The 121,896-nt window shown below is 39.0% G+C and overlaps 4 protein-coding genes across 6 annotated transcripts; 3 read left to right on the forward strand and 1 right to left on the reverse strand.

The window, feature by feature from the left end:
* Positions 1-49,469: 49,469 nt before the first annotated feature.
* pex16 (peroxisomal biogenesis factor 16) lies at positions 49,470-68,261 on the forward strand. Its single transcript, XM_067419242.1, has 11 exons — positions 49,470-49,700; positions 50,363-50,398; positions 50,518-50,594; positions 57,164-57,297; positions 57,708-57,808; positions 61,505-61,585; positions 61,699-61,848; positions 63,853-63,925; positions 64,029-64,148; positions 67,494-67,558; positions 67,657-68,261. Exons 1-11 carry the CDS (start codon positions 49,574-49,576, stop codon positions 67,713-67,715), a joined length of 1,023 nt encoding a protein of 340 aa, XP_067275343.1. The 5' UTR covers positions 49,470-49,573; the 3' UTR covers positions 67,716-68,261.
* Positions 68,262-74,348: 6,087 nt separating this feature from the next.
* Positions 74,349-86,563, forward strand: si:ch211-71n6.4 (para-nitrobenzyl esterase). Of its 2 annotated transcripts, none has more exons than XM_067419387.1 (9): positions 74,349-74,450; positions 75,415-76,118; positions 77,127-77,234; positions 81,045-81,241; positions 81,501-81,700; positions 82,746-82,804; positions 82,899-83,066; positions 83,331-83,552; positions 84,829-86,563. In XM_067419387.1, exons 2-9 carry the CDS (start codon positions 75,425-75,427, stop codon positions 84,969-84,971), a joined length of 1,791 nt encoding a protein of 596 aa, XP_067275488.1. In that variant the 5' UTR covers positions 74,349-74,450; positions 75,415-75,424; the 3' UTR covers positions 84,972-86,563. The 2 variants fall into 2 exon arrangements, with proteins under 2 accessions (XP_067275488.1, XP_067275490.1); XM_067419389.1 differs by lacking the exon at positions 74,349-74,450 and adding an exon at positions 74,484-74,636.
* Positions 86,564-87,952: 1,389 nt separating this feature from the next.
* On the reverse strand, positions 87,953-102,654 carry arfgap2 (ADP-ribosylation factor GTPase activating protein 2). 2 transcript variants are annotated; one of them, XM_067419240.1, is made up of 17 exons: positions 102,516-102,654; positions 101,671-101,789; positions 101,449-101,521; positions 101,124-101,255; positions 98,509-98,589; positions 97,194-97,308; positions 97,042-97,098; positions 96,570-96,614; positions 95,274-95,326; positions 93,904-94,040; positions 92,454-92,585; positions 92,161-92,289; positions 91,930-92,079; positions 91,720-91,846; positions 89,361-89,451; positions 89,155-89,276; positions 87,953-89,071 (listed from the first exon to the last, which is right to left on the reverse strand). In XM_067419240.1, the coding sequence occupies exons 1-17, from the start codon at positions 102,585-102,587 to the stop codon at positions 89,051-89,053; spliced, it is 1,656 nt and encodes a 551-aa protein (XP_067275341.1). In that variant the 5' UTR covers positions 102,588-102,654; the 3' UTR covers positions 87,953-89,050. The 2 variants fall into 2 exon arrangements, with proteins under 2 accessions (XP_067275341.1, XP_067275342.1); XM_067419241.1 differs by lacking the exon at positions 96,570-96,614.
* A 994-nt stretch (positions 102,655-103,648) lies between these two features.
* srpra (SRP receptor subunit alpha) lies at positions 103,649-121,111 on the forward strand. The gene is made up of 14 exons (XM_067419313.1): positions 103,649-103,949; positions 106,171-106,254; positions 106,360-106,523; positions 109,205-109,365; positions 110,415-110,574; positions 111,587-111,734; positions 114,253-114,395; positions 114,538-114,656; positions 116,394-116,480; positions 116,623-116,795; positions 118,958-119,171; positions 119,244-119,407; positions 119,816-119,914; positions 120,008-121,111. Exons 1-14 carry the CDS (start codon positions 103,827-103,829, stop codon positions 120,134-120,136), a joined length of 1,968 nt encoding a protein of 655 aa, XP_067275414.1. The 5' UTR covers positions 103,649-103,826; the 3' UTR covers positions 120,137-121,111.
* Positions 121,112-121,896: the final 785 nt, after the last annotated feature.

Genomic DNA, 121,896 nt, shown 5'->3' on the forward strand with positions numbered 1-121,896 from the left:
ATTTAATTTTGAGGAATTAAATGATTAATCTTTTATAAACTTTTTTAAATAATAAACTTTTCAGAAGATTATCTGTATTAATACATTATATTCAGCCTCTCATCTAAACCGTTTTACGTGTCTGGTTGATATTTTACTGCATAGAAATAAAAATGAAAAAACTCCTGATACCAGAAGGGTCAGACTTTTGATTGCATTCCCTTTTCGGAGTGGGTCGGTGTTCACTGCATTACACGGTGCCCGTCCCCCTTCTGGGCCATCAGGGGGTCATTCTGCCATCCATCTAGTGTGCTTCATGGCGCAGCGGTTCTCAGCAAGCACACATCTCCATGTCCACCCGGAAACATTGAGGAGGCCTCAAAAAGGGTCGGTTCGGTTGCTCCCTGACAGTGTTCCCTTTAAGGGAACCGAGCTGACCGCTCAACCAATACCAGAGGCCGGCCTTGAGAGGCTGGTTCCCTTAGTAGATTTTCTGGCAATGTGGAAGCTTCTGCCAAATATATCCGATTGGGTCCTGCAGACAGTAGAAAACGGGCAGAATTCAGTTCGGGTCACACCCGCCCAAGTTCAATGGGATGGTATCCACTGTGGTCAGCAGGCTCTGGTTATGGAACAAGAAGTACAGATTCTTCTGAGGCTAAAGAGGCTATAGAGAGGGTCCTTCCGCACAGCAGAGAGTCAAGGTTTTACAGCCGGTTCTTTATAGTTCCGAAGAAGGATGGAGGGCTGTGTCAGTTAAATCGCAGTAAAGAAACTAAAGTTCAGGATGCTCATGCTGAAAAAGATTGTGTGTCAAATCAGGTTCGAGGACTGGTTTGTCACAATAGTATTAAAGGACACATACTTCCACGTCTCCATCCTTCCTCAACACTGGAGCTTCCTCAGGTTTGCTTTTGGGGGTGAAGCTTACCAGTATCAGGTTCTTCCATTCGGCCTAGCTTTACAAACTGCGTGGATGCAGCGCTGGCTCCTCTGTGTTCTCAACTATATATAGACGACTGGCCTGTTCTGGCACAATCAAGACAACTAGCGGTTCAATATCGAAATGCTATTCTCGCTGGCCTGAAAGTGTCGTGGTTGAGTCTAAACGCTAAGAAAGTGTTTTATCTCCAATACAGAGTACCACATTTCTATGCATAGTTTGGGATTCAAAGACCATGAAGGCTCATCTATCGGCCGCTCGGGTAGAAGTGATTCTCATAGCCATAAATAAGGTGAAGCTAGGCCAGTCACTTACTGTGAAACAGTTTCAGTGACTGTTAGGTCTAATGGCAGCAGCGTCCATGATAACTTTTTGGCCTGCTGTACATAAGACCATTGCAGTGGTGGCTCCAGACCAAGGGGTTCTCCCCGAGCCTGGGACCGTCTTTCTTCGACATTTTAGAAGTGGACATTGTGGACAAGTGGTGCTTTATAGTTTCCTGGTCAAAGACATCACCCACCTGTGATATACCATCATATATATATGTATATATATATATATATATATATATATATATATATATATATATATATATATATATATACAGCGGCGTAGCACCAAATTTTGGGCCCTGGGTACAAACCATCTTGCTGGGCCCCCATACCATGTATATGTATGTATAGAAAACTGACTATTTTATATATATATATATATATATATATATATATATATATATATATATATATATATATATATATATATATATATATATATATATATATATATATATATATATATATATATATATATAATTTTTTTTTTGATCAATTTAATGAGTAACATAACAAAAAATGAAAATGTAAGGCCAAAGTACTGGATGTTTTTGTAAACCATTCAAAACAGGTCCTAAGAATTGAGGCAATCAAAGACCTGTAAAATCCATCCATTTATGCTGAAGCTTTCCTAAAGTGGAGAGCACTTCAAAACAGATCCAACTCAATACCCTGAGTGCAAGAACCAATCAAAAGTCTAACTCCTCCATGGGACCCAATCCAAGAACCTCGAAGAAGGAACAATGACAAATCGAACTCTACCTAGAGTCATATCAGAAACCCAATCACCCAGAATGCCCCTGTGAGAGAGCAGCACCAGGTGGAACACAAACGCTTTAACCAGGGTCAGCCTCAGAACAAGATGCAAGCAAACCTACAGCATCAGGACCGCCAAACATCAAAACAGTCAACACAAAAGCCCATTTCAGGCAATTCTGCCAAATGAGAGCACATCAGGCTTGAAAGAGAAAAGAAGATTTAGCCTGACAGATGTGGATGTGTTGAACTGTGTGGATGGTGATTAGGACAGGAGGAAGATGGATTGCAGACAGGAAGAGGAAATCAGAACTCAGGCAATCTCCTTTCTGCAGTGCAAATTGCTCACTTTACAAAACAGGCTTTTTAATAAAAAAACAGCTTAAAAAACAGTTGATCCCACAGTTGATCATTTCAGTTTGGTAAAAAAAAATCAGAATCTTAAACATGAGTCATTTTTGTATTATCAGCAGCACCATGTATACAATAAAATAAAATAACCTGAGTATCACAGTCCACCTCTAAACTCAGCCCTTAACCTAAACAGATACATACAAACACATACAAATGGGATTGAATGTGCACCAGTTTTGCTGGCTATCACCAGACCAAGCTCGATCTTTTAAGACATTGGTCTGGGGAGTCTGCTCTGTATTTTCTATGGGACCAATGGGCATAGTTCAAATGACTCTGTATGCAATAGTCCTTCAACCAATCAGACCAACGATCTGGGGGTGACGTACTTTTCAGAGCGACGTGAAAACTCCAGGCAGGAAATGTGTCAACAAATGTGTTGGTTTGTATCTTTGATACTAAAAGAAGCAGCAATGGCAGGGAGTGATATTTGCAGGTTGTGCAAAAAAAAAACAAGTGAGGGGTATTTACATCCACTTGAGCGATTTGTTTGCTAAACTAAAGAAGCCATTGAGCATCGTTGAGAGGTTCAAAGGAATTGGACTGATGTCGTGTGAGAGACGGGTAAACCTGGCAGTTGCGGGCAAGGTGGATAAGCCAGTTTGTGATTAGTTCTTGCAGATTTGTAACAGAAGCAGTATAGACAAATTTACTGGTTTCCAAATTGGAGGCAGACGGGGCTGGGTTTACTCAGTCTAACAATGTTACAATATGTAAAACAAATGTTTAAGGTTTATATCCATAGAAATACGCAATTTTAACCAGGACACGGACCGTAAATGTGTGTAGCGTGAGTATGATACTACTATTCTTTTTTTATCAAATAGATCTGTGTTGGCAGATACAGCCAATAATCCTGATTGGAGCACCCTTTCAGTTTACAGTACATTTCTTCTGAAAAGGAATTTCTGAAAAGGAATGTTTCATTTCCATTAATCATTGAGGAACCAGAATTATTAAAGGGAATGGTAAGAATGAATATAATGATGATACAATAATCATAAAACTAGAACTGCATGCTGTATAAGAAAAATAAGTATTGTGTATAGTTAGTAGTTTACTTCAGACAGTTGTTTAACAGTTCAAAAAGATTAAAAATATTGTTGGATCATCTTATATACAGTCAGTTATTTTTGTTGTGATGACAGCATGCATGGTCTTCTGGATCTATGCACTTGAATGGTAATATAGAAGGCATATGCCTAAGTTTGCAGAATATGAGGTGTTGTCATGGCAGCAGTGTCTTTGCATAACATCAGCCTTTGCTAACTTGTTGATTGACAGGGCTGGATGCGATTATGTCACTGAGCATAGTTGGAGAAGACGAGGTGACAGCTGCTACTCTACAAGCAGCAGTCAACACTCAGACGCTAAAATGGCATCAAACCTCTACAATGACATCATGACAACTTTCACTAGAAACTCCACCCATCAATGCAACAGTCGAGTTCCTGAAATAAAAATAAAAACTCTTCTTCATAGGGAAACTGATCTGTAATGATAACATTTAAAGACGGATCTACTCCTAAAGCTATCCATTCACAATGATCCATTGTAAAATTGGAGTCTTCACTGTATGAATTAACTATAAAGTCCTTCATATATACAAAAGTGATTCAGTCAAAAGCAGTGTGATTTTTTTTGTTTGTTTTTTTTTGTTAAATTTATATTAATTAATTTAAATGATTTACATCCATTGCAAGGACCCCCGCAAAAAAGACCTTTGTAAAAAAAAACACTTTGTATTCCACAGAAAGAAAGAAAAAACAAGAAAATATTTATTAAAATAACTTTTTTTGTGGCTAGCTGCAAGGTCAGAATTTCTCACTGAACGTCTTTCGAAGTTTGATGCCACCAGCCTTGCATATTAAGTAATTTTTCTCCTATACTTGTATCAACCAATGTAAAGTCTTTCTTTGTTTTAATCATTAATTTTGTCTTTTGATGAAAATATCCTTTAAATGTAGTCAGCATTTTATCATATTCGTTCATTTAGCAAAATATCAAATACAAACCTGATTTCAAAAAAGTTGGGACACTGTACAAATTGTGAATAAAAAAGGAATGCAATTTACAAATCTCAAACTTCACAATAGAATGTAGATAACATTTCAAATGTTGAAAGTGAAACATTTTGAAATGTCATGCCAAATAATGGCTCATTTTGTATTTCATGAGAGCTACAAATTAAAAAAAAAGTTGGGACAGGTGGCAATAAGAGTTCGGAAAAGTTAAATACAAATAAGGAACAGATGGAGGATCAGTTTGCAACTTATTACGTTGATTGGCAACATGATTCGGTATAAAAAGAGCCTTTCATAGTGGCAGTGTCTCTCAGAAGTCAAGATGGGCAGAGGATCACCAATTCCCCCAACGCTGCGGTGAAAAATAGTGGAGCAAAATCAGAAAGGAGTTTCTCAGAGAAAAATTGAAAAGAGTTTGAAGTTATCATATCATCATCTACAGTGCATAATATCATTGCCAATGATATTGACAAATGACATTGCCACCAAAATTTCAGATAATCTGGAACAATCACTGTGCCTAACTGTCAAGGCTGGAAAACCGTACTGGATGCCTGTGATTTTCGAGCCCTTAGACGGCACAGCATCACATACAGGAGTGCTACTGTAATGGAAATCACAACATGGGCTCAGGAATACTTCCAGAAAACAATGTCGGTGAACACATTTCCAGACGCACAGGCATTTTTCCCAGAAGGGTCATTTAAAATGGACTGTGGCAAAAGTGAAAAACTATGGTCAGATGAATCAAAATTTTCAAAAAAATCTTTAAACAATTTTCCCCTATATAGTCTGGGAACTTACTGTTACCCTATTTAATCTATGATGCTGTAAAGAAAAAGAGTCACAGTGAGAAAATCGGCACACTGAAAATGTATGAAAAATGTTGTGATTCATCTAATAGCTGGTTGCTTTGGTTAAAATGCTAAAACATTTTGAAATTCCAGTGGGACATTTTTTTTTTTTTAAACCTCCACAGCCAATGCCACTGAAAAAGTGGCCAGGCATCAATGCATTCTATTGGCCCTAAAGCGACTTACATTCTTTCATTGTTTAGTTAGAGGCCTCTAGTTTAGTTTAGTTCACAAAAATCAGGCACCACCGAATACAGATATCCCATCATTGGGCTACTTTGGCAGTGGCACCATCCAATGAGTTAAAGGAATAATAAGAAAGTAAAAAATCTGGTTCTCTGAAAAGTGCTATTAAATGTGAGTAATCTGCTGAGTATTTCCCCTGAAGCAGGCAATGATGTTCTACAATGTTTGTTTAAAATCCCAAAGCAAATAGTCTTCTCTCTTCAGCCCAACAGCCAAACATCAGTTCTAACGAGGCCTGATCTGATGTGAGCTTCCCAGGCTGACTTCATTACCACCCAACTAAAGCTTTTAACTACACGCTGTGTTAATAATGGAACCCTCCAGAAGCAGGGAAGTAGTTCCTACTTAAATCAATATGTGGCATTGTTGACTTAAAACTTCCTGACACCTGGGATTGACTATTCCTGAAAGAGTCTCTTCAAAATCTGTGCAAATGCCAGAGTTTATACCAGAGCTGCAAATGAAGATGTGACGTCCTCTAGGGTTCGGCTATGGGACTTCTCTGGAGATGCAGAGCAATGAAGAAAATTAAGACAGATGCTATGCATCTTCCTAGTTAGTTTTTCTTTCCCCTCTTTTATATCTCCTCCAGATTCTAGCATCTGGAAAAGCAGATGGTCAGGCCGCCTTCGAGTTCTCTTGGGAAGTTCTTACTTAAGAGTTCAGAAGTCGTAATTACGTTGTGATATGCATTCAAAATTTCATATTTCTCTTTCTTTCTCATTATCTCACAAAGACAGGACATTTTTTAGCATTAGAGAAAACTAGCCACATGAAGAGCATTCATTGCACTTTTGGTGTGTAACTGATATTTTTTACTGGCTACATGAGTAGTGCTTTCTGGAAAGTTTATCACGATTCCACATCACTAGTTCATAAATTACAAAACAAACTTCACAATCAAAACTGACAATGACCATTTGCTTTGTCAATAATCCTTTCATTTACAGTGGGCTGTCAGAAAATCCAGAGCATTCCTCTGGTAATTAGATATCGTGCTGCCGTTCATGTGTATTAAACTCGTAAATATTATCATTTACACTTTAAGTCTCACGCCTCACTGTGGTCCAGAAAAGATAACAGCTATTCTGGCTCAAATCACCTAGAGTGGCATATAAAGCAGCCAACCACAGTTTGTCAGTTTGTGTTCATTTTAGATGTCATTTAGGTTTATCTGAAATACATTATACCAAAGTAATAGACCACTGTGTTTAAAACTTCACTTCAAATAAATGGCAGCAGTCTACGTGAATAGCTGCTCTGAGAACTTGGGGGAAATGTGTATAGTCACACAAAAACACGTAAAGAGATAGTTTACCCAAAAATAAAAATGTGGTTTCATCATTCATCATTTAATAACCCTCATGTTATTCTAAAGCTATAGGACTTCTGAGTGTAAGACTTTTCAGCATTTCTGTTAAAAGCACGTAATTTTTTCAATTTTTCATTAATAATTTTGATCTGACTCCAATTCTATATGACTTTGTTCAGTTTGTTACGTTTGTAACTTAACAGCTGATCATAATTTTAGTTGTGATTTTATTTAGATCGTTGATTCTCTTAGTAACTCTTATCCTTATTATTCGTTCCTCCATGGGACCAGGAGTCGCTCAGAGGATAATGCTCCCAAAATTAATAATTAATTACATTAACTCACGGATACAAATTAGCCAGTTCTGTTATAATAGAGAATATTGTACCAAGCATATAACTTTTCATTTACAGCATACAATCATTTTACGGACCACTTGAGTGGCGTGTTCCCGATCACAAAACTCTCCCGTCCACCGTGAATAAATCACAATCCGAATGCACGAGTTTTAGGTTTTATCCTATGATTTTATCACTGAGGTGTCATGCACAAGTGCACATTTATGTCGTTGGATTTGTGTGAAACAGGCGAAGGGCGCATGACATACGTCACGACCAAACATTAGCGATTGGTTATGGCAGACCCAGAGTGGCTCAGGGCAGATCCAATAGTTTTAAACCTCAACAGAGTACCTGCCTTCGCGGAATAAACCCTTGTCAATGGAGAGTGGCCAGACTCTATGTACAAATGAAATGTACGAGAGTCTGGTAAGACCAGGCTACCAGTTCATGGGGTCCTCCGTATGAATTTGCCCTGGCAGAAAGATTTGCGGAAACTCCTGCAAACTCCTCATGCGACACTACTAGAATCAATGATTTCTGATACAAGATGAATCAAGATTGACATTTATTTGGGCCAGACAGAACTTAAATAACATAATTAAACACGAATCCAAGGTACACAACTGTCAGCATGACTCATAGTTTCAAAGAGTCATGATATCTGGCACAATACATACCATGTGTATGAGGAGTTTGCCCACTAGGACACAAACACAACATGGCATTGGGATTCTGGCTACAGAATGTTCCCCCATGGCAGCTCTGCTATACCCTTCCTTAAATACCCAGACCAGAACAAAGGATTGTAAATATTTGCAACACAACACCTGGTTTCGAGGGAGAGGTTTTCAATATCTTTGAAGAGACCTGAGAAGGAGAAGCCCAGAATTCTCAAACGTTTCAATCTTTCTCATCCTACTAGTGACTATAGTGAAATAGAGACGAATTTACCCATCGCACTGAAACCTTTAAAAAGACACCCAACATGAAAGGAATAAAAAAACAGATTCACAAAATCCATCATCTGTAGTATATTTGCATTCTGTGACTTGAATCGGGAAAGGGGAGAGGGGAGAAGGGCAGGGCAGTCACACTCTTTCTGTGAGATCTTCTCTCCAGATTAGTGAGTTTTATTGCTTTATTGCAGGGCGTTGGAGCTTTTGTCTTAGAAGTAAAACCAGTTCTTACATTTTCTTCTGCAGAACACAAGATATTTCAAAGAATGTTGACAAATAGTTTTAGTGATCATTGACGTCCATTGCAAGGAAAAAATAAAAATAAAATACCCCACTGAGACATTTTTCTAAATTTCCGCTTTTGTGCTCCACAGAAAGAAAGAAAAAAGAAAATATTAAAAAGAAAACTTAAACTTTTTTGTTTCGGCTAGTTGCAAGGTCAGAATTTCTCACTGAACATCTTTCGAAGTTTGATGCCACTTGCTTGGCTTAATACGCTTTTTTTTTTTCTACACCTCAACCAAGGTTACTTTTATATTTTTTGTTTGTTTGTTTTTTGTCATCATTTATGTCTTTTGATGAAAATACCCTTTAAATTTAGTCAGCATTTCATCATATTCATTCATTTGAGGTGGTGAATTGAATAACACTGATTATTTCTTCATCACAGCACCTGTTGGGTTGTATATATTAGGGAGCAAGTGAACATTTGATGTTAATGTGTTAGAAGCAGGAAAAATTGGCAAGCGTAAGGATTTGAGCGAGTTTGACCAGGGCCAAATTGTGATGGCTAGACAACAGAGTCAGCATCTCCAAACCTGCAGCTCTTGGAGGGGTCAGCATCTATCAAAATGTGGTCCAAGGAAGAAACAGTGGAGAACCAGCGACAGGGTCACGGGCGGCCAAGGCTCATTGCACGTGGGGAGCGAAGGCCGGCAGAGGCAGTGTGATGCTTTGGGCAATGTTCTGCTGGGAAACCTTGGGTCCTGACTTTGACACGTACCACCTCCCTAAGCATTGTTGCAGACTGTGACAAACAGGGCGGGCAGGAGCTTGGATGCATAAAAGGAGAAGCGGCAACAGTGAAGGACGAGAGAGGGCCAGGCCTGGATTTTACATTGTGCTTTGTTTATATTTTTATGTTCAGATTGCGTTTATTTGTTTATGTGTATATTTGTAATTTATTGTGGTGCACATGCAGGAACTGTATCAATAGTAGTGCATTTGTTAGCCCAGAACTAATGTGAATGACTGATTTAACAAAGTTTGCAAATCCTTTATCTTTACTCAAATTAGTAAGAATGACGATGTTTACGATGATGTTTTAGGTAATAGTGGTCCACAGCTGTTGAGCCATGAACTATTTCATTAAGATAGTAATAACATGAGTTAGCCAGAGACCTACACAATAAAACAAAAAACACCCACTACAAAATATATACATCAATAATTATTCACACTTAAAGGTTGTAATAGCAAGCTGGTCCAAATAAACAAGGTACTGACCCATCTTTCCAGAGCAAGCGATTTACGAATCCCATGTTGAAATCTGAGAATTGAGAAGCAGTTGTTAGTGAAATTACGTATTTAAGGAGAGGTCAAGTTGTTCGCGGGTGGACAGCATAATAATAATAATAATAATAATAATAATAGATTTTATTTACAATGCACTTTTCATTCCGAAGAATTTCGAAGTGCAACGATGGAAAAGGGGGAAAAAAAGATTACACTCTAAAAATGGCTGGATTAAAAACAACCCAATTGGCAACTCAGCGCTGGGTAAATATTGGACAGAACACATGCTGGGTTAAATTAACCCAGTGTTACGTCCAAGGACGTATTGATATTTGTTTCTTCCACAATGAGTGTTTTTGGAGTATTTGTTCTTCTCTCTCTCTCTCTGTCTTTCTCCCTTCCTGTGTTTTCTTGCCCGATAGGTAAATGGTTACCACCTGTTCATTCATCTAATCTGGGAGTTGCCTACGCCCTGATTGGTGCGTGTCCTGAGGAGTCCACTATAAAGCTGCAGAGAGTACCGGGGAAACAGAGAGAGACATGCGGCGGTTGAGGCTGATCCGGTTCCCCAAACCCAGACCAGAGAGAGAGCTTGGTGCGCTCATTGTTGTTAATGTGGAATATGGAATGAGTGTTATAGTGTTAACAAGTTGGTGTCTGTTATAATTAATTAAGATGTTATGGGTAACGTAGGGTGGAGGATACCTAATATCTTTTCTCCTGTTTAATGTTTAGTTAGGGAGTGAGGGAAGTTATTTGTTGTTTCGTTCATTTTTCTTTAACGTAGGTAATTTAATAATTAATTTCTTTTAGGTAGAGGAATTTTTGTTTTCTTTTGTTTAGGCCCTCCTCCCGAGGTAAAGTTTGTTCTTTTTGTTTATTTTTCCATTTATTTATGAATGGGCTTTATTTCAAAGGAAATTTATATTTGAATTTTGTGATCACTGCTTGGTGACAATAAAAGGCAGAAACGCCATTTCAGAATTGAAAAGTTGGTTGATTATTTGTTACTCTGGGTCTGGAGAGCTGGAGAACCTCAGTCTCTCCATCTTTTTTTTTGTTCGTCGTTCCCTATTGTCCCCTAGATTAAGGGAAGACGTAACAATTGGGGGCTCGTCCGGGATCGGTAGTTGAACGCCAAATAGTGAAAAATTGGTAAGTGGAATTTATTTTACTCTCTTCTCTCTTTTTGTCGTTTGAGATGTCTTCATAGGGGAGGGGGGAAAGAGTGACCTCTTGTGGGAGGAGAAATGGAATTCGATTTGACGGCCTTCACTCTTTCTCCTACCACAGAGGTATTTGAACGGTGTAGAAAAAAAGATTTGGTATCGATTGCGGAATTTTTTAATATTCGAGTGACAAGAGAGGCTGCTAAACAAGTGATAAAAAAGGAATTGTATGACAGGTTAGTGGCGGATGGCATTTTGGCAGCAGAAGGTGCATCTGCTGAGGTTTTTGAGACTGAGCAGGTGCATCCATATGATCCCAGGTTGGAAATTAGACTCAGAGAATTAGAATTGGAAATAAAAAAACAGGAATGTGAGAGTCAAATGATAAGGCTGCGCGTTATAGATGCGGAGAAGGAGCGGGATATTCAATTGCGTAAACTAGATCTGGAAGCATTGAAAAAGCCGGTGCCCTTACCTCGTTCTCGACCACCCTCTATTGCAACGTCCCCTGTTTTGCCAGTTAGTTCTGTTCTTCCTTCAGCTGTTTCTGCGTTTGATATTAGTAAATATGTTAAACTTGTGCCTCCTTTTAGAGAAGCTGAAGTTGACGCTTATTTTGTAGCCTTCGAGCGAATAGCTGGTAAGCTTAATTGGCCGAGAGATATGTGGGCTTTGTTGCTTCAATGCAGTCTTGTGGGTAAGGCACAGGAAGTTATTTCAGCTTTAAGCCTAGAGGATTCGCTTGAATATGATATAGTAAAGTCGACAGTGCTTCGAGCATACGAGTTAGTTCCCGAAGCGTATCGCCAAAGGTTTCGGTCTCATGTGAAGACATCCAAACAAACGTATGTTGAATTTGGAAGAGAGAAGAGAGCATTATTTGAAAAATGGTGCATGTCTAGTAAAATTGACACTTTTGAACAACTCTGCGAATTGTTTTTGCTGGAAGATTTTAAAAAGAGTATTCCAGAGAAAGTTGTGCAGCACTTAAATGAACAAAAGGTGATCACACTAGCAGAGGCGGCCGTATCAGCTGACGAATTTGTGCTTACGCATCGTAAAGTTTTTTCGCAAGAGCTACCAAGTTCCCACTTTTATTCATCTGGTGATAAATTTATATCGGAAGAATCCCCTTCCCAGAATTTTTCTCGCTCTTGCAAAACCGTTTCTCGTCCTAAGGTGAATGGTCGAAATACTGCGCGTCAAGGAGACAGGCGGGTTTGTTTTTACTGCCTGGATCCTGGGCATTTAATTTCCGAGTGTAGAGAGTGGAATAAAAAAAATGCAAAAACAAAGTGTTGCCCTCACACAGACGTTGCCGGGAGTACGAGAGGTTGAAATGTCTGGGTATGAGCCATTCATTTTAGATGGACAGGTGTCAATCTCTGATTCTCCAGTTATACAAGTATCGGTCTTGCGGGATACAGGTTCTTTTCAGTCGTTTGTACTCGAAAGTGTCTTGCCTTTCTCGGATAAATCGTATACTGGTACGGATGTGTTAGTACGAGGTATAGAAATGGGTTGTGTACGGGTGCCTCTGCATGAAATGGAGTTAAGGACTGATCTTGTCTCTGGCATTGTTAAACTAGCTGTTTGTAAACAGTTGCCTGTGGCTGGAGTACATATTATTCTAGGAAATGACCTTGCTGGTGGCAAAGTTTTTTCTAGTCCAGTAGTGATGCACAAACCCTTAGTTAAGGAGCAGCCTGATCTAGGGGTTAAGTTTCCTTCTGCTTTTCCAGCATGTGCAGTGACAAGGGCCCAAGCTCAGAAGTTTCATGACGTTGTTAATCTTTCTGATTTGTTTTTAAACACAGAATCCAAGACTGCGGAGTCAAAGTCAGGTGAGGCCCATGAAGTGACCGAGACTTCCCTGATTCTGGAAGCTCCTTTAAGTATTGGTAAGGAGAAGTTGGCAGTTGAGCAGAAATTAGATCCGTCTTTGGTAGAATGTGTTAAGACCGCAGTAAAAGTGAAAGATAGAAGTGACGCAAAAGTAGGTTATTTTTGGGAAAATGAGGTTTTAATGCGAAAATGGAAACCGCGTTATGATGAACAAGGTCTGCAAGAGACATTTCAGATCGTTTTGCCTACCACTTATCGCATGCCAGTTTTAAAATTGGCCCATGAAAATATCATGGCAGGTCATTTAGGAGTAACAAAAACTGTTCGCCGTATTTTTAAGTACTTCTTTTGGCCTGGTCTTCGTTCATCTGTGGTTAACTTTTGTCGCTCATGTGATGTGTGTCAGCGCATCGGAAAGCCTAATCAGAAAGTGCCCGTTGCCCCCTTATATCCCATACCGGTAATCGAAGAACCATTTGAACGGCTTATTGTTGACTGTGTGGGTCCGCTGCCCAAATCTAAATCAGGACACCAGTATGTGTTAACAATCATGTGCGCAGCCACTAGGTTCCCCGAAGCCATTCCCTTGCATTCGTTGAAAGCCAAAACAGTAGTGAAGGACTTGGTGAAGTTTTTTTCTACATTTGGTCTACCGCGAATAATACAGAGTGATCAAGGAACTAATTTTACTTCTAAAACTTTTTCACAAGTTTTGAAGGAGTTAGGAGTTGAGCATAGAGTTTCTAGTCCTTATCATCCAGAGTCACAGGGAGCCTTGGAGAGGTTCCACCAAACTCTTAAGACTATGATTCGTGCATATTGCTTGCAGACAGGAAAGGATTGGGCGGAGGGATTGCCTTTTCTTTTATTTGCTGCGAGAGAAACAGTTCAGGAGTCCTTGGGATTTAGTCCTGCCGAACTAGTGTTTGGACACACCGTGAGGGGTCCGTTAAAAATGATGTATGAGCATTTGTTGACACCAAATTCGTCTTCTGTGTCTCTTTTGGATTATGTGAGTTCTTTTAGAGAGAGACTTCACAAAGCGTGTGCAGTAGCTAAGACTCATTTGTCTGTTGTGCAGGCGAAAATGAAACGACAGTTTGACAAAAAAAGTGTCCAAAGAAATTTGCAGGTTGGTGATTCTGTTCTTGTGCTTTTACCAGTGCCTGGTGCAGCTTTGCAAGCAAAGTTTTCAGGCCCATATGTCATCGAGAAAAAGCTCAGTGAAACTGATTACGTTGTTCAGACTCCTGATCGTCGACGCAAAACTCGAGTTTGCCATGTAAATATGCTAAAAGCTTATGTGGTGAGAGAACCATCTTCTATAGATGTTCCACTGGTTCCTTCCATAGTCACCATAACTACCTCTTGTGCAGTAGAAAATGATGTTGCTCTTATTTCTACTCCTCATCTAGAGAATTCCAGTATTTTACGGGATTTAAGTAATTATTTGAGATACTTGTCTGAGGAACAAAATGAGGATGTGTGTAGGTTGATTCATTCTTTTCCCTCACTTTTTTCAGACGTACCTAGTAGAACGTCGGTGTTATGTCATGACATTGAGGTGGGTAGTGCATCCCCAGTGAAGCAGCATCCATATAGAGTGAATCCACGAAAACGTAACATTATGAAGGATGAGGTAAAATATCTACTAAAACATGGGTTAGCTGTACCAAGTCAAAGCCCATGGAGCTCCCCATGTCTGCTTGTGCCCAAACCAGACTCTACATATCGCTTTTGTACAGATTACCGGAAAGTTAATAGTCTTTCGGTACCTGATTCGTTCCCCCTACCTCGTATTGAGGATTGTATCGATCGGGTGGGAACGGCAAGATACGTGACAAAAATAGATCTATTAAAGGGTTACTGGCAGGTGCCTCTCACACCCCGGGCTTCTGAGATTTCTGCCTTTGTTACGCCTGATAACTTTCTTCAATATACTGTCCTTGCATTCGGCATGCGAAATGCACCTGCAACGTTCCAAAGGCTTATGCAGAAAGTTTTATCTGACGTACCAAAATGTGAGGCATATATAGATGATGTTGTGCTGTATTCAGACAGTTGGGTAGAGCATATGGACAATCTTGAACTATTGTTTACTCGATTGTCAGACGCTTCCCTGACTGTAAATCTCGCAAAATGTGAATTTGCGAAAGGAGAGGTGACATACTTGGGAAAGAAAGTGGGTCAAGGAAGTGTGAGACCAGTAGAAGCGAAGGTTTCTGCTATAATAGACTATCCATCTCCATCTAATAAACGTGAGTTGAGACGTTTTCTTGGAATGTGTGGGTATTATAGGAACTTCTGTAACAACTTCTCTAGTGTAGTGACCCCACTTACTGATCTCCTCAGTGATAAAAGAACATTTGCATGGTCTAGTGAGTGTGAACATGCTTTTGTGTCCGCTAAAGATCTTCTGTGTTACGCACCTGTCCTTAAGGCTCCAGAATTTCACCACCCATTCAAACTGCATGTGGATGCTAGTTCAGTTGGAGCGGGAGCGGTATTATTACAAGAAGACAATATGGGTATTGATCATCCGGTGTGCTATTTTTCTAAAAAGTTTTCAAAGTGCCAAAATAACTATAGCACAATTGAGAAGGAAGCTCTGGCTTTAGTGTTGGCACTCCAGCACTTTGAAGTTTATTTGGGAGGTAGTAGTGTGCCTATTGTTGTATTTACCGATCATAACCCTCTGACGTTTCTTTCCCGTATGTGCAATGCCAATCAGCGTTTGATGCGATGGGCATTAATTGTACAGGAATACAACCTGGATATTAGGCATTTGAAAGGCACCGAAAATGTTGTCGCGGACGCGCTGTCCAGGGTGTAGTGCTGAAGGGTATGTTTCCTATATTGGGGGGAATATAGGAAAATAATTATTGGTGGGGGTGTTACGTCCAAGGACGTATTGATATTTGTTTCTTCCACAATGAGTGTTTTTGGAGTATTTGTTCTTCTCTCTCTCTCTCTGTCTTTCTCCCTTCCTGTGTTTTCTTGCCCGATAGGTAAATGGTTACCACCTGTTCATTCATCTAATCTGGGAGTTGCCTACGCCCTGATTGGTGCGTGTCCTGAGGAGTCCACTATAAAGCTGCAGAGAGTACCGGGGAAACAGAGAGAGACATGCGGCGGTTGAGGCTGATCCGGTTCCCCAAACCCAGACCAGAGAGAGAGCTTGGTGCGCTCATTGTTGTTAATGTGGAATATGGAATGAGTGTTATAGTGTTAACAAGTTGGTGTCTGTTATAATTAATTAAGATGTTATGGGTAACGTAGGGTGGAGGATACCTAATATCTTTTCTCCTGTTTAATGTTTAGTTAGGGAGTGAGGGAAGTTATTTGTTGTTTCGTTCATTTTTCTTTAACGTAGGTAATTTAATAATTAATTTCTTTTAGGTAGAGGAATTTTTGTTTTCTTTTGTTTAGGCCCTCCTCCCGAGGTAAAGTTTGTTCTTTTTGTTTATTTTTCCATTTATTTATGAATGGGCTTTATTTCAAAGGAAATTTATATTTGAATTTTGTGATCACTGCTTGGTGACAATAAAAGGCAGAAACGCCATTTCAGAATTGAAAAGTTGGTTGATTATTTGTTACTCTGGGTCTGGAGAGCTGGAGAACCTCAGTCTCTCCATCTTTTTTTTTGTTCGTCGTTCCCTATTGTCCCCTAGATTAAGGGAAGACGTAACACCAGTGGCATTTTAACCCAGCAGGCTGGGCTGTTGAGAAAACCCAAAATGTAGTCAGTTTTTAGCATTAATGGATTTGCTATTCTGGGTTATTCTTGCTGGGCGTTCTTAAAATTTCTCCTGTGCATTAGCCTACTGTAAAACTAGACAATCACAAAAGAACAAATAAAGAATGCATGTTTAGACTGTTAAAACAATCATTATTGCTTGATAAATGGTACAACACACAAATGGGTTAAAATTTGCAACAATGACAACTACAAACCTAATATATTCTGTCAATTTATTCACGTTTAAATCAAACTTTTATTTTGACAGGTTGCCGTGACCTTTGAGTGTCTGTGTTCATGATATGACAGTTTTCTCAAATGAAACGGTAAATTCTCATGTCCTCATTGACACGACAGAGGCTAAAAAGACAGCGAGTGTGTGTGGCGCCCCCGTCATTCACACGGAGACGCAAAACATGGAAGAGTAATATTTAAATAGTATTTAATATACACAGACACTGGTATATATTCGGCTACAGTCTGGACTGTCTGGACTGAACGCAGCTGCGGGACCGAATATAGTCTACTTGTGAGTCAGTGCTATTACATTTTTTAAATTTCAGTATGTAGTACCGAAGTACCGGTACTTGTGACATCCCTACATAAAACCATGGTTAATTTTCGTAAGGGGATCATGGTTCCGTGTAATCACAAACTGTATTAATCTAACGTTATCGTCTCACATGCCTACCTAACGTTAAACGAACACGAGTTAGTAACATACATTGCATTGGATTCTGAGGTAAAACTTTTGTCGTCTTAACGTCATGTAATATGAATTGTTGCCGCGAAGAAGAAGGGAAAAAAAACTATAATTATGCTAATTAAAATGATTATTAATGAAAACATATTAACTAATCTTAAATAATCTGCAACCAGTGGCTTTGCCTTTTGCATTGTCCTTTCAAAATGACAGTTTGGGAGCAAATTTAAACGAATCAAGGCGGGAAGCAGTGCGTGAAACAACCAAGCGCTGTGTAGAATCAACCAAGCATTGCGACCCAGCAGGTTTAACCCAACGACTGGAAATTTGAAACTACCCAATGGTGTTTAAAATGTGATCAAATAAACAAACAAAAATTACCTAACAGTCTTAACCCAGCATTTTTGGGTTAAAAAAAACAACCCAGCATTATTTAGAGTGTAACAAGTAAAAATATAGAATAATACAAACAATCAATCAATCAACACATAACAGTTAAAAGCTTTTCTGAACACAAAAAAGAGCTGATGGTGGAAGTCTCTGTAAGCACACTGGGGTCCACTCCATGTTTTACATTTCTCCCAGCGCTAGAGGCTCTTTTTCTATATATTCCCAATTCGGCAGTATCCTGATGACGTTGCCGAAGCATGACAGCTGAAGACCAGATGATGGGGATCGCCTCAGCACTACGCAGGAGGCAAATTAAGTTCTCAGGGCACTTCTGTGGACACACCGGGGTTGGCGCAGAAGTCCAAGCCGTTCCACGGCTGCAATGCAAGATGGAAAAGCGGTGCAGCTGAGACGCGGAACATCCCAACATCATGCCGGACGCCGATGAGGCAGAGCCGGTGCAAATGCAGTCAATCAACCGGCAACCTCAGCCACCACGCAGCCCAAGCCCGAGGGAGACCACCAACGAGCAGCCGCAGTGAGCAACACGAAACGTCCTTCAAACCAGATGCAACCGCAACAATCCAAACAAAAACAGCAGAGAAGCGGTGGAAAACGGCGAACAACGTCCTCTCAGCAATCAGCAACAGTCCCAACTGCAGCCCTGACCGTTTGACTAGTCACAGCCACAAGAAAACAAAACCAAATCTAAATCTAACTGTACCGTTAACATGATTTGTGGGTGGAGAAGCGGCGAACAAACAACGGCAGCATCCTCTCCCCCACGTTCACATAGGCGAGCATTATGCAAATGTCTTTTCTAGTGACGTAGAACCATCACGGTGATAGATACAAATTACTCGTTTAGGTGGTTCAGAGTCGCTTCTTTCTTTTAGGATAAAATAACAATAAACATTTGTGCACTTTCAACTTTACAACTTTGTAAAACGTTTACACTCACAGACAGCTGAATTACACACTGCATGAAAGGGAATATTAGAAGAAGAAAAAAATAGGGGCACTTTAAACTAACTTTGTTTCCTGGCTTTGTTTTCCCCAACAACAACCATAAGCTGAGTAAATCAGATTGGAACTGACTATTTTAGCCAGCGCTTGCCAATTTTTTGCACAATTTGCATCGACAGTCAGAGAACAGACTGATGGCCACTAGGGATGGAGGACTGTAAGTGTTGTATGTTTACAGCTTGGCTAATTGGGGATCACAGTCTTGTACCTGTGAGGATGTTGATGATGTTCTAACAGTTCGAGCATATCAGATTCAGCAACATCGACCACAACAACGACCTTCTATGTGTGATACCCATATCTCACCATTTCCTCCTCATCCCCTACCGCTCTCTTTTCACCGACTGAAGATGAAACACTTCACGTGTCACGGGCCGGCCCCGCAGTCCCAGAGCAGCAGCCTGAAGTGAGAAGGGAATTCCCTGCGCTGGGCTCAGAATTGCTGACAGATGGAGCGCCGCGCTGGCAGTGCAGGTGTGAGATGGGACAGACAATTGGCAGATGCACTCCGAGGGCTCTCTGCGGTGTCACAGAAGTTTTTAGTCAAGCAACTTGCTTTTAAAATATCTTTGCTGAGGAATACAGTTTGGCCAGAGAGATATTATTTGTCTCTGTCTTTTCTATTGTTAGTCGTGTACAAAACCGAGAAAGAAAGCCCTGTAGAACAATTTTGTGTACTCAGCCGGGAGGGAAGTACATGGGAACTTTAGTTAAGCATTGCCTCAGCATGGCCTATGGGGTGCTTTACACTTCTCCAGTATTTACAGTCCATCCAAGGGCTGTTTTACAGCTTCTGTAATACACTCGCATTGATTCATGGACACCCTCCCAAAAGAGGCGTATTACCCAATTACAGTGGCCCGTAGCTCATCGATCTCCCCTCTCCAATGACAGCGGGTCAGAGAAGGAGAGCTGCCTTTATAATTCACATCACTGAGATAGGTGACACTTCACAGGATTAGTGCTGACCCTAACTGAGGTCATGGCTTTTGTAGCTAGAGGACAAAAGCAGCTTGGTTTAGACTGTACAGCGTATGAATGCAAAACAAGGGCCATTGAAGAATAAATGCTTATGGGAATGTGATAGGAGGCAACAGTACGGCTCTGTCTGTCTGTCTGTCTGTCTATCTATCTTCGGACAATCCTGCATCACATAGGATGCTCTAAGGCCCCGTTCACACTGCAGGCAAAAGTGGCCCAAATCTGATTTTTTTGGGGGTCAAATGACCAGGTCAGACTTCTTCAGAGGTAGTGTGAACACTCAAATCTAGCCCAGATCTGATTTTTTCAAATCAGATTTAGACCACATGCATATGTGGTCCTGAATCAGACTCAGATCTGATTTTTTCCAATGCGGCCGCAGTGTGAACAACCAAGGCGGATTTGATGTGACTTTTACGTCAATCTACGTCGACATTTGTCACAATTATGCACCGGCGAGTTAGCTCTAGACACAACAGACACAGACAGTAACATTAAAAACTTGACTAGATATGGAGAACAGAGATGGAGCTAGTCAATGTAGGGAGAGTGGGATGTTAGACCTAATTACTATATGGGGAGATTCATATTCATAGCTTCAATTCAAGCTATGCTAGAAGGATCCTACCATAACCGCTCCGTTTTTGAAAAAATAGAACATGAGATAGAAGAACGGGGACACAGAAAAACGTGGCTTCAGTGCCAAAGGAAGGTGACAAAAGGCCAAAATAACCAATTTTGCTCTCTTTCTTATCGTTCTTCTCCTCTTCAGCACATGCTCATTAATGTTATGGCTTCCATTACACAAACATTTTTAAATAAAAGCGAAAATTCTTACTTTCTCTATAACCTCCCGTACTTTAGTGCAGCAGCGTGCTGCGTCTGATGTCATTGATATTGTTCTTTTGCACATGCGGGTTAGTTTGAAACCTGAAACAGTTCACACTGAAATCAGATTGAGGCCACATTTTAAAAGGTAATGTGAACCGCCAAACAAAAAATCAGATCTGAGCAAAAAATCTGAATTGAGCATTAAGACTTGCAGTGTGAACGGGGCCTAATGCTCATGTTGCCAAAAAAGGGGCAGCTTTTTGACTGACTTTCGGTTGCTAAAAAATGCTGTGTGAAAATCCTTTTAGTGACACAATGAATTTTTATGAAGCACTTGCTGAGTTCTTGCACGTCTTCTTACGGCATTTCTTCTGACAACAAAGAAAGCAGCTATTTTCAAACTTATGTAAATAGAAATGCCCAAATGGCTCTTTCCTCACCCGAGAGATGAGAATATGATGGCATCTAACTAAATTGTGACAATTTGCCTCCACTTGAAGCATAAAAACAGAAGGTTTTCAATTTTCTCTTAGAAAAGGAGACAAAGAGACATCGTGTCACACAGCATGACGGCCGCCACAACCCAGACAGCAGTTCAGTTTGCTTCCATCCCTGTGAAAGAGAGAACAAAACAACCTGAAGACAACAACCACAGAGCAGCCCTGTCATTTACTGGATCGAGTCAAGTTGCTGGGTGAAGTTTGTGATTGATGAAAACATGTCCACAGCTTCTGTCAGAGAACAAACGCCTGACAAACATGTCTCCAGATCCTGTAGGACACAAACAAAAAGATACGAAACCTGCCACGAAAAAAAAAAAAAAAAGAATTCAGCCATCCTAAAACTCTGTGTAAGCGTTTATTTTGTATTATTAATATACTTCTCACACAGTCTGCTGTCAATCCCTCTTTTTACAATTTCCCACAATTCATGAATATAACAAACTCCGTAATCAGCCGTTCTCTCACGTACACCCTTGATTACTGTCTTTCTCACTTCTACTGAGGCTAGAGCAATTTGTTGGCCTTAATACCTTAATCTCTGTCGCACTATGAAACATGCAGACAGTGAATTGAAGTGATTTGCCTAGCTCTTAGACTTACAGCACTTTTCAAATGAACTTTAATCCCTTTAGTTCAATCTTACACCTGAGGATTCACAAGCCGGACATCGGGTTGAAACGGGGCCTTTGTTAAATTAAAGAAGATAGATTTCAAGTTATATTTGTGCAAAATCTGCATATAAGAGTAAAAGTATTTGTCTTTGATGTGTTTTTTTGAATATGCTTTCAAACGAACCATCTGCAAATTCATAAGTCAACTGTAACAAACGTCCACTGGAGGCAAGTTTCGATTGAACCCAAGTCCAGTTTCTTTTATTCACGTCAAACATTTTGTTATGTCAATACACTTCTGAGCTGTAAACGCCAAACTCTGGTCGGGCCAATCACATCGTGTAAAGAGTCGGTGGGCGGCTGGGCGATATGGCCCCCCCAAAAAAATCCCAGATTTTTTCACCAAAAATTCGATTTACGATTTAAAACGATTTTTTCCCCCTCCTACTTAAAATCAATCTGCAGATGACAAAAAAATTGTTCAAAACAAGTTTTAACTTTATTTTGTTTAGGTAAAATTAAATATTTGCGGCTTGGTAGAAGTGCCTACCTGGGGTGCAAAACTTTCAGCATGAGAATAATCCCCAACTATTCCACAGTATAAATGGGCACCATATCTTTTGCAATATACAGTATACATATCAAAGGTTTATGAATTGATATGCAGATAAAATTAACTTTTATTAACAACAGTAATGTGCAAAAAAAGTATAGGGAAAATTTAAATGTTATGCTCTTATTAAATATAGATTAGCATTGTTTTTCAATAGTCTCACACTGAACTGATCGACAGCTTCAGTGATTATTAAAGGAGCTCTTTAATTTACTGTAATTTAGTCACAATTTGAAGAAAAGTTTAGTTTTTCCTGAGACTGTGACTTCGTACTTTTCTCCATACATTAGGGAGTGGAAATCGCTAATAAATCAATAAGTGCTCTTCTGCTGGTTATAGTGGTGGGCATTTCATATCTTTTTTAAAATAAAAATGCTACAAAATGGATTACACATTTTAAAAAAATAAACTAAAAAAAACATTCCACTATTTCTTTCACAAGACCCCCTTTAAACTTTTAGTTTTACAAACCATCACATTAAAAATAACATTACAATCGGATATTTAGAGCTTTGAAGTGCTGGAAATAAGTGTGAAGCTCTTGAAAACCATTGGAAAGTGCTTGAATTTTAATCTCAAAAGGTTGTACGAATCCTGAGATAAATAATGACAACAACAACATTTAATCCATGTGGTTTTACTACAGTAAATCATGGTGAATGTTGGTGATTTGTGACTGAAACCCCTGACCTTCGCTCAGCTCTGTTTGATCTCATCTGATATCTGTGGTTTATAACAGAATTGTGCGCCGACCACTTCCACTAGATCACAGTAGCGATGGTGTGTTGATTTAAACGGTCTCTCACTGGATCACCAGCGCTGTGTATCGTGTCTGTCACGAGATTGGCCCGTGTGTGAGCTCGCGCTGCGTTCGTGTCAGCGCAGCTTTAAATGAGTAGGCTATAGCGCCTAGCGCGGTTCCGTTCAGACTTCAAACACACTTTGCAGCGGGGTATTGTTAATTGTTCTGTGAAAAACTGAATGTTGACGCTATCCTTGTTGTTTGTGTACCTCTGTGGCAAACGCGCGCGGGGAGTGCTGAGCCATTACGGGAGCCCAGAGGGGAGCGTCGGCGGATTTTAAAGAGAAAACCGATTTTCATTCACAAAAATCGTCGTAAACTAAAAACTCGAATTAATCCATAAAATCGATTTATCGCCCAGCCCTAGCGGGGCTTAACATAATGACGGCCGAGTTGCGTTTGCGTGCTTCTAGTAAACACAGAAACTGGCGAACAGCGGCTTTTCGAATCAGCTTTGACCGCGACTCTGCAAGACTTGGAGTTAAGCTTTTCTCTGAGAAAAGAACAAAGAACATCACTGAAGTCATTCTTAAGAAGGGAAGATGTGTTCGGAGTATTGCCGACCGGATACAGCGAAAGTTTAATCTGTCAACTACCTCTGCTTCACCTTCGTTGCTCTGGTTGGTTGTAGCGCTATCCAATTGTGTGCACACCGTGCAGAGGGAGTTTGAAAGACAACTGTTTATCCCGCCCCTCGGATTGAGCCCTGTCAATGGTGAGTTTCCAGACCAAACATCTTGATATGGGTCTGGCGTGTCAGGCTATATATGAATCATTACATATCAGAAATAATTCTCACATATCGAACAATCTGTAACAAACAGACCACAACCTGGCACTGCACAACATTTTGGACTCTTCATTTGCATGTTTAATGCTTATTTGCTCAATCCAGTGTTAGTGTCTCATTTATCTACAACTTCTGGACTTGCTCGAAACAGTGGGCGTGGCTACTGAGCTTTAGGGTTTGTCACCAAAGTCCTTAAATCAATTTCTGTTAAAGTAAATATCTCCCTTTGCATTGAACTTTGAACGTTGTAAATTTGTAAACATGTTGTTTATGCTCAAACAGCAACATTACACATTAACTAAAGTTTAAAAAGGGACAAAAAACAAAAAACATGACCAAGGACCCCTTTAAGGCATGAATACATTTTTTTTTTTACAGGAAAAACATTTTGATCATTTTAGGGATCAAAGATAAGTTTTAAGGAATAAAATTATACTGACTACAGGGGTCTTTAAATAGTTCTTTTTTTTTTTTCTTTTTTTTTTTTGAAGACCAATTACTTTAAATACATCTTCTGGGTTGAACATAATCTATCCACTTTTGTCAATTAAACAGAGATTTATTTAAATTTAGTATTTTCTATTTAAATAGTTATATTAGAATATACACTTTACATTTAAAGGGGTGATGAATTGAGAAATCAACTTTCCCTTGAGCTTTTGATATATAAAAGGTCATGGTAATATAAGATTACTTATTAATTATGTTTTTGAATGTAAAAACCACACAAACATCCTTAATTGACCTCAGACAACAGTATAAAAAAAAAATGAAAAAGCCAGTTCATGACACCTTTAATATATTCTAATCCATTGCTACATATTTATATCCAATTTTCAATTTTTTTCATTAACATGTAAATCCAGTAAACCTAGGGGACGTGACTATCTGTTAAGCACTTTGCAACTTTCCATTCATCCACCCACCAATAAATTGGGTAAAGAAAAACTATGTAATATATGTAGAGTGTAATTCCATTCCAAGTTTAATTTAGGCAGTTTTACAGCTAAAACATAAATGGGGTCATATAATGCCCCTTTTTACAAGATGTTAAATAATCTCTGATGTCCTCAGAGTGTGTACATAAAGTTAAAACTGTATTAACGTATAAAGATTCTGGATTTTACAATCTGAGGGAGCTTAAATTGGTTTTAACCACAAGTCCACAAACATTCATTTTAATGTAAAAAAAGGTGAATGTTGCTGATTTGGACTTATGTCCCAGTGTCATATGTTATCTCTGAAAACAATGAAAAAAAGTTTCTGTTATGAAGTACATTTTCGAGAAATGAGGAAAAAAAAAAGAGAGCATTGTGGTTTCACTAATGGCATAACGGCAGCATCAACAGTTTGTTGTTTTTTTCAGAAAAGGATGTTTCTTCACACTAAAGTACCCATACACTGAAGTAGTTTCTAATGCAGACTCCATACTAGCTGTTATCTACCCGGGGTAATTATCCCAAAGGTAATAATGTTATCTAGGTGTGTGAGAGCCACCCGTCAAAATGATTTATACGGGCCACCATTCTTATTCTTCCTCCACTCATTTTATCACACACTTCAGAAATCACACACACACACATAAAGGCTTTTACGGACCATTCTGCCCTGCTGGACACTTAAATTCATCAAATTGCTGAGACGGGTCATTTTCCTTCTGAGGCCCGTTGTTAATCTTCCAAACAGTGCAGACGTCAGGACTCAGGATGCGAGTTTGGCCATCACATCACAGACTGTCTCTTATGTTTGTTTAAATCAGATGTCTTGAGGAGTCTGATTTATTAGAACTGTAATGAACTGAACATTTATCCAAATATGCACTGCGACCAAGTAGAAATTGTCACTGCCTAGTCTTTGATTTATCAACTTCAAAATTTTCAAAACAAATCTCTTCCTTGTGACATGGTAGACACTGAACACTTGTTAAAAGAGAAAGGGGTCTGACTTCTATATTGACTTGGTTCACATCAAGTATCTTGATATCATTTGGAATTCTCCTGTTATGCTTATGGACTGAGAAATTTTAAATGTTTAATGAATAAATTCTAAGGACTAAGGAAAATGTAAATGCTTCCCTTGAGTACAAATGAAAATTCAACTCGCCTGGTAAAAGTCCACCTCTCTGTGAACTTCGTTTCTGTGAAAATTCTGCAGTGCAGTTGGACCTGAGGAAAAATGGAAATGAAATACTGCTTTTGTGTTGGATTAAAAATAGGTTAAAAACAGTTTATGCTTTATTCCAAATTAGCTCGGTAACCCTGGATGTGTGTGGTTTAGGTGTTCCTTACTTTGTGTGGACAGCATTTTGGGTCCCCATGAGGAAATGAGCTTAAAAATCACATGAAATGATCTTATTTGAAAATGTAAAAATGCTGAATGTTTTCTGTGATGGGTAGGTTTAGTGTTAGGGTATGGAATATACATTTTTTACAGTATAAAAAATTGTTAGGTCTATAGAAAGTCCCCATAAATATGGAAACGTGTGTGTGGGGTGTGCTTTAAACTGTCATTGAAATAAGTAGGCCTAAACTTTAAATTGCTAATGAAAAAGCATAAAAATCTGAATTATATTGAACATATATCTGAAATTACCTATGTGGATAAAATATATAGACAAAAACATTTAAATATAGGCCTACATATACAAATCTGAGAGGGAATTTTTTTTAGAAAAATCATTTTAAAGTCCTTTCAATAAAGAAATCATATTATTGAGGAAAAGGCTAATTACTTTCTGCATAGCTGATGGTCAATGATTCAATTTTATGGTTGTACCTTTTATTAAACACTGCGGTCTGCTACAATCTCTCCTGTCAGCCAATCAGCTGATTGGCCAGAGAGCAAGCGTCTCTGTGTTCGTTTAAATTAAACCGACACCTGCGGGGAAAGTTGTGCCTTACATCAGCTCCATACGGTCTGCCAACATTGTGGTATCCAGGCCTATCTTGATCCTCTTTGGACCAGGTGTGTGTGCGAGCAGTCTTCATTACACCAAGATTGGCCAGGTGGATGTGTGCGCATGTGATTTCATTAACGTGAGATTGCTTTCTGAGACCTACACACACACACAACAGCCGGAAAAGGGATAAGAAGGGAAGTGTGCAGCTGTGGTTGTCCCCACGATCCGACGTGCTTTTCCATCTCTATTGCGAAATAGATGCAGGTGAAAACCAACACAGACAACTATCTGCATGAGAAATGAGACAGTTGGAAGAGAGAGGAGAACCAATGGCTAACAAAGACCCTGGGATTGGGGGTCAGCGAATCAGTATTGAACTAACCTAAGCGCAGATGCTTCGAAATTGAATTTGAAATGCAGCCAGGATAAGGTACTTTACCTTTATTTGGTCAGTAACACTTTACGATAAGGTTTCATTAGTTAATGTGATAACAAAAACTAACAATGAACAAAGCATTTTTTACAGTATTTTTTTCATCTTCGTTAATGTCAGTTAATAAAAATACAGTCATTCATTGTTTTGTTTTTTTGTTAGTTCACAGTGAATTAATTAATGTTAACAAACAACTTTTGATTTCAATAATGTATTAGCATTGTTGAACTTAACATTAATTTAGATTAAAAAATGCTGTAGAAGTGTTGTTTATTCTTAAAGGTAGGAAAGGTAGGAATTGGTTAAAAAACTTTTTTTCCAAGCTTGTTTAAACTTTCTTTATATATCAATACATAATTAAAATGTAAGTACTCTGAAAAAGAAAGTATAAAAATTGAGTGTCTGTAGACCTCTCACGACTGTTTTAAAGCCAGCTCATTATTTCCATTCACTCCACCTTCACCCCCCCAAAATACATGAATACGCTACACCGGCCACTCAGCTGGAAGACGCATTATTTACCCATAGACAGTAAAAGAAATGGACCGAGCGATCCCATTGACGTCAACGGCGAAATAATGAAGTCAACCTAGGGGCACTCACTTCCTGATGGCTGAGCGAACTGCGCAGGCTCAGACTGAGCTTGATGACGTAGATGTGACGTGAGCAACCTGTCTGACAGCTGTAGGTCTTCTAGTAGTTGTGGAAAGTGAAATCTGAATCACGTTGTTTAAAGATTTTCTCCCATTGCTTTTGGCTCACTATGGGCTTCTCCCCATTCTTCCCCCTTGACTTTATCAGACTTTATGTCTCCACGTCCCCCCGACTGTCTCATAGACAGTAAAAGATTGCCTGCGAGCGTCTCCTCAGGTCTATACGGTAATTTCTCAACTGTGCGACAGAGTCGCGTTGGTTATGACGCAATCGTTAGCCTATTTTTACAAAAACAGCTTATGCGGGGCGATAGTGTAAGATACAAGGTAACGGAGCCTTTTATGCATTGTCGTGTTTCTTTAGAAATAAACAATAGACAAATGGAGTCTTTAAACGTCTCAGATGTAAAGTTATTCACTGTCAAAGTGACTCAAAAATGAATGGGAGTCAATGGGATGCTAACAGCAGGTGATGGCTTGGTTAGCAATGGCAGCCCCTATGGGTGAAACGCTTTCCGAGCGCTAGATTACCCCCTTGTATTTACCTCAGACGAGCAGTGTGCATGTAGTGACAACATGTCACAATCACATGTAATAAAAAAATCGAACTTTATCAGTATGAATATAAAATCACTATAGTACTCACTATCAAGTTAGAATGGTAAAGTTTAAAATATATTTTTGTTTGATTTGGTAACGAGCTAGTTATATTTATAAGGCAAAGAAAACGGGTAGCATCATGTTTTTTCAATAACATCAGTTATATTGTAATGAATATGAATTTCGGGTAAGATTCATAACATATACAGTGTTTTGCATGTAAGAGTTTCCATGATGAAAGCATTGTTGATTAGCAGTAGCTAAAGCTAACTTAGCTCTAAAAAAGTTCCTGGATGCGATGTACTAGCTTTTACACATGCATTTTCTTATCTAAAGTTAATTTTGCGAAATTCAACACAACAGCGATCAACTTGAGCTAAGTATATTGAGTATTTATCATCTCTACTAATGGCTAAGTGTATAATATTGTAACTTTATGCTAAGTAATGTTATTAGCTATATTAGGCAGCTTCATGTGCTCTTGAGACATGCTTCATGGAAACATAAACCAAAAAAATGTATAATCAAAATAAAAGATTACCTGTCCAGCAGAAATACAGCCAGCAATGAGTCGTTTTTCAGGTCCCTCAGTTCTCACCATCGTTGAAAAGCCACGCAGATATTTACTCACGTTTGATTTCTTTGTTTATCCAAAGACTTTCTGTGCATTGCCTTTTCTCGTACTGTCTTCCTTTTTTTGCATTGTTTGCCTTCCCTGACTGTATAACCCGGCACTGTGAATTTTGAATGCTCTTTCTCTGCCATTATTTTGCCTAGGTTTATTGCCTCTTGAACTCCTCAAATCAAACGAGCGAGCGCATGTGGGCAGATCCTGTAGCGAAAGCGGTGGTCGCCATGGTAGCGAGAGAGAGTGACAGTCGCCCGAGCCAATCATTTGTTTCGTCCCGAACGAAAATAATGACTGGTATTTATTGCAGATTAAAAAGTCTAGAGTCACTCGGTTTTTATACTCTCCTTTTCAGAGAACTTACATTTTAATTATGTATTGACATATAAAGAAAGTTTAGACAAATTTGGACAAAAGTGTTTTAGATCAGTCCATCCTACCCTACCTTTAACTCATGGTAACTAAAGTAGTTGACTAATGTTAAAGGTGCCCTAGACTGAATGATTGATTTAACCTTGCCATAGTGAGATAATAAGAGTTCAGTACATGGACATCACATACTGTGAGTCTCAAACACCATTGCCTCCTACTTCTTATGTAAATCTTCTACATTTAAAACACCACAGAAAAATAAGTGATTCTCAGCATAACGCCAACCGTGACGCAATCGCTGGGGATCATTAATATGTACACCCCCAACATTTGCATCTGTCCAAACATGTTCATTGTCAGGCGGAACGAATCATCAGGACTGCAGGTAAACAAGCGACACTCGAGGACAGCGAAAATAGCAGCTCACATGGACACGTGTCATGTTCCAGGCTGTACAGGGGACGTGACCTTTCCACAGATAAAAAATGTCACCAGTCTTGGTTGATGTTTATTATAATCGGAAAAAACAACAATTTAATTCAAGATTGTTCGTTTGTTCAGCCCATTTCAAGCAATCTTCACTCAGCATTTTAAACTGAAGAAAGGGGCAACTGTGTTCCTGCAAGCAGTAAGTAGCGATTTTATCCACTTATTGACTGTTTAAACAATTTCTGATTAAATTGAAAGTTTCTTAGAGAGACAGCATTGTCTAGATAACGCAATATGCTAGTACAGTAACAATAGGAAACACCAAGTACCATACAAAACTAAATAGTGTGTCTAATGACAAAGGTTAATATTATTTTATATTACAAAATACAACCGTGGATATGTTGCTTACAGATCGTTCACTCGATCCTTCTAGCAAATGTCACCTTTTCCACCATATAAGTTAAAACGACAGTCATTTGACAATTCATTTAGTAAAAATATATATATTTATATTTTTGAGAACTTAAGTATAATGTTTTTGCGTAGCCTATATTGTGACTAACGTTATACAAACATGCAATACCGTTGATGAAAAGTGTTGAGTGAATGAAGAGCGTTCGTGCGGTTGCCAGATTTCAATAATTAAATCCCCCAATCAGAGCTTTTCTGTGAAAAGAATATGTATACTATCCGGTGTTTTACCTAAACATGTACAATCTGGCAACCATAAGCACGCGAGCTCTCTCTCACGCGCAGTGCGGATGATCTGAAAACACTAATAAACAAGTAGGCTGCATTTTAGCCATCTCCATCTGAGATGTTCTGCTTAAAGTGTCATTCAGTTGGTCTGTGTTCTGTCAGGACTCACGAGCAGCTTCGCTGAACAACTGAAATGCTGTGTGCTGTGAGCTGCTGAAATAAGACAATCAGAGCAGGGCTCACATTAATATTAACGACTCTTACAAATAAGGCAAAAACAGAGCATTACATCCAAGGGACAATTTCTAGGGTTGTAAATGGACATGTAAAACTGTATCTGGACAATTTTTTCCCTTAAACCACATACCCTCTATGTAGATATCAGAGAACAATTCAACATATTGTTTAATATGTTAAACTCATTAACTCATTCTAGGGCACCTTTAACTAATTAAACTTTATTAAGTGTTACCATTTTGTATTATGCATTTTGCTCTTAAATTTATTTTTTCTCAAGAAATAGTGTAATTTGTAATTTGACTGAGTGGCAAAACATCCTGCAACATGACCAGTTTAATAGCAACCTATTCCCACGCCCAAGGCTCGACAGTTCACAACATTCAAAAGTTCACAGCTGTATATAATAAAAAAAGTACTAACTCTTGTTGCATTCCAAGTCTTCTAAATGTCTTCATGTGAACAACAGAGTTGTTTTAATCACTGAAATGATGATTCCGCCGCTCTATGAACGCACACACACACTCAGTCAGATCTCATTCAAATGATATACACTACTCTTTAGCATGATACAATCGGTCATGAAACACACGAGAACCAATGACATTTCACTATGAAATTTGGAGTCAATGGGAGTCAAATATGGAGTCACGTCTGTGTATGTTGCCAAAGGTTTGTCATTAAAATCAATAAAGCACCCTACGCATCTAAAAACTATGCCTAGGGGTACCTTTAGCAGCTTCAAATTTTGACAACTTGGGAGTGAAAACGGGATGTTAATAGAGAAAACTGGAGTAAAACAAACAATTATCTTCTTAAATAAATGGCAGTTGGACTTGACAGTAGCTGCATTTCCAGAACCTTTCAAATTGCGCAAATTAAAAATATGCCCAATGGAAACACGTCATTTTTGCAATAACTCTCCTATATCCAACATGACATCATGATTTTGCGTTAAAATACACGCCACTTTCGAAAGCCAAGTGGTGTGTTATCTGTATGTATTTTGAGCTATCCGCGTGTATCTTTACGCCGTGTGATTCCGCGTGTATGTCTACACCTAAACGAACCATCATCTCCGCGTGTCTGTCTATGCCGTGTGATTCCGCCAACCCGATCTCACAGAATTAATATTTATAGCCTAATTTTATATTTTGGAGCAACTAACTCCCTCCTACCCTAAACCTACCCACTCTCATCAATATAAAACACGTAACAGGCAAATAAATGTACAGTCACATGTATTTATTGCAAAAACTGACCAAAAAAAACAGTATAAAAATATTAACTCATGTTGCATTCCAAGTCTTCTGAAGTTATACGATATCTTCATGTGAAGAACAGAGTTGATATTAATGTTTTAGTCGTTGAAATGATGATCGCGCCCCTTTGTGAACAGAACACACACACACACACATTCATATTTCTGATTCAAATGAAACGCAGATCACGACAAGTACTTTCTGAATAAATTGTGCCTGCAGTCGTATCTACCTGTTATATCCTGTTTTTTATAATACACAAATAGGTAGGTTTAGGGAAGAATTTGAGTTTAGGGGCTGTGTGTGTGTGTGTGTGTGTGTGTGTGTGTGTGTGTGTGTGTGTGAGATGGGTAGGTTTAGGGGCTGTGTGTGTGTGATGGGTAGGTTTAGGGGCTGTGTGTGTGTAATGGGTAGGTGCAGTGTAGGGGGATAGAATGAAACGGCGTTGATAAACACGCTAAAAAGCGATTATGCGTCTTCATAGCACGCCAAAATGGCATACGAATTGACGTGTCATACACATACGCCATTTCATGAGATCAGTCTGCATATATCGCGAAAACTTTTTTTTCCCTCGCCTGAGATTGTTTTTCAGGCAACTCAAAAAAGGAATAATTCGCAAAGGAAAGAGTTTACTTGTATTTACAGGTTAACTGGCATACAATAAAGTCGTTCATTCTTTAAAGATGTTGCGGTATGTTTGGACAGAAGATCAGATAGGAATGACCCAACTACTGATCCTGACAATTTAACAAAGTAGAACTATCCAGAACTATGACGAGTCTGCTTACAGACAGGAGGTTAAAGAGCTGCCTGTCTGGTGCACTCATAACAACCTGGAGTTGAACATGCTCAAAACAGTGGAGATGATAGTGGACTTTAGGAGAAACCCACCAGCACTACCCCAACCAACTCAGCAAGATGAACAGGACTGTGGCTACAGCGGAGTCAATTAGGTTCCATCTCTCAGGATCTAAAATGGGACACTCAAAAAGGCTTCATTGTGAAAAAGGCCCGGCAGAGGTTTTATTTTCTTCTCCAACTAAGGAAGTTTAACCTCCCTTAGGAGCTGCTTTTGCATTTCTGCTGTCATAGGCCCTGTTTATACCTGCTATTAAGATGCCTTTTGGTCAATCGGATCAGTACATGACGTAGACGCATACCCGTTGTGTTTAAATATATCTCTGTTGTCCCCTTTCAACCACTTCTGTCCTGATTTCGTCAAGGGGAGTGTCTATTGCAGGTAAACATTTCTAATGTGATCTAATGAACGAAATAGGCTTGCGCAGTTTACATATGAATGCGCCCGGAGACAACGGAGAGAAGCAGCTTTTGTTTCTGGTCTGATAGCCGCAAGACCACAGCGAACACGGTGAGTGCATGTTAGAAATCAGTTAGTTAGATCAGGCATGGTGGGAGAGAGAGCATTGTGCTTGGTAAGTTTGTCTTCAAATCAAACTTGGGTCTCCAACAGACACAAAGTTAAAAATCCAATCTCACTAGCATGCTTCCCATAATGTTTACGCTTTACGTCAGGATGCGGAGAGTAGGTGATCATTTGGGGCTGTTCCAACACATTCGATCGCAATTAAGTGTCTACACTAGAAAAGCAATCCAGTCAAGTACAATCAAGTACAAATTCCTCTGCAAAGTGGTCGAAAGTGGACAAGCTCAAAATGTTTTAGACCCTCATCATACATGCCTTAAAATAGCTTGAATGTATTACACTTTTAGTATACAGATCTATCAATATGCAAATGAGCCCTGCCTACTCACTCATACAAGCTTGTCTATAAATCAATGTATCAGAATTAATTTTATGTATCGCTCTCTACAGTGTTGGACACATAACACTAATCAATGGGATTATAATCCTTAGATACGCTTTAAAACTCACAACATCAGTGGAACATTTTTAGTTAATCGTAACATATAGTAGTATCCTACATGTACATAATGCACCTGCTCTATTGCTAAATGTACCTGATTCTTTATATCAACAGAAAAATAAACCAGACATCTCTTGATATGCTAAAGCCCCGGCCCCCTCATGATGTAATTGTTACAAGGTAGTTTGTGACATCAGAAACATCTTTGGTTCACAGTTTAAAGGAGAAAATACTCAGCAATTGTGTTGACTTATGATTTTGCACATGGTTTGTCTTAAAGCATATTAAAAACATTAAAACTTGATTTTCACCAATGTATGCTGACTGTTAAAAAATAAAATAAAAAATCATGTCTCCGATTGAACATTTTCTAGTGACTGATCACATCTAAAATTTTCAGTTGGCCAAATTGAATTTCTGTGAATTGATGCAATTTAATTCACAGAAATTCTGTTTGGCCAACTGAAAAATCTAGATGTGATCAGTCACTAGAAAATGTTCAGATGGAGACCAGATTTTTTTTTTTTTTTTTACAGTGTATTGGGACACTGATTTGCACACTTGACCATGACAGTCTGCACAGGGCTAGAGAAAGCAACATACATGTTTTATTTATTTCATGACTTCTGCTTTGAACTCACTGGTTGACAGTTCTCAAAGAACAATGCAAAGCCCTGAATAAAGATGGCAAAGAAGAATGAGAATAAAGTAAAGAAAGATTTTCTATAGAAAAGAAAAAAAAGAGTGCTTGCCCACACCAACACTGAAGAGAAAAGATCCAGGGAAGCGTGAGGCATTGAGTGGAGAGAGGGATGTCTAATCCACACTCGTTCCCTTCATAAGCATCACTCATGTCTGACAAATGACCCTCAACGGAGCGCCGGTGGGACAGAGATGTCATCAAACTGCTGTGCTAAATCATGAGCACCATCGCTCACCTTCAAATCTGCAGACCACAGGCTAACGGGAGCTCCGGGGGAAAGTCCTGCTTCATGGCATTCACTATTTTAGATAAGAAAAATTAGATTTTTGACCCCTCTAATCTTCCCGGGAAGCGCCTGTTAAAGTGTATCCTTTCCCTCCAAGAGGTAATGATGAACCTGTCCCTTTCATGTGATCAAAAGACAGATAGACATTTATTTCAACAGAGAAACAGACAACTCTTACTTTTGAATCTGGTCTCATCATTTGAAAATCAATGGGTTATATCGTATATATTATTTGATTTCTTATTTCTAATAAATGCTCTTTTTGGATTGGAAAAGTCACATCCCCTTTATATAGAGCTTTATACAATTCAGATTGTTTCAAAGCAGCGTCACAGTGATAAACAGGAAAATAACGATCAATGATGCAAACAAAATAGTGTCATTTAGCTCAAGTCAGTTCAGTGTCGATTCAGTTTAAATGTGTCATGAACTGGCTTTTTATTTTTTTATACTGTTGTCTGAGGTCAACTAATGATGTTTGTGTGTTTTTTACATTCAAAAACATCATAACTAATAAGTAATAGGCTATTTTTTACGCTGGTTTTGAGGCTCACTTCTAAACGCTGGGTTTTGATGGGGATGCCGCACTGGAGACTTGGAAGTAAACGCCCACGGCTAGGATTGGATAAGATTTGCATATTTAATGAGCTTCAGCTCCAGTGTCAGTTTTTTTTTTCTCTCGACCACAGGGCTCGTAAACGTCTTTATCAAACAAACAATGATTAATTTCTCATCCACCCGCGATTGATTGGACTATTATTTTTATACATAGCCCGGGACGATCTTTCGATATAAGCGCAAACCACGCGCACACACACATACATTTGTGCGCGTAAGCTGCCCTTGATCTTAAAAACAGCACAGATCAAGAAAGGAATATAATGAGATTCATCTGCCTGCCGGGCTTTGCGAGCCCTGGCCCGTACGTGTCTGAGTCCAGCGTGCTAAAGGTATGCTTCTGTTAGACACGTACAAATAAGCAAAACGATCTATAATAATGCAATACTATTACATATAAAAACACGTTTTACTCACATAAGTGTGTTGCACCATTCCTGTTGGATCCAAATCCAGCATCGACTGGAGATTTGTTTACAAATGATTCCGCAGTGAACTGAAGTGAACGTCTCCCCCACGTGAGCTGGAACTTCATTAAAAATAAAGTTCAACCACACATTCCTAATATTAGGATCCGAAGAAAGCTTATGCAGCGACTGTGTTCTTCCACAACCAGGAATAGCGCAATATCTTGCTATCTTCATCGGCATTTATTGTTGTTGGCCAGCTAGCACGAACCCTCCATGAGTCGGTGGGCGGGGCTACTGGATCAGACGCGCTATAGAGGCGTGTTTCGTCGCACGATGACGTAAGAATGAAGCACAAGATCATTTGCTGGGCCTGGTGTCTATAAAAGCTTTTCTTTGACTAACAAGGACGTTTTCAGCTCTGAAACTTAGAGGAAATTCTTATATTACTATGAACTTTTATATATCAAAATCTCAAGGAAAAGTTGATTTTTCAATTCATCACCCCTTTAAAGGGTTAGTTCACCCAAAAATGAAAATGTGATGTTTATCTGCTTACCCCCTCGGCATCTAAGATGTAGGTGTGCTTGTTTCTTCAGTAGAACACAAATGAAGATTTTTAACTCCAGCAGTTGCTGTGCCAGTCATATAATGCTTGTCAATTCTATGATGTGTAATTCTATAAGAGTAAAAAACACAGACACGAATCCATATTAAACCCTGTGGCTCGTGGTGACACACTGATGTTTTAAGACACAAACTGTTTTTATGTTATTTTTTACCTCGTTTCAGATGAATCTGAACTTTTCCCCAGCGCCATTACTTCCGCCGAGTAAGGTCAAAATGCCGGCATGATCATAGTAATATTTACATAGATGCAGTAGATGAGGTATCTATATCTATGGTCTGTATTTTGAACAAATTGTTGAAAAAAATATGAAAACTGCACATTAATTTGAATATCTTCTGGGAAACATGCATTCACAATTAAATAAACAACATCGACCCACACCGATAAATAAAAATAAAGTTATTTGCAATGACATTGTAAAAGTCACTAATAATAATTTGTTAAAAATCTAGACAAAGATCTGCTCCAGCATTTGGAATGGCATCTTCATTCTCTCAGTATATATGCACAGGGGATATAACAGAGGGATCAAATACTAAATTAAATCTGTGCTTTTGATTAAGACTGAATTAATAATCGCAGGGACAGTGGTGAACCATGTGCCAATCAAATTCAGTCAAGATATTAAAATGTAATTCAGAAAGGAGTGTGTATTTTAAAAACACATACTGAACCTTACCTTGGAGGTTTGAGAGAGAGAGAGAGAGAGAGAGAGAGAGAGAGAGAGAGAGAGAGAGAGAGAGAGAGAGAGAGAGAGAGAGAGAGAGAGAGCATGCCAAACAACCATATCATCAATGTACATGTGCAAAGTGAATCAGCCTCTTCTAACTGTGTCCTGTCACATCACGTTATCTCACAGAATGCCTTCAATATATTGTCAACACACATAATTAACCAAGACATTCAGAAACAGGCGGTTCAAGAATCATGTCCTTTAGTAAATATAGCTTCAAACTATTTTTGTACACAGAGACCTAATGAACTTCACTTAAAGGCATAGTTCACCCACAAATTAAGGTCCTGTCTTCATTTTCTCACATAACGTTATTTGCATGTTATACCGAGTTTTTTTTTCCAACTTAATATGTGTGTGTTTGTGTTCTGTAGCTACATGGTTATAAGGACTCAAATGTGTATCATGATATGGGTATTACATCATAAACATGGTTTATGGGGACAATTCTTGTAAGCCAAATGTTTTAAAAAAACATACTAAACTGTGCTTTTTTTGAAATTCAAAAAATGGCAGAAATGTTCTGTGATGGGTAGTTTTAGGGGTAGGGTAAGACTAATAGTGGGATAGACTATACAAATCATGACACCCAGGGCCACTTCTAGGCATGGGCAGGGATGAGCTGAGCCCACCAAAATCTAAATTTAGGAACAGATAGTGATGATCTGTTTTTATGGTTTGTGCATTGATTAAAAGCAATCTGTGCTGGGTCCTCTGTTGAAAGGTTTGAAGAAGGACTGTAGAATGCCCCGAACAGAGAGAGAGAGGGTTAGAGAACGTTAAAGAACGATACTGGGGCACTTAACGGATTATAGGGTAGTGCTATATCGCACCTTAAAGGATTAATTCACCCAAAAATGAAAATTATTTCATTAAATACTCACCCTCGTGTCATTGGACACCTGTAAGACCTTCGTTCATCTTCAGAACACAAATGAAGATATTTTTGTTGAGAGCTGATGGCTGAGAAAGGATTCAGATAGGCCTCCATTGGCATTCAGTACATTCCCACTCACAAGACCCATAAAGGCACTAAACACATCGATACAAAGTCCATCTCACTACAGTGGCTGTACAATTATTTTACCAAGCGATGAGAATAGTTTCTGTGCGCAAAAAATAAATAAAAATAATGACTTTATCCGCCAAGTTATTGTCTTCTGTGCAGGTCTCGGACGTGAACTCACGTGATAGCGGCGCTCCTCCTCTTCTGGGTCGTGTATCTGAACGGCTGATCGGCGTCATATTCTCGCGCATGCGTCGAGTTCATGTCAATAGAACTTGGTGGATAAAGTCGTTATTTAGATTTTTGTGCACACAATAACTATTTTCGTCACATTGTAAACTTATTGTACAGCCACTGTAGTGAGATGGACTTTGTATCGATGTGTTTAGTGCCTTTATGGGTCTTGTGAGTGGGAATGTACTGAATGCCAATGGAGGCCTTTCTGAAGCCTTTCTCAGCTTTCAACAAAAATATCTTCATTTGTGTTCTGAAGATGAACGAAGGTCTTACGGGTGTTGAACGACATGAGGGTGAGGAATTAATGAAATAATTTTCATCTTTGGCTGAACTAACCCTTTAACCACCCCAAAGAACCGCTGAAGAACCACACTGGGCTTAACAGGTTCTTTATATTGTAACCTCAACCACCTCAAACCACACGCTTCAGTCTGTAGCAGAAAAGAAGAGCCTAACGAACATGGAATGTTACAGCAACCTTTTTTACAGTGTATCAAGGTGTAAATTAGAAGTTGTATCTTGGAGAATATCTATCTTCATATTTACTTGTAAATATTAATATACAGCTTTGATTTAATTTTGATCCAAGGTGAAATTAGCTAGAAAACCTTGCTCATTTAAGAACATCCATTTATTGCATAAGTTGTTTAAAATGCAAATGCCTAGTTCAGTGAGACCTTGCTCTCTTTGGCTTGTTGTTAATGCTGTCAAACTGAAAGCACACGGCAAACTGTCTGCTTAAATAACAGCGCTGAAATAAGAATGCACTGTTCATCTTTCAGTCACATAGGGGCCATTCACATATGGGCAAAAAAGAAACACAGGTCAGTACAGGTCTAGAGACGTGTTTTTTTTATTTAATTATTTTAAATTGAGTGGTGCCACGTTTTCACAATAGACTACTCTGCAAAAGTATGGAAGCGAGATGCCAAGGCAACAAACACGTCTAGGGTGATGTTTACACTAAAATGATGGAAAAGCAGCACAATGGAATGAAAAATCACATTCTGTGTGGCATTTTATAGCCCCTTTCCACGCAATTAAAGTTGCATTAGTTGCTATAGTAACATTAGACATTTATTATTTAAAGTAAAAATAAGATAGAAAAATTGTCTTGTCATGGAGAGGTGTGACCCAAAAACCTAGGCCCGGGCCTAGAACTGGGTCTTTTTACACCTGTGGGGTGTGTGTGTGTGTGTGTGTGTGTGTGTGTGTGTGTGTGTGTGTGTGTGTGTGTGTGTGTGTGTGTGTGTGTGTGTGTGTGTGTGTGTGTGTGTGTGTGTGTGTGTGTGTGTGTGTGTGTGTGTGTGTGTGTGTGTGTGTGTATGAAATTTGTAAGTCCATATGAGGAAATGTAAGCTTATAAATCATACTAAACACACAGAAAAAAGGGTGTCAAAATTGTACCTTTAGGGGTAAAACAGCTTGTTGCTGGGGCAGTACCCTTAAAGGACAACTTTGTACCATTTTACCACAAAAAGGTTCATAGTAGACAGGTACGCATTTGTACTCAAAGGTACTAATATGCACCAAAAGGTACAAAGATGTAATTTTAAGAGTACTGCCCCAACGACAAACTGTTGTACCCCAATTTTGACATCCTTTTTTTCTGTGTAAATGATTTTGTTTAAAAATGTAAAAATGCAGAAAGTTTTCTGTGATGGATATAGAGGTATGGTTAGGGGTTAGAATATGGTGTGTGTGTGTCTATGGCTGATCTGTATGTGCAATTCCACAAATCTGGAAGACCTTCTAAACAAGCAACCTACCTGTCCGTTTTCACTGTGTTTCCTGTGCTTATTTGCCTATATTCCGTGTCCCTAGTTAGATTCATTGGCTGTTTATTAACCCTTCTGCTGTTCTGTCAATTCTCTCCCTGTTGTTTTTTAAACCCTAAGTTCTTCTGTTCATTGTTCCTTGTCATCCATGTTAACGTTGTTGTGTAATTTCACTTATTCCTATCTCCTGTATATTTCAGACTGGGTTTAAAGTCCTCATGAAATCAAAATCGATCTTATTTACTTTGTTAGCACATATTACAGGACTTAGGGTGAACAACTAATCTGTGCAAGTTAATACACAGAAAAAAATTGTTTTCGGTGGTAATCTTTAATCAAAATCTGAAAAGTTACTTCCTGTCTGGAAATGGCGTTCCTTCTCAGCTGATGTCAGTTTGACGGCTTGCGGTTTAAAATGCGTAACCACTCCGCTCCAACCGTTCGTCTGCTATGAGTGAGAGATGGAGAGGAGGAGCGCTGAAGTAAAACCCTGCCCTCTGTTCAATATTCCGTTTCACTTGGAAATACGTCACAGCACTGTAGAAAACGTCTCAGGTTACGTATGTAACCCTAGTTCCCTGAGGGAACGAGACGCTGCGTCGAAACGCTGTGAGAACGCCTCTGCTTTAATGCGTCGTGAAGCGCCTGTAGAACCATTCCATCGGAAAAAAGATCGATCGTCGGCGTGATGACGTCATCGACCGGAAGCTATAAAACGTCCGTGAAAACAAACAGGAACTAACTTCTGATAAAGCCTGAAGTAAGTGATCACGGACACGCCGGGAGTATGGCAAAGCGACGCAGCGTCTCGTTCCCTCAGGGAACTAGGGTTACATACGTAACCTGAGACGTTCCCTTTCGGGGAACTCGAGCTGCGTCGAAACGCTGTGAGAACGCTTATACCCACATCGCCATAGGACCAAGTGTCTCGTATGTGTGAAGCCGAAGCGCACACGGTTACGAGAGTACCTGTGCCCCTACTGTAGATGCCAGGTCTAGTTCGTAGAACCTGACGAAGGTAGAAGGAGACGACCAACCGGCCGCGTTACAGATATCATGGAGGGAAGCCCCCGACAAAAGTGCTTTAGAAGCAGCCATACCCCTGGTTGAGTGCGCCCGGACAGCCAGTGGAGATGGCTGCCCGGTAGCTTCATAAGCAAGTGAAATGGCCTCGACCACCCACTTGCTCATCCTCTGCTTGGATACTGGGGCCCCCTTCTTAGGGGGTCCAAAGCAAACAAACAATTGTTCAGTTTTTCTCCACAGGGCAGCTCTGTGGACATAAGTATCCAGTGCCCTCACAGGACACAGCAGATTCAATCTTTCCTGGTCTGACGTCATAAATGGAGGAGGACAGAAGGCTTGTAGAGTGATGGGGCCCCGTGGGCTCGTAGGAACCTTGGGGACATAACCCGGCCTGGGATGCAGAAATGCTTTCACCATCCCTGGCGCAAACTCTAGACATGAGGGCTCTACCGACAGAGACTGAATATCTCCTATCCTTTTAAGAGATGATATGGCCAAAAGGAAGATGGTTTTTAGGGTGAGGAACTTATCCGAAACCTCCTCCAGAGGTTCGAACGGAGGTCCGGACAAGCCCCTCAAAACAATGGCCAAGTCCCATGCCGGGACCCTCGAGTGCATAACTGGCCTCAACCTTAATGTGCCACGAAGGAAGCGTGTAATTAGAGGGTGTCTTCCCAAAGACACTCCACTGCAAGGGACGTGGACAGCACCCAAGGCCGCCACGTACACCTTAAGTGTGGAGGGGGTCAACCCTGCAGAGAACCTCTCCTGCAGGAACTCCAGCACTGTACCAACCCGGCAGTTAACTGGATCCCACTGGCGTTCTCTGCACCATGCTGAGAAAAGTCTCCATTTCAAAGCGTACAGCTTCCTTGTGGACGGAGCTCTGGAGTGTAGGATGGTCTCTACGACCTCGGCCGAGAGACCCTCCTCTATGAGCCTAGCCCCCTCAGAGGCCAGGCCCACAGTTTCCACATCTCTGGGCGTGGGTGCAGGAATCTCCCGCCCGCCTGAGAGAGTAGATCCCTCCTGGTCGGAATCTCCATCGGAGAGCCTTCCAGGAGAGATATCAGGTCCGAAAACCATACTCGGGTCGGCCAGTTCGGAGCCACTAGAAGTACCTGGGCCCCGTCCCGGCGTACCCTCTCCAGAACTCCTGGAAGCAGGACAATCGGGGGGAAGGCGTACAGAGGCAGCCTCGGCCACTCCTGTACCATGGCATCCAGCCCCAGCGGGGCCGGATGGGTCAGAGAAAACCACTGCGGGCAGTGAGAATTCTCCGCCGAAGCGAACAGGTCTATCTCTGCCTTCCCATAAACCTTCCAAAGGAGCTCCACCACCTCTGGGTGGAGTCTCCATTCCCCGGGCCTCGGCCCCTGTCTCGACAGGCTGTCTGCTTCCTGATTCAGGGCCCCCGGGATATATACTGCCCTGATTGACAGCAATTTCCCTTGGGCCCACAGGAGGATCCGGTGTGCCAATTTGTCCAACGGACGAGACTTCAGACCCCCCTGGTGGTTTATGTAGGCCACCACGGACGTGTTGTCTGTTCTGACTAGTACATGGTGGCCCCTGAGGTCGGGCAGGAACTGTTTCAATGCAAGAAACACTGCGAGCATCTCTAGCCGATTTATGTGCCAGTGCCCCTGATGCTCCTGCCATAGACCCTGGGACGAGCGACCACTCATGGTCGCCCCCCAGCCCGTGAGAGAGGCGTCTGTCGTTAGCGTTACGCGACGAACATGAGCCCCCAACACGGGACCCTGAGATAAAAACCCCGGGTTTTTCCACATGACCAGAGCACGTAGGCATCGCCGCGTGACTTTGATCGTGCGGAGCGGATTTCCCCTCGGGGAGAACCCTTTTGTCTTGAGCCACCACTGCAGTGGCCTCATGTACAGTAGGCCAAAAGGTATCACGTTGGACGCTGCTGCCATGAGACCTAACAGTTTCTGGAACTGTTTCACAGTGACGGCTCGGCCTAGCTTCTGTTCTTTGGCGGCTGCCAGGATCGATGCTATGCGTGTTGGCGATAATTGCGCCCGCATAATTACCGAATCCCAGTTCACACCTAGAAAAGTGGTTCTCTGAGCCGGAGAAAGCACACTCTTCTTGGCGTTCAGCCTCAACCCCAACTTCGACATATGGGCGAGAACAGCATCTCGATGCTGAACCGCCATCTGCTCTGTATTCGCTAGAATCAGCCAGTCGTCGATATAGTTCAGTATGCGGATGCCCTGTAGACGCAGCGGCGCCAGAGCTGCATCCACACACTTGGTGAACGTGCGGGGTGACAGTGCTAGACCGAAGGGAAGTACACGATATTGGTATGCCTCTCCCCCGAAGGCAAACCTCAGGAACTTCCTGTGATGTGGAAGGATGGAGACATGAAAATACGCATCTTTGAGGTCTATGGCGACAAACCAATCCTCCGATTTGACCTGCGCTACAATCTGTCTGAGTGTAAGCATCTTGAATTTTAGCTTGGCCACCGAGCGATTCAGTAGCCGCAGATCTAATATCGGGCGTAAGCCCCCATCCTTCTTCGGCACGATGAAGTAACGGCTGTAAAAGCCAGACTCCCTGCTGGGAGGGGGAACCCTCTCTATAGCCCCTTTTTGCAGGAGTGTCTCTACTTCCTGTGCCATTACCAGAGCCTGCTCCGGGCCCACCTCTGTAGGTAGGACACCGCAGAAAGGAGGTGGCCGACTTCTGAATTGAATGGCGTACCCCTTTTCTATTATCTGCAGGACCCAACGAGATATATTTGGTAGACGTTTCCACTCGTCTAGAAAATCTACTAAGGGAACCAGCCTCTCGAGGCTGGCCTCTGGTGTACTTTGAGCAACAAGCGCAGTGCCCTGAAGCGGCGGACCGGCAGGGAACAACTGACTTGACTGCTCGGGGACCCCCCGAAGGGGGTGCGGACCACCCTCGGGTGGCCCGCGGAGACCGACTGCGCCCCGGCATTGCGGCAGGGTTGGCAGCGCGGCCCCCCGAGGGTGCCGTAGGGAAACGGGTACCGTAGGCAGGGGTAAGCACCGTTTCCCTACGGGGGGAACCACCCTCAGCGTCCTGACGCTTCTGGCGTCAGGAACGCTTCGACGAGGCCTTCTTGGCGATCAGGACTGTCCGCAGATCAGCCCTGCCCCTCGAAGGCCTCGTCTGAGAGCGCCGCCCCTCGTCCCCACGCTGAGGGGGAGCTCGGGCAGCGACGCTCTGTTTCTGTTGAGCCCTGTATGAGGAGCTCGTACTCGGCCTGGGCTGCTTGGTGGTATCAGCAGCAGCCCCAGGGACCTGGACCCGGAGAGGGAGGAACTGCTTGAGCGCCGCAGCTTGCTTTTTCGACTCCTGGAACCTCTCGGCGACAGTATGAACTGCGTCACCGAAGAGGCCTCCAGGAGAAAGCGGCGCATCAAGCAGAAAGGCTTTCTCCCTCTCCTTGATGTCTGTGGGGTTTAACCATAAATGCCTCTCCGTAGCCACCAATGCTGCCATGGAGCGGCCAACACATCTGGCCGTCTCCTTGGTGGCCCGGAGAGCTAGATCGGCTGATGATCTTAATTCAGCGATAATATCACCCCCCACAGCATCACTACCGTCCAAATCCCTTAGCAGGTCAGCCTGGTATGCCTGCACGATAGCCATCGTGTGCAGGCATGCAGCCGCTTGACCCGCCGCCGAGTACGCTTTACCCACCATCGCCGACGTTGTTTTTAGAGGTCTGGTGGGTAAAGTCGGGGCCTTCAGGGACGATGCCGAGGAAGGCGAGAGATGGCTCGCAAGCGTCTCTTCAACCTTTGGCATCGCCCCATAACCATACTGTCTCAGCCCGCAAATGTTGCTGTAGACCGAAGTCTGCGGGCTGAAGACACGATATGAAGCCGGTCTCTTCCACGATCTTGCCACCTCGGTGTGCAAATCGTGGAAGAACGGCAGGCCCCGTCGCTGAGGTTCTGAAGCGCGAGACGGCAGGAAGCGTTCGTCTAGCTTACTATGACGTTTTCTTCCTGCCTCAGATCTTTCAGTGGGCCAGTCGATGTTTAATCTGGCCACTGCTCGCGTCAAAACCTCAACTAGCTCCTCACTAGCAGGGGACTGAAGTGGCGAATCTTCAGTATCGATACTTTCAACGTCCACCTCCTCAGAGCTGGACAGATGAAGTACCGGCGGCTCTCTCGGGGGGGAAGAAACCGCCATGCGTGCTTCCATGCCCCGAGAAGAACCGCTGGATGGAGCAGGTGAGGGCAGAGATAAGGCAGCGCCCGTCTCTAACCCCTCTGCAACATCCAATTGTGATCCCCACGACTGCAGCCTCCGCTCCGCCTCGGCGGCAGCGGGACCAGAGCCGCGGGGAACACGAGCCGAGGCACCCTCCTCGAAGAGTGCCCGGCGGGAGCGCAGCGTTCTCAGTGGCATACGCTCACAGTGCTCGCAAGCAGCCCCCTCGAGGGCTGCCTGGGCATGCTGCGCTCCCAAGCATGCAACACAGAGAAGATGTGTGTCCCCGCCCGTGATGTAGCGTGGGCAGGGAGGAACACACTTTCTGAAATTGCTGCTTTCACTCGCCATTTCTATCTATTTTATTTTCTCTTTTTTCTGTTAATATATGGAATATTTAACAAAAAGGGTGGAAAATCTCTGCTTTTTTATATAATAGACAGACAAAAACACCAAATAGACAGACAGGTTCACACAGATCGCTTGCTGAAGGCTCAGAAGCTAGTTCCTGTTTGTTTTCACGGACGTTTTATAGCTTCCGGTCGATGACGTCATCACGCCGACGATCGATCTTTTTTCCGATGGAATGGTTCTACAGGCGCTTCACGACGCATTAAAGCAGAGGCGTTCTCACAGCGTTTCGACGCAGCTCGAGTTCCCCGAAAGGGAACTCACTCGTTACTTCAGGTTCAGTGGGACTTTAATATTAAAAACTGTTTTCCTCGTCTTTGTGCCCGTCGGTGATGGGAGGCTGTTTTTAAAGGTCCCGTTCTTCGCGTGTTTTCGAAACTTTGATTATGTTTAGAGTGTGCAATATAACATGAGTTCATGTTTTGCGTGTAAAAAAAAACACAGTATTTTTCACACAATTTACTTATCTGTACAGCGCTGTTTTCTCTGTCCTAAAACGGCCTCATGAGTTCCTTGTTCTATGAAGTCCCTCCTTCAGTAACACGTAACGAGTTCTGAATGCGCGCTCTTCTCCACGTGGGAGAGCAACAAGACCACGCCCCCTATTTTGCGTGTACTTGCGGGCCGGAGGGTTAGTCAACAAACGGTTCTAGTGACGTCATTCCTGAAGGAAGTGCAGGGGTGTAGTCCAAACCGGCCGCTCGCTGGAGGCTTTAAAGCAGCACTAGGTAACTTTTCAACCTTCATAATATATTTTTTAAGACTCTTGTGATGATAAATCGACTTACAATAGGTTGAATGACACGTCTGCCATAGCCTGATGGGGTCTGTATCGTTTTTAATCGTACTTTTAAACTTCGGGTTTCGGGTAGTAACCCGAGAACAAAAAGAACTACAAAATTAGACTGCTTTACGGCATATACGTCACTTCCACCAACACCCACACTTCCTTACATTCAGACGTGCGAGCCCAACTTTGTTCGTCGGATAATATAGTCATGTCCAAAGCAGCACAGACAAATAAGTAAGAAAAGGTTTTGTTGGAGGAAAGTAATAAGAGGAAACGAAAAAGTGATGGGATTAAAGGCAGGACGAGGATCAAAATGTGACCAGCGTTTGCTCGTCGGCGTGAGCTGAAGGAGGCGTGCCCGACTGATGCTGTCCTGCTTGTTACGGTGAGCTACCACTCAAACATTGAACTGAAGTATCATATAGATTCTGTAAAACGGTAACCAATAGACTACTATAATGACGCTGGCTTGTAAACGTGAGCATCGTGATTATTTGGCGTTTGAAAAAAATAAAACCCATGAAATTATATTCATATGACATGCTGAAGCATATGCCACTGACTGTAACGTTACCTGGGATGAAGACATTTCACACGCGACGCCAGAAGAACTCGAAATCCTCTTGCAGTGTTCAGGGGAACTGTTAGTGCTGCACCGACCCGCGGGACGCTTTTATGAAGTTATTTGGCCCGCCCCGCACCACTGTATATATTTTTACAACCCGCCGCGCACCCGCGACCATTAAATAGACATACGGGGTCCGCGGGTTATGAGACGACCCGCGCATCACTAGTTCAGGGCTATCAGGGTTGTCATGTCAACAAATGCACGCGCGATGGCATCCCCTGTTGTAGGATGACAGAGCTTACGACAGTGGTTGAGGACATTATTTTTTCCAAACTGTAGGGGGACCCCGAGAGCAAAAGTAGCCAAGTGCTGCTTTAAAAGGGAACTTCTGTTAAATAAAATATCTCGCTTGGCATTGAACTTTGAGCTTTATAATTTTACAGGTATTATTTATGCTCTAACAGCAACATTACACACTAACTAAAGTTTGAAAGATGGAATCGCGAAGAACGGGAACTTTAAAAAAAAAACATTTGAGCTAGTTTACCTAGTAATTATAATATGAATGTTGTAACAGAGTTCTTAGTTCAGGGAAGATTGAGGCGGGAACTGGCGAACATTTAACAAAGACTTTAATAAATAAATAAACACGCAAGCACACACATAATAAACCATAAACAAAACAATTCCAGGCCTGGTCCTCTCATCCTTATGCCTCCGAGCTCCCTCATGAGAGGAGTCGAGACTTGCTCCTCTCACGTCTCTCACTTGCCCATCTCATCACAAATACTACTGAGTATAATTGTACCATGCAGTAAAGTATATCCCTTTAAAATTACATTCAAAATCTCTTACCAGAATTATATTATATTACACTAGAATTATATTATTTTATACCAAAATATATAAAGTCGGCTTTATATCTAGCCAGGGAATAACACAGATTTTATCTACATTTAAAACGAATCCATGCCTATAAATAAGATGTGGTCTCTGATCTATAGTGTGTGTATATTCATGTGTGCCTACTCTGCCCATCTCTAGATGCCCACCAGTGCCAGATGGCCAATAAACACAGACTTGAACTTACTTGTGAGATTTTGCAACCTCTAGTGTTCAGTTATTAGCATAAAGCGAGAAATGGATCATTAACCTTTTAAAGAAATGAAAGTGGATTGCTTCTATAAACGCATATGCTCAATTAATTCTAGTTCATTTGAAAGCGCTGATGATGGTTGTGGGCTATATTCAATTTTGGGTCAGGCATCTAGAGGTTTTCTAATCCCTGTCTGCGCTGTTGACCCCGTAGATGCGGTTTTAGAAGATTACTGGTTCAAAGAGAGCAAATACTACTGCTGTAAACACTGTACACCAACTGCTCTTAGAAATATGTAAAATACATTTAACATTTAAAGCAGTAGTATACTATACATAAACTCATTATGTAAGTCACATCATGCTCATTGTGATAGAAAAGAGATCACAAATTATAGGGAATGTTCTCCTCCATTTAAAGTTATCTGGTCTTTAATAATGTTTTCTGGTCTTTAATAAGTTATACATTGTTCATGGAAGGTTCTGAAACATTTTAGTTTGACATTCATCTAACACTTGAAAGAGGCTACTTGCTTCAGAATGTTCAGAACTTCACCATTCAAAAGAAACATTCCCATATTGAAAAATTATCAAATATAATGTTTCCAGATGTTCATAGATATTCAATATGAACATTAGCAAAACATGTTTTTGTTAGCTGGGGTAGCCTACTACTGTTCAGATCATAGGGTAATAACCATTGTGAATCACAGCTGTTATTAGACACTGCAGACAGGGTTAGGCAGTAGGCTATTACATGTAGTGTGGTCTCTGTGTGTATGTACTGCTATTTTTAATCAATGTGGTGGTCATTTATATATAACTTAAAAGTAGGTAAATAAATACAACATTTCACACTGCGCTATTTATTTAGCATGGACATATATAGGCTATAATCGGGGTTTTTTCATTTTATTAGAAACATTTTTTTTTTAAATCCATTATACGGACCCTGGCAGGTGCAAAAATGCCGTTTGGGATATTTCAAATCACTTATTATAATCTCTCCTGCCATTTGAGTACCTTCCATTGAGAATGTTAACTTTCTCCAAGCAAATAGACACACTTACGTCTGTGCTGTGCGTCATGAACAAATGTCTTCGTACACATGCATCCGCAAAATAGCGTTTAAAACAGGAGGTCACTGCGTCTTTAAATGTCTCTCGCTCTCGTTGAACAGGAAGTGGCGTCAAAGGAAAACGCTCTGCATCTGCGGAAGTGTCAGTCTCCGTGTGTTTTGTGCGATGTGTTGAGTGTGATTGAGAATTTATTGCTTTGATTGTGATGTCGGTGCTCTACATGGATAAATTAAGTCGTGTTTATGAGCGTTATCGGGAGTATGTGAGGACGAACCCGTCGGCCGCGTCTCATCTGGAGAGTGGCGTGCGCGCGCTGAGTTACCTGATCGCAGGTGAGACACTTGATGTGTGTCAAAGCGAAAGTAAACATTCTCTCTCACGTCTTGCAACAGTGTCGTGCAAGACTGAAGCTAGATGTGTGTTCATTCAGTTATTCTGCAGTTGTCTCTATTGTTTTATCTTCTGTATTTGGGTATTTGATTTTTAGTTTAAAAACATTGGTGAATTCATCAGATTAATATTTGCATGCTTTGTGTACATTTCTAAAAATAACACTCTGTCATGTAGCCTAATTGACATGAAATATAACAATGCAGAAAATGTTTAAATTGCAGAAAAAAGTTTAGATTTCGTGTATCTTTCTACGTTGTAGAACTCAATTTGACTTGTCGTGCGAACTAACCGTTTATAACTTATGTACTAGTATAATTTATAACGTATGTACTAGTCAAATGTCTGGACACACCTATTCATTCTTTATTATTATTAGCAACTATGTTCCGCATTGCAGAATAAAAGTCATAAAAACTATGGAATAACAGGCATTGGAGGATTGGAAACTGACAAAAATGTTAGGCCAATCCATTTAAATATATATTTTCTTTATGTTTGAACTTCTTCAAAGTAACCACCCTCTAGATTATAGCTCTAGACAGTTTTAGGTGCATTTTTGATCACATAGAATTATGACTTCAATGTATTTTTCTCATTACAGGTCGCTTCTCAGACTCTCATGAAATCTCAGAGTTGGGTAGGATTCACTGCTTTATATAAAACTTTTTTGTTTTATTTTTGTATTAATGATGATGTAAGAGCATACCCTTCAATAAATTCTATTGTTTTTAATACGTTTCTCACTTTGATTTGCAGTCTACTCCGCATCTAACCTGCTAGTGCTGCTGAATGATGGTATCTTGAGGAAGAATCTCTCTCGGACATTGCCTGTGGTAATGCATTTCCGTTAATTCCACCTCCTCTCCGCCTTGAAAATAAATGGTCCATTTTTGTTGCTGTGCCTTTAAGGACTCATCGGATGCCCAATTTCCACAAGTTGGTATGATTCTTTAGGGTCTTCGCGTAGAGTCTGTAACATACTTTGGTTACAATTCCTCAATGTTTATGTAAAACAACACCCTTTTTACCTCCTCAAAAACAGCTCTGTTCACAGCACCCCGTGTCAGTAAATGCCTGTAACCCTCTCTTCCGTTGGGCATGTAGACACGTGAAGTGCTGCCTTGGCGGACACTGTACATCTGGCTGAGGGCGGAAATATGCTAATATGGGACAGTCCGTCAGCTGCCGTGGGCGGAGCATTAACAATATGATATATTGCTCATAACGTTAAAACAGCGTAATTATTGAGAGTGTTTAGGCTTTTTGATGATGAAAAAAGGTGTGAAGGGATTTATCATTGTAGGGTGGTTGTCTACACACTGCAGAGACACATTTATATGCAAACACAATAAAAAAGTGAGTTTAACATCTGATGACCCCTTTCAGAGCACTCATATTGACGCGTAAAAAGATCCACCTTGTATGACATTGCACAAACAATTAGTCAGACTGAAATGATGAAGGACTTTGACATCACAATGTTTGTATCTTGCGTAGTTTTAAATGTTCTTTTTGAACCAGAGATAAGTTGAGTTCGGACTGTAGGGGTGTGAGATACTAACAAAAAAATGATGTCCCAATTACCATCATGATAATTAGACAATATTTAGCTGAAAGTTAGCTGACTCACAAAGCTTTTAATCATTTCCATATTCTGTGGTTGGTTCACAGCAGTGACTGAAATGTTCTTTTTAATATAGGGGTGATATTTGCCACCTTGAATAGATTTCCAGGGGTATTTTTCCTTCATACCTTCATATTTACCTTCATAATGGGCTCTTTTTTTTTTTCTAACCTTACTAGATGTATGCATCATGTTTTACAGCATTTAATCAATAAGTTAGAATAATGAGAAATTATAGGCTGTAACGAGGTCAAATAAAATCCATGTTTGCACTGCAAAAGTGGCTCAGAAGCTGCCTCTAAAGCAACATTTAGATGCATTTACTCTGTAATTATAATGTAATAAATAAACAATGTTTTATATATATATATATATATATATATATATATATAAATATTTTGAATAATCAAATATAAATGTAAAAAAATAATGATAGTATTACTTTGAATATATCATTAAAACAGCCAGTAGTCATTAATGAGTGAGTCATTGGCTGCTTCCGAGATCACAAACTTCCCTTCATAGTAGGCGATAAACAGAATGTGACAAAAGAAGTATGTCTAAATTCACTGTACTCATTAAAGAGTAGACAAAAAGTGCACAGATGGCCTATTACTTCTGGCAAGATTCTGAAGTGTGCATATGATGTACACTTTAGTATCCCATGAGGCCACAGTAGAAGATTTGTATATGGCAGTGAAGAGACCCAACTGATTCTGGTAGGTCACATAATAAAGGCAACATAGTGAATGTAGAGCGTCCGGATTACAGTCATACTACACACATTCATACTATATTTTTTTTGCAGTCATCAAATAATTACTTGTTACAAATAATACCTACTCAAGAGCATATGCTATTTCGGACACATCCTCGGATTCATTCAAACAGCTGTTTCATTTAGAAACCCATGACAAATGAATGGATCATTAAATCATTCAAAAACGCAGATTCATCCAGGAACAAAACGCAGCTGTTTATTACTCAGAGACGCACTTTGGTTTTGTTGCGGCTGTTTTTAGGACTATTTCCATTTGTAAAATTGAGCAAGAAACAGACAATATTGACAATTTTGTTTAAAAAAAAATGCAACAATATTACCTTCTTGTTTATAAAACTTTTCTATAAATGATCACATTTGCAGTCGTGCTGACATTCTGGGGGAGGGAAACAGAATGCACTTGTTTGTATTGCTTAACTATATCATTACAGATTGATATAAGACAAAAACTCAAACAGGAGCATTTTTGCCCTCATATATTGAATTTTGAGATCATTTTACAGTCAAACCAAAATATATTAAGACACCTTTAGCCTTTCTCACATTATCACAGTTTATTCGCTATAGTAAAACGGTTATAAAATACAACAATAACTCAAGGGTTAAAATGTGTCAGAAAAAAAAAATCATCTTGATAATGTCAGATAACTTCGATAGAAATGTATGTAATGGATTACAATCAACCAGTTAGGTGTTAAATTTAAGTATGCAATTGGATAATACCAATTACCAAGCAATGCTTTATTTTGTTCAGTCTATGGTGTAAGAAGATGCATTAGCAAATAAAGAAAAAACACTTCACCAAAACATGGTCAGGTCAAAGTGTCTGAATAAATTTGGGCTCAATTTTTCAATTTTACTGGCAGTCCACTGTATCAAGAATTTTTGGGCATTTTTTATATAAATATCTGGTGTTATTTTTTTATTTTTTATTTTTTGCAAAGTGAGTGACATGCATTAGCTTCCACATCGTTAAATCAATATCAGGCACTCCTATCTGACAGTTACATTATGTTTTCATGGTACAGCAAGCTCTTTATCTATTTAAAAGTTCTCATAAAATGTCTCTTCTAAGGCAGTTTCTCTTTCTCTCTCTTCTTAATCATCACACTTGCATAAGGGACTGATATGTGCATGTGCAGTTGGCATGGCAACCACCATAAGATATCTCCGAATGAGAGTTTTCGATTGTGAAACAGCACGGTCTGTCTGCTTCAAGAGAAAAGATTCAAAGTTGTGGCAAGCTTTATGTGTTCAAAGTTGCAGCCCGCTGCTTTCTTTGACTGCACATTGTCAAATAATGTATTTCCACAACTCTGTCACAACTGTCACTGTTCTGCAATAGACTTGTTGTTATCCACATTTTGGCCCCACTGATGACAGCCTCATGTCACTGCAGATGGCTTTGAAATGGGCAGTTTGTGAAATACGCCTGACCCCTTTCAACAAGCACGGTCTACAAAGCTCTTTCATTGTTTTTTTCCTTTATGTTTGTACTTGGGAGACATATTTGGCTTAGCGGGCTCCTTTGGCAGTTCACAGGAATAAAAACATTTAAAGACAGGTACTTTCAGAGCAGCTCAGCCACCGGGTCAAGAAGAATGAGTTTGCGTTTACAGCCATGGCCATTTTAGCCGTGACCTTAATGGACCTCCTCAGACGCTGTTTGATTTTATATTGAGTTTGTGATAGTCCAGCTAGTCTCCAGCCAGAGTAAACAGCATAAAGTCTAGTCCTCATTCTCATTCTGGCTTATTCTAGGCAAGAACTGCCACAGGAAGACATGTCTGACTGTCATGTAATGAGCCCAGCCACAGATCATTTTGTTCTATTTAGGTGTGGGTTAAAGGGTTAGTTCACCCAAAAATGAAAATTCTATCAATAATTACTTACCTAATGTCGTTCCACACCCGTAATATATTTTTGTTGAAATCCGATGGCTCAGAAAGGCCTTCATTGACACCAATGTCATTTCCTGTCTCAAGACCAATAAAGGCACTAAAGACGTCGTTACAAAGCCCATCTCACTACAGCAGCTCTACAATCATTTTATGAAGCAACAAGAATATTTTTTGTGCGCAAAAAAATTAAAGGGGGGGTGAAACACTCAGTTTCAGTCAGTGTCATGTCAATCTTGAGTACCTATAGAGTAGCATTGCATCCTGCATATCTCCGAAAAGTCTTTATTTTTTTTATAATTATATAAGAAAGATGCGCTGTTCCGAGTCTTTCCGAAAAAAGCCGAGCGGGTGGGGGCGTGTCGTGTGAGCGGAGCTAAATAATGACGAGTGCGCGCTGCTGCTATTGTGTTGAGTCGAGTGCGTCGTAAAGCTGTGTCATCCCTAACAGCGGGAAAAAAACTTTATTCAAAATAAAAATATGGCTTTTAATCAGATACAGCCATACATCTATGATCCGGAATCAGACCCAGAGACTGCAGTTGAACAGGAGCAGCAGCAAAAACGACTAGAGCAGGACGTCTCTATGTGGTACAAGTTATACACTAACTATATAATATGCTTAGCGGCTTGTGTTATTTACATATTTATACTTGAATTATATCGTCGTATTTTTGTCTTTGAAGGTGTACATGTGGGAAGTGCAGTTGTGCACGTGTGTGTGTGTGTTTACGCGTGGTTTGTGTAGACAATTGTAACGTTAGTAAGCGGACTGGTTTTGCACAGCAGGCTAAGTTAGTGTTTACATAGAAAGACACGGAATAGTAGCACATTTGAATGAAGAAGCGCGCTTATTTAGTTCAACATATTTCCCCACTCTTTGTGTATTGTTGTTTGGAGTGCTTTTACAATACACAAACATAAAGTTACATATATAGTGGCCAGCTAAACAAATGTACACGCACTACACATCGCATGCTCCATTGATCAATTTCTATATATAGTAATATATATAGTAACTATACGTGATCATGTTTGGGCTACTTGATGAGCATAGGCAAAAACACAGACATTTGAAGCAGTCTTACTCACCGCCCGCGGTTCTAACGTTGGGACCTTTATCGTTGGGACTGCTCCATCATTCAGCATTAGGCGATTGGAAAATCCGGCGTCAAGCTGGGCCTTGTTTATGAAACAGTCGGCACCGAAATGCAGCGAACAGATATAAACATTCGCGCAACTCAGTTGCTGATCCGGAAAAGCAAATTCCATCCACTGTTGCCTTACCGCGGGGTTTTTGGGGAATCTGTGCAGGACTGTCTTGGTCTGGCAACCAAAAACGCACTTTTTGATGTCATTGTTAATTGTGCACATCACCTGTGCAGCGCAGCCTACGAGCCAGCGCTTTGATGGGCGTAGCCTGTTACTTTCGCTCTCTCCCTCTCTCTCTCTCACGCTCTTCTGGTAGAATTGTCCGTTCGGCCCATACAAGGAAATTCCGCCCCCATTAACGTCAAAGGGGACGCATGATCGCAAAAAACTTGCCGAAACTTATGACTAACCGGAAGTAGTATTTTTGACAAAGAAATACTCCCATCAAACGTCCACCTTAACTTTTGAAACTTTGTCCATGTTTAGTATGGGATTCCATGTCTTTAACAGTGTAAAAAGATCAGTATGCATGAAACAGCATTTCACCCCCCCTTTAAATAACGCCTTATATAGATAGTGATGGACCGATTTTAAAACATAGTTTTGAACAGTTATGAATCAGCATATTGATTCATGGCTCGGATCACCGATGTCACGTGATTTCAGCAGTTTGACACGCGATCCGAATCATGAATCTGTGGGACTTAGAGACAGAAAGTCTGATAAAGTCACGGGAAAAGCATGGGGGGGGAAGCCCAAAAGTGAGCCAAAAGCAACGGGACATTTCAACAACGTGATTCAGATTTCACTTTGCACAACTACTAGAAGACTCACAACTGTCAGACAGGTTGCTCATATTACATCTACGTCCTCAAGCTCAGTCTGAGGCTGTACAGTACGCTCAGCCATCAGGAAGTGAGTGCCTCTAATTGACTTCACTTCTCTCCGTTGATGTCTATGGGGTCGCTGTCTCCATTTATTTTACTGTCAATGGGGATGAGCAGTGGGCGATTGCACTTCACCACTAGATGCCGCTAAAATTGACACACTGCACCTTTAATGTCTAGTGTGCCTCTTGCTGGCAACTGCTTTCTCCATGGAAAGAGCTAACAAAATATTTTGACTCAATATTTCATGTCTAATTATTTACTTAAGTTGCAACGTTTTGCTTCAGTGTCCAGATCTCTCTTTTCAGGGTTTATTCTTTCGAAAACAACTGACTGGATGTCCATTATCCCTTACATAATTAATACATTTAATTTAGGCATTTATTCACATAAACACATTGATAAGCAAACTTGCATAGAAGGCTCAAATATGGTATCGAAAGCTCAACTGTATTTGCGTGACATGAGAACAAACCTCATTGGTTCTTGAGTATCAACAGGCATGCTTGAGCTCCTGTTTGCCAAATTTGAGTTTGCTGAAAAACAAACTTACTAATCAAATGTGTACATTATATAAAGTGATCGGGGGATGCGTGTCTCTTCAGAAGACTTGGATTCAACTGCTCAATTCCATTCAGTTTTACCATGAATGTTTTAAAGTGTCAAGAGTTTTGGGAGAACAGACTTTCAGTGGAGGAATAGAAATCTCTCAAGATTTTGTTAAAAAGATCTTCATTTGTGTTTTGAAGATGAATGGAAGTCTTATGGGTTTGGAATGACATGAGGGTGAGTAATTAATGACAGCATTTTCATTTTTGGGTGAACTATCACTTTAATCTAAAATGGATTAAACCAGAATATTAAAGAAATTATGAATTTTAATAACTATGCACTAAGGCTTAGACTGCAGTATGACTAACCTCTCCTTTTGGACCAAATTGAACAGAAAAATACTAAACATTTCTCTGCGTTTTATCCTTGTGTGTGTGTGTGTGTGTGTGTGTGTGTGTGTGTGTGTGTGTGTGTGTGTGTGTGTGTGTGTGTGTGTGTGTGTGTGTAGTCTCTTTCTCAACAGAAGCTGTTAACCTGGTTGTCAGTACTGGAGTATGTGGAGGTTTTTACTGAGATGGGGGCCGCCAAGCTGTGGGGGGAGGCTGGACGTTGGCTTGTTATTGTTCTTATTCAGATTGCCAAGTAAGGTCCCTGTTTCAGAGGTAGTATGCTTAAAGGAGTAATTCACCAAAAGAACATAGTTTATGCACAATCATGTCATTTAGTGTATGACTTTCTCTTTTCTGTGGGATGTAAAATGTTTAGCTGAATGTCTTTGGTGCTCTTTTCCATACAATAAAAGTGAATGGGGACATGCACTCCAAAACAAGTTAAAAAATGGACACAAAATGCACCAGTAAAGTGTCATAAAATAGTCCATATGACTTCTACACCAAGTTTTCGGAAACCATAAAACAGACAAATATTTAAGTTGATATATTATTAATATATCACTCTGCTGTAGCTCTCATTGATCACTTACAGTAATCTGATCATTATTGCTGTGTCCTCATTTCTGTCACCCCAATTCACATTCTATCCTGTTTTTTCAGAGCAATTCTGCGCTGTCTCCTGCTTTTCTGGTATAAATCAGGCATCCAGACATCACCACCTATGATTCCTCTGGACAGGGACTCTCAGCTCTGTAGTCAAGGTGAGATAGACAAGAGCAGAGGTATATATATGTATTTATATTAGGGCTGGGACTCGATTAATTTTTTTTTAATCTAATTAATTAGAGGCTTTGTAATTAATTAATCAAAATTAAATTAAGTAATTTTTCACATGGATTTTTAGTATACCATTGAATAATGACTGAATACATAAGCTTAATCAACAAAATATTGTTTATTTATTTCAGTCCAGCAGACCAGTGCAATGTTTGCCATTAAGTTTAGCAAAAGCATATTTGTGATATTTGAGGCTCGATGTGCTGCGGTGATACGCAAATTCCTTGTTGTATAGCTCGCACACAACCATGCTCTTGTCGACGCTTCCATCCTTTCGTTTTTTAAAACAAAATTTCCCATCCACGGGGCCAAGCAAAGCGGTCTCATCAGCTTCTTCGTTCATGTTCACTATGGTTTGTTGTTGTCGTGACTCGTGAACGCTAGTTGGTGTTCCAGTATAATCGGTCTGTCGAAACTCATACATTGAAAAACGTTCCGCGGTGCAAAAATAAGTGTGGTTAAAATTGTTAATTTTACGCAAACGCAAACGTTAAAGTCCCGTAATTAATTAATCTTAATTAACGCGTTAAAGTCCCGGCCCTAATATATATATACGTATACACACACACACACACACACACACACACACACACACCAAATCAGGCATAACATTAGGACTTCCACCCTTCTAATATTGTGTTGGTCCCCTTTTTGCTGTCAAAACAGCCCTGACCCCTCCACTAGACCCCTGAAGGTGTGTTGTGGTATCTGGCACCAAGATATTAGCAGCAGATCATTTAAGTCCTGTAAGTTGCATGCCTCACACCTCCATGGATTGGAATTGTTTGTTCAGCACATCCCACAGATGTGTAATTGGATTGAGATCTGAGGAATTTGGAGCCCAAGTCAACATGTCAAACTTGTCGTGCTCCTGAAACCATTCCTGAACCATTTTTGCTTTGTGGCAGGGCACATTATCCTGCTGAAAGAGGTCACAGACACCAGTGAATACCGTTTCCATGAAAGGGTGTACATGGTCTGCAACAATGCTTAGGTAGATGGTACGTGTCATTAAAGTAACATTTACAGGACCCAAGGTTTCCCAGCAGAACATTGCCCAAGGCATCACACTGTCAGGTTGGCCCTCGTCAAACTGGTTCAAATCCTTACTCTTGTACATTTTTCAACTTTGAGGACAAGTCCATGATATATAAGTTAGTCTGCTGGTTAGTCCAGTTATTAAATAATTAATGCATCGAGGGATTTATTCTTTAAATGTAAATCCCTTGAAGTTTATGCACATTTTCTTGTGTTTTCTTATCTGATAAAAAATGATCTGCCTCAGTTGATTGCATATATATTTATGCACATTTTTAGAATTTGTGCCTATCCATCCAGTTTATTTTTAATGTGATATCCCAAAATGCACAAAAAATAGGTGGATGGAAACATTGCTATTGGTAAAATCATCAAGCACATCACCTTTAATTATCTTGGTTACTAAGTGTTTCTGAAGCTTGAATAGTAGAGCGTGGTGCTAGCAATCATAGACAGTAAAAGAAATGGACCGAGCGTTCCCATGGACGTCTACGGCGAAAGAATGAAGTCAACCTAGGGGCACTCACTTCCTGATGGCTGAGCGAACTGCGCAGGCTCAGACTGAGCTTGACGACGTAGATGTGACGTGAGCCTCCTGTCTGACAGCTGTGAGTCTTCTAGTAGATGTGGAAAGCGAAAGCTGAATCACGTTGTTTAAATATTTTCTCCCGTTGCTTTTGGCTCACTATGGGCTTCTCCCCATTCTTCCCCCTTGACTTTATCAGACTAGTCTCCAGGACATGTCTCCACGTCCCCCCGATTGTCTCATAGACAGTAAAAGATTGCCTGCGAGCGTCTCTTCAGGTCTATACGGTAATTTCTCAACTGTGCGACAGGGTCGCGTTGGTTATGACGCAATCGTTAGCCTATTTTTACAAAAACAGCTGCTGCGGGGCGATAGTGTAAGATACAAGGTAATGGAGCCTTTTATACATTGTCATGTTTCTTTAGAAATAAACAATGGACAAATGGAGTCTTTAAACGTCTCAGATGTAAAGTTATTCACTGTCAAAGTGACTCAAAAATGAATGGGAGTCAATGGGATGCTAACAGCAGGTGATGGCTTGGTTAGCAATGGCAGCCCCTAGGGGTGGAACGCTTTCCGAGCGCTAGATTACCCCCTTGCTAGCAATGCCACGGTCATAGGTTTAATTCCCAAAGAATGCAAGAACTTACAGTTGTGTTCAGAATTATTGGCACCCCTGGTAAATATGATGGCTGTAAAAGTACAGCTGCATTGTTTATCCTTTCAATTTATATATATTTTTAAATGTAAAAAGAAAAAGAAAAATCAAACCTTTCATTGAAGTAAAATATTTGAAACTGGGTGTATTCACAATCTGAAATAAATGTTATTTCTTCAAAATATGTTGGCCACAATTATTGGCACCCCTAGAATATCTCTGAAGTATATTCCCGTTAATAGGAACATGAAATTGCCCAGCCATGACTTCCTGTTTCACTGGAGTTTAAATATGAGGAAATATAAAGGCCAAATTCCCTTAATCATTCATCACAATGAGTAAAGCCAAATAATATAGTTCTAATATGCAAAATAGAAAGTGACTGTAAGAAAATAGCTAAAGATTTGAAAACCCCCAATTTCCACCATCAGGACAAAAATTAAGAAGTTCAATCAACTAAAGATGTTACGAATCTGCCTGAAAGAGGAAATGTGTCACAAAATGAAGCTTCTGCCATTGCCATCCCATTTCCCTGACCCGAACCCTATAGAAAATGAGTGGGCTGAACTAAAGAGAAGAAGCGCCAACATGGAGCTGGGAATCTGAAAGATCAGGAGAGATTCTGTCTGAAGGACTGTTCTCTAAACTTTTGTCAGGTGTTCCCCAAACTCATCAGGCCGAAGAAATGTGTTCAGTGCTGTTATCTTGACGAAAGGAGGTTGCAAAAACTGCCAATAATTGTGGCCAATGTGTTTTGGAGAAAAGCATTTATTTCATAATGAGATTTACACCCAATTTCATTTATTTTACTACAATGAAAGATTAGATTTCTTTCTCTTTTTTTTGAATGAAAGATCAAAATGATAAACAATGCAGATTTAATTTTACAGCCGTCTTTGATCATATTTACCAGGGGTGCCACAACTGCATAAAATGTATACCTGTGAATAAAAGTGTGCCAACTGCAAATAATCTAAATACACTAACACAGAGGTTTCAAACTCAACAGTCAGAGTTAATTTATTGTTACAATTCCACTGCATTACAGGAAGTAAAACCAACCGAAGTGTCTCTAGAAACCGCTGTGCAGGGCATTTAGCAGAGTCACAACAAACAATTAACACACAACAATAAGTACAAAAACACTCCCAGTTATGACAATAAATAAACAGCATATGAGACAATAGGAGCAGTGTATGGCCTGTGCAGATAAACTATCTTTGTGTAGAGCTGTCGTTGTGTTGGGCTGAGTAAGAGCCCATTTTACTGCAGTTTGCCCTTGAACGTAACACTGGGAGAACCAAAGAGTACTGTATTCCTGCGGTCAGTGTCCTGTGGGTTCCTTATGTTGAAAAGTGATTTCCTGCACACCGCTCATACATTGATCTCCCTACACAGAGAACAATACAGAAGAAGATGATGAGGACACTTCTTTCGTGGGCCAGCGTTCAGGAAGAGTGGTCCGACCACTGGGAAGCGGTAAGACGTGGCAATAACCATCACTTCTATATTGTTTGTCCCTTTTCATTTGATCCTTTTCCGGTGTATGAAAAAGTTCTGTGCTATTGTATATTGTTTCCATTTTTTTCCAGCACCATCATTACAGTCTCGTCTTTGGGGTCTCCCTCAGAAAATGAAAACAAGTAGGAAACAGGAAGAGGACCTTCACTCAAGCCCGACACCTCTGGGTCTGCAGGAAACCATTGCAGAGTCCCTGTACATCGCACGCCCACTTGTCCATTGTATCCTTTCTGCTAATTATTTTCATGACCATCACAATAATGTCAATGTAATATTATCCCAGGATAGTCAAATACAATTAGCTATTGTAAGATTACTATTTAAAGGGGTGATGAATTGAGAAATCAACTTTCCCTTGAGCTTTTGATATATAAAAGGTCATGATAATATAAGATTATCCTGTACATTTCAGAGCTGAAAACTTCCTTGTTAGTCAAAGAAAAGCTTTTATAGACACCAGGCCCAGAAAACGATCATGAGCTTCCTCCTTACGTCATCGCGTGACAAAACACGACTCTACAGCGCATGTAATCCAGTAGCCCCGCCCACCAACTCATGTGAGCGCTGATATACAACCGTTTGAATCTTTATTTGAGGATTGAAAACCAAATCGGAAGAGAAGACAATGCTGAATAAAGTCATAGTTTTTGTGATTTTTGGACCAAATGTATTTTTGATGCTTCCAGAGATTCTAATTAACTAACTGATGTCACATATGGACTACTTTGAGGATGTTTTTATTCCCTTTCTGGACATGGACAGTATAGTGTGCATACACTTAGATACGCTCTCAGACTAAATATAAAATATCTTAAACTGTGTTCTGAAGATGAACGGAGGTCTTACGGGTGTGGAACAACATTAGGGTGAGCCATTAAAAACATAATTTTCATTTTTGGGTGAACTAACCCTTTAACATGACAGAGTATTAATAAACACGACAGACAGCAGTAGGAATATTAGACTGCTGTCATTTTAAGAGCTTGGATCCAATGTACTGTTACACAATATATTTCTCAACTATTTACATTCCAAAACTAAATGAATGCTTTCCAAGACAAGTATTTTTTGTGTGTATTTGACCATTTAAGCACAGTACGCCATTATTTTATGTGACTGGCTACACATTTTCTTTACAGTATGGTTAAACAAAATACAGCTCTGGAAAAAAATTAAGAGAGCACAACATTGAGAAATCAATGTTAAGTGCTCTCTTAATTTTTTCCAGAGCTGTAAACACTTAAAAATATTATGAAATGCAATTATTTCCATAATTCTCAACAACAACAAAAATGTACTCCAATGTTTCCTATTTTCCAAAACAGTATTCGAAGGCCGACCCAAGTTTCTGTAAATTACTTTTCAGGATTCCAGAAGTTTTAGGAGCTCATTACATTTACATAGCTTTTCAAGTCATTCATGGTTTATTGGATTAGGATTAAGGGTAATGATATTAAAATTCTGCATTAAAACGAAAGTTGCGATGGATATACATCACAATATGGAAGAAAAGACAGAGTGAATGTAGTTCATGACTTGTCCAAATGGAATTGATTGGATGGTTGTGATTTGCTATTGGTTGATCTCATGTGATTGACAGGTTGTCCCGCCCTTGCATCACTAAACACTTTTAATCAGAGAGGAGAAGAGAAGGGGAAGATATTTTGATTAAAGATTATAAAGAGCATATGAAATAAATGCGCAGATAAATGATTTATTAACAGGGTTCTCACGGGTACTTTGTGAAACTTAAAAATTTTTTTTGAAAATAAAGATAAATAGATACAGGTCCTTAAAAAAGTGCTTGGAATTTATTTTGTGCAAATTTTTTTTCCCATATTATTCACTCCAGTCCGCTTAGTGTTTCCCGCCGGAGGTACTTTGTGTTTTACGTTTCCATGACGTTCACGGCCGCAGGAAACTACTACAATGGTACCTCAACGTTTCACAGACATACGTGAACCATTGCAAAAAGAGACTGAAACCACTGAAACGTGATGCCTGGAAAACGCAAATTTCAAGATATCTGAATGTGTTCCCCACATTAAGCACTTGAATTTGAGTGTATTGGACCTGGGAAGTCTTTGAAAGGTCCTTGAATTTGAAGTTAACCAAGGTGTGGAAACCCTGTAATAAATACTGTAATATTCCATAAAAACTGTCAAAATCAGAATTTTAATTTCATGGTGAATTTAATTTCTTCCATCAACCTTAACATTTGTAAGTGACCAGTCTTGGGATTTGCGGAAAACGTTCCTGGAAGCCTTGGATCCTCTCTGGTCTCTTAGAGATAACCAGGTACAGAGGGCCTACATTTTTTGCACCTCTTTGTCTTTACTGTGTTTCTCAGTCTTTCAGAAAATATTTAAAGAAGTTCAATCTGATGCTGTTTTCTGTCCAGTTTCAGTTTGTTGAGTGACCTCAAGGCGCTGAACCGAAGAGAGCGCACTGAGATGAGGAGACGAGCCTTCCTTCTCCTCTACTACCTGCTCCGCTCCCCCTTCTATGACCGATACTCTGAGTAAGTGTCTCCTTTTATAGCATCCACTGTATTAGTGCAGTCTTCTCATGTCATGTGCTTCTGATAGTGTTTAGTTCAAATCAAATCCATAAGCTTGAGGATTAATCCTCAATGTGAGCAACTCGGCATGCACAATTTGTGCCACGGACATGGATGATACCTCAAATTGCGCTGTGTTTTAGAGAAGGTGCTGCTTTTTTTAAGCCATTTGTTAAAATTTTCACTTATCAGACAATGAAATTGATCAAATAAAATCTGATATAGGTAGAGATGCACCGTTTGCAGGTTTCTTGGCCGAATCAGATTTTCTTTTTTCTTTTTTGTGGTAAGCGTGACCTGGCGATATCCAATATTCTTTTTAATAACTGTAATTCACATCATATACAAACAAAAATCGGTCCCACTTTATATTAAATGTCCTTAACTACTATGTACTTACATTAAAAAAAATGGGTCGGTTTAAGGGAAGGGTCAATAGAGGTATTATAAATGTAATTATAGAAAATAATTACAGATCTAATAAATGAAGTTTTTTTTTTAAATATAAGTACAATGTAAAAACATGTATACAATAAGTGCATTGTATCAAAATTATTAATTTCAATGTTAGTACATAATAGTAAGGGACACTTAATATAAAGTGTGGCCCAAAAATCTACTTTTCTTTAATGCAAAATTGTATTTTCATAAAAAGCAAGTAAAATGACAAATAAACAGCACAAATAAATGCAATAGAATAAATAGAGATATGAAATAAACAGCTTTAAGTTTTTCAGTTGGGTATACAATATATTCAGATAAAAGATACTAAAGAAAGGACAAAAAATACAGATTAATGCTTTAAATTAGTTACAAAAGTTATTCATTTTGTATTGATGATGATTAACATGACACACTGAAGCAGGAATATTAGACTTCTGTCGCTTTAAGAGCTTATGTACGGATCCAGTTTACTGGACACACATTATCTTTCTCAACTACCGTAAATCCTCTAATATAGGCCCGGGCCTTTATTTTACTCAAACGCATCACGGTCCAGGCCTTATAAGGAGGCCAGAATTAGAGGCAGGCCTCAATTTCTATTTGAGCAAATCAAACTACCAGCAGAATGAATATAAATGAGATTTTGTGTCTATTTCAACCTATAAAATACTAGGTTAATTTATTGAAAACGTACAGTTACCATAACATTATGGTATGCACACAGAACATTAACAAGAAATACCGGTAATTCAGGCTAAATTCCAGTGTAGAAATATGGTAACAAATATGTAGCAAACAAAGGCTACCAGAAGTGCTTTGTAAACACTTAACCATACACGGTGATAATTAGGTTATTGATTCATAAAAAAAGGCAACAGACACTTTACCGCTCCAAAGTTTAACCATTCCTGTCTCGTTTGGTTTGAAGTAAAAAAAAATTCTCCAATTCTGTTTAATCCTCGTCCTCCTCCTCTTCATCTCTCCCTGTAAACTCCTCATCACTCGCGCCAGCCTCTACAACAAATTCAGTACAGCTCCTCTTCGTCCTCCTCATGTTCCACTGCGCGTCTGTTTTTTTTATTTTTATTTATTCCAGTATTTGAGATGTTATAATAATTTTGTAATTATGTTAAAATAATTTAAAGCCGCACTTGGCTACTTTTGCTCTCGGGGTCCCCCTACAGTTTGGAAAAAATAATGTCCTCAACTACTGTCGTAAGCTCTGTCATCCTACAACAGGGGATGCCATCGCGCGTGCATTTGTTGACATGACAACCCTGATAGCCCTGAACTAGTGATGCGTGGGTCGTCTCATAACCCGCGGACCCCGTATGTCTATTTAATGGTCGCGGGTGCGCGCGGCGGGTTGTAAAAATATATACAGTGGTGCGGTGCGGGCCAAATAACTTCATAAAAGCGTCCCGCGGGTTGGTGCAGCACTAATAGTTCCCCTGAACACTGCAAGAGGAGTTCAGAGTTCTTCTGGCGTTGCGTGTGAAATGTCTTCATCCCAGGTAAGTAACGTTACAGTCAGTGGCATGTTTCAGCATGTCATATGAATATAATTTCATGGGTTTTATTTTTTTCAAACGCCAAATAATCACGATGCTCACGTTTACAAGCCAGCGTCATTATAGTAGTCTTTTGGTTACCGTTTTACAGAATCGGTATGATACTTCAGTTCAATGTTTGAGTGGTAGCTCACCGTAACAAGCAGGACAGCATCAGTTGGGCACGCCTCCTTCAGCTCACGCCGACGAGCAAACGCTGGTCACATGTTGATCCTCGTCCTGCTTTTAATCCCATCACTTTTTCGTTTCCTCTTATTGCTTTCCTCCAACAAAACCTTTTCTTTCTTATTTGTCTCTGCTGCTTCGGACATGACTATATTATCCGACGAACAAAGTTGGGCTCGCACATCCGAATGTAAGGAAGTGTGGGTGTTGGTGGAAGTGACGTATATGCCGTAAAGCAGTCGAATTTTGTAGTTCTTTTTGTTCTCGGGTTACTACCCGAAACCCGAAGTTTAAAAGTACGATTAAAAACGATACAGACCCCATCAGGCTATGGCAGACGTGTCATTCAACCTATTGTAAGTCGATTTATCATCACAAGAGTCTTAAAAATATATTATGAAGGTTGAAAAGTTACCTAGTGCTGCTTTAAACAACTGTTATTTAACAAATATTATTATACTATAATAAACTGAGGGGGCCTGTTATCATAGTGGGCGGGCCTGTGCCCCTCAGGGCCGCTGGCCACGCCCCTGAACATTGGTTCTAATAATAGCCCCGGCCGCTATTAGAGACCGGCCTTTATTTACCTTCGGTGACAGCAAACCGGCCAATGTTGGAGACCTGGCCGCTAATGGAATACAGGCCAATATTAGAGGATTTACGGTATTTACATCCCAAAACTGACTGTTTAACTGAATACTTACCAAGACAAAACTAAGACATTTATTTATATAGCACTTTATACAATAGACTGCTTCTCAGTATTAAACATGAAAACCAGTGTAATTGTAGCTTTCAGTTAGATGTACAACTTTAATTTCTACTACAGCAGTCAAGCCATGGATTGATGATAGTTTGAAGGTGTTTAGCAGCCAGTAAACTTTCCCAGAAAGTTTCCTTTGGCAAGATTTTTTGAACATTGTGTTGGCCTGATTTTGTTTAAAATGACGTCATGCCATTTTGTTCTTCGACTTGCTGGCACCAGGACAGCCGGCACATGCATTTTTCCAGAAAATATAAATAATTATATTTTTTACAAGTTATCTATCTAGATTACACAATGCATATTTTTATTGCATAATGGGGCTTTTTGTTCCCAGATCTAATGTCTCTTTTACACTCACAGGACGAAGATTCTCTTCCTCCTTCGCTTCTTGGCAGATTATGTTCCCGGAGTTGGTTTGGTTGCACGTAAGTGGTGTATCCATCTCGCCCAATGCTGTCACACTAAAAGCTTTAAAAAAGCTCTGAGATATGTGCTGACTGGATTTCTTTTCCTGTCCTCTCAGGTCCACTGATTGAGTACTTGCCCATTTGGCAGAAGATCTACTTTTATAACTGGGGCTGACGTCAAAGTGAATCTTTCTCAGGTCTGCGCCGCCAAAATGTTAGTAGAATGAGAGGAAGCCGTTTAGCGGATGCTACAGTGACACATGGACTCAAATCACACCTGTGCCAGAACATTACCACTTTTTGAGTTTTGCAGATGTACTGCTGGTCTCTGAGAATATATATCTGGATAGTGATTTTCCAAATGCTGTTTTTCTGATCTCTTTTAGCCTTCACATAATTTTATGCATCTGAGCCTTTTTCCACAACATTTTTTTGCACTTGTGAACATCTGTTGTCAAATGAATTTTGGCCAAACTTCAAGCTCTTGTATCCCATAATCTATCCCTCAACATGAATGCCTTTCTTCTAATTTAGATGTTTATTTCCAGGGAACGGTTTTATCGAATGCAATCACTGACTGAAATGAATTAGACAGTCTTCTGGTTCATCCTCAAGAGTTTTGGGGCATGGATAAGATGAAGTTGAATCTGATACTTTTAATTGTAGCTACATTTGTTCATTAAATGGAATAATCCATCGATGATAAAGGTCCCCCGTTGTTTCACAGGGCGCCAGTGGGACTTTGGTATCTAAACCAACATTATGAGCGTGTTTTTTTCACTGTGTGAAATAAACTCAATCGAGTCTCGGTTTGAAAGCCCATCATTATTTTGATTGAAAGACCTGGAGCAAAAATGAAAAGCATGACTGTTTTGAAATGCTGAAAGTGTGAAATTGGATAATTGGTTTTGTATATACTTCCATGCATTTAATAAATCTTTAAATAATAAGAACCCTCATGCCTCAAGTGTTTTCCATCAGAGAGCAGAATTTATAATGCTGCTAAGAGCTACTCATACACATATGGACCATAACTCAAAGTCTGAGCTCACAGTGTTTTCGTTCAGCTTTTCAAATCAATGTTTGAATTAAACATAAATGTGATGTATGTCCTCTAGATTCATGGAGTCCCAGCAACCCCTTCACCGTGTTCTGGTGTGTATGCTCGTGAAAAAATCCCTGAACTACAGTATCAGCAATGCTGAAGATGATAAACTGCTTCCGGAAGGAAGGCAAAAAAATGTCCTTGTGGACCTCAGAGTCAGGAACAGCCAAGCTATCCATTATACATCCCTGTGGGGTTAAAAAAAGACATCTCTCTTGAATTGTGCCCCTAGATACTCACTGGCTCCATTGCAATTTATCTATCTCTTTCTCTCCTTTAACTTTGTGCTGTGTGTGTATATTTTGGTATTTACCTGATCCACCAGTGGTTTTGTAAGACTGCACATAACAGTCATGTATCCTGTCTAACCACTGCAATTAGTATATTAAAATGTAAAGCCTTTTCACCACCATCAAATTACCTTCCATGTTGGGAAGGGATCGATATCTAAATCAATTTAAAAACAATTAAACCTTTATAGAGTTCATTAATCACGCCTAGAATTGATTTCCTGATAAAATGCATTTGCTTTTGTTGTGTTCCCTATAAATTTTTTTATTGACATAAATTAATACATGTAAAGTAACACAGGCTTGTCAGGTGTATAAGGTGCCCTGTGAAAGTGACTTTTTTCACATTTTGCTATGTTGCAGACTCCATACACTCCATACACCATAAAGAAAAAACGGAGGAAAAAAAACGGAATAATTTCATTGCAAGTATTCGTAAAATTTTCTGGGACACAAGAAATAGCATTCCAGTCTTGTTTGTAGATGTTACTACACTTCAGGTGAAGATAATCTGTGCAAATTCAATTGAATAGGTATGATTTGGAAAGACTCACACCCCTCAGCCAAAAGAACTGCCTGTGGAGTTTAAAGACGGGAATATGTGGAGAATCTTGATATTCTCAAGAAGACTACAAAAACCTAAACCACACCATAACTCTTTAGTAAGTAAGTTCATGCAGTTAATTAATATTACTCAGTACTTATTTAAGTAAGTAACTAAAACTACAACATCACCTTAAAATTTAATTAGAAGAAAAATGATTTTGCATTGAAGATTTGCAAAAACATGTAGCCTCAATAATCCTTAAAGGGGCATTTAAAGGTAAATGTAGGATTTTTGCAGTATCCAAAAACCACTAGGCCAGTGTTATATATTTTGTTCATTTGAGTTCTTACAATACCCCAAATGATTCCAACTAATTGTAAATTGTGGGAAAATTGCTATTTTAACCAATGAGTATGAGGGAGTCGACTGCGTCATATCTGCGTCACCCTCGGTTTCCGGTTTTATTTGGCAGACTCGCTTTACTCTTAGAAGTGTGAACAAGTGTCACAGCAGCCGGTTTCGAACCATTATGAATCAGCATATTGAGTCACGATTCGGATCGCGTGTCAAACTGCTGAAATCACATGACCTTGGCGATCCAAATCATGAATCGATACGCTGATTCATAATGGTTCAAAGCTTTTTGAAATCGGCCCATCACTATATAAGTCGATAAAACACTAGCAGATACAGTTATTGCCTTGCTTGGTGTATTTTGTTTAATTGTTCCTTTGATTATTGCTTAATGTATTTATATATTTTATATTGTAGATGTTCTCCTGTTTTAAATGTAAAGCACCTTGGTCCTCTTTTTGGTTGTTGGAAGGTGCTATACAAATAAAGATTGATTGATTGATTGATTGATTGAGCCATCGGATTTCAACAAAAATAATCTTCATTTAAGTTCCGAAGATGAACGGAGGTCTTATGGATGTCGAATGACATTAGGGTAAGTAATTAATGACAGAATTTAGATTTTTGGATAAACTAACCTTTTAAATGTATCTGATATAATAAAAAGAGCTTTGTAACCTCCTACTCATGAGCGGAAAAGCAGAAATGGCGCCAGCGACTATGTCCCATCATAATGAAAGTCCTGCTACTCACAACGTTGTTGTGTTGCACAACAATCGCACCATCGGCCTTGCTCAGTTCCCTCAATATTCGGCCCTGCTCTGCTTCACACTACAGTAGCGTTAATATTCGCATCTATGAACATGATTTCTGCCCGAGTCCTTTACTGATTCTTTTCCACCGGCTGTGAGGTGAAGACACAAGATTCTGCCCTCAAACTTGGCATCAAACTACACCTTTGTTTTGAATAGGCGCCCTCTAGCAGACGAAAAAAATGACATAGTGCAGCTTTAGAGCAGAAGTTTGGAACAACCAGGACTCTTTCTGACCTCCTGGCCAAACTGAGCAATTAATGGAGAAGGGCTTTGTTTAGAGTAGTGACTAAAACGTTGATGGTCACTCTAGTTAAGCTCTATGATATATGGAGATGGGACAAATTTACAGAAGGACAAGCATCACTGCAACACTCCACTGGTCTGGGCTTTATTTATGGCCTGACTCAAGCCTCTCCGCAGTGAAGACACATGAAAACCAGCTAAAGAACATGAAAAAGCACTTAAAAGAGCTCTTTCAGACTGTGAGAAACAAGATTATCTGGTCTGATGAACCTCCAAGCGTCATGTATGGAGGAAACCACTGATGCTGTGGGGGTGTTTTTCAGCCACAGGCACCAGTGTTAGGGAAAGTTATTTGTTAAACCCTTAAAAGTTAACTAATTGCGCTACTTAGTTACTTTTCAAGAAAAATAATGTGTTGCGTTATTTTTCTCAAGTGGGCTGGGCTTGTTTATATATATATATATATATATATATATATATATATATGGGCCATTCTACAGAATTGGTGCAAAGTCAGAGGTAGAAACATCTTGAAATTTTTAATTTTTTCCCCACAAATTTTGCATGTATGCAAATTGTATAATACCCAAGGTACACATTTATAGTAATTGTGCAGTTAATTCTCATACTGTTTTTTTCAGAAAATGCTGAAATATTTTCATTCTCCCCAAATTTGTCACTACCGAAACACAATAATATATAATTTATTAAGAAGGCTTATAATGACCTATGACGATTTTTTTACATCTACCTACTGAAAGTATTTTTTTTTCTATTTTTAAAAAATATTTTTACAGGTTAAATCTATAATAATTACAATTTTAATAATATTTAAAGTGTAATTTATGAGATTTGTTATATTTTGAATCCAATCTTTTTATGTAGAAGGCATAAAGTTTATCATACTGATTCTAAACATAAGGATTCATTAGTTCGAATATGCATTAAACCAAACACTGTCATAACATATTTGTTGATAATTCAATATACGCTATTTTTGACAAAACATCCCACGTTTCGGTTGTGACTGCTCATTTTCGGTATAGTGACAGTACTGTTTTGGTAGTGACCACAATACTTAAATTGTCATAGCTTATTCAGACTGTCAACATTTTATGTTAATACAAATAACTAACAATGTTGCACATATGCAGTCAGCACATATAGCAGACACATCTGACAGCAAATATCTGATAAGATCACCTAGAGCTATTCTATACTTTGGGTCTTGAGGTGCAAGTGAGACGAGGTATGCACAGATTGTTCTACCTAAAAACATCTTACAATGTAGATTGTTTCAGAATCACTGTTTTATTTTTACAAAATGTCCATTACAATAGACATCAGAATGATATAAGTGTACAAAATGGTCTCACTTAAAAATGACATAAAATGGATTCCATCTATAGCCTAAAACTACAGTAAATTAAGGAACAAATATAACCTCCATTCCAATATTTCATGTTAATTTTGAAGTGAGTGAGTGAGTGAGTGTGTGAGTGAGTGTGTGAGTAAGTGAGTGTGTGAGTGAGTGAGTGTGTGAGTGTGTGAGTGAGTGTGTGTGTGAGTGTGTGAGTGAGTGAGTGAGTGAGTGAGTGAGTGACTGACTGAGAAATGCAATTCTCCCTGTCAAGTTAATTATATAAATGAACATTACTGACAACAACCTAACAACCCTTCGCTAGTATCATGGACTGCACCTTTAAGTAATTGTAATGTGATGAGGTTACAGAATTTAAACTTGCATACTAAACCACTACTAAAACGTACTACAATACTAATGATTTGCATAACTGTACTAAATTGTAGTTTAATCCTCAAAATAAAGGATTATTTGTTCCCTTTTGTCACTACCAAAACAATGATGTCACAACCGAAACTTCAAGATTTGTTTTGGTTGTGACTGTTTTGGTAGTGACAATTTTAGATAATTTTGAGCCTAGTTCGAAGATGCTAATCAGCACACGGTTAGCAATTACTGGTCAGAACAGTTGTACACATATAAAAACGAAATTTTATGGAATAACATCCAAAAAACTGTTCTTAATCGCAGAAAAAATGTGTTTGGTAGTGACATTCCTTAAAGTTACACACAGATTTTCAGACTTTAAAACACAATTACATCAAAATGATGGGACAAATCTTTTCACCAAGTAGCATATGAGAGAGAGGGACACAGGAATATTTCCTGATCCAAAATTTAGGGGTGTGGTTAAAATCAGTCTCAGCCAGTGGACTAAAACATTCACTGTTTCGGTAGTGACATGAAAATGCGGGATACATTTTTTTTACATAAAGTTTCATGATTTAAAAATAAAATATAAAATGTTTATTTTTTTATACTTCATTTTTTAAAAACAATCAACAATATATGTTTAAAAACAAGAAAGGAAAAAATTACAAAAAATGTTTCAATATAATTTTCACAAGTTGAAATTTAGATGTTAGGGTTTGGGACAGCCACCTCCTAATTGAAAGTACCCTATAAATGTTGATTTTATATATATAAAGCTTAGTGATATTTTAAATGTTATAGTGGGTTTAAATAGATAATTGAAGGATCTTAGTAAACATCTAAGATTTGAATAATTAAATGCTTTTAAAATGTGTTTTTTGGATATATATATATATATATATATATATATAGAGAGAGAGAGAGAGAGAGAGAGAGAGAGAGAGAGAGAGAGAGAGAGAGAGAGAGAGAGAGAGAGAGAGAGAGAGAGAGAGAGAGAGAGAGAGACGGAGAGAGGTTTGACGAGTTCCCACCAAAAAAACCTAAAAACACAGGGCCTAAAACTAACTTTGCCCCACATAACGGACTATGTTTAGAGATAAACAAATGCAGATTCACATGCACACTAACCTTTTAGCTGTGCTGCCATTCTGGATAATAGAAGAATAGGACACAGGAAAAAATAAAAAAAAATCTAAAACAAAAGTAAAATCTAAAGTTATTTTTGCTTGGTTTAACTGAATCATCAAAGGTTAGCAGCAAGACACTGGTCAATAAAGTGAGATTAAATGCACAAATTATTTTATTTTATTTAGCATTTAACTATTGGAGGTTTGTATAGTATTCTGATATTGCATTTGACTGATTTTAATTTTGAGGTACCGAATCATTATTGTGCAAGTGAGATTAATAAATACTCACTCACATATCACTCACTCACTCATCTATCTATCTATCTGTCTGTCTGTCTGTCTGTCTGTCTGTCTGTCTGTCTGTCTGTGTTTGTTTAGGCTACATGTTTTAATAAACTAACATGAACAAACCACGAACAGCTGTATTTTTATTAGCTAATATTATCAAACATGAACACATACAGTAACAAATGTACTGCTCGTGGTTAGTTCATGTTAGTTAATACATTAACTAATGTTAACTAAATGACATTAGTCTAAAGTGTTATTGACTACTGTACTGCTGGATGTTTGGTAAAGCAGCCTTGCTCTAGTTATGGGCGGAGCAGGAGTCAGAAGACAGGAGACGAGACGAACAACCAGTTTTGTCTGATAGCCTTCAGTACATGTGTGCACGAGCTCTAATGTCATAGTAAGTATAATACATGCGTCATTTTGTGACCTTTTTTTTTTTAGCTTTTTGCATTGAACTCAGGCAAGAGCCTAGTACTTAATTAAAATCTATTATGGTTTAGTAAATCGAAATGAAAATGTCTCCCGACTTCTTGCGTCGTAGTTGTAACATTGTGTCGACGTTCGCGGAGCAAAACGTTTTGAGGTACATTTGTTATTTTTGTTATATTTTTATATTTAAAGTACACTTATATGTTTGCTGTGCAGTGCTAAAAAGAAGTTCCTCGTCTAATCTGTGGTCGAAACCAGTTTTTCCACACAGTTAACTAGTTTTTCTTTAGCGTCATATAGTGGTATACGTTTATTTGTGAGTTAATATTTTAACTTTTACATCATAGTTATTAATAAGTCAGCATAAAAGTGGAAAGTTTGACTTCGTGGTGGGTCATTTGGCGGTTTCCGCTGATTATTCGCCTTATCCTGCGTCTGTCACGACAGCACACACTCATGCTGTGAATAAACTAACACAAACGACAATGTGAAGCATGCATCTAATGCATTGCAATGCTTTATATGGTAATCACAGGCATACCACATTATGATACATTACATATCCATTCACAATCGTTAATGTACGTCTACATGGACACCATAACCTGACTTATTGTACCATTTGGAGTATAGTGCAATAAAATACACGATCATTATTATATTTTATGTGTGACTGGCTGCGTGTTAGGATACATCAGACCAATTCTCCACAGGTGCAGTCATAGTCATGAATATAAATACGGTTTAATATGATCATACACAATCATTGTACTGTAGCAGATAAAATGTATAATGGATTGCAATGTGTATTATATGGCATTATTTAAAAAAGCTTCATAAATACAAGCTTCACAGAAAATATTTGCATGTTTGTTCCCTCCCATAGGATAAGTACACAGTCTTGATTTACACTTGTATTTTCTCTCACACAGAAGATAGAAAATGAGTGAGGATGTGTATGAGGTCCCTGAGGGGACAGAGTATCGTTATCTAGTTCAGGACGAAGAGGAGGAACAGATACAGTACGTCCGTCGCCACTATGTCAGTCCATTCCTGGTGGTGTCACGCAGATGCATGTTCCTCATCGGCTGTGGCGTGATAAGCCTCCTCGCTCTCGCGGGATACCTGGCTTATGTGGCTGAGACTCCACGTTCAGGTGTGGCAGAGGTGCAAACGGATTGTGGTTGGCTGCGCGGGAGCTGGAGAGGCGGAGCGTACTCTTTCAAGGGAATCCCGTACGCTGTACCGCCAGTGGGTGAACATCGTTGGCAACCTCCGGTGGATCTTGTGGGGGCGGGAAAGTGTTGGCATGGCGTGTATGATGCTACTCGATTCCGCAGCATTTGTGCACAGGTGCAACCCCTCCGAAAAAACGGGCAGGTCATGGGACAGGAGGACTGCCTGCATCTCAGCGTGTGGACTCCGAGTCTACAGCCTGCAAAACCCTTGCCTGTCATGGTGTGGATCCACGGAGGCAACCTCCACATGCTGAGCGGCCAGGAGAGAGGCTACTCGCCCACTGAAGAGCTGGCGGCCCACACACAAATGGTGTACGTCAGTCTGAATTACAGGCTCAATGCTTTTGGCTTCATGGCCTTGAAAGTGCTCAGAGAAGGCTCTCCCACCAATTCCTCAGGTAAGGCCCTGTCACTGTTCAGTTCACTTGCTTTTATTCAATAAAATCCTAACAGTGTCTACATTTCTTTCAAATTTTAAGTAAAAACATTGTCATTTAGAGCACAGAAAATGACAACTGTTCAAATAACAAACATGCCACAATTTCAGCAAATCAAATTTCCAATCATAGTTTCCAAGGATCTTGCGCCTCTCTACCAGTCTTTCACAATGCTGTTGGGCGACTTTATGCCACTTCTGGCACAAAGATTCAAGAATCTCGGCTTTGTTAGATGGCTTGTGACCTTGTGTCCTTCCTCTTGATCACATTCCAGAGGTTTTCAATGGGGTTCAGGTCTGGAGATTGGGCTGGCCAGGACAGGTTCTTGACCTTTGTTGGCCCGGCTGTTCAACACGAAGCAGTGTCCTATGGGGAAACCCAATCTTTCTAATTGGGGAACATTGTCAGAGCAGAAGAAAGCAATTTTTCTTCCAGGCTTACCTTGTACTGTACGTGGCTTGAGTCATGCGTCCTTCACAAAGTTGGATCTGCCTGATTCCAGCTATACTGAAGAACCCCCAGATCATCACCAACCCTCCACAAAATGTCACAGTGTGTACTACAAGACACTCTGGTTTGTGGGTCTCTCCAGGTCTCTTGTCTAATCATTAGAGGACCAAGTGTTGACACAGCTGAAAACTGGACTCATCAGAGAAGATCAGAATCAAGCAGATCCATCTGACTCAGGCCACGTACAAGGTTATCCTGGGTAATGATGTTTTTCACCACAAATTCAGCTTTTAAACATGATTATTTAACTGCAAGTTGAAATAATTTAGGCTGATGGCATCAACCCAATCATTTACCATCGATTAACAACCCCAGATCTCACAGTGGGTCTGTCTTTAAAGATTTATAAAGGATTGTTAAAAATCTATTTCCTTATGGACTCTGTTAGCTCTCTGCTTGTCACTACAGCATTTTGAAATTTATCACATTTCATCTAGCAGTTTTTTTTTTCTGTCAAAGGGAATTATGGCTTCATGGACCAGATCCAAGCACTTCAGTGGATCCAGCAGAATATCCATAACTTCGGTGGTGATGCAGGGAGAGTTACCATATTTGGTCAAAGCTCAGGTACAACAAACAATGTTATTTGGACACTTAAAATATGCCATTGCATAATCCCCTGTACCCTTTACTTTTTGAGAATGTGGTATTTTAAGGACAACATGTTTCTGAAATTAAATAAGTTTGTGACATTTCTGTAACACTTTAGAATACATTCCATCTATAATGATTAACTACACAGGAACAAATTAGTAATGCATTATTAACACTCTAGTAACTACTATTAAAGAGGGACATATTATGCCCCTTTTCACAAGATGAAATATAAACCGTTGGTGTCACCAGAATGTGTCTGTGAAGTTTCAGCTCAAAATACCCCTCAGATCATTTATTATAGCATGTCAAATTTGCTCCTATTTGTGTGTGTCCCTTTAAATGCAAATGAGCTGCAGCTCACCGCCTCCCTTCCAGCAGCTCTTTTACACGAGCTTCGGATACAGTGTCAACAACAAAAAGAATCTCACTCAACAAAAATGTCAGAAATAACCAGTTGGGGAGTGCAGACTTACATGTTTGAACTTGAGTCGGACACAGATGAGAGACTCAGGAAGAGGTTGCAACAGAATGCACATGAACGTTTCTGAATAGTTAGTGGAATACCTTTATGTAACGTTAGTTGTTGTGGAATCACGTTGATTCAACTCATCGACTAGCATGTCCCGTCATGTTAATCTATCAACTGTTGTATAGGTGCTCGTGTGGGAACTTAACACGTTCATAACCTGACTATATAATGCATAATAAATGTGCTTTTATGAATTACACAGATGGTGAGCGTTTTCGGGATAAAACTAACGACATAGCTCTAGTCTCTGAATCAGAGACTATGGTAAATTTAGCCATATTAGCCATACACTATCCTAGAAAGCTCAATCAGAGAGGAAATGTGCAAACATGGGTTTCCAGCTCTTCTAAATGAGAGTAGTTATCGCTGAATGCAGCATAAGCTGGTTCTTTTGGTTCAGGATGAACTGTAAAAGGTGTCTTTTTTGTTGTTGTGCTGCACAGTGACTGATGTCTGTATAATTGTGCATAACATGAAACGCACTGATGACGTGTGATGTCTGCTCGAGCAAGTACGTGGAGATATATAAATATATACGCTTATAGGCCGGTAGAACATCATGACCGAATGTAATGATTGCACAAACATTTTATGGTCCAATGTCTTATACATATAAATACATTTAGCCCCTTCACTTCGTGACTGCTATCAGGATGTGAAGAGACTTTCAACCAGCATAACAAAAAAAAGATTCTGGATCAAATTGATTACCGTGCCTTTAAGATTCTTTTTGGCCACTTTGTTCTTTGAGTATTAATGATATGAGCAAATTTTACTCTCTATGTGCTTACATTTTTTTTAACAAATAGGCTTATATGAACTCTTTCCTAAATTTCATTTGTAATGAATAATGTAATTTCATACTTTAAACGTAATATCAAACAACACACTAAAGATACAATTAAAATAATTTTCGCATGCTGTAGTATGTTAACAAACACATTAATGTTTATTGTTTATTTAAAATATATAATTTAATTTAACATATTTTTAAAAGTGTACCTAAAGGATTAGTTCCCTTAAAAAAAATATTGAACATTTTATGATAATTTACTCACCCCCATGCTCGGGCTAAACGATATATCTATTTCGTATCTATATGAACTTTCAAGATATTACTATTGCATAAAAAGCAAAGATGTAGACGATATAGATTTCCCCTCTCCGCGCTCGCCCTGCATACAACTCTGGTATGGCAGTCACAACCGGTCACAACAAACATCAGTTTTACGAGTGCCCTTGAATACACTGCTAAAGCCAGCACACACACACTACCAGGGACGTGGAAAGTATATTTCCATGGTGAAGCGTCATTGCTTGTCACGTGACACACCGCTGCAGCAACAGCGCTGAATCAATGATGATCTGCTTTTATGTCATTTTGCCTTTTTTATTCAGAATTTTCACCGATGTGTTAGCTATGGCATGAAATATCTGATATTCCGATTGTCAAATACGTGCAAGTGGAAGTAAATTGTTGTTTAAACACCTTTATAACGATCGCGTTAGTTGAGCTGTATGCGCGATGGGCGCCGCCGTGTTTAGTTTGTGTCGCAGACGCAGTTTAGAGAATCAGATCTGTTGGATTTACAACCTCTATGTTTACAACACGTGAATTCATCCACTTTTCCCGAAATACTTAAAAGTAAGTGGCTGGTGAACTGGGAATAGAATAAAGTAAGCATTGAAGTTACTTACACAATGTGTATCTGATTTGAATAAAACATGTCTAATTATAATGGAAATGCTTATTATTACCTCTTCCATAGACATCAGTGTGTATTTTACAAACTCTAAATGTGTTTTTAGTAATTATGTGAATTTATATGTTTGAAATCTAAAATAAACAGTATGTGGTTGAAAACACTGAAAAGTTGTGATATATGACAGCTCTGCCTCTGAGCGAGCCTGTCTCTGGCTAAATTCAACATTTGAATTTAGCAGTTGATCGTGATGCACTTGATCATACGCTCCATGGACCAGCCTAGACTGATTACACCTGTGATCATACGTGCGAAAGGCTTAAAAAAAAAAACATTTTCTGACACAATTTTTTAAATGTAGGCTCAAATCTTTTTATTTTCTGAGAAATGCTTGGTTTTCACCAAACACATTGTCATCATATTGTATCAATATCGAGATATCTGGCATGAAAATTGAGATATGAAATTTTGTCCATATCGTTCAACCCTACCCCACGCCATCTAAGATGTTCATGTCTTTCTTTCTTCAGTCCAAAAGAAATGTACGTTTTTTGAGGAAAACTTTTCAGGATTTTTCTCCACACAATGGACTTCAATTACAATGTTGAAGGTCAAACCAATGCAGTTTCAAAGTGCTTCCAATGGCTTCAGAGGCTCTGCATGATCAACAGACGAGAAATATTGTCTTATCAGGCGAAACCATAATTTTCAATTTTTTTTTAAAAATAAACGTAAAAGTTTCTTTACTCTTTAACCTAAATGCTTATCTTACGCTGCTCTGTGACACACCACAGATTGCGTAATCATGTCGGAAAGGTCACGCTAGACTTAGGCAGAAATCCCGCCCACGTGTTTACAAAGCGCTCGTGTGCGAAGACTTATACTAACATCCTTTAGCAAAAAAAGGTTAAACAACGATGTCAGACGATTTTGAAGTTAGAGATGGAGGTTTTTTTGTAAAGGGTGTTTGTATTAGTCTTCGCATGTTCGCTTGGGGTGGTACTTCCGGCTACATCTAGCAACCTTTCCGATGTGATTGCGCAATTTGTGTTGTGTGTCACAGAGTAGTGCAAGATGAGCAATTTAGGTTAAAAAGTATATAAAAGTTTTTTTTCGGTTTCGATTGATAAGACCCTATTCCTCAGCTAGGACTGTGCAGAGCCTTTGAAGCCCTTCCTTTGAAACTGCATTGATTTGGACTTTCAACATTTTGGTTGCGATTGTGTGGAGAAAAATCCTGTAATTTTATCCTTAAAAAAAGTAATTTATTTTCAACTGAATAAAGACATGAATATTTTGAATGAGATGGGGGTGAGCAATTTATCAGGAAATTTTCATTTTGAAGTGAACTAATCCTTTAAGTTTGTTAAGAAACAGTCATGAACATTTACCTTTTATGTCCTTTTTTTAAATATATTAATACAAGTACAGATTTTTAAAATATTTTAAGTGCATTACTAGTGCACTTCCAATATAACTAATTGCACTTTTTTTCACAAGAGTTAGCTTTATGTATAATAAGTATCTCTCTCCCTGTGTGATCATGAGGTGGAACTTCGGTTTGGACCTTGATGATGTCTCCACTAGCCAAAGGACTTTTTCATTATGCGATTGACATGAGTGGCTCGTATGTGTATAACGCTTCCCTGGAGTCAGCAGAAAAAGTCAACTTAAAATTCCTGGAGAGAACTGGCTGCAAGGACGCCATCTGCCTGAGAGGACTACACATCACTCAAATCCTTCAGGTGAGAAATGTATGGCCAGACTTGTAACCTTCCACAGCAGAGTCATGGCTGACTAACAGCAGCCTCAACCTGTTGGCTTCTTCGTCCGTAAACTCTCTTTAATAAATCATCAGTCCTCGACTGCCTGCCAGAACTCACCGAACGCTCAATGAATTCCCAATGAACATGAGAGGAAGGGGTTTAATTTCTCTAAATGGTAGCAATATATCAGAAATGGATCTGTGGCTGAATTAATGTCAGTAATTTGTATCTGACTCAGGCAATCCCATGGCAGGAGTACCCATCATGGGCAGCCGATGACTTAGTCGATCTTCCAGTTAAAGGTACATTTGTTGGTCCAGTTGCAGTAGTTGACGGCTATGTTCTCAAAGCTCCTCCGTTTGAGACCTGGGAGAATGCTGGAGTCTATAATGATGTCCCATATGTGGTTGGAACAACTGAACAGGAGACTGATTTGAGGTATCCTGCTTTGTTTGATTTTCAGTGACAAGTTGTAAAATGAAAATACTGTCAGGAATGTGTGAACTGAGAACCTCTTTAAATTGCAATTGAGTTTGTGAATAGGAATGAGGTTCACAGAAATATTAAAATATTTTATATTTATAACTATTCATTGCAATTCCCATATTTTTGAATGATAAAAAATATATAAAAATGATATAATAATAATAATATATGAATGCGTACTACCGCCCACTCTGCGTTGACGTCATTTTTGCCGCTCAAAAACCCTCGCGCTCGTGCGGACGCGTCGAGTATAAAGGCTTAAAGTTGCACTGAAGTTGGCAGTTTGATAAATGCAAATTAATTCTTCATTTTAATCTTTGTGTGCTTTAAGTTCAATCTTTGTGTGCTAAAAAGCCACTTCCTGTAGACATAGCAATACACATTGTCCTTTTTTTGCCAAACAAATGTAAAGCATGCCATCATTGTCTTCTCTCTTGCTATATCAAAATCTCACCTAGCTTTTCTCAGAGATGGTCCCAATAATGTGCTTAAAGTCAAGTCAAATTCAGTTTGTGCATGATTACATAATATAACAATTTTGTTAATACTGTAATCCTAAATTGTGGATAATTAAGATATATATCATATGCTGAAGTAAATTTTAGTGTTAACGATTAAAAGAAAAAACAACAACAAGAACCAAACAGAATCGAAAACCGTGACCCTAAAACGATGATACGAAATGAACCATGGATTTTGTGAACAGTGACACCTCTATATATGTACCCAGCTCCCAACCCAACTTTGAGAATAGATTAACGGCATTATTTTTTTTTATCGCCCGAAAAGAGTCTCACGCTAACGCAGCACATTAACTATATATATATACTAGCCCTTTAAGTTCAGCTGAGTACATTTCTCTTCCTGTCATTCCTTTTCAAATTCTGTGGCCAGTTCAATTCAAATTCATTTTAGAAAACCTGTTCATTACATTCAGATTTGGCCCAAGCATGGAAATGATATTGTGAACATGACATCACATATTTTCACACTCTAGTCCTCCATATGAAAACATCTCTACATGGACATGGGGAGACTATCGGTGGATTGTAACAAGTAAGTCGCTCATAAAGAGACATGTAAAAAAGAACATTATGAATAAGAGTCTGTTGTGTTTTTCCTCATCATGTGATGTTTTTCCTTCACACAGACAAACTGACACCTTTCGGAAAGAACCTGAGCGATCAGGCGCTGAGGCTGTATGATAGCTCAGCTCCGTGTCCGACGTCTGATCGGTGTCCAGAGAGGCTCTTCACCACCATGGTCTCTGACATGAAGGTCACCTGCCCCAGGAACGACCTGGCTAAGAGAGCTGCAGGTTCAAATGAATTTTTCATTTCACGATTCACAATTAAAAGGAATTGAGCTTCATCAGCACTCTGAATATTTTATCATTTGTGAGCTCCAATAAATATTTCATGCTAAGTGGCTATGTAATAAGCAGGATAGGCTAGTCATTATTGCAAAATAAACTCATTCAGGATGATATAAAGCCCCTCTGCCTCTGACTGTACATTATCCTGAGCTGTTTTCCATCGTCAGTTAAATCTAATTCTTTTCAATGATGTCACATGTATTCCAGGTGCTTTAAAGAGCCCAGTATACCGTTATCTGGTGACTTACACTCCATCAAAACAGGCAAATGCCTCCAGCTGGCTTTCCTTTCCCAGTCGCTTTGCCTTTAATCTTCTAGACAGCCTGGCCTTCTTCAGGAGTCTTGAAATGGTGCTAGGGACCCTGTCACCAGCCGACGTGAACTTCCAGGAATTGATCACCAAGTATTTCGTACATTTTGCTAAAGAGGGTAAGTTTAAGGATATTTTCCATTCTAATAGCATAACACTTGAAATCTATACTAAATCTTGATTGATCTGCTTGATTCTTTGACTATTTAATGAAATAAAATGTTTTGATACATTACAGAAAATATATTATTACTGGCCATTTTTGATATCAGTGTTAACTTTTGTCATTAAAATAGATGACTGTTTCGATCATATTTTAAATTAGCAAAGTTCAAATTGGTATACTATATACTATATAGGTCTATATAGTTCATTTCTGCAGCATCAAATCATCTTCACACAACATGGAGTGGATCCATTTAACAGACCAACATAAATGCATAAACACAACAGAACAAAGATATATATGAAATCATTTATAATACCTTTTAATAATACATTTGATCCCAAAAAAACGGATTATACTGATCCCAGCAGAAAGGTGAATTTCAGGAACAAAAGTGTATTAAAACTTTAAAACAGGTCAATAATAAAACATTTGCATCATGTACTATATACACACACACATATGAATAAATTAGAAGTAGACATTAAGCTACATATTTAACCTTTCGTTAGCCTACAGTAAAGTAAAAAAGTAGATTTTGGCGCCATAAAACAATCCCCAAACACCTGTAAATATTAAACAAAAAATATTATACTTAATGTAAGGTGTTTTTATCTGAAAAAGTGTGTAACCGCATCAGGATGATTCTTTACCAGATTTAAAACGGCACAAAAGTCAAATGGATTACCTAATCCTGGATAGCAAAACGTGGTATTTCCAAATCCAGGTCATTCTGATCCAGATACCATTTTTGAACAACTGGCCCCAGAAGATTTTTTGTCTGATATCCAAACTAGCCATCAACTACTTCTAACAGCCCAAGATGTTTACAGAGGAAGTGGAAGAGCAAGTTTTTCCTGATAATGTTTGCTTTGATTCTGATTGTTGTTTATTCGTGATAGAGCTGGCTGGTCCAAAACTTAAAACACTTTGATTTATAAATTGCGCAACTGCGTATCCCTGGCTCAATGTCCTTTGTTTATAACGTTCCTCTCTCTGCACCCCTTGCTTTTCTGTTTGATCCCTACACTGTCCTATCCAATAAAGGTCAAAAGTATAGCCAGTAAAACTTTAAAAATAAAGGCAAATATAACTTTAAAACCAATGATTGGAAAAAGTACATTTTCAACCTAATCTGGTTACAATTAGGCAGTCACTCTATTCAGAGAAAAGTTATCGGTATTTGTCAGTGTGAACCTAACATCTCAAACCTCTTCATAACCTCACAGGCAGGATGCCAGAGGAGTGGCCGGAGTTCCCCTCACATATCGCCCTGCTGGACAAGAACATTTCTTTCGTAACAAGCTACTCTAGAGAGAGGTGTGACCTGTGGGAGCAGAACGACTTCTACTCGTACGCCCGGATCAACTGAGCCTCATCATCATTGCCGGTTGTATTGATCCTTCCACTGCATTTTCATCTGTGACACGAACAAAGCTTTACTGTGTGTGATTATACAGTATTGACACAGTTATAAGACTTCCCAGAGCGTAGGATGACCCTGGAGGGCACCTCCAGGAAAATATTTCCATATGAAAGCAAAATCGCAGAGATCTCGTCAATGTCTCAATTCTTTCTCCTACTGAGAATGACATTTATTCAACCACAAATGGAGACTCGGATATTTAGAATCTGGAAATATATCCCAAGAGAGATCTCAGATTGTGCTCAGATTTGCCACTTATACCAAATTCTACAAAGTTTGAGACCACAATGTGAATTTCCACATTTATCATCACATTTTTATTATCGCTATTTTTTCATTCTGTGCGTCAATGTATTTTTATATTTTTGAGACAAACATCTATTGGTATAAAAGGGGATAAAGAGATCTAAATTATTTGTTCACAAAAATCTATCTAGTCTGTCTATTTATCTATCCATCCATCCATCCCTCCATCCATCCATCCATCCATCCCTCCATCCATCCATCCATCCATCCATCCATCTATCTAGTCCTTCTATCTATCATCTTCTGTCGTTCTATCATTCCATCATCTGTGAAAAAAGAACTTCTGAGTTTCATTTTGCTACGAGCTAAGAAGGGAATTGAATTAACTAAGGCTGAATGTGCATTTGAATGAGCGAATCCGAAGGCTGTTTTAAGCCATAAATCCCCATTATTCAGGTTTTGTCTTGTTTGTTTTTTACACAAAACGTCTCCATTCTCAGGTTTTCCGAATACAGCCAGTCTACTGCTTTCTAACCTGTTATTCTTTGATTGTGTGACTAAGCAAATCCAAAGCTTTGACATGGATGAGAAGCCAGGGACACAATGATGGCCTACAAAAGGATAATGCGGCTCTATGATCCCCTCTTTTAATTTAACTGCTATACAAATAAGACTGAAGGAGGACGTTCGGCTACATTGATCTTTTGTTTGTATGTAGATGCCGTAGAACCCTGCTATCGCTGCCGGAACAGAAGGTGATGTTTATGTGTGTTTTTGTACCTGTGATCAAAGGGTCTTTTACCACTCCTGAACAGACTTTGGAATTAAGGCCTGTGGAATCAGGAACATCACACCACCTGGAGCGCTATCAAACTAAATCTGAACCATTTGCCTGGCATGCTGAATGAATGGAGAGGTCATGGGTCGCCCTGCCCCAATACAACAGGATGAAAGGTCTCAGCTGAATGGGAGCACATGACAGCCCTGCATATACAGACTTTTTTTTAAACCCCTATGAAGCTCGTCATATGAAATAACAGCCTTTCTCGCTCGTTGGACAACTAATCTGTGCCAGTCCAACACCATACTCGTCAAAGTAGACCAGAGTATTTTTTTTCTATTTGCAGAAATGGCGTGACACGCAAGAGTGATGTATGCGTACAATTTCCAGCACAAAACGACCCCACCCAATCTAAAATATTAACACTCTTAAAGGGGTTACTTCAGCGATTAGCATATGGCTTTGTATCAGTAGAAACCCTGGAGTATATTCAAATGATTGTGCTTCCCCCCCCCCCCCCCCTCCCCCTAAAATTAAAATAAAAATTCCTCCTATGACACAAATTGAGATATTTGCATCATAGGAGGAATGTTTTGCCAAAGGCTAAAGACTACAGCCAGCAGAGGGAGCCATTTCCGCATGTTTTGAACCCGCGCATGGGGGATGGAGATCACACTCAGAGCTCAGCTCGCAGCTGCAGGCACTCATTTAAACGGAGCTATGGTGAGCAATGTAAGTGTTTTAACTTCTCAAATTATTTTCTATGAAAGTTAAGCTTGCAAAGGCATGAACTGAAACGCGCCAGACTGAACTCGCGTTGTGAATGTATGCCGCGAGTGTAGTTGCGATTACCTCAGCTCTCATCACGAGCTCATCAGCTCATTTATCTGACTCCTGCAGTTAGTGCTCAGTGCTGTGATACTCGCGCGGTGACTCACTCATTATATTGAACAGACACGTTCAATTTTTTAATTGTAGTGTCTTCTCCAACTCAGTCACAGTAATCCAGTAGCGGTGGCTTTGGGAATGGCCTCACAGGGCAGGGAAGCATTCTGGGATTTGTAGTTTTTCATCCCCATGAGACAAAAAAACTTTTCTCAGTCTAGAAGGCACAAAATTCAAAAATAATTTCACATTTCTACTACATTGATGACCCAGTTTAAATACAGATTCATCTTCCCAGCGCTGAAGTACCCCTTTCATAGGCTTACCATAGTGAATCAGAGTAAGACAAAAACACGTTTTGGAAGGATTGATGGAGTACTGACTCATTATTTACATTTTCAACAAGTTACATATACCAAGTAAAGTGTGGCATCATAAGTTTAGTGTCATAAATATGATACAAAAGGCTTTTGTTGTTCATGATATAGGAGAAAATAAAGCCCATTCTCAACAAGAAAACACTTTTATTCACAATCATTTGAATATACTCCAGGGTTTCTACTGATAGAAAGTCAGATGATAATCGCTGAAGTAAACCTTTCAGTGAACCTAAGTTGCTTCAGTCCCGTAAGGGGTCTTCTTGAAATATTACTAACAATGTAAGATGCATTATTATAGTTGCTTTTTTTTTTTACAATCATACTGAAAGGAATTTTAAGTTCATCATGTTGTCTTAATGTGCGTATCAAACGATACAGTGGGATTTATAGGGTTAACGTCTTGATTTCTTTTTTTTATTAGGGTTGAAGGAGCAACACCTACTCTTTGTTCTCTGAATTAATTATGCTACTTGTTTGTTTTGCACTTTATCTGTAACCCTTATGTCATAAAATGATTGTATTGACCGAATCAAAGTCTTAAACAACTGTTGTAGGGGGAATTTCATGCTTTATTCACACACATTTCAATAGGTTCTTCTCAACAGGCCACAATAAAAAGCTTTTATTCCAGGCGGTTGTTGGATTGTTGGTCTTTATTTTCAAATTTAGCTGACAGGCAGACAAATACCATCCACCAGTTCCCGGTCTGGCATAAAACCAAAACAAGAGGAAAGAAAGGCTGTAATGCATGTACTAGTAAACAGTATCGTACATGCACATTACCAGAAAATAGACAACATCACTTCAGTGGGTTAATTTGGAATAAAAAACTATTTTGTCAGCTGTCATTTTATCATCTACACGGAGGGATATCTTGTTTAAAAAGTTGATTAAATCACATCACTATAAACCTCCTCGGTCAGCTTGGTTTCTTGAGAATTTTATCTGTAAATACGTCGAGTGAGTGCTGGAACTCTGACGTGTTGTACAGCACCGGTGACTTGGGCTTATGCTGGCATGCAAAAGAAACATGGTTCAGTTTAAAACCCTCTGTCCTGAAAGTCAAACTCCCAGGTATCACTCGCACATCCACAAAAAAACTCAAGAACTTGCCTGACATGCGAGAACATATTGCACAATATTACTGTAATTTTATCACTTAGTCACTCAAATATTATCATAATTACTTATGATGTAAAATTATGACAACGCATCAAAATTTCAAAGATTGTATTTAAGAAATGGGCTCAATTTATAAATATACCATATGGGGTTCCCTTTCCTCGTTTACTGAACGCACTGAGGTCTTCGGAGAGCGTTAATATACAAAAAGAAAGCCGTGAGAATATTGTAGCACTATAAGTTCAGTTATACATTTAATTCCAAACAGAATACTTTTAAAATACATAACCATTTGAAATCAAAGACCAGTACATGGCATAGAAAACAGGACTGTTAGTTCAAACATAGCACTGCGACTCTGAAAACAAATTTTACACTCTGTCCAGTGCTTCTGCTGTTATCTGTAAATAAAACGAGAGTCCTCAAAAAGAAATTAGAATACTGTCAGCAAGAGTGTCTACAGTGGTCTTGGGAGAGATCGAGAGTTCCCAGGTCTTCGTCTTTCTCTCTCGCTCTGATGTGTGTTCATGTAGGAAAGACGGACCAGATCCAATCAGCAGTGAGGCGTGTCCTGTTTGATGCAACTTCCATTTCAGTCTAATGCAGTCCTTTCAGTAAGATCCGTAGCGATCCTGAAACGTGATCGGAGAGAGTCAATACAGCTGACGTAGAAGCGTGCAGTGTATCGAAATATAAAGCAAATGTGTGCATTCACCTGAATGGTGTTCATAACCCCATTAGCCAGCACTGCCATTTTGCCTGCAACAGTCTTCACACCCTGCTTGAACTGGGCAATGTCTGGACCAGAGGGGAGCACGCTATCGAATCCTGCTGAGCCTGCGGGGACAACACACATGAACGTCAGTCTCAGATACACAATATACTAAGAAAACATGGCGAGATAGAGAGGGATGCGTTTACCGGAAGAACGCACACTGCCGTCACCAAACAGGTCGGCAGAGCTGATGGAGGTACTTCCAGACATGCCCTCAAGACGAGTCTTTGCTTCATACTAGTGAAGAAAAAGTACATTTATATAAACAACGTAAATGTAATGTATATTTCAAATAAAAAGAATTGTTTTATGTTTTTGAAAGAAGTCTCCTAAATATGTAAAAAGGTAAATATACACTGCAAATCCATTTGAGCCTGATGAATCTTGACATGTCATCCTGGAATATGGCCTTGATGTCTTCCTGTATGGTTGATTGCCCCTTTTTACAAGATGTAAAATAAGTCTCTGATGTCCCCAGAGTGTGTATGTGAAGTTAACTCAAAATACCCCACAGATGATTTTTATAGCATGTAAAAATTGACACTTTTTGAGGGTGAGCAAAAACATGCTGTTTTTAAGCGTGTCCCTTTAAATGTAAATGAGCTGCTTTAGCCTTTTATGTTCGAACATGGAGACAACGATGGAGAAACTCAAGAAGTCCTGAAAGGTTAGTTGATGAATTTATGTAGCTGATGTAGAGTTAACTATCTTCAAGTCATTGATTAGCACATTCAGTCATGATAATCTCACTCATTTTGTTGCATGGGGGCGGGGTTAGTCGACCAAGATCGTATTAGTCGGTTATGACAATATGCGATTAAATATTTTAATCGATTGACAGCCCTAGTTTTATCCTGTGGTAGAAACACGCTTCCATTTGCCTATTTAAATTCAAACATCAATTTTTTTTGGCCGGGCAGTCTATTACACATTTTAAAATACATGTAATAAAACACAGTTACATAAAATGGTAGGGATGCCCCGATCCGATCACGTGATCGGAAATCGGGCCCGATCACGTGATTTCAGACTCGATCGGAATCGGACGTTACATCCCGATCAGGACTCGGTATATTCTGGGGTGAGGTGAGCATGATGACGCATCAATAATATGGGTTGTAACTTGAAAATAATGCTTTATGTATGTTTCTGTAGATGGATACACGTGCTGGCTCCTCGGTGATACATTACAACAGCGCTAATATCGCCCGGGTATATTCGCCAGAAGACGCGAATGAGAATGCGCGCGCTGATCTGTCTCTGTGCATCATCCGAAAGCGCGCACTCGTCTCACAGCGCGCAAATATTGAGTTCTCTTTCAAGTCTTGCGCTTAAACGGACCAACTCACACAAGAAGTATGTCAGCATGTCCATCTTGATGAGTATCCAAGCAGACAGTCTGAATAGAGGACTTTATACAGTCGAGAAAGACGACGCAGAGCCTTCCTTCAGGTCTTAAAGGGGCAGTAGCCTTTACTGCTGTCTGTTTAATGTTAAACAAAAGATAAGGAATCACTCACTGCTCTTGATTGAATAGCTTTTGTAAGGATTAGTCTTTAATTTAAACAGTTAAATATGCATCTATTTTACATTTGATTAGCCTACTTTATTCAATTTCTCTACCTAAAAACTAATGTTAGACCTATAAAAACCTGAAAAGCATTGTTAATTACACTTCAGTCAAATTACACTTCAAATATTTTTTCCCCAAATTTAATTTGTCATAGTAGGCAGTTATCATCACGATGATTTCATTTCAAGTGTTTGTTTTTTAAATAAGTGTAGTTTTATTTAGTTATTTGATGCTATAAAAACGGCTGTGTGACGTCATGATTGAGAGCTGAGACTGACGTCTACTCTGAGTGAAGTCACTGAGGCACTAACGGACTTTTTTCGGAAGTTTTTGGGAGCAGATTATTTCATTTAATTTCCATAACTGTTTATTTCACACCAACATAATTAATTGTTCTGCATCTGTGAGATGGGTGTGCTTTTGATATCGCCGTTGTACTTCCTGCTCTGCGCAACTCCAGTCCCGGACTTTTTTATATTTACTGTAGCACTAAAATCCAAAAGTTATTTATTACTTGATTGTTCAAGCTACCTCACAGAAGTGCTCTGTATGTTAGAGTTGTTGAATGTTAAAATAAGGTGAATAAAGTAAAAAATAATGAACATCCTGGTTCGTTTTTTCGCTCTTCTTTATTCTTTTTTTATGTATTATATAAGTATCGGATCGGGACTCGGTATCGGCAGATACTCAAAATCAAATGACTCAGACTCGGACTCGAGGGCAAAAAAACCTGATCGGGACATCCCTATAAAATGGTGTAATATAATTGAATAAACGATAACATTATCATTAGATTATCACAATAATTGAACACATAAACACCAAAGTTTCACCACAGATGTCCAGTGTGTGTCAAAATGAATGGCAACAACACCAGCCAGAGTCAAAATGGCCAAACTCAATGTACCCAAGGTCTAGTGGGTTTGCAGTACCTCTGGGTTGCTCTCACGGCCGAAAAACATGTCCGATGAGATCGCTTTAGCATTGGCAAACTTCTGTCGTGCTTCGCTAGACTCAGCGGCTGGAACAGACACCTCAGGCTTTCGTCGGCTGGGTAACCTGACATACATTGTGTCAACAGTCATAAAACCGGCCACAAATCAAATCGCTGACTAGTGAATCAGGACGTTACTCAGACCGACCTTTCTCCGATTGGCTGGATGCTTGAGATGGTGACCTCGCTGTCTTTAGGTTCATCTTTCTCCAGAGCCCAGGACGAGAATGATGATCCTCCATCGTTGTCCCACCGCGCCCCAAAGCTGTCTCCAGATGTGAATGGGTTGTCCTTGTACCTGAGATCACAATGAACGATACAAATCACACATGCATGCAAACAAACACACACACACAAATGCCGCCCATCATAAACATACTTTGGCGGTCCCGAGGCAAAGCCAGGCTCTTCAAACATGTCCAGCTTGGAGCGAGAGGAGGATTTGACTCCCACTGGGGTCTCCTGCTCGATCACTTGCATCTCAGACATCACTGAATGAGACACGGCACTGCAGAACATCAAGGACAAAGTCAGATGAACATCACATTAACAAAAAGAACAAACATAATATACATAACAAATATTAATCTGCTGAAGACAGTGATGTCATGCTTGAGGGGAGTGATGTAATGAATGTGACAGTGGTTTAATGGAGGTTGCCACCGTCTTTACCTCCTGTTACCGAATCCCATGCCCAGCCTCTCCGCCTGTTGCTTCTTCTTCCCCTCTAGGTTCTGCATTTTCTTCTCCTCCATCTTCCTGTCAATCTCCAGCTCTTTGTAGGCCAGTCGCATCGAGGCCACCCTGTGAGATAAGGGGGAAAGCAATCAGGAAAAAAAACGTTAAAGCTATAGCTCTGATTACACTGAAAAGGCACTAACATCATGGTTGAGAATTCAATAGTTTAAAAAAAGGGCAAAATCTTTAAAAGTATGTTAAGAAGTATGCAAGATTTTTTATGTTAAAATACATTCTCTTAACCTAATTTATTGATCATTGACTACTAATTTTCATTCATTGGTTTATCTTCCCCAAAGGTGTAAACATTGATAACGAGAGCTTGGGGCGTGGCTACTGTAGCAGGCGGAGTCAGAGAGAGTTTAGCCACGATCAATCATCACGGTTGAAGCGTTACACGAAATGCACAACATTTTTTTACTGGTTTCAAAGTTTTTTTTGGCTGAAATTTAAGAGTAACAAATCCCTACCACCCCGTGGCAATTTGACACCCGTAAAAATGAATGGAATGCGAGGAATGCTTCAGTACACATTAAAAATTAAAATGCTCAATTGAAAATAAAAATGCTAAAACTATTAAAAAAAAAGATTTTATAAATGTCTACATGTGTATGTGAATGCATACTAAAGAGAAACTGACTTTAGGACCCAGCGGAAGAGCTCATTTGCTCTATACAGAACTAGAAGACAAAAGTCATGAAATATAATATTTTTTTCAGCAAGGATACCCAATGTAAGATAACTTCAGTAAAAAAGTTATGAATGAATTGGCGTTATTTTGAATTGGAATTGAAAGAATGTGTTTATTAAATTACTATTCATTTATTATTTACTGATAAGGCTTCAAAAATGCTCTTCGGAAACCTACGAGTGACGTCACGGACACGATGTCCAGATATATTTTTACAGTCCATGGTCCAACACGTACACAGGTATTTTTATCACCCGTAAAAAATAAAATATCACATCCACATGAAAATGCCAAAACACGCTTTAAAACGCTGTCAAGAGCACGCCAAACCAACAGGTGCAGATATAACCTTAACCATAAAGCCATGTTGGCCAATCAGAAGCCTGGAAAAAAGGTTATTGCCGGTTCCGGATTCGACGTAACGAGCCGGTTCCAAAATCTCCGGTTCCACTGTTCACATCACAACACTTTAACCGGAGTTCGTAAAAATCTTCACCCTGGCAGAAGTTTTCAAAAAAAGTTTGGTTTCAGTGACCGGATACTGCATTTGCGAGTGGACGAATGGCCAAACCACATAGAAAAAGCTGCGGTTTTGAAAATACCCGTGTTCATGTGGACAGGTGAAAGTTTTTCATCGTCTGTCCAACAGTCCTAATCATACAGATTCTGAATTTGTTGCATCTGGAGACTCACATGGACTCTTCGGCTTGTTTCTTGGCCTCGGCGACCTGTTCCTCTCTCATTTTCTCTGCCACCTGGGCTTGTTTTTCCACCTCAGTGAAGCTCTTGCTGCTCACCTTCTGGGCACCAAGACCCTTTTTAACTCCAAGCTAAAAAAAAATAAAGACAATTCTTCAAATTACCACCTGCAAAGATAACCATGAGCTCTGAGGTTAAATGACACTATATACTTCTGCAGACAGTTTACATTTAACAACAAAAATTGGATTAGACAATTCTACTTTTAAGGAATATTGCAGTGTTTATTATAATTTATTAATCAGGGCCATTTTTTTTATTCATGTGCCTTCATAATCTTTAATCAAAATAACTTTTCCCTCTTGCAGCAACATCTCGTCTTCTCTGATAGCCCGTTTATTGGCGCGAGGGCAGGACATGTCACTCACATGAGATCGACCAATAGCAAATCACACAACTATCTAATAAACTACCGAAAGACAAAAACAAAGTCCCGCAGCTTCCGCCCTACATTTTTTTTCTTCAAGAAGCGGTTTTACTTGGATATTCGTCACAATAAGGAAGAAAAGACTATCGCAAATCACGTTTCATGTCGACTAAGCACATTTATCCCCTATGAAAAAAAGCATAAAAGCAGTACAATAAATACTGATTTTATCAAAATGAACAAAGAAATTTAATATTACAGTGCTTAAAAAAAATTCTCATTAGAGCTGCAGTCCAAAACTTTTGGCGCTCTAGGAGTTAATAAACAGAACTTCATGTGTCTTGCAGAAGAACATTGTAGTCGGAGCTACTGCTCTCTGTTTATGTCTGTGTCGAGTCACACAGGGACTGTGCTCCTCCGCAGCGGCTCCTATCAGACCGCTCTGAAATAGTCCCAATATAAACACTTATTATAAGCGTACCGTTATGATTTAGGGTAAGACAAAAACGGTTTGGAAAATGGAATTTATGTTGCACATTCTTATTACATATTTTTTGAAATTTTGAACAAAAAAGTGCAGCGAGCAGCTTTAATGACAACTACACAATAATGCTTATGACAATCCTTAAAGTAAAATATAATATATTATTTGATTTCGAGATTAAATATGACGAGTACATGTTGACAGGTTGTGACATTCATTGGTTTAATGCTTAAAAAAATCTGACAAACTGAATGGGGAAAAAAAAACATTACATTAGATTAGTCTATATAATTGACACTTAGATTCTGCCATTACTTGCACTTTAGCTGAAGGCAGAGTCACAGTCCTAGATTCTGTACAAGGCTGACACCTACTGACAAAAACTAAACACCGCAAGATCAGGAAACAAATCCCTGAATAGGAAGTGACGGAGGGCACTGATTGTTCACCTACCCCTTTCTTTGCAGTGGCTGGCTTCTTCTTTCCAATGATGGAGGGTTTCACATCTGAAAATGGACAGCACAGTTAGAAAAAGTAAACAAGCATTTCTTCATAGATTATTCCAGAGAGCACAACTTCTCTGCACAAGGATCATTAGTGCATGGCGATAGAGGCCACGGCCAACAAGGACCTGAGAAATATCATGCTGGCAAAGCCTGAGGAAAGGCACGAGGTTACACCAACACAATCAATTCGATTATCAGAGCAAGAGTGTGTTGAAAGTGTACAGTCATGCTGTATTATTGCAAACCGTACCAATGAGCAAACAAATTAAAAAATTGGGGCGACTGGAAGCTTTGTACGAAGACGAATGATGATGCTGAAACTGGTTTCAAGATTTAGACCCAATGCTTCCTGATTAATAAAAAGTCACTAATCTCATTCCAAGCAATATATCAATCCAGCCCGGAAGTTCACATCACAAAAGTGTCCAGAAATGTCTGAGAGTTCTCTATGAGATCAGAAAAAAAAAGCTGCAGCGCCGAAGTATGCTGTCAATCACTTTGGTGGAGACATGGCCTAAGGACCAATCCAGTGACAACTTACCATAACTTAGGACGACGAAATAACAAATACTTTGTGAAAAGCAATGTTCTACCAATTTTTCTAGTTTGACTCAATTCCAAGCATTGTTCCAGGTACAAAAGAAGTGAAGCCCAAAGTTTGCGGCATGTTTCGTGTACACTAAGGTATATTTACAGTGCATGTGACAAGTTTTTTTTCCATCATTATAGTAAGCATGTACTTTATGAGAGCAGCCATATTTTTCCATAATTTCCTTGAATTTCTTTTGCACTAATTAGGTTGTTTAAATGTTGGCCATAACAGGCCGCATTTGAAAAATAAATGACAACAATAGCATGGGATGACGACAACAACAATAGACGGCTGAAGAATACTTTGGGCTTTAAGCTCCATCAACAGGATTTGTTTCATAATGTTGAATAGCACAACATATCTCAATTTTAAATCAAATGAATTCAATCCCAGCCAACAATTGTGTCGGTTCAATATATACACTGCACCTGATGACACCCCAAATAGATTTGAAGCATTAAAATGATGTCTTTTTATTTAAAAGCAGTAAAGCAATTTTTAAATATGAGCAGCTTTGCAGTAATAATATGATAAAGAGGAAGGGGTGGAGCCAAAGCGGCACACACACACTCAAATTAAGTGTCAGTCAAGCGCAGAACCATGCTGCTTCTTCTGATAAGCCAATAGGCATTTTAAAATCATTCAAATCACCTTCAGGAGTTTGACACTCTTCAGACGCCAATCTCATTGAGTTCTCTACATTAACAGAACAGACAGCTATTACCAATGACAGCAGACTCTGAATTAATTTGCAAAAATGGTGCAAAAACTACATTTACTGACTTTGGTATTAAACATAGATATGCTTTTAAAAAGACTCAAGTGCATAGGCATATGTTTATGTCATTATAATATTTTTAAAATATTGTGTTTTAGTACCGTAGAATTTTTTGTTTTGATTTTTATGTCAGTAAATGACTTGCTGTTGCTCATAAAAATGTTGATATACAGGTCCTGGAGCTTGACTTGCTTATGTGATTGATTACTGTTTGGTGATTGATGATTTCACTTCAAAAATAATATGGGGAAATGGGTGGTGAAGGGAGAAGTAGACACATGGGGATGATAATGTACATTCTGCCTGAGCACTTCCACATACACAAACCTTCAAGCAGACACTTACCTATTGTGGCTTTAGGACTAGTGCTCAGTCCTTCAATGCTCGGACCCTCTTCAGACTCTGGATCACATGGAAAAGAAATGTTTACATGTAAAAGTACTGACAATGATGTTGTTTAAATGCATGCATTATGGTGTGAAATGCACTACACTCACGAGCGCCGGTAGTCTCTGAACTCTTAGGATTGCTCTGCTCCAGCTGAGGGGTAACAATTACGGCTCCATTCTGATCTGTAAGGGAAGGGGACGCCATGTCCCAACTGTGGACAGGCTGCAGGTAAGAGAACACAATGATTACATTTTACACATCAAGTCATAATATGGCATATCTGCATAAGCATCTTAGAGAATGAAACTCAACATTTTGACATTACAGAATATTTAAGGGGATTTCAAATATCTTATAAAAATGCAATTACTGATCAAACATTTTAGAGGAAAATATTAAATTAAAATATTTTATTATTTTCCTTGACTCTCAAAAATAGAATTAACAAAATTCCCTGATATTTCCAGGTGTCCAAGACTGAGGTAATCCTGTTCCTGGCACGCGCGCAAACACACACACGCACACACCCACACTCTCAGAACAATGAATTATGTTGGTGTGAAATAAACAGTTATGGAAATGTAGAAATTAAAGCTAAAGCTCCAATCTGCTCCCAAAAATTCAGGAAAAAGTCTGTTAGTACCTCAGTGACAACTACACTCAGAGAAGACGTCGATCTCAGCTGTCAATCATGATGTCACATCCCCCGTTTTTAGAGCATCAAATAACTAACTAAAACGTATTTAAAAAACGAACACTTGAAATGAAATCATCGTGATAACTGCCTACAATGACAAACTAACTTTAGGGAAAAAGTGTAATTTGATTGTTTAGTTTGCCACGTGTCGATTAGAAAACAGAGAGGGGCAGCTATACTGGGACGGATCACCGGGAGGGGCGATCGAGGCGCGAAAGCTATAGTTTCTGAGAGAGGTGCTGCAGGCTTGGCACACGCACGCACACACAAAAATAAACTGGTCCTCCCTGACCTTGCAATGTTAAACTAAATGGTCGATAAACTCTCTTTTTAAGCATAAATGACAATAAAAGTTAGACAAAATGAACTACTCTATGGATGCATCCAAAATTGCATACTTCCCTAATATATATGGCAATAAACGGTATCTGACAAGAATAGCATGTAGTACTCATAAAAGAGTAGGCAAAAAAAAAATACCTGGATGACCTATTGTTTTGCAAAACTTTACTATCCCATGAGGTCACACAGGAGAGTTTGTCAACGGCAGTGAAGTAACAACTGATTCTGGTAGGTCACATGATAATGATAACATGGGGAATGTAGCACGCCTGGATAACATTTATACTACACAAAACATATGATTTGAGCAGTCGCAAAGAGCTTATTTAAAACAAGTACCTATTCAAGTAAGCAACCGATTCCATATGCAGCGTGTCCCCTACCTGTGTGTGCTCGTCAAAGAAGTCAGTCTCTCTCTTCTCTACAGGTGACGACTGAGCACAGCCTGAGCTGTCAATCCACAGCTAAACAGAGAAAAAGGTTCAGAAAACAGATTGAATGTTCTGAATGGAGCTCTCCAGACACACTGGACGTCAGGTGTGCTTTTATAACCAGCGAGTCTGGGAAGATAAAGCTAACAAAAATACTGCTGGAACGTGGAGTTTGTTCAGTGACTCAAGCTCAAAGTTTATTCAATATCACAAACACAACAGCTGCATATAAAAAAAGTTGCAAATCCAAATATCTTTTTGTATTACATAACTAAACAACAACACAGAACTATTAAAATATATATAGTTAAAAAGGTAACACTTTAAATTAGGTTTCATTAGTTAACTATTTAGTTAACTTGAACTAAGAATGACCTTAGCATTTATGAATCTTCGTTAAATGTTAATTTCAACATTTACAAGTACATTATTCAAATCAATTGGTTAACATTAGTTAATGCACTAGTGTAAACTAACATGAAAGACTGTATTTTTATTAATTAAATAATTACATTAATAGAGATTAATAAATACTGTAACAAATACGCACGTTGTTATTTCATGTTTAAATAGTCAAAGGGTAAGTTCACCCAAAAATTAAAATTATCCCATTATTATACTCTTTCTCAACTCATCCTATGTGTATATGACACAATATCCTGGCTCTTCCAAGCTTTATAATGGCAGCCCAAAAATGTTCATCATAAAAGTAATCCACATGGTTTGGGGGGTGGGGGGTTAATAAAGGCCTTCTGAAGCAAATCGATGGGTTTGTGAAAGAAAATTATCTGTATTTAAAAAAAAGAAAGTAAAATATCTAGCTTCCACCAGAACGCCTTCTGTATTCAACTTACTTAGAAAGTGTAACGCCTTTCGCAGTTAAAAATCATAGACAGTAAAAGAAATGGACAGTGCGTTCCCATAGACTTCAACGGCGGAAAATGAGGTCAATTAGAAGCACTCACTTCCTGATGGCTGAGCGAACTGCGCAGGCTCAGACTGAGCTTGACGAAATAGATGTAACGTAAACAACCTGTCTGACAGCTGTAGGTCTTCTAGTTGTGGAAAGTGAAATCTGAATCACGTTGTTTAAATATTTTCTCCCATTGCTTTTGGCTCACTATGGGCTTCCCCCCATTCTTCTCCCTTGACTTTATCGGACTTTATGTCTCCACGTCCCCCCGACTGCCTCATAGACAGTAAAAGATTGCTTCTGAGCGTCTCCTCTTGTCTATACAGTAATTTCTCAACTGTGCGACAGAGTCGCGTTGGTTATGACGCAATCGTTAGCCTATTTTTACAAAAACAGCTTCTATGGGGCGATAGTGTAAGATACAAGGTAACGGAGCCTTTTATGCATTGTCGTGTTTCTTTAGAAATAAACAATGGACAAATGGAGTCTTTAAACGCCTCAGATGTAAAGTTATTCACTGTCAAAGTGATGCAAAAATGAATGGGATGCTAACAGCAGGTGATGGCTTGGTTAGCAATGGCAGCCCCTATGGGTGGAACCCTTTCCGAGTGTTGGATTACCCCCTTGTTAAAAATGCTTACGCTACGTCTGACATCATTGTTGCACCAGTTACACTTTTTCCGTAATTTGAATACGGAATGCGGTCCACCTGAAGCTAGATATTTTACTTGATAACATTTTTGAATACGTATATTTTTCTTTTACAAACCCATCGATTTGCTTCAGAAGGCCTTTATTAACCCCTCAGAGCCACGTGGATTACTTTTATAATGGATGGATTCACTTTTTTGGGCTTCAAATTTGGGCTGTAATTATATAGCTTGATAGAGCCAGGACATTTTTTTATGTAACTGATTGTATTCGTCTGAAAAACGAATGTCATATACACCTAGGATGGCTTGAGGGCGAGAATAATTAACTTTTTTGGGTGAACCAATCCTTTAATAAATTAACTAATGTTAACAAATGAGACCTTATTGTAAATTGCTACCTATATAGACCAAATAAAGAATATTTTTTAGATTTTCAAGTGCTTAACACTTAGTAGGTTGCACATGCTATTAGAGCTTTATAATAAGTAGGGGAACATTTTTCATCATAAAAGCAATTACAATTAACCATACAAGTAATTCAATAAAAAGCATGCAATCAATCAAACTCACCCATAAAAAAAAGAATATACAACCCAGACAACATTAAATAATTTAACTTGCAATAGAGATAAAATATGGTTCATCATATGCACAATATGTGCAGTTAGAACCTTAACATTTAGACTACTTATAAAAACACACCAGTTGTAATATTGTAAAAATGGAATAATACATTTATTTTATTAATAATACATTATTTATTTATTTTTACTTTTATTAAGGAACGATTTGATTTAATTTAGTATAGTGTTGGGTTGCCACAAGATGTCAAATCTGGGACTTGAAGCAGAGCCGTTTGGGAGGCTCTGCCTTTAGAGCATGTTAACAGCATGCCAGTAAAATATCTCTTTTATTAAACAATGCTGACAACAAATCCAAGGAGCATAGTTCACTTTCTAGGCAGTGATAATGCTGAAACAGAATGAGGTTTGTATACTCACATCGGTGCCATATTTGGAGAGTGCAGCGTTGGCAAGCTGTCGAATCTTTTCTCTGTACATCTGAGCCGCACGACTGTTATACTTCGCATTGGTGTCATTGGTGGTACAGCCATGTTGGCGGAAAAAACCCATCTGCACATAAAAAAAAAAAAAGTGATGTAACGGTATAGGCTCATGCAAATAGCTGAATTAAAGGGACAGTTCACCCTGTCATTATTTACTCATACAGGCTTGAAGCAACTTGATGACCATTTTTATTTTTGGGTGAACTATTCCCCTAAGAGGCTAGGTTTATATTATAGGGTATAGAAAAAAAAGAACTTACCGCATTGGCATTTCCTCCAACCTGCATACATCTCAGCTGAAACCAGCTCCAGTTGGAATCCAGCTCTGTGGATCTGAAAAGACAAAACTCTACACCTCAACTCTAGCCTCGTTATTAACAAATGAATGTGGCATTGTGGAACACCACGGATGAATAAAACCTTTAACAGACATTGGCATGACAACATAATATAATTAAGTAGAAAACAATAGTCAAACCAACCTGATAAAGCTCAAATGCACTCCCAATGAGCGATGGATCCCAGAACAGTCAATGCACAGAAATACTCCATATGAAATACTGGCCCAACTCGGGTTCTTAGCAGAACAGTCAAAGCAGGCCTAAACACAAAACACATGTTATATATATATGCTATTAAATGGTTGCATCAAATGGTTATATATATGCTATTAAATGGTTGCAGCAGAGGGTTTAAACATCTGGTTCAAACCATATGTTCATAGAAACTGACTAGTAATATGTACTTTCGGAAAATCGAGAATATAAAGGAATGAACAAAAACGTCACCTTAACGTTTAGCAATTAACTTTAGTCAAAAACATTACGTAAACTTAAAAGATATTTTAACTTTCCAATCTGAGCGTACAATAATTCACGATTCCATGCCCCAATACACAGAATTTAGTATATGAATGAGTTTGATCCATCTTTGGGAAAGTACAGACAGGCAACACCGTGGATTTTGAGGAACATTATTACAGGATGAGTCATTTTCCATCGCCACTGCGTCACTCTCATATAACAGATACAGCCGGTAAACCTGCAGTCAAATTATATTATTCTTTTTTGAGACAGCTAATTTAGCCCTAATTGCTCGTTAATGCGAAGTCTTTAGTGTTTGATAGTTTATCGCCAGTCTGTTTTTGCGGTGATGTTGAAAGTAAACATGTATGTGTTGGACGGCACTGAGGCCCCATCAGCGCCGGTTTATCGGCAAACAAATGACACGTAATCCCACATGAAACACACATAAGGATGTCTCTGAATAGATTAGACCGAGAATGAAAACAGTCACATGTAGGTTTCAATGAGACCTCACGTGTTACCTTGTTTGTAGGTACAGAACGCAAACGTTTAAAAATTGTGAGAATTTCTGTCTTGTTCGGTTCCGACGCCATCTTGCCAACTGAGCAGAGTGAAAACAGAAACTATAGATTGAAAGACCAGGCGGAAGTGATGTTTCCGAGAGAAAAAACACAAGTCCTTTGAGACAAACGCTTTTGAAGACCATTACCAAACTTAATGTCACGGAAAATGTCGCATATATTCTCTGTGAAAACACAGGTATAAGAGACAGTTCGTATAATATACAAATAATTGAAAAGAAAAGCTACTTTTAGATATTTTTAGAAGAAAAATATTAGGAGAAATATTTAGGAGATATTTTAATATCCTAAATATTTAGAAATATTTAGGATATTTAGGAGAAATCTGTATTTTAATACAAAAGGAGTTAATTTATTAATTACAAAAATATGGATATTGTTAATCTAATATGAATCCATAAGTTTTATATATAATGCAAAATTAAGAATGCCACTCAAAACCATGATTTGTTAATTCACGCAAAAACAACAATTATATAATGTATGCGTGTGCGTGTGCGTGTGCGTGTGCGTGTGTGTGCGTGTGCGTGTGCGTGTGTGTGTGTGTGTGTGTGTGTGTGTGTGTGTGTGTGTGTGTGTGTGTGTGTGTGTCACAAGATAAATAATGTCTGCCTCGTTTTTTAAACTTTTATCATAATTTAATAAATCAAATATAAAAAAATAAATAAATGTCGAACTACCAATGGTCTACATACATATAAATATAAAAATACTATATATTATAAATATACATTGTTATATAACTGTATTACGCTGTTATAACTATTTAATTGTATATTTCCTTAAGCACAACATGGGGGAAATAGGTTTCTGATTACTGATTTCACAGCAATTAAATATAACACATAAGAAGTATAATGATGAAATGCATTATAATCTAAGAAACCATATATATATATATATATATATATATATATATATATATATATATATATATATATATATATATATATATATATATATATATATATATATATATATATATATATATATATATATATATATATAATATTTAATATTTTTTAATTGCCAAATGTTGAAGCGCTCCACCGGAAGTTGCGTCACTTCCTCATTATGCCACTGACGTGTCTGATCGTGAGTTGAGTGTTTATTCTGACGGCAGGCAGCACTGCGCACATTTATTCAAGCGCAGGGCAACTTTGAAGTTCTTATTTATTTTTTTACTCGTTTTTTGTTTACCGCTGTTTGTTCTGTCCTACCTAGAATTGGGTTTGTTCGTGTTTGGCAAAGATGCTGGACTTCTTCGCCATCTTCAGTAAAGGGGGCATCGTGTTGTGGTGTTTTCAGGGCGCCGGAGTCAATGAGTCCTTTACCGGGCCTGTCAATGCTCTCATCCGCTCCGTCATCCTCCAGGTAACGTCCCTGCTCGGCCTGATGTGGATTATTATTGTTTTATTCAGTATATAGGCAGCTAAGGCCAGCGAACACATGGGCTTCAGGCTGTGAGAATGTGTAATGTAGGTTACTATGGGAACTATGTTGGATGAGGTAAAATAGCAGGAACATTGTCCTACAGATGATGCATTAGTTGGCATCTAAATAGCATTTTTGGATTAAGCATGTTGGACAGTCAACTGCGTTGCGTAATACGGCACGTGCCAGCTTAGACAAACAGAGAGCTGAATATAGACCCTTCTGATGTTAAGTATTTTTTTTAAATTATTTTATTTTGATTCCTTGCAAAATGTTACGTTCATAAATGTTAATTAAAAACGTATTATTTTAAAGGAAAATTCTAAATATGAATTTAAAAAATAAGTGTTTGTAGAAATCTTCTATGGTGTAAAATTATATGATAATATAAAACACTAGTCCATTTTATAATTTAATGAATTGCAACCCCTTTCGAGTAATGTCTTTATTGTCTTTTTGCTTGTAAATGTTCTAAAAAAAATCTTTTTTAAAAAGCCCGGAGAGAGATTTACTTTATCATTATTATGAAATGTTGTCAAAGTTTTATTGCATGCAACATTAGCTGTTAGCTCTAAGAACGTAAAATAAAATAAAAAATCTAAATTTAACATTAAAAGCCACATTCCATTAATGCTATATATATATATATATTTACATTTAATCATTTAGCAGACGCTTTTATCCAAAGCGACTTACAAAAAAGGGGAGAGTAATAGAAGCAACGAAACAGACAAGGCCAACAACCTGTAAGAGCTGTAAGAAATCTCAATTAAATTTTTTTTTTATTGTTATTTTTTTTTATAGACATCTACAACAAAAACTCACGTACGCAAAATGCCGAACACTGGATTTTGATAGCTATGATAACAACCCATTAGGACTAAGGCTGTTTATATATATTTGATTAACTGTTACCTAATTTAAAATAAACGTAGCATGAAAACAAAATATGGTCCGGTTTCACAGATAAGTAGCTTAAACGTGCCTTGGGGGGAAAAGCATTACTGGTTTGCATCTTGAGACCATACAATGTCACAGACATAGTTTAAGATCTGTCAATGCAAGTTTCTTTCAATTTAAATTAGGGCAGCCGGCTGCTATCGATTATTTTAGTAATACATATATAAAAATTTATTTCAAATTAATTAGAAAAAGTAAACATGGTACAACCTATAAATCAACATTATAGTAATATAAATAATGCATAAACATTGCATTTGTTATTTAAGTTTCAGCTTCAGCTCAGGCATGACATAAGCCTTTACTGTCTTCTTGGAAGGCTTTGTGGCTCTTGTAAGAAGGAAAAAATATTGGACAGGAAGAACTTGGAAGAGTAGAGATGGGCACACTAGACATGCACGGATGAGATCTAACATCACCGGATCCACTGTTAAAAAAAGCCCATCCACCCCGCACATGGTTTTCTCTGATTTAGATATCCTCACCCGGTTGTCACATTATAATTATTCAAATAATAAATATTCTCATTCACACTGAAGTAGGTTGCTTTAAAAAAATCTTTTGGCGAAATTACATTTCTTAAATAAACTAAACCAGGGTTGACTCGACAACCTTCAGCACACGGAACGCTGAGCAAAAGTGACAGATGTGTTTGTATTTAATTCAGATAAAGTGCATCGCACATTCAGACCTGAGCTAATTTGAAAACATTTGAGCTAATCATTCATCATAGTAACACAGTATGTTTTATTACGTTAGGAGTTATAAATGATTCAAGTGTGAGATTTATATGACACGAAAAAGCTTTGAGGACATTTTAATGGTGTATTCAATGGTGTGATATCAAGTATATAAAGTCCATTAAACATTTCACATACACATCACAATGATGGTGATGCATGCGCAAACCCGTTGTTAAATGAACTAAACGAAGATTTTTTTGAATTTGAGTAACTCGAGGAATCATTTGAGCCCTGCTTAAAACAACTCAATCATGCATTTTAATCTGGGACTAGCTTAAGCCTCGTCTATAAAACCAGGGGCAAGAGTCTGCATCACGATTTTGGTCTGTCCAGCCTTCGCATCTCCATCCAACAGTTAACTTTATAAAAGAATATCAAATTAAGATAATAATAACTTGTATGTTAAGAGACATTTGAAGTTGATGTGTTTTTGTTGTTGTTGTTGCTTTCTGTTGCAGGAGAGGACAGGGAATAACTCTTTCACCCATAATGCCCTGAGTCTTAAATACAAGCTGGACAATGAGTTTGAGCTTGTGTTTGTGGTGAGTGTTTATTTTTTATTTTTTAGTATAATATGATGATCAGATCAGTCGGTGTCACATGGCTCAAACGTCCATATGTCTGATCATGTGCTTCTGGTTTCCCAGGTGGGTTTTCAAAAGATCCTGACGCTGACGTATGTGGATAAGTTTATGGATGATGTCCAGCTTCACTTCAGGGATCGATACAAGAATGAGCTGGAGCAGAGAGGCGCCCTAAAATTTCTGCTCAATAATTTTGAGTTTGGAGAGGACTTCCACAGTCTTTTGCGGTGAGCTAGACCTTTTTCCTGGGTTGATAAAGATGAATGGCTGTCAGCATTTAAAAAAAAATATTTTTGTCTGCAAAACTAATTTCACACACTTAAGTGTAAACCTTTGGCTCAAAATATTCTTTAGATATGTGTCATATTTAAAATTCCAGTTATTATTTTTGTATAAATACATTACATTATAGGGGTGTAACGGTTCTCGGTAAAAAATCGAACCATACCGTTCTTCACTCACGGTTCTTTCACTGCGGTTCATCTCAAATCTGACAACGTATCTTTAATAGGGTTTGTTTAAAATAACAATGTTTAAAATAGTTAATCTAATGTATGTTTCTGTCGATTGATACACACAATGATGCATTACAACCGGGGGAGAAAAAAACCGTGGTCACTCTTTGTAATCTTTTTGTGTTTTGAGTGAGTGCTGCCATGTGTTCGAAAACGACCAGTAATTTTCGCCGTTATCACCCAGATGAGACCTGAACAGCACACGTTGCTATCTGTGTATGAACTCGCTGTTTTAATTTTTTTATACTGTTGTCTTAGGTTAACTAATGACGTTATATAATAGGCTATTTTCTACACTGGTTTTGTCTTTTGAACGCTGGGCTTTGATGGGCGTATCACTGGAGACTTGAAAGTAAATGCCCACGGCTAGGATTGGATAAGATTTGCATATTTAATGAGCTTCAGCTCCCCTTCTCAGTTCATGAGGGAGGGATTGATTTGAAAGCGGCAACTGGGATCAACTGGGATCGTCTTTATCAAACAAACACAATGATTTTTTTTTCATCCACCTGCGATTGATTGGAATATCATTTCTGTATTACATGGTCCACACGATCTATGGATATAAACGTGAACACACACACACACACGTGCGCGCACACACCCAGAACAAGAACATATTATTTCTGCCGACGAGCGTACGTTTTGATAGCCCACCTGAAAAACACACAGCCCTGGGACTACTTTTAGCCTACATATAAAAAAAGACATTTTACTCACATACGTTTTTTGCACCATTCCTGTTGGATCCAATATAGAAGGCACAACATTGTGTTTTAATCTCAATATGTCTGCAAATCCAGCACCTGAGACTTGTTTACAAACGAATCCGCAGTGAAATGAAGCAAACACACAAACGTTCTTCCCCATGTGAGCTGGAACTTCATTAAAAATGAATAAAGTATCACACATTCCTAATATTAGGGTCCAAAGGAAGCTTATGCAGCGACTGTGTTCTTCCACAATATCTTGCTATCTTCTTCGACATGTTTATTGCTGCTGTCTAGCGTGATCCGATGAGTCTTTGGGCGGGGCTACTAAATTACACATGCTTATTATTCTGTAGAGGTGGTGTTTTGACACTAGATGATGTCAGGATGAAGCACAGGACTGTTTTCTGGGCCTGGTGTCTATAAAAGCTTTTCTTTGACTAACAAGGAAGTTTTAAGCTCTGAAATTTACAGGATAATCTTATATTATCATGACCTTTTATATATCAAAATCTCAAGGGAAAGTTGATTTCTCAATTCATCACCCCTTTAAACTAAACTCATTTAATCCTTGCTAATTTAAACATTCAAAAGCAATAAGATGCAAAAGAGAAGTTCCACATATTGTGAAAAGCACAAAAATGTTGAGTTCTCTTTCAAGTCTTGAGCTTGAACGGACAAACTCACACAAATTATGCCAACATGTCCATCTTGATAAGTATCCATTCCAACCAGACATAGTCTGAATATGCTGTAAGTGAACTTTATACAGTCGAGAAAGATGACTCCTATCCATGCATTGTCTTAAAAGGGCAGTAGCCTTTACTGCTGTCTGTTTAATGCCAAACAAAAGATAAGCACATCACTGACTGTTCTTCATTCAATAGCTTAATAATAATAAGGATTAAACTTTAATTTATACAGTCAAATATGCAATGTTATTTTACATTTGATTACTTTATTTGATTTCTGTACATGAATACTGTTAGACCTATCTGAAAAGCACTGATTTTGTTATTAGTATCTTTGCTTGATTGTATTAATTTGTGCGTCTGCTTTTATTTAAATAATTTGTTCTTATTTTCTTGATTTTATTTTATTTTATTTGACAGTAGTCCTTTTTTCCCTGAACATAGAAAATACCGAACCGTACCGAAACAGTGATACAAAACTGAACCGTGAGCAATCTGAAATTACACTCCTACTACACTACTTTTGTTGTTGTTGTTTTTATATTTTAATTCATCAGGGATACATTGAATTGATTACAAAGGACAGTACAAACATTTATAATTTCTATTTCAAATAAATATTCTTAAAAATGTTGTATTCATCAATGAATCTTAAAAAATGGGTGAATTCATGGATTCCACAAAAATATGAAGCAGCACAACTGCTTTCAACATTGATTATAAGAATTTGAAAGAACTTCATATGGTCACAAAATTACTGTATTTTTGATTAAAACAAATAAATACTGCCAACAAGAGCAGAAGACACTACTGTTCAGACTTTTTAAAGGTAGCATATGGATACAGTTCCTTCAGGTACATTATTATGGCATGCCCAAATAAGTATTGGCCAAATTATTATGTAACATTTTTAGTTTGGAAGCAAAAGGGAAAAAAAAGGTATTAATTTGTATAATTTACATAAAATATTACAATTACAATTTTTTTGCAGGGTGGCGGAGGACGGCAGCAAAGCCAAGGCCCCCGTCTCCATGAGGCCTTTCAAAGAGTCCCAGAAATCCCAGAAAACTGTGAAGTCTATGATTGAGACAAAGGATGGAGACAAAAGCAAGGAGCAAGGAGGCAAGAAAAGTAAAAATGCCAAAAAAGAAGGTGAGAAATGTGAGCGATGCACACTTTCGGTGCTTTATAAGAGATGCACTTATTACCAATAATCAGTATTGGCTGATAAAAGCAATTATTTCCACTTCAGAACAGCTGGTGATCAGGGCCGATGGTATCCTGTCAATCAAAAGGGTCAACAACAAAAAAACATGTCAGACTGCAACTCATACTGTGTGTGTTTAAAGAAAATCTCTCTTGTTAAATTTAGGGCACATTATCAAGACAATGACACATTAACAGTTAAAAAAATAGGTACATAAAACTCGATTTGACCCCATGAATTACCTGAAGTTCAAGTCTTGGTTGCCAGGTCCGCAGTTTTTACCTACATTAGTGTACCTCCCATCCAAATATTGCAAAGAGCTTTGTTACTTCTGATAAGAAACAAAAGTCTCAGCTTTCAATTTCTGCCCATTTTATCATTAAATTCACACAATAAATGCCGTTATGACACTATTAAATTCGACGTGATGGATCGCTGTAGTGCCTCAGTTCAAGCGGCAGACTTCCATTTTTAAAACTAGTTATTTCGAGGAAAACATGCATGAACATCAGAAGGTATGTTGAAAGTTGCTGTACAATTTACTGAAATGGATCACGTTTCATGTAATCACTTAATCAGCGTTTAAATCGTGGAAGACGCCAATAAAATAGCTAGTATCTTATTGTTGCATTTACCTCAGAAAAGTTATCCTGTGTTCTTAGTTTGTTAGTTAGATATTGCAAGCTATGACAAGTGTTGATGTAAACTACCTGTACAATCTAGTCGCATACAAACTGTTACATGTTTGAGTCTAGTTATTATATCTGAAAATAAAAAAATAGCTCTGTTGTTAATTTTAACTTCTAATATTATAGTAATGTACATATTTTAATAAGATGGTTCCCTGTATAGTTTGCAGGGTTATTTTGGAGAGATTTTTTCCCCAAGAAAAGCAAACTATTGGTATCGTTATTGGCAGAGAAATTTAGTATTGTGCATCTCATCTTGTACGGTTGTTAGTGTGACCGTTCTCTCTTTTTTTACCTATTTTCAGGTGTCTCAGGAGGAGATCAGACTAAAGCTGCTTCACAGACCACCTCTAAAAAGGCTGTGGAGAATGGAAACGATGGTCTGACCCCAGAGGAGATCATTGAGAGGAACCGTGCCAAGTTCTTCAGCAAGCAGTTGGGTGGCGTAAAAGTAGAGAAGACCAGGTATGAGACATTATGAATTATCTGAAAAGGCCTCTCTCATAGCCGATGAAGCCACTTTTGATCATACAAGTGTCACAAATCTCTAAATGACTTCCACTTTAACCCTTAAATCTTAAAGGGTTAGTTCACCCAAAAAGGAAATTGATGTCATTAATGACTCACCCTAATGTCATTCCACACCCGTAAGTCCTCCGTTCATTTCCGTTCATCTTCGGAACACAGTTTAAGATATTTTATATTTAGTCTGAGAGTGTATCCAAGTGTATGCCCACTGTACTGTCCATGTCCAGAAAGGGAATAAAAACATCAAGTAGTCCATATGAGACATCAGTTAGTTTATTAGAATCTCTTGAAGCATGGAAAATGCATTTTGGTACAAAAATAACAAAAACTAGGAAATAACAAAATAACAAAAACTTTATTTAGCATTGACTTCTCTTCCACATTTGTTTTCAAACCTTAAATAAAGATTCAAACGGTTGTGAATCAGTGAATCGATCAATGATTTGGATTGCGTGTCGAACTGCTGAAATCAAGTGACATTGGCGATCTGAAACATGAATCTGCTGATTCATAACTGTTTGAATCTTTATTTGAGGATTGAAAACAAACGTGGAAGAGATCACAATGCTGAATAAAGTCGTAGTTTTTGCTATTTTTGGACCAGAATGTATTTTCGATGCTTCAAGAGATTCTAATAAACTAACTGATGTCACATATGGACTACTTTGATGATGTTTTTATTCCCTTTCTGGACATGGACAGTATAGTGTGCATACACTTAGATACACTGTCGGACTAAATATAAAATATCTGAAACTGTGTTCTGAAAATGAACAGAGGTCTTACAGGTGTGGAACGACATTAGGGTGAGTCATTAATAACATACATTTTATTTTTTAGGTGAACTAACCCTTTAAGTTGAGATCTAGACTACAGTATTCCATCTGATCATTTTGACAACAGAAGCTTGTTTGAAGTAAATTTTTTATATTGCTGTTGTGTTGCACAGTAAGTCCCCTAAACCCCAGAAGCCAAAAGGGAAGGCAAACCGGGTGTGGGATATGGGTGGGAGGAACACTGGAGATCTGGACTACAGTGGAAGCAATGGCAACACTGGTGACGCACAGAACCAAGACCATGAAGCCTCAGCTGAACCGGTGAGAAGTCCAGCTTTACATCTGAAACATTTACATCACAACAAGTGCAAACGTGTACTTGCAGCACACAAAGCGTCCGCACAGCTTTCAAAGTAAACTCCACCGCAGAAAATTGTCATAATTTGAGTAAAATAATGCACCTAGTGGAACCTAGTCTCCACCTCGGACGTCACGCCCACAGACCTTTGGCTGAACGTTTGATGCATTTGGTATACTTCAGGAGTTTCGAAGTCGTCATCTGAATAGTTGAATTCTACAGGATGTCTGTGAAACGACGCACGTGTTGCGTTCTTTAAAGGTCCGCCTGGACACAAATGCCGTGATGCCAAACCCCCTAAATGAAGAAGAAAGCCGCTGTGTTTACAACTGTGACAATGAGCCCTTACCAGTATCACCCATACGCTGGATTTTCAAAAGTATGTGAGGTTTGCGGCTCAGTAAACTTGCACAACACTCATGAATGAAAAATTCATCGATGCACACCGGTCTGTTATTGCAGGGACATTGACTTTACACTTTCACGCCCCTAAACATGACACAGAACTAAATGAACTGTGATTGTGTGGTTGTGTTCCATGTCAGTCAAACGTCCTCTCGGGTGATCCTCGACAAATGAAAGCTGCGGGAAAAAAGACCAGACCTTCTGCCGTCAGCCTGAAGGTCTGGTTACGCAAAACTTTCCGTCCTGATGAAAAAAATTACGTCTCAGTGGGCCACTGTCGTCTGCAGACACGCAACGATGCTGAAAACAACGATGTTTCAAGATATTCAGATCACATAATAGCGTCCAGTGTGAAATGCCCTTTACTGCACTTCTTCATTCTTCGTCTTCTTTCTGACAGAGATGTAACGACAATGACTTATGAATTTAATGTCTCGGGGAATAATTAACTCAAAAGGGATTTAATATTCAATATTCATGAATTTATGAATATAATTTGCTAGTCGTTCATTACGTATTAAAATTTTCCGATAGGGAAAATTGTTTAATTAAATACAAGTAACCCCTTACGGAATTGCTTGAAATTATCTTACTAAGTTTGTCCTGCAAATTAGTTATAGACTTTTCAAATCAATTCTCAATAAGGGATTACTGCTTTACGAGCGCATAAGAAACATTAACTTTACTGATCAGGACAAGTTCAATATTTCAAATGGTCATACAGTTTACTTTACTAACATAGTTGCATAAGCAGTTAGGTAACGTTAGATCGCAAGTTTCATTGACTTTGTGTATGTGGCAGAATAACAGACTCCACTCATTAAATGTCTTTTGGAGGTTCAATAAACACAGACTAAAAATAACACTACAATTCACACAGAAAGTACATACTAAATATGCATCAAGAGAGTAGAAGTATAGATATTAACGAAAGAATACATAAAAGAGAATAATGAATAGACTGAAATTAGAGAGAGATAAAAGAGAGAGAGAGAGAGAGAGAAAGACAAAGAGAGCGGGGGGGGGATAAGAAGCAGCTTTCCTTCAGTTCATCAAATACAACCTTCACGGAGTTAACTTGTCCCAACGGGAAAATAACACACCCTCTTTACAGCAGTTTGAATTTGGAAGATAATACTTGCTCTAGTTGTGGCTTCTCGCGTGTGTGCGTTTGTTCCGAGTTCAAATGCCCTGCGTGTCCGGTGGTTTTTTCCGAGGAAGAGAGGAAGAGCTGGGGCCTGCTTGGAGGGCCTGCATTGGTGGCATGGCTTAAGTGCCAGCCACCGTGGGTGTTGGCTCCCACAGGGAGAGAGTTGGAGAAGTAAGAGAGCGAAGTAAGAGATTTTCAGAGAAGAGAGAGAAGATTGTCTCCACTGGTCTTTTAAGGTCTGGAATTAGTCCCACCCTCCAGGGTTAGACTTAACCAATGAGATTGTTGGGATTTCCAGGCGGGAAATTCCTCAGCAGATTTTATGGCTCTTTGTTTCAAAGCTCGACTCAGTGGGTCTCTGACCATTCATACTATAATTAATGCAACAAACACACACTGCATTTTCTGAATAAGTGATATACATGGAAGTGTAAGTCGTGAAGTGAGCATTAATTTGATAGGAGACATGACATATGAGGTTATCTGAACTAGTAATTTGTTAAGACAAAGATAAAAAAGATGCAAAATACCATACAGAAGAAACATTTTACAAAACAGTTATGTGTTTACATATAATGTCCTGGGGTGCATGTTCATTTATAGATGGTTTGTCTATAATTTGAGGCAAAAGCTCTGTGTCTTAAACTCTTTGTGTCTGAAACTTCATGTGGCCAAATTCTTTTGGGCCATAAAACATCTTATCAGATGGTTTCCAGGGTAACGAAGAATCTTTCTCTGTTGTGTTGGGGGAAGGTCTGTTAGTAAGCACAACTTTCAAAACATATTTGTTAAATGTAACTGGCGATTGTGTGTTTGATTCGCCTGAGTCGCTACAGAGGCAAAGTCTTTATATTGAATAAAGGCTTCCAAAAAAAATAAAAAATGCTTTTAAATTAATTGCAGATGAAATTTTCTGTTCCTCTCAGCTGATTCAGGTGGATTCAATGAAAGGTGACCTGCGTGGTGTTGATTATGAGTCCTCAGACGAAGAGGATGAAGAAGTGGAGGAAGAGGAGGAGGAGGAGGAAGAGAAGAAGAGAGTTGTGGTGCCAAATCCTAGCAAGAAAGGGTAACATTTTAACATCTCTGTTCTGTCCTTTCAACACTGCCTCACAACATTTGATTTTCTTCATCTGAACTGGCTTCTGCTGAATGTGTCTTCATTTGAATCCTTAGATGTGGAGATGCCACATTCTGTGTTTTCTCTGCAGAGCTAAAAAGGGTGGTTTTGGGGGGATGTTTGGGATGCTGAAAGGCCTGGTGGGCTCTAAGAATCTGACTCAGGAGGACATGGAGCCAGTTCTGGACAAGATGAGGGACCACCTCATTGGTATGACATCGCTCTTGCCCATGGCACTTCATTTAATTCACAATCAAGTTTTTCAATTTTTTTAAAAATTAATTATATTAAAGGGTTACTATAGTCATGGACAAACTGTAAATATTTAGGAATTTTAAGATGGTGTAATCTGTGTAAAAAATATACGACTAGAGTAAATAAAAATAAATGTATTCCATTTAAAGGGGAAAAAATAATTAATAATACATCTAAAAGTACAGATAGAATATAGGTTGAAACGGTAGTAAAACATGTAATATTAAAATAAATCAAAATGTACAATAAATTAATTTATATAATAAATACATCTAACAAATGACAAAACGTTTGATACAAATTGGATTAGAAAAGATTAAATTAGAAAAATATATATAATTAAAGTATATTTAAAGGTGCACTATGCAACTTTTGTGAGATTTATGAGACAATTTTTCTGTTGAGTTGTTTTTAAAGAATTTTTCTTTTTAAAGCAGCACTAGGTAACTTTTCAACCTTCATAATATATTTTCAAGACTCTTGTGATGATAAATCGACTTACAATAGGTTGAATGACACGTCTGCCATAGCCTGATGGGGTCTGTATCGTTTTTAATCGTACTTTTAAACTTCGGGTTTCGGGTAGTAACCCGAGAACAAAAAGAACTACAAAATTCGACTGCTTTACGGCATATACGTCACTTCCACCAACACCCACACTTCCTTACATTCAGACGTGCGAGCCCAACTTTGTTCGTCGGATAATATAGTCATGTCCGAAGCAGCAGAGACAAATAAGAAAGAAAAGGTTTTGTTGGAGGAAAGCAATAAGAGGAAACGAAAAAGTGATGGGATAAAAGGCAGGACGAGGATCAACATGTGACCAGCGTTTGCTCGTCGGCGTGAGCTGAAGGAGGCGTGCACGACTGATGCTGTCCTGCTTGTTACGGTGAGCTACCACTCAAACATTGAACTGAAGTATCATATAGATTCTGTAAAACAGTAACCAATAGACTACTATAATGACACTGGCTTGTAAACATGAGCATCGTGATTATTTGGCGTTTGAAAAAAATAAAACCCATGAAATTATATTCATATGACATGCTGAAACATATGCCACTGACTGTACCTGGGATGAAGACATTTCACACGCGACGCCAGAAGAACACCTGAATGTAAAAACTCCTCTTGCAGTGTTCAGGGGAACTGTTAGTGCTGCACCAACCCGCGGCGCCACTTTTATGAAGTTATTTGGCCCGCACCGCACCACTGTATATATTTTTACAAGCCGCCCCGCACCCGCGACCATTAAATAGACATACGGGGTCCGCGGGTTATGAGACGACCCGCGCATTACTAGTTCAGGGCTATCAGGGTTGTCATGTTAACAAATGCATGCGCGATGGCATCCCCTGTTGTAGGATGACAGAGCTTACGACAGTAGTTGAGGACATTATTTTTTCCAAACTGTAGGGGGACCCCGAGAGCAAAAGTTGCCAAGTGCTGCTTTAAAGAAGAATGTCTAAATGATTAATTAGTGAATCGTTCCAAATCAAAATAATAACCTACCAAAATAATCACATATCTAGTAACGTATATACTGTACATTATACATAATTACATGCAACTAACCCTAAACCAAACCCTAACTCTGAATTCCTCTGTAACAAGGACACTTTAAAATGAAGTCTAACCCAGCCTACATTGTGACCGGAACAGTAATTTGAGTTTTTTCTCTTCTTTTTCTAGCCAAGAATGTAGCAGCTGAAATAGCCTCCCAGCTCTGTGAGTCTGTGGCCAAGAAACTGGAAGGCAAAGTCATGGGCACTTTCACCAGTGAGTACAGCATACACACTCCTGCTGAACACCCTGTCCAAACCAGATTCTTCTCACAGACGGATGCATGTTCTCACGCCCAGAACATCGAGCGCATGTCTCTTCCGGCCTTATAAATCTGCCTGTGGTTTCTTCTGTCCAGCTGTGGCCTCTACGGTGAAGCAGGCTCTGCAGGACTCTCTGGTGCAGATCTTGCAGCCCAAGCGCCGCGTGGACATCTTGAGGGACGTGCTAGATGCTCGTTCTCAGCGCAAACCCTTCGTCATCACCTTCTGTGGGGTCAACGGCGTCGGCAAGTCCACCAACCTCGCCAAGGTACGTGCATTTATAGGGAAAAAAAGTGCTTATAGAAATGTACGGTCTGGAATACTTGAAAAACGTATTTTGTTAAAGTGCTTGAAATTAAAAAAGGAATATGTATGCGGTTTGCATGCGCGAGAAACCACAAATACCACAATTTCTTGATGTTATGCTCACCAAGGAGGCATTTATTTGGTTTAAAAATACAATAAAAATAGTAATATTGTTACATTACAATTTAAAAGAACAGATTTCTATTTGAATACATTTTAAAATGTCATTTATTCCTGTGATCAAAGCTGGTGTGTGGTGGGCGTTCTGGTGCAATATGGCTGCCGTCGCATCATCCAGGTGATGCTGCACATTGGTGGTGACCCCCCCTACCCCCTTAAAGCGCTGTATAAATGTAACAAATTATTATTATTAAAGCTGAATTTTCAGCATCATTACTCCAGTCTTTAGTGTCACATGATCATTCAGAAATCATTCTAAGATTCTGATTTGCTGCTCAATTATTATTATCTGTGTTCAATTATTAATAATAGTTTTTATTATTAATGTTAAAAGGTAAAAACGATTATTAGTGCTGTTAAATCGATTAATCACAAAGTTTGTGTTTTATCTACACACACACACACACACACATTTAATTTCTTTATTTGAATCGGCCAATCAAATTTCTTACAGAAAGGATTCAAATATTCACAGAGGTAACACAGCTTTGACATTAAGGGTACATAAAACCTTGCTTACGCCACAGCGAGGCTGCCTATCACAGCTGATATAAAGCAGAATTTTGCCAGCTGTTTAGACTGTCTCACACACGCAGATCAGGCATAACAATATTGTGTTAGACCCCTCAAGGTGTGCTGTGGTATCTTGTACCAATATGTTAGCAGCAGATCCTTTACGTCCTGTAGTTGCGAGTTGGAGCCTCCATGGATCAGAATTGTTTGTTCAGCACATCCCACAGATGCTCGATTGGATTGAAATCTTGGGGAATTTGAAGGCCAAGTCAACTCCTCAAACTCAGCAGGATGCATTATCCTGCTGAAAGAGGCCACAGACACCAGGAAATACTGTTTCCAATAGAAAATAAAGGGTGTACATGGTCTGAAACAATTCTTAGGTAGGTGGTACGTGTCAAAGTAACATCCACATGGATGGCAGGAGCCAAGGTTTCCCAGCAGAACATTGCCTAAAGCATCACACTGCCTCCACCGGCTTTCCTTTTTCCCATAGTGCATCCTGGTGCCATGTGTTCCCCAGGTACGCACACAGATCTGCCATTAACGTGATGTAAAAGACATTGTGATTCATCACACCAGGCCACCTTCTTCCATTGCTCTGTGGTCTCATTCTGTTGCTCACGTGCCCACTGTTGGACAGAGGTCAGCATGGCCACCCTGACCGGTCGGAGGTTATGCAGTCCCATACACAACAAACTGATACACTGTGTATTCTGACACATTTCTATCAGAACCAGCATTAACATCTTGAGCAATTTGAGCTTCTTGTCTGTTTTGATCAGACCACATGAGCCATACGTGACCCTGTCGCCGGTTCACCACTGTTCCTTCTTTTAAGCACTTTTGATAAATACTGACCACAGCAGACTGGTAACACCCCGCAAGAGCTGTAGTTTGGAGATGCTCTGACCCAATCGTCTAGCCATCAAAATTTGGCCCTTGTCAAACTCTCCAATCTTTTTTCTGCTTTTAACACATCAACTCTGAGAACAAAATGTTCACTTGCTGCCTAATATACCCCACCCACTAACAGGTGCCGTGATGAAGAGAGAATTAGTGTTATTCACTTCATAATGTCATAATCATAATGTTATTTTATATATATATGAATATATATGAATGGAAACCACAATAAAAACATTTTCAGGATTCTCTGAATAGAAAGTTCAATGAACGGCATTTAATTTGAAATAAAATCTTTTGCAACATTATAAATGTCTTTACTGTCAGTTTTTATCAATTTAATGCATCCTTGCTGAATTAAAAAGTATTACTTTGTTTTTTATTGATTGGTAGTGTCAGGGTTTCTGTAAAAACATTAAAAAGCAAAAACTGCTTTCAATATTGTTAATAATAATAAATGTTTCTTGAGCAGTAAATCAGCATATTGAATATAATATTAAGTCCATGTGACTTCTCTTCATACAGATCTCGTATTGGCTGATTGAGAACGGGTTCTCTGTGCTCATCGCCGCCTGTGATACGTTCCGCGCGGGTGCCGTGGAGCAGCTGAGGACTCACCAGCGGCGCCTGAACTCTCTGCACCCCCCGGAGAAGCACGGCGGACGCCCGGCCGTACAACTCTTCGAGAAGGGCTACGGCAAGGACGCTGCTGGGATCGCCATGGAAGCTATAGCTTTTGGTAAAATCCACATGATTTTAAAGGAAATAAAACTTTCAGAGGATTCGTTCGTTAACGCCTGTCTTTCTACAGCTCGTAACCAGGGTTTTGAAGTGGTGTTGATCGATACAGCTGGCCGCATGCAGGATAACGCCCCTCTAATGACGGCTCTGGCTAAGCTGATTGCGGTCAACACCCCAGACCTGGTCTTGTTTGTGGGAGAAGCACTTGTGGGCAATGAGGCTGTGGATCAGCTGGTAGGTTTTGCTCCGGTGTAATGCCAGATAAAGTCAATAGATGGCACTGCTCTATAGTGTGTTCAAGTTCAAGTATGTTTCTGGTAAGTAATTGTGAGACAAAAAGTGGTCTTGCACCAGGGAGTGCTTGATGGCTCTGAAATAGTAGGTTGCAACAGTTAAAGGGATAGTTAGCCGAAAATGAAAATTAGCTTATGATTTACTCTCCCTCAAGTCATCCTAAGTGTATATGACATTCTTCTTTCAGACAAACACAGCTATATTAAAAAAAAAACAGGTCATCCTTATACGTGTTATTTGCGTTTCTATTATATCAATGCAAGAAACCAGTCCTGAACTGAATATTTCAGGTCTGTTAATATTAATATTCAGTGTGTAGTACATGGATGTTTGCTGCATTTTTTGTAGGTTAAATTTAATCAAGCTCTGGCTGATCATTCCAAGACTGACAAACCCAGGCTCATCGATGGCATCGTTCTCACCAAGTTTGACACCATCGATGACAAGGTATGGCTGTTTGAAACGTTCATGAAAGAAATGTTCATGGCCCTCTTGTGAAATGAACCTTGGTTAAGAGAAACTTACCCACGTCTCCTGTAGGTGGGTGCTGCCATCTCCATGACCTACATCACGGGACAGCCCATCGTGTTCGTGGGCACCGGGCAGACGTACAGCGATCTGCGAAGCCTCAACGCCAGGGCCGTGGTCAGCACGCTCATGAAGGCCTGAGCTGCTCGAGCCACTTTCACTACAGCGCGACATGAGACCCCGTGACCCCTCTCAGCTTCCCGTGAATGCAGATATGCCTATGTGTTCAAATGATAGGTGTTTTTTTGGTTTACTACAGGTTTAACTGAAATTCAGTTCATATTTAGGATCCCTCTTGTGTTTTGTTCCTGAAAGAAAAAGTGTTTGATTCAGTTTAATGAGTGGAAGGAATAACATTTGACTCGATCTCACCTCAGCAACCATTTTTGATTGACATGCGACACAGCCAATCAGAGAGCAGCAGCTACAAACGCTTTCATATAGATCTTTTTATTCAAGATGAGAATGAGATGAGGAAAGTATTTTTGCACTTTTCTGCCTCTCTTCTCCATGATCAAGTGTTCTCATATGTACTTCCCCACAAAAAACGATAGATTTGAGGTGTCATTCAAATGTTATAAAAGAAATATAATATATTCTAAATGTATTTTTGTCTACTTTTTGTTTGATTAGTGTAGGTACATTCAGAAGATGGCCCGCAACCCAAACGGTCTCATGAATTCACTACCATAGTGCCTCAGCTCATTACATTCAGTTTTTTCCAAAACAGTTCCGTACAAATGCTGCCTTTCCTCATTCTTCCTCTTTTACTCAGGCTTTTCATAAAAGGTGTTGAAAGATTTGGTGCTTGAGGTTTGAAGGCCAAGGTCTGAGTGAAGGCACCTCAGCAGTTATGCTGCGTATACCAAACGAACTGAAGCCCTGCAAACTTACGTTTTTTTAATTCATCAGTAACCGTGCTGTCATTTTCTTTTCTTTCAGATCCCTTCATGCTTTTATTTTAGAACAAAGTCAGGTCTTAATTCTCATATTAATTTGCGGTAGCACAAAGGCGAGACTGGAGAGCTTCGAGAAGATTTGTTGTACTTTAAGAATGTGTAATATTTCTTAAATAAAGCTGCTATGATAGCCGGTAATGACCTGTTTTGTTTGGTACCCTACTAGTAGTTTGTTTCCTGCACACTACTGGCTTTCACCACTGTCTCATTTCTAAAGAAATAATACAAACAGACATGTCCGTTGCATTGTAAAAACTTACATAAACCAATGAAGTCCGATTCCTTAAATCATAACTATTATAGACCGGTTCTTATGAATCAGTCAAAAAGATTCAATTATCATTATATTCAGCAAATCCATCAGGACGGCCACCGAGACAATTATCTGAATGGATCTTTGTGACAGCAGTTATACATTTTTCAAATAAAAATGACGGTGTGGTGTGGTGTGTGCACTGTTTTGTAAAGGTAAACAGTATAATTATTTGTGCTTATGCAAACTTTGTTATAGCATAACGCAAAACTTAAATAATTGGAATCAAATGACACTGGAAGCAAGTTACAAATGGCCTCATCCACTCTTAAGTTAAAAATAATACAGATGTAATTCCTGAAAAACACTTTCACTGCTTCTATTTGCTTTCAGTAATGACACTTTCACATTTGGTACCAAACTGATGTTTTATTTTAAAATAGCATATAAATACTTAAAAGACATTTGCAGACAGAGATGTTAAACAGTGGACCACTGGAGTTCAAATACAAAAGGTTTATAAACAACTCTTTACATATCTCTTTTAAAGCACTACTGGCCAAGCATTTAAGACTATAAATGGGAACTAAGTGTCCAAGTGCAATAAAATGTACTGAAAGTTGTGTGGCTCAAGAGGAATGATGGCGGCTTGTCATTTCCTCAGTCTCGTGGCAAGTTCAAGTAGATTC

Source organism: Pseudorasbora parva, chromosome 16 (genome assembly GCF_024679245.1).
Source record: "Pseudorasbora parva isolate DD20220531a chromosome 16, ASM2467924v1, whole genome shotgun sequence".
Lineage (NCBI taxonomy): Eukaryota > Metazoa > Chordata > Actinopteri > Cypriniformes > Gobionidae > Pseudorasbora > Pseudorasbora parva.

What these genes read in the sequence shown, in the direction of transcription:
- pex16 (XM_067419242.1), top strand. Translation starts at nt 49,574, where the DNA reads ATGTCGGTGCTCTACATGGATAAATTAAGTCGTGTTTATGAGCGTTAT. An exon ending in GTTCTTATTCAGATTGCCAA is followed by an intron (nt 57,298 to 57,707) that starts GTAAGGTCCCTG and finishes CTGTTTTTTCAG; the next exon opens with AGCAATTCTGCGCTGTCTCC. An exon ending in CGCACGCCCACTTGTCCATT is followed by an intron (nt 61,849 to 63,852) that starts GTATCCTTTCTG and finishes AACATTTGTAAG; the next exon opens with TGACCAGTCTTGGGATTTGC.
- si:ch211-71n6.4 (XM_067419387.1), top strand. Translation starts at nt 75,425, where the DNA reads ATGAGTGAGGATGTGTATGAGGTCCCTGAGGGGACAGAGTATCGTTAT. An exon ending in CTCTCCCACCAATTCCTCAG is followed by an intron (nt 76,119 to 77,126) that starts GTAAGGCCCTGT and finishes TTTCTGTCAAAG; the next exon opens with GGAATTATGGCTTCATGGAC. An exon ending in ACATCACTCAAATCCTTCAG is followed by an intron (nt 81,242 to 81,500) that starts GTGAGAAATGTA and finishes TATCTGACTCAG; the next exon opens with GCAATCCCATGGCAGGAGTA.
- arfgap2 (XM_067419240.1), bottom strand. Translation starts at nt 102,587, where the DNA reads ATGGCGTCGGAACCGAACAAGACAGAAATTCTCACAATTTTTAAACGT. An exon ending in TTGGAGGAAATGCCAATGCG is followed by an intron (nt 101,256 to 101,448) that starts GTAAGTTCTTTT and finishes TTTTATGTGCAG; the next exon opens with ATGGGTTTTTTCCGCCAACA. An exon ending in TTCAGAGACTACCGGCGCTC is followed by an intron (nt 97,099 to 97,193) that starts GTGAGTGTAGTG and finishes CATGTGATCCAG; the next exon opens with AGTCTGAAGAGGGTCCGAGC.
- srpra (XM_067419313.1), top strand. Translation starts at nt 103,827, where the DNA reads ATGCTGGACTTCTTCGCCATCTTCAGTAAAGGGGGCATCGTGTTGTGG. An exon ending in TCCGCTCCGTCATCCTCCAG is followed by an intron (nt 103,950 to 106,170) that starts GTAACGTCCCTG and finishes TTTCTGTTGCAG; the next exon opens with GAGAGGACAGGGAATAACTC. An exon ending in CATGGAAGCTATAGCTTTTG is followed by an intron (nt 119,172 to 119,243) that starts GTAAAATCCACA and finishes GTCTTTCTACAG; the next exon opens with CTCGTAACCAGGGTTTTGAA.